Source organism: Hydractinia symbiolongicarpus, chromosome 14 (genome assembly GCF_029227915.1).
Source record: "Hydractinia symbiolongicarpus strain clone_291-10 chromosome 14, HSymV2.1, whole genome shotgun sequence".
NCBI lineage: Eukaryota > Metazoa > Cnidaria > Hydrozoa > Anthoathecata > Hydractiniidae > Hydractinia > Hydractinia symbiolongicarpus.
Window position 1 is genome coordinate 18,540,955 of NC_079888.1, and position 144,179 is coordinate 18,685,133.

General features: G+C 34.4%; 7 protein-coding genes, 1 long non-coding RNA gene and 1 pseudogene across 11 annotated transcripts; 6 read left to right on the plus strand and 3 right to left on the minus strand.

The window, feature by feature from the left end:
- Positions 1-10,472: 10,472 nt before the first annotated feature.
- Positions 10,473-36,771, minus strand: LOC130626130 (putative uncharacterized protein DDB_G0282133). 3 transcript variants are annotated; one of them, XM_057441234.1, is made up of 6 exons: positions 36,440-36,771; positions 18,544-18,853; positions 12,100-16,816; positions 11,747-11,786; positions 11,478-11,530; positions 10,473-10,641 (listed from the first exon to the last, which is right to left on the minus strand). In XM_057441234.1, exons 2-6 carry the CDS (start codon positions 18,836-18,838, stop codon positions 10,536-10,538), a joined length of 5,211 nt encoding a protein of 1,736 aa, XP_057297217.1. In that variant the 5' UTR covers positions 18,839-18,853; positions 36,440-36,771; the 3' UTR covers positions 10,473-10,535. The 3 variants fall into 3 exon arrangements, with proteins under 3 accessions (XP_057297217.1, XP_057297219.1, XP_057297218.1); XM_057441236.1 differs by lacking the exon at positions 36,440-36,771 and having other exon boundaries at positions 17,839-18,687; XM_057441235.1 differs by lacking the exon at positions 36,440-36,771 and having other exon boundaries at positions 17,815-18,687.
- A 3,901-nt stretch (positions 36,772-40,672) lies between these two features.
- Positions 40,673-50,903, plus strand: LOC130626132 (F-actin-capping protein subunit alpha-1-like). The gene is made up of 10 exons (XM_057441237.1): positions 40,673-40,868; positions 44,879-44,942; positions 45,252-45,303; positions 45,635-45,788; positions 46,222-46,338; positions 46,442-46,521; positions 47,432-47,513; positions 48,039-48,110; positions 49,133-49,195; positions 49,841-50,903. The coding sequence occupies exons 1-10, from the start codon at positions 40,830-40,832 to the stop codon at positions 49,979-49,981; spliced, it is 864 nt and encodes a 287-aa protein (XP_057297220.1). The 5' UTR covers positions 40,673-40,829; the 3' UTR covers positions 49,982-50,903.
- Positions 50,904-55,055: 4,152 nt separating this feature from the next.
- LOC130625595 (zinc-regulated GTPase metalloprotein activator 1B-like) lies at positions 55,056-62,171 on the plus strand. The gene is made up of 3 exons (XM_057440697.1): positions 55,056-55,280; positions 59,973-60,161; positions 60,435-62,171. The coding sequence occupies exons 1-3, from the start codon at positions 55,094-55,096 to the stop codon at positions 61,088-61,090; spliced, it is 1,032 nt and encodes a 343-aa protein (XP_057296680.1). The 5' UTR covers positions 55,056-55,093; the 3' UTR covers positions 61,091-62,171.
- On the minus strand, positions 56,421-57,652 carry LOC130625596 (uncharacterized). The gene is made up of 2 exons (XR_008981740.1): positions 56,822-57,652; positions 56,421-56,596 (listed from the first exon to the last, which is right to left on the minus strand). It is a non-coding gene; the product is annotated as an uncharacterized LOC130625596 (long non-coding RNA).
- A 1,572-nt stretch (positions 62,172-63,743) lies between the features above and the next one.
- LOC130625254 (uncharacterized) lies at positions 63,744-65,858 on the minus strand. The gene is made up of 3 exons (XM_057440308.1): positions 64,472-65,858; positions 64,106-64,146; positions 63,744-63,953 (listed from the first exon to the last, which is right to left on the minus strand). Exons 1-3 carry the CDS (start codon positions 65,856-65,858, stop codon positions 63,744-63,746), a joined length of 1,638 nt encoding a protein of 545 aa, XP_057296291.1.
- Positions 65,859-69,735: 3,877 nt separating this feature from the next.
- Positions 69,736-72,138, plus strand: LOC130624963 (uncharacterized). The gene is made up of 2 exons (XM_057440029.1): positions 69,736-69,814; positions 71,313-72,138. Exons 1-2 carry the CDS (start codon positions 69,754-69,756, stop codon positions 71,687-71,689), a joined length of 438 nt encoding a protein of 145 aa, XP_057296012.1. The 5' UTR covers positions 69,736-69,753; the 3' UTR covers positions 71,690-72,138.
- Positions 72,139-93,601: 21,463 nt separating this feature from the next.
- Positions 93,602-93,720, plus strand: LOC130626211 (small nucleolar RNA U3; annotated as a pseudogene).
- Positions 93,721-110,368: 16,648 nt separating this feature from the next.
- Positions 110,369-123,445, plus strand: LOC130625767 (zinc metalloproteinase nas-32-like). Its single transcript, XM_057440870.1, has 15 exons — positions 110,369-110,507; positions 113,778-113,849; positions 114,800-114,856; positions 115,152-115,307; positions 116,163-116,298; positions 116,651-116,733; positions 117,175-117,279; positions 118,759-118,805; positions 120,618-120,797; positions 120,930-121,167; positions 121,241-121,312; positions 121,629-122,017; positions 122,238-122,346; positions 122,554-122,679; positions 122,970-123,445. The coding sequence occupies exons 1-14, from the start codon at positions 110,411-110,413 to the stop codon at positions 122,640-122,642; spliced, it is 1,830 nt and encodes a 609-aa protein (XP_057296853.1). The 5' UTR covers positions 110,369-110,410; the 3' UTR covers positions 122,643-122,679; positions 122,970-123,445.
- A 3,328-nt stretch (positions 123,446-126,773) lies between these two features.
- Positions 126,774-131,107, plus strand: LOC130625470 (zinc metalloproteinase nas-14-like). 2 transcript variants are annotated; one of them, XM_057440573.1, is made up of 13 exons: positions 126,774-126,867; positions 126,956-127,041; positions 128,661-128,744; positions 128,885-128,929; positions 129,018-129,137; positions 129,216-129,345; positions 129,466-129,536; positions 129,634-129,738; positions 129,838-129,893; positions 129,999-130,373; positions 130,455-130,512; positions 130,715-130,846; positions 131,055-131,107. In XM_057440573.1, exons 2-13 carry the CDS (start codon positions 126,969-126,971, stop codon positions 131,066-131,068), a joined length of 1,263 nt encoding a protein of 420 aa, XP_057296556.1. In that variant the 5' UTR covers positions 126,774-126,867; positions 126,956-126,968; the 3' UTR covers positions 131,069-131,107. The 2 variants fall into 2 exon arrangements, with proteins under 2 accessions (XP_057296556.1, XP_057296555.1); XM_057440572.1 differs by having other exon boundaries at positions 129,999-130,512.
- The last annotated feature ends 13,072 nt before the right edge of the window (positions 131,108-144,179 follow it).

The window sequence follows — 144,179 nt, forward strand, 5'->3', positions numbered from 1 at the left end:
ATCTAATACATCGTTGGTTCTCGATGATCAAATACGTCGTTGGTTCTCGATGATCAAATACATCGTTGGTTCTCGATGATCAAATACGTCGTTGGTTCTCGAAAAACAAAGGCGTCGTTGGTTCTCGATGATCAAATACATCGTTGGTTCTCGATGATCAAATACGTCGTTGGTTCTCGATGATCTAATACATCGTTGGTTCTCGATGATCAAATACGTCGTTGGTTCTCGATGATCAAATACATCGTTGGTTCTCGAAAAACAAAGGCGTCGTTGGTTCTCGATGATCAAATACATCGTTGGTTCTCGATGATCAAATACATCGTTGGTTCTCGATGATCTAATCCATCGTTGGTTCTCGATGATCAAATACGTCGTTGGTTCTCGATGATCAAATACGTCGTTGGTTCTCGATGATCTAATACATCGTTGGTTCTCGATGATCAAATACATCGTTGGTTCTCGATGATCTAATCCATCGTTGGTTCTCGATGATCAAATACGTCGTTGGTTCTCGATGATCAAATACATCGTTGGTTCTCGATGATCAAATACGTCGTTGGTTCTCGATGATCTAATACATCGTTGGTTCTCGATGATCAAATACGTCGTTGGTTCTCGATGATCAAATACATCGTTGGTTCTCGATGATCAAATACGTCGTTGGTTCTCGAAAAACAAAGGCGTCGTTGGTTCTCGATGATCAAATACATCGTTGGTTCTCGATGATCAAATACGTCGTTGGTTCTCGATGATCTAATACATCGTTGGTTCTCGATGATCAAATACGTCGTTGGTTCTCGATGATCAAATACATCGTTGGTTCTCGATGATCAAATACGTCGTTGGTTCTCGATGCTCAAATACGTCGTTGGTTCTCGATGATCAAATACGTCGTTGGTTCTCGATGATCAAATACATCGTTGGTTCTCGATGATCAAGTACGTCGTTGGTTCTCGAAAAACAAAGGCGTCGTTGGTTTTCGATGATCAAATACATCGTTGGTTCTCGATGATCAAATACGTCGTTGGTTCTCGAAAAACAAAGGCGTCGTTGGTTCTCGATGATCAAATACATCGTTGGTTCTCGATGATCAAATACATCGTTGGTTCCCGAAAAACAAAGGCGTCGTTGGTTTTCGATGATCAAATACATCGTTGGTTCTCGATGATCAAATACGTCGTTGGTTCTCGATGATCAAATACATCGTTGGTACTCGATGATCAAATACGTCGTTGGTTCTCGAAAAACAAAGGCGTCGTTGGTTCTCGATGATCAAATACATCGTTGGTTCTCGATGATCAAATACATCGTTGGTTCGTGATGATCTACGTCGTTGGTTCTCGATGATCTAATAATACATCGTTGGTTCTCGATGATCAAATACGTCGTTGGTTCTCGATGATCAAATACGTCGTTGATACTCGTTTACTTGATAAGCAAATACGTCACTTCCTCTCGATAACTAATCGGAGAAAATTTAATTTCTGCATTAAAAAAACATAAAAAAGTCAGCACAAGATAGTTCAAGTATTGGCGCTATATGGTTACAAAAGTCATGCATCTAAAAGAAAACAAAATTTCTGTACACGAATATAAAACACACTTTCTTACACATGTTTTCCATGTTTTAACCTACATTTTTCCATGTTAGAAAAAAGATATGCAATTTTAGTCGTCCTTTTTAGACGGCTGTTATAAAATGAAAATTCCAGGCTATTTCAGGCTTTTTTTAAAAATTCAGGTTTTCAACAAAAAATAAATATCCTTTTCTAAAAGCCCTAAAATTCCAACGCCACACCTTTGCGCAGGTACTAGAGAAATTGTTTGAGCATTGTTTTCTGGAAGCTGGAAATTCGGTCGATACTGCATGTTTGCCTTTTTTAAAAACCGTTTCATGTCTAACTACACATTCTTGCTTTTTTAATTTCGAAAATTCAATAGTTATCGACGAATGATTTATCAAAAGAGGTCTATTCGTTGATTCATGTGGTACTACAAAATGCACCTTTACTTGTAAAGGAATATTTTTTTTTTTGAGAAATGTTGTACGAATTGTTGAAATGGAAAAGAGTAATGAAATGAGGTTTTTTTTATTAAAAACAAAAATGATGGAGTTCCAGTTTTTGGTCCAAGAATATCTCTTCTTTCTTACTCGTTGAAAATTTATCAATGCTTTATGTTTTAAAGGTTTCTTTAAAAAAGAAGCATATTAACGAAATATTTTGAATATACTGAACATGTGTCAAAAGAGTCTACCATCATTACATTTAACTAAATCTTTTTGTCGCTAGATTAGGAAAAATTCAATAATAAGATGGCTAGAAGTTTTAATCTTAAAAATGGGATAGGTAGATGTCTGTCACATGGGATACGGCACGAAATCCGCACAAACACAGAGACTCGTAACCACGTAAATCATAAATTTTGTTCTGTACAAGTTGCTTCTGTTAAAAGTAAGAAGGAAACCAAAAAAAAGTGATACAGACATTTTTGAACCCAATGAGACTGACAATAAATCTTCTGGACGAATTTAGCATTAACATTTTCTAATCCATACCAACATGTGGATGGATCCCTTATATATTATTTGGCAATATATCCTATTCAACGCGTTTCGGTTACTTCAACAATAAGGTTAATTTGAAAGGCTAAGGTATGCGACAAAAAAAGGATTTAAGCCCTAACATTTAGTATAATTTGAAAAACGTAAGATTTTTAGGTTCTTAGGAACGTATGAAGAGATAAGGGATAAGGGATAATTGATTGAATTGACAGAAATAGTAACATTTCCACTTTCTTACTGCAAAATGCGATAAATGACTTTTGTTTGATGGACAGGAAAATGTGAAAAAAGTTTGAATGTTAACAAAAATTAGCATGTGTATCGCAGCGCAAATATTTTGCAGCTAAAGAGAAGCACCGTAACTTATTCAACAAATTACACATTAATGTTATATAAATTACGATAATTTGTTATAAAGATGTCAAAGGAGAAAGTCAACGGTTCTTTTTTATACGTGCGTGTGTCTCGTTCCTTGCGGTACCAATATACGTGACAAACGTATACGGGTATTATAATATAGGCTAGGGCAACACCGTGGAAAAGTCCACAGGGTTGCCTTCCTTTATATATCGAAGTTCGTGTTCCCGTAACAGGACGCGTCTTTCGCAGACGGACAGACAGACGACGGCTATTATTAAAGAGACTAGTCGTTAGCCCGTCCATTAAATTTACCCATCGCAACAAATTGGATAAAAATATATCGCATTTGATATTCGTGTTTTTGTAGCACATCTTTCTAAATCAGCAGGGGGATGACGCTCAAGGACAGACAAAATACGGCTATTATTAAAGAGACCTTTCGTACCACCAATCACTTCGCTTCACTATTCAAGTAATTTACACAACAACGCGACAGTTCACCACCTGCATAAAGAATAAGAAATTTATCAATGTTGTTTCGCAAATCAACGCTAGCCAGAGGACCCGGTTGCACAAATACAAAAAAGGCGGAAAGTTTAAAGAAATTAAAAATTCAATAAACATAAACATAGGTAAACACACTCAAGATTTAAATAAAGGAAAAAAAACGTCCAACAAATATGTCAATGCAAATATAAATAAGATTTAACTGGAAGTTGAAAAAGTTACATCGTCATATTTGGGGAAGACTGGCCAGGGACTGTTACTGCAACCAACATGTGACTAAAACCGCGGTTTTCAAAGAAACTTGGGCTACTCGAATCGAATTCGGCTAAAACACAAGTAATCTGACAAGAGTTATACTAAGTCGATAAGTCGGTAAATTTGACAGGAATTTGACAGGAACTTGAATAAGGAACCAGCATAGTGAACGTCAATGGGGTTAAGAACCACATTACCTCAAAAACACTTCGAAAGGATGCTGAGTTTTATGATTTTCATTTTGCAATTATACACCGAACAATAAAAATTCTATTCATTTTTTATTAATTTCTTTGAAATAAAACAGAAAGTCAGCAAAAAGCGACAATTGTTATTAATATTCTTACACACTTGACTTGTTTTTGTTAGAAAAGAAAATGTTACGAAGAAATACATCGACAACATGTTTCTTCCTTTAACCAGCGTAAATTAAATCAACGTTACGAATTTTTTTTAACATAATATTTTTGAACCTATTCTGGTCACGTGTTTATAAATTTTGATTTTTTTTTTGCACAGATAGAGAAAGTGAAAAATTGGCAACATCGTCTCTAAGATTTCTTTAAGCTTAGTATTAGCGTTATTGTGAATAACTTACACGGAGCCTGGGGACAAATTTTAATTTGGTAATGATTTCAGTTAGTTCTTCATAGACATAGTTTCAGGAAGTCATAATTAATAATTTAAAATTTTAAAAGAAAACAATGAATTACAATTCAACATTCAAGTCATTCTATTTCTTTCCATTTATTATTATTTAATTTTCAAATTGAATTTCATGTTCCGTCGTTTGAATATTTTAAAATCTAGATCTTTGCAATTAAATTCTCGCAAATTAGCAGATTTTTGTCATTTTTGCCGAAATAAGAACCATGAAAAGTTTCGTCTTCTTCAAAATGAACTTCAACATACTTCTCTGGTTGACTCCTTTGCTTTCATTCTGATATTGGACAATCTTTTTATATTGTAACGCCAAGGATTTCTTATCTCAAGAGACATTTATACGCTTTACAACTCTTCTTTCTTTTCTTCGTTAGGCTCGCTAGCTTACAATTATTTCATACTATGCGAAAGAACAAAAGAGAAGCCGCATGATTTGGATTATCTCGGGTTATCAACTCAAAGCATCGGAAGTAGTAAACAAAATATTGGAACTTGGTAACAAATAATTAAAATATTAACTTACTATCCTTTTTGTTCATTTAGCAAAATGTTGTTGAAAACAGAGCAGTTACTTGGCTAATTTTGGCCTAAACTGATATATATAGGTTACAAAACCCAATGCAATATTCGCCATGTTCGTTTTGTTCTTTTAAACACTGCCAAATTTTGTTTACTACAAAGCAATCTTAACTCTTAGACCAAGTTTGGGGTAAAATAGCATTTACTCTGACCATGATACTTCTCATAGTCTTATCAATCAAATCAAAAATTTGCTACAGAATTTGCTGAAGTTTGAGATACCCTCATCAGCCAATTTCATCTGTTCTTCTGACCCTCATGTTTTTCTTATAGCATCAGGGGGCATAAAGCGCCCACGGCCTCTTTGACTGAGCATAACTTCGAAAATTTTGTGACTTTACTTAACTTTTATTAGGTTTTGTAATGAAAAAAACCTTCTTCTTTGAAAATTTTTATACTTTGCGGGGTAAGTATTCCATTTCTTGGCATAGGGGTCCCAGAAAAAATTACAGATCAGACTTGATATACAGGTATACCAATTTTTTTTTTTTTGGGGGGGGGGGCTTTGACGGGCCATTGCTGACGTCAGCTAAATTTCGAAGCCCTTATATCTCCTTAGGCGTTTGTCGAAAACGTATGTATGATCCTGTACATTACTTTGATCAGCTTTTCAACCTCCACACATTACAGGCAACAGATAAAATAAATTTCGCCTATGTCGTCAGCAAAACATCTAAAACAACCTATTTTACCATTGGTCTTTTGTCTAAGTGGATGTTTCCATGGGCCTTATCGATAGTGTGTAATAAACTTATACGTTGCTATGCAAAATTTCGAAGGATCTAGCTAGCTAGCTAGTTCAAAAGGTTTGAAGTTTATTTATTGGACAGTTCAAGTTAAAAGCGAGGTAAGTAAGTAAATAGAGGAAAGATGACCTTTCTCTTTCTATAACTATGTTAAATTACTGCTAGAGACACGTATACCATTGATTGCCTGCAACACAAGCAGGTTAGCGGTAAGTAGATGGCACCAAATGGACTACATGCGCGGAGTGGAAACTCGAACCTGAAACCGCATGGTTACAAGCCGAATGCGCTGCCACTGCACCATCTTCGCTGAGGAAGTACTTATATCGAATAAACATAGATATCCAATATATGGAGGAAGCTTTTCTGTTATTTTCAGTTATGCTAATATTTAGCATGATTTAAGTTGTTGTATTTTGTCCTCAGTGATCACACACTTTTCCGCCGCCATTAGATTGATTTTCGTATAAGTCACTAACGTTGAAGACTAACAGCCGTTTAGTAGCTCCTTTAAGGAGTAGTTGTGAATAATGCTCTAGTACCTGGCAGATGTTCTCTCTATAACTGACATTTTTATTGGCTTATAGCGATCACGTGTGCGGGCGTTATTTTTCCCTATCTACTAGCTAAATTGTACACACAAAAAGTAAACAAACTTTCGTGAAATTTGAAGGCTGTTAAACTTCCAAATAAGATCCAAGTTTCGAACTAACTAATTAATTTAAGCTTTTGGCAGTACGATCAATTTATACTGAACCAACAGTCGTCTCTGAAAACGAAGTATGCTACGAAGTATGGAAGCAATACCTTCAATAAGTTTGTACAAGCAACATTATGGCTCAATTTAGAAACTCAACGTTTCCAGATTTATCACATGTTGAGTTCTTTGAACATGGATAATCAAAGTTATATTCACTGTTCTGCTCGGATAATTAATGCGGATAATGTTTTCTATCATTTGTTATCACTCATGGCCATGCAAGTAGCCCTTGTGGCTAAGTTGTTATTGTTCTCAAATAAAAACGAAATTTCGTGGGATCTAAATTTTGGGATTCGCAAGGTTTATTTAATAACTTTTCACCAAATTTAATTCCCGCAAAACGAATAATTTTGGTCATCCTCAGAAATTAATTACCGCGAAAAAAAAAATGAGCCAACCACCCATCCGCAAAATCTACTTCCTTTAAATTTAGTTACTTCAAAGTATATTATGTTCAAATGTTCTCACAAGAGGAGTTTATATTACATCGAGATTGTTTTTCGCTAAGCCTAGTTTCCATTGTGTTTTATTCTACAGAGATAAAAAAAGCACGAAATCCATCATTCTGTAGCAATAGTCCGTAAATGTTTCATCCACAAAAGTTAAAAAAAATGCCAATCGCAGCCTGCCGCCATTATATCAGCGTTAATAATCTGGTCACCACGACATAAAGGCGATTTTCCACTAGGCAGTCTAAAACGCGCTGAGCGTAGGCGGCTTTTGTTTTAAAACAATAGCCGCTTATAAATCCGCTTCGAATGTTAATTTTTGATTTCCACTTGTTAAAAGCAACAAAAAGAGCGTGTAAACTTTTAAAGGACAAAAAATTGTAAACATGAAAGTTTCTACGTAGAGAATTATTGCTGTTTAAGAAAATAAATCTTCTCAAACTATTGTTGTTGCTGAATGCAAAAAAAAAAGAAAAAAAAAAAAAGAAGTATACAAAAAGGTTTTGGATAAGACGGCTGTATCAAGAAGGAAAACTAAAAGGAAAATTCAATCTTCTCGTTCAAGATATGAAATTGTATGACAGTCAACTTTTTTTTCACCCACCAAACTTGAAACTCTTTTATCTTGGGTTGCTCCCTTAATTACGAAACAAAGATGAGAGAGCCGATAAGTGCAAATGAAAGGCCTTGTGTCACCACAATGAGATATCTAGTCACAGGTGGTGTTTTTGATGGCTCTCGCAAAAAGTTGTTTATATCACGTGGCCTTGGAGCAGTTTAACTGGATAGCGCTTTGAAAACGCGCGTAAAAGTCGAAGTAGAGTCGACTTTTGAAACCGCGCTGAGAGGACCGCTTTTAACGGGTTTGGGACTGAAAAAACAATAGCCGCCACGCTCAGCGCGTTCTGGAACGCCTAGTGGAAATTCGGCTTTGAAAGTCGACTCTACTTCGACTTTCACGCGCGTTTTCAGAGCGCTATCCAATTAAAACGCTCCAAGGCCACGTGATATAAACAACTTTTTGCGAATGCCATCAAAACTATCATTTTCAATCCAAGATGGCTGGCGAACACACGAATATGACATGGAGCAACAATCGTAGCGAATTGGAAGCTGCTAGTGCCTTGGTAAGTTACAAAGCCAGTATACTCAAGACACAACAAACCATTTAGAAAGTGGAGGAGAATCACAAGATTTAGAGCCCTATAGGCAATATATTGTGGCATTGCAGACGACTCAAACGATGGAATGTGAAAAAGAGGTGTTACGTCACTTTCACAATCGGTATGGAGTGATAGCTATTGATAGCCAATATATGCCGAAACAACACATTTTAAATGGAAACTCCTATCCGATGTGCTTTTTATCACGCTGCGATAGTAAATCGCCTAATGGAAACTTAGTATTAGTGCAGTGCGTTTGTGAAATTATACAGAAAGAAATGACGTATTACTAAAGAGAAACGTTAATAACAACAACACCTCATGCCGAGAGCTTAACTCTTACAGCATTACTGTGTCTCTTTAAGTTTTACCACGACTTCTGTAAATCATGCCGCTTCAAAAAGGTGTGCGGAATTTTTTTGTTTTTAAATATTTTTCTTTATTGTGAGAAAAATATAAAAAAAAACAAAAGTTTTCGGCACACCCTTTTGATCAGAGCAACCCAAGGTTTGTTTTAAAACAGAAGTCGATGAAAAATCACGAGGTTGGAAAATGTTAGATCTCGTGAAAGCAACTTTTTTCTTCTTTATTGCATATTTATAAAATAGTATATCTGCTGACTCAGCAAATTTAACAATATAAAAAACCTGCCATTATGTGCCTGAAGACTAATATTTCCAGGAATTAACAATGAAAATTCGTACGGAAAACACACCGACTGAAAAATCCATATTTTGAACGACAAAAAAGGGTTACTGCCACTTTAAAGTATTTAAATTTAGCGTCGAATAAATTGTAGAAGCCTAACAAGCTTTGTTTGTGTTTTTATATCCTGTGTGCAGTCTTTTTCACTCCAAAACAGAAAAAATTAAATGAAAAATATTGATAAGTATGAAAAGTATTAGTAAGTAGTGAGTTCTTCTTTTGGTATCGCTTTCATTTAACAGAGAGAACGTTATTTTAAATGTGGGGAAATTTTTTGGCATTTTCCCTTCACGCCCAAATTCTTTTTACACGGCCGTAGCAAACAAATCGCGTAGTTTGAACAACAAAATGTGATGAGGAATTCTATAGGGAAAGTTCTTCCATTTTCTAATTGCAGACTTTTATGTAGATCGGTCCAACTGGTTGCAGAAAAAATAAGTAAAAAAGGATAGTAAGGTACTTTGTGAAATGTAGCAGGCACATGACAAATCTAAAAAGTGAAAGAAAACTTAGCTAAATCACGTGACTGGTAACTATTTTACAGACGAAACTATACATTCTATTCTCGTCTGTAAATCATGCATCAACTATCAGAACATTCTCTGGAAGTGAAAAGAAAAATACAAAAGCATCTCACTAGGTTAAATACAGGTTGCTTTCAATAAAATTTAGTAAAGCGTGGTAGAATACCGACGTGTCAACCTCGTTCCCAGGGCTTTTTATCTTTCATCGGAGCTGCAAGGGAAAACAGGTTCTAGGCTAGAAGTTGCCCACGTCTACGTTAGATGAGTTTTTTGACGCACTTAAAACGAATATTAGATTCGTTAATAAGTGTTAGTCGTGTTGGATTTATTGATGCTAATTTGACCCCGTTTTTTTTTTTTTTTATCAAACTCACGAAACAAGCCAAAGTCAATTCAGCATTATTTAATCCAGTAATAATCCAGTAGCAATAAATGAAAAGAAGTTCTCGAAGGCCCGATCAAAAATGTTGTAATATCATTTAGAATTTTTATGGAAAGATGGTTATGCTAGCTAACAGACCTTTTTTGCACCAATGGTGTTTGATACAGACAGCTTACACTGTACTTTGGAATTGCTTAACCAACTGAATGTAAACAGTTGATAATTTTTTTTGGGGGGGGGTGGAAAATTTCTATAACAATAAACGCAATGAATAAAAAACGTTTCCGTAATGCCCCCCTCTCACAAGCGTTTATATTTTCGATAAAAATTTACATCAATTTGTCAAGTGAAATAAATATAAAAATTTCTCTTCTATAGACTCTTATAAAGTGTCACGTTACAAAAAACCTAATAAATATCTCTGATCTTATAAATATATAACACAAAATGTACAATATCATATATTTTCAAATGTTTTCATATTATTTATATTCCATCAAATTAACACAAAGAAAAACAATAAACAAATTTCACTGCGTGCAACGCGTTTATCAAACGATGAGCAATCGATATACTTTGACTTGGACAGGAACTTTCGCGAACTGTAAAAATTCACGAGATTTTAGCATTTTGCGAACACGCACCTCAAAAAAAGGTTTTAATAAAACATTTTGAAAGCATTAGCTTTTACGAATTAAGGTAATTTTTGTTCGCGTTTATAAACTTTTGCGAATTGTTGCTCTTAAAAAATCTCGTTACTACACTTTCGCGAAAAATTTTGCCCGCGACTGCTTTAACACTTAAAGCAACTGGTTTCAATAAGAAAATAATAGTAACAAAAAATAAAAATCTAATACATTATAAGATTAGCCAAAGTCACGTGATATCGTATTTGGTCACTTTCTTTTTTACAGCCACGCCCAGTTCTGTGAGGATTTCTTTACAAGCTTCAGTTAGTTCTTCGTTTAATCGAGGTCTTTTTCTAAAAGTTGAAGTTATACACGTTAAGGCTGTGAACAGCAATCAAATGCAACATTTGGTGGAATGCCATTTAAGCAGTCTAATAGTCACGGCCAACAATTCAGATAGCCATTGTCCAATTCGCTTGCAGGACATTGTAGCATTGACCAAAATTGTCCAATTACCTTCAGGACATTATAGCATTAAACAAAATTGTCCAATTACCTTCAGGACATTATACCATTAGGAAAAATTGTCCAACTACCTTGCAGGACATTATAGTATCAAGCAAAATTGTCCAATTACCTTCAGGACATTATAGCATTGAGCAAAATTGTCCAATTACCTTCAGGACATTATAGCATCAAGCAAAATTGTTCAATTATCTTGCAGGACATTATAGCATTAAGCAAAACTGTCCAATTACCTTCAGGACATTATAGCATCAAGCAAAATTGTTCAATTATCTTGCAGGACATTATAGCATTAAGCAAAACTGTCCAATTACCTTCAGGACATTATAGCATCAAGCAAAATTGTCCAATTACCTTACAGGACATTATACCGTTAGGAAAAACTGTCAAACTACCTTGCAGGACATTATAGCATTGAGCAAAATTGTCCAATTACCTTCAGGACATTATAGCATTAAGCAAAATTGTCCAACTACCTTGCAGAACATTATAGAAAAATGTGGCATGAGAATGGGTTAACGAACACAACATTACCGCAACAAGTAAAATTGTATTATATATTGCTTTTATTTTTGGGTGATAAAATGGGAGACCTATGACAAAAAAACCCGGGGTCACAAACACTACACTTCAGTTGCCTGGCAACGGTGGCCACTTCACGTACCTTATTAATAATTTGACTGCAGTTGCGATGTTGGATACGTCATTTCGAAACATCTAAAAGAACAGTAATCAATAATGAATATAATAAATCGGTTTGCAAGCATCCTATAGTGACGCGCACAATGCATGCTGGAGTGGCAAGCGCATTACACCCTGTCATATTGAAAGGGTCAATAAAAAAGATGCAAACTTTTTCTAAGCGATACAGCATTTTGACTAAGGCTTAACAATGCAGTTGTTTTTTGATCTTAATGTACAAAAATAACTTACCTCGAGTATCAACGATTTATCTCCGCAACTATCTTCGTCACTAAAAAAAATGTACGCCTACTTAGATAAAGTTACTCTCTGATTATAACGTGCTGTAAAACACTAAGTGTATATATACATTTGTAATTTCACCGACTTTTGCCGGAAAATTCCAATTTTTCAAAGATTTCCCTGACGCGAATTTTTTTAAACTGATGTATACGAGACAAGTACCACTACTTTTTTCTCAAACTGCCCGAGAGACACACGTAAACAAAGATCAGTCAGGTCACCGTGCGAATTGTAATTTGTTTTGCTTGCCTCTTTGTTTGCGTCTGCATAAAACACGAATAGCAGGAACAAAAAAAGTATACCTTGATTTAACTTTATTTAACGAGACATTTTTTTCTGACGTTTCGTTCGTGGTCTGTGTCTGTTTATTCACATGATTCTCTTGAACACCCTCCGTTGTTTCGTTCGTGGTTTGTGTCTGTTTATTCACATGACTCTCGCCTGCGTAGCTCCAACCTTTAGTTTCCACCTCTATGGCGGCGTGATGAACTTTCTCATGAATCTCTTTCTCTGCAGTGGCTTTCGGTGCTTTGTGAGAATTTTTTGTTTTCTCGCTTAAATTACTTATCGGGATGTGAATATCTTTGTCCTTAATGTTTGTTGTCTTGCTGTCCCCTTTCGTTGTATCACTGGAACTCTCAGCAACACAAGCATAATCTACCTTTTCGTTTTCGTCTTTTTGTTTCTCATCAAAACTGGTCGTTGCATCGTTAAGCTTTTTCATTTTTTTACCAGAACCTTTCGGCTTTTTATTGAGATATTTCTGTTCCTCTTGGCGATCTTTTTTCTTCTTTTTCTTTTTGGTTTTTTTCGTTATATTATCAAGGTTGTCCACCTGATTAACTGTTTCACCAGAAAGATCTTTTGCCTTCTTCTGCAGCTTTTTTTGTTTTTTTATTTTAACTTTGGAAGATTTCGTTTTATCGCAAAGATAGTTCTTTGCAAGGCTAGAAGTTATATCATCGTGGAGACATTCAGTTTCATCTCGCAACCCTTGCTTCTTGTCAATGTTTTTTGTTTCATCATTAATTTTTTTTCTCTTATCACCGAGATCATTCGTTTCAACGTGAGCACGTTTTGTTTTTGTTTTAGGTTGGCGATTTTTTTTATTCTTCCAGATCCTTTTATCTCTACTTTTAATGATTTTCCGTTCATGATCGGAGAATCCAGTTTCATCACGAGCATTTTCTGTCCCATTTCGGAACGCTTCTTGGTACATACCGATATTTTTTGTTTCGTCAAAGTTTTCCTTTTTAATATCAGCATCTTTCGGCTGATCATAAAAATTGGTCCTCTCTTTGGTCTTACTACCCGAATTTTTCGTTTGATCTCTGAGATGTTTTCCTTTCTCTGCGTGGGCTTTCGTTCTATGATCAATATTTTTCGCCTCATCACGGATATCTTTTGTTGTTTTGTTAATCGTTTTCAATTTGCCGGAATCTTTTGTGTGAGCTTTGAGAGCTTCTGTTATATCTCGCAACTCTTCCAATTTATCACACACGCTATTCTTTTTATCGTTACTCTCAGCTGACTCGTTACCGGAACTTTTATCCATGCAGTTTAAAATGTTTGTGTCGTCCAAAAAATCTACCATTTCATCACCTATGCTTTTAGTTTCATCCGTGAGTTCTTCAGTCGTCTTCTCAAAACATTTCGACTTTCTTTGGAGTTGTTTCGTCTCGTTTCGAAACTCTTTCCATTTATCGAGTTGTTTCGTCTCGCTTCGAAACTCTTTCCATTTATCGAGTTGTTTTGTCTCGCTTCGAAACTCTTTCCATTTATCACGCAAACTATTCGCTTTAATACTTTTCGTTTTTTCAATCGCCTTTTGTGTTGTATAACTCTCGCTCGTGTTATTGGCGAAATTTTCTGCTTGTCTTAAATCTGTTTTATCAATGCTTTCGAAATTTTTCCTACTAGACCTCTCAGTTGTATTCGTCTGTGTTTTTGCGATACTTCTAACATTTTCTTTCTCTTGCACTGAACTGCGTTCTCGTTTCGGTTCAGAGCTGGAATTGTTCCTCGTAAAACTTCCCTGTTTACCGGTAATAGCGTCAATTTGAGTATTCTTGCAGCTTGGTTCAGTGTTTGAGGTGACACTTTTATCTTTATTTTGGCTGCTTGTACTTTGCACAGTACGAATTAGGTATTGTAAGTTTGACTTGATATTCTGTTGAAAGTTTGGCTCAATATTATGTTGTAAGTTTGGCTTGACATTCTGTTCTAAGCTCGGCTTGATATATTGGTCTAAGTTTGGCTTGATATTAGGTTCTATGTTTAGCTTGATATTTCGACCTAAGTTTGACTTGGTATTGTGTTGTAAGTTTGGCTTGACATTCTGTTGTGAGTTTGGCTTGGTATCTTGTTGTGAGTTTGGCTTGGTATCTTGTTGTGAGTTTGGCTTGGTATTAGGTTCTAAGTTTGGCATGATATTCTGTTCTAACTTTGGCTTGACATTCTGTTCCAAGTTTGGCTTGATATTATGTTGTAAGTTCAGATTGATATTTTGTTGTGAGTTTGGCTTGGTATTAGGTTCTAAGTTTGACTTGACATTCTCTTCTAAGTTTGGCTTGATATTTTGTCGTGAGTTTGGCTTCGTGTTAGGTTCTAAGTTTGGCTTGATATTTTGTTGTAAGTTCAGCTTGATATTTTGTGGTGAGTTTAACTTGGTATTTGGTTTGAAGTGGGGCTTGGTATTAGGTTCTATGTTTAGCTTGATATTTTGATCTAAGTTTAGTTTGGTGTTATGTTCTAAGTTTAACTTGATATTTCGTTGTAAATTTGCCTCGATATTAAGGTTTATGGAACCATTCGTACTGCAACTACTCGCATCAATCAGACGGTCATTATTTGAAAAATTGTTCTTATTATGGTAAATTTTATTCTGGCTACTATCGAATCCAATATTCTCCTGCCAACATGAACTGACTTCTCGTTGTCCATCGAGACCAATACGTTCGTCATCACAGCTGTCACTCTGCTCGTTACAAACATTTTTTTCGACACTCACACAGACAATTTTCTCACTTTTAGAGACGGTTATCCTCTCACAATTAGTGTTGACATTCTTATTACAAACTTCAGTTTTTTGCTTCTTTTTCTTACCTTCAACGACATTGACAAACTTTGTCTTCCTAAGATTGCTAGTGGCAGTTTCATTTAAGAGTTCATATAAAGACTCTTGGTTAGGTTTGATGTGCAAGTCAGGTTGGTTGGTTGTACATGTACTTGTGTTATGACATTTGCCTGTCTCCGTGCTTCTTTCATTAGTTCTCTTTATAAGAAAACCTGTTTCTGTTTCTAAGCTCTCAGCGCTACCATTCTTACTTCCCGGTTCGTTAACATGTGAGATGCTATTAAGTTCGCTCAACACAACAAAAGATTCCTCCTGCTCGTTTGAGCCATGTGAAGCTGATGTTACACTTCGAGGTGAATCCGCTGGAAATTCTCCAACACCGGGCACACTAAACGAATGCGAATATTTAGTATTGAAGTCGTACGATCGTTTTCGGTCACTTTCTGTAACCTTTCGCTGTGGCGTCCATCTTGCATAACTTTTATGCGATTTGTTATTCCTGGAGAGGTGCTGTGAATCCGAATGTTTTTTTCGTTTTTTCTCGAAAGAACGTTCGCGCGAACGTTCACGACTACGAGACCTTTTATGTTTCCGATGTTTTTTTCTTGGGTGACGAGAAGAAAATCTACCTGGCGCCCTTAGCTTCCATGCATTATCGTCTCCGTTCCTAGTTTCTTCAGCATGGTTAGAACATCCATCTGTACGAGGAGAAAGGGAAGATCTTTGCAAATTAATTATCTTACCACGAATTTTTGATTCTTGAAGCACATCCATCGTTGTCCTGTTGTGAGTGTACGTATATTTACTTAAATAAGTGACTGCGTTAGCAGTTTCATTTTCAACGTAATTTGACACGCACTCTCCGCCGTCGTCTACATGGCTACTGTCAGCTGTTTTATCTCTTACTTTCTGCTTTGCATTATTTACTGACTGACTGAGGTTGTCAGACATAATTTGAAGCTTAACTTGATTAGCAACAGCATCAACACTGTTATCTATGCTTAAATTCTTTCTGACTGTTTGCTTCCCATCGTTTTGCTTATTTTCTTGCTGAACTCCATTCTTTTGGTTATCCGGTATTTCGTTAGAAGTTTCCATGGATGTAAAATTAGGACAAAAAGATTGCTTGTGAGTGGAAGGGTTGTTCATCTTACGCCTACCTTGTTTAAAATGGCTTTGAGAAGTTATACTTATTTGAGAATTTTTTACTTCAGTGGAAGTAGAGCCAGTGTCAGTTGGGTCTTGGGCGTTCACCGTGTCACACGACCGGCTGTGCGATCGTTCGTTAGAAGGGCTGGCATCGGATACAGGACTGGTGGATTTCTTTGCATTTTTCGGCGACCGACCACGTTGTCTCTTGTTCAAATAACTCCAGGGATATTTATATACATTTTCTCCATGATAATCGGCGTACTTGCGAGATACTTTCTCGTGTTTTCGCAGATCATGTCTTTCGACGAAAGGTTTGTATTTCCGTCGGGAATAATACCTTTCTCTGTCGTGTTCGAAACCAAACCTTTTCACAAACTTGTTGTCCTGTACAGTTTCGCATCTTTTACTCAATCTGCCTCTGCCTTTTTCATGAAAGTCATACTGCACGTGGCGATGCACCGACGAATTCTCGGCGAAAAAACTCTCACGAGGCGACAAGTTTTCTTTCATGCGATTCTTATTAAGCTGCTCACGAAGATCGAAGCACGCGTCGCTGTCACGAAAGCAACTTTCCTGCTTTCCGGGTAGTTGTTGCTGCATTGCTGCGTTTGTGTTGCTATGAAATCGGTACGGATTCCATTTTTCGTACACATCATGAGAAGGCTGATCCATAATAGGCGGCGAGACAACATCAAATTCAAGACGTTGGCTTACAGTGCCGCGTTGCTGAAATCCGTGTTGGTTTGGTTCGAATTCGTGTCGACATCGGGGTTGGGGAATTGCAGCCATGTCTAAAGATAGAATAACAATTAAGTAGATAAACTGCAAGGAAAATGAAATCTCTTTTTTGGCCAAATGGTCCAACTGAAAATACCGTAACGCCCCAGGGACGTAGTAATTTATATTTAGAAGACTGTAAAAAATTTGAAATAGGCTAGCATGCTAAATTTTTACCGTTTCGTCAGGGAGCCAGAAATGGGGGGGGGGGGGGCAAAATTGGGCAATCTAGGTAGCAAATTTATTCAGTGGCAAATTTATTTGTTGTTTTACTGAGTTATCACTTCTGAATTAATTGCAAGAAAGAAAATATCATCATTCAAAAGAGGATAAAAAGTTGCTTTGAATAATAGTTGGTTTTCTATTTTGCGAATTGCAGTGGAAGAGATAATTTGTTGTTATTTAAATTTTGCACCTAAGCTTAACTAAAGCCGACTAACGGTAAAATGATGACAACGTATTCCCAAATAAGCGGTTTTTATATATAGCTTATATGTATATATAATATGAAACACGCATGCCATAGTATATAGAATCAGGCTGGTAGGGACCGGGTGAGGCAGATGGGGATAACTGCCCGTACCCCTAATAATCTTACCACTTGTTCTTATTCACATGAACGTACACAACTAACAATAAGATTTTATAATACATAATTTGCACTGTTTTTAAATCATTTTAAAATTTAAAATTTTCAAAAAATTTTAACCCTGGGAGACTCAAAGATTTTAAGACAAAAAAACACGATTTTGCTTTCTACAGGGCTAAGAACACAACTAAAAAGTAAATACGAATTCATTAAATAATTGAACCAGATTTAATGTGTCCTCTACTGTCGTCTGATCAACTTGTGCAATTAGTGAAACAGACACTAAAACGATCATTCAGTATCAGATTTAATATGAGCTCTGCTGTCGTTTCATAACTAAAACAATTAGTTCAAACGAAGTGCTACAAACATTTCATCTCAATTAAAATCAAATCACGATAAAACTTAAAGCAATAAACATACACTGACTTTAGAGATGAATGATACCTCATAGGAGTCGATGTCCACCAGCTTCTTGGAGTATAGCTCGCCCTCTAATTGGTAAATTTTGTTTTAAAATAAGTAGAAAACATGTATTCCTTCCTTCTCAATTACTTTTTATTTTATTTTTATTTTGGCAACTTCAGTACACATATTCCACTACTAACACGTTTAAGAGATTTTCGTTATTGTTAACTTCACTACTTCATTTACGTGTCTGTTTTTACGTCAAAGATAATCAATCATTCACTCATTTTCTCGAGTGATCCATTATTCATGTGTTTGTAATAGTTCAGAAATTGTATACAATATTTTAGCTAGCATATGCAGCTACGTAAGGCAACTTCTTTGTTCAATGCAATTCTTCTAATTGTACATATTTTATCAGTTTGCTCGATAACTACAATTCACTACTTATGCAAATATTTAATCGACTCGATTATTTTGTTGTACTTGCTTGTTACCTTATTTGAGCGCATGTGGGTGTTTCCTTCGTGGTATTAAATATTTATCAACTTTCGTCGTACAAAAGAAGCCAACGTCATACTGAATGGAGTTCGGCAATTTTCAGTCGGCTCCAAATGACACAAGTTTATATTAAGATACGAAAAAAGACATTGTCAATATAGAATAAATAAGAACGTTATATTTCATATGAACGATTTTCAAAATGATACTAAGATTTTATAGCGGACAAAGCTATCTACTTACTTCTGTTTTTTAAAAAGTGTGAGTGGTCCAAAGGTCCAGCCGGCGGTTCACTGGAGTGTGACGCATGCAAATGAGAAAATTCGTCGCGTCGCAAAGAATCGCAGAACGTTGGCGGTGTTATCGATGGAATGTTTTGTGGCTGACTTTGTGCTGTGGTAAACAAGTGAGGAAATAGATTGTGCGCCTGTCGCAACTGGTAGTGATGTATTGATGAAAACTGTGTTTGCGGAGTTGGATGCATAAACATCTGCGCCGGTTGCGGCGTTATTTGAGGATAGTTCTGCCATGGAAGCATCCTTTCTTACCATTTCTATAAATAAAAAAAGTCGAGTAATTGTCATCAGTAGAAAAACATAGAGTAAACTAGTCGTGTTACCCCGTGGAAAAATCCACGGGGTCGTCCGTCCTTTCAATTTACCCGTCGCAACAAAGTGGATACAAATATATTGGACATATATAAGAAATATATAAAGGACGGACGACCACGTGGATTTTTCCACGGGGTCGTCCGTCCTTTATATATCGCACTTCTTGTTTCCGTAACAGCGCACGCCTTTCACAGACACACAGACAGACGACGGCTATTATTAAAGAGAAAAATTGATTAAAACCCTATCACTTTTATTGTACTTCTGTTAAACGACTGGAGTCGCATTATTAAACACAGTTGTATGAAATAAAGAAACATAAATAAAGAAATAAAAAAATATATAAAAAATAAAGAAATGAAGGATAAAAAAAACACATTCCACATCACCTTTCGTGAAAATCAATACACACGCGTCTGTAAATTCTTCTTTAGCTAATCCCAAATACAAATCGATGTTAAAACCAGGCACATAAAAATGTTTCACACACTTTGACATATAAGCCCGCAAGTAGATGTGAAACGCAAGCGAACACGAACGACACTTAAACTACCGACAAAAGTTAAATGCATGTGATGTTAATAATAACCACATTTTAATGACTGTAGTCAATAACCATGATAATATCCTGCTGCTGTTAAAATTAATTAGTATGGTAGAAAAAAATGAAGAAACGTTTTTTTGAATTTTGGGACGTGGAATAGTGCATATTATGAATTTTGTTTTCACATTAATAAAAATGTGAGAATATCAATTATATTGATAATAAAATATTTATTTCTCCTTAAAATATTCATTTCAAACTGAGACGGCTTCTTAATCCTTTTAGACAGTTTATAAACAAATGATTGTTGGCAAATAAAACTAAAAATTAATTGCATCTTAAAGAGAGCACTCCTGTTCCAAAAACTTAAAAACATCTTGAGAGAATTCTCATCCTCGAGAAAGAAAATATTTAAACCACAAACGTCACCAATTTTACAATCACAAAGTTTTCTCAAGGAGAATTAGACTAGTCGTTAGCCCGTGGAAAAATCCACGGGTTCGCCCGTCCTTTTTATACCGCATTGCATGCGTCTCGCTACTTGCGCAGTTAAGCTACCATTTTGCGTGACAAACAGAATTAATTATAGATAATAAAAACTTCTTAGATATGCCTTTGGTAACCAAGTTTTCTGTCTTTAATAATTCTCCTGGTCGACAAATGTCACTTTTAAAACAAATACAGGTCCGTATTTTTTCAGGGCCATTAACATTTGAGGAAAAACACGATAAATACGAAGTCAAGTCTTCATAAATAGGGGGTGAATTTTTCGTAGATTTGTTGCTTACTAACTCTAAACCTGTCATATTGTGTTTTTGCTAGTTTAGCTTTACTTTAATTCATATACTTGTACTTCTTGTTTAATCACAGCTTCCTCTGTGAAAGTTTGACTGTGAAACGTCCGTGTTCTCCCTCAACCAAAAGCTATACCATGTGACATTCCATCCGGGAGAGTCAGGAGTCTTTAAGAGTTAGAAGCAGAAGAAGTATTTATATATTCTAAACAATCTAGCTTGGTTGCCTACGCAATCATGACAAAAATCCGCCATGTTTCGAGAACTTCATAAACATTGGCTAGTTATATGGCTTTAATGCAAAGAGAAAAATTTTTAATTAAACACCTTGTCAAATATTTACACAATCAAAATGCTCGCCGTCAATCTATGAGTCAAAATGGTAACTGTAAGTAGCGGTAGGCGTGGACTTTTCCGCGAGCTGACAACTAGTCTAACGATGATCAGAAATATCTTTTTTTAGATTACTTGAGATCTCCATGATGCCTGCACTGACTACTACACTGGTTACACAATATATAATCAGAAAATGATAATCCTACAAATACTAGTGGTTAGCCCGTAGAAAAGCCACGAAGTTTGTTGGTCACAGCAAAGTGGATAAAACAATATCGTCTTTGTTATTTTGTAGTTTCAAGATTCCGTGCGTGGTTAACCCCGTTATTAACAGACAGACGGACAACAGCTATTGTTACTATAGAGATACAAAATTTACCTTTAGCTGTACAATTTTCATTTCTTTTAAAAACAAATCGTAAATATCATGCGAAAGTGAATTAATTATGCATCTCACGGCTTAAATACATGTACTCCATTGGAGATGTTTTAGCTTCTCACAAGCACACAAAGGTATATTTTATACAAAATTTCTAAATTCCAGAGGAGATAGCTTTTGTCAATGAAGGTTAGCCTTTTTTCTTCTCCAGGTGTTCTAGTTAAAATACGTGATATATATACGTGGAAATATTTTTTTTTAAGGTGACGGTATACCTTTATTGTATCAAAAATTGATTTTTTTTATTAGCCATTTATACTAAAGAAGCGACGATCTTTCCAATGGTGAAACTATTAATTTATTTTTCGAAAGGGAATATTGACTTTATCCAAGTAACTAACTTTTTTTTCTGATCGGTCTTTCACACCTTAAATTGAATAAGAGTTAAGAGTGAATGTTTTTTTCATCCTCTTGGTATAACTTTTACAAATATTTTATATTTCCTTTCCGAAAAGAAATGACCATTACATCTGAAAAAAAAACTTTCATTTCTAAAAATGCATGCCATCCTGTTCTGTTTCTGCGAGTCACGTCAGTCAAGTCAAATGTTAAACGACTTAGAAAGTTCTATGTCTGTGGTATTCTCAGTCACGTCTTCGCGAATAATAAAATTTAAAAGGACAACCTTCTGAATATTCATCGCCTGGAAGTGTGAAAGTATCACCATCATTATGAGTATGCTTGAACGGTGTGATATTTTAAAAAATCTTTAAAACACTTTTTCGTAGTGTTTTTTTTTTTCGTATACCATCTATTACATATCAAATCTCTTTTACAAAACTACAGAAGATCTACAAGGGAGAGCGCTACTGTGCTGTAGCCAACCTGTTTATCTAAAAGCGATTTTTTTTATTTTTAAAAAATCAATGATTCTCTAGATATTACATCTTAAAGACGAAAGTTTAAGTTAAAAAATGTCTTTTTTATAAAAAGTAAAATAAATCAAAAACGGGACTTTGTGGAAAAAAATTAAAAAATCGTCGAATGAGATTTGGAAACGAAGTAGTTTTGTAAATGAAGTCACTTTTTTGAAGACAGGGTGTGTTTCAAATTATTTTTATATTATTTGATAGGTGGTTGAAAATGCTTTTTGGTGATGCATGAATGAATAAACTTTGATTAACTATCGCTGAAAAAATCATGCTCAAAAGGTATACCGTCACCTTAAACAATTCTAACACTGATGTTACATGCTTCTATTTGATAAAAATCACATTTCCTTAAAGAATTTTAGTTTATCGCGAAAACGTAAACAAACCCTGAGAACATGCCTGAAATTACCTGACTAAAATTAAAATTACCTAACTAAGAATTAAGAATCTGCGGGTCATGTCTAATAATTAAGAAGAATTAAGAATCTGCGGGTCATGTCTAATAACTAATGCGCAATATGATTAAGAGTGCAGTTTAGAGCAAAAAAATATAAATTTAATATGTGACGTACGGAGTGTGGTTTCTATACGGAGTAATACTCCGTATAGCTGCTATACGGAGTTTGGTTTAGCTATACGAAGTCTGCCAACGAATGTTCTTAAAGTGGAAATATTGCAATATATGACTATTTAAAACTATTTCCGTAAAAAAAGGATTATGGCATACAGATTGTGAGATACCGAGAGTATGTTATACAGAATTTGCTATGGGGATAATGCAGAATTTGCTATAAGGAATATGCCATACGGAGTATGCTATACGGACTATGCCATACGGAGTGGAGTATGTCATACGGAGCATTCTATACGGAGTATGCCATACGGACTGTGACATGCTTTATATACGAAGTATGCTATACGGAGTGTGACATGCTTACTATACTGAGTGTGACAGGCTTAGTATATGGAATGTGAGATGCTTAATATACGGAGTGTGACATGCTTAGTATACGGAGTATGACATGCTTATATACGAAGTATGCTATACGGAGTGTGACATGCTTACTATACTGAGTGTGACAGGCTTAGTATATGGAATGTGAGATGCTTAGTATACGGAGTGTGCTTAGTATACGTCGTATGACATGCCTAATATACGAAGTATGCTATACAGAGTGTGACATGTTTGGTACGAACAGAATTCGATGTATTGTTAATGAGTTAAGGTTTACAATGGCTGGTATAAAAGTACACAATTTTAAAGTTACATAAAGTCATTGTATGGTTAGTTTTATTGCATATAGAAACATACAAAACAAAGTTATAAAGCTTTGAATGAATATAATGGAAGCCATAAAAATGAACTTCATACAAAACGCGAATAGTAAACTACATCATACAGTTGGACTGTCGGTAACTCGATCACCGGTTAACTCGAACTTTTATTAGCTGGAACTGTTATCTACGGTAATTGGTACTCTGCATGCTTGTCTCATAATTTAGACGTTTTTCTTCTTACACAAATTATTTGCTTGTTTTAGGCTCAATTTTCTAAACTGGAATAGCTCAGAGTAAATTATTAATAAGAATGCTTAGTTTAGACTTCGACGCTCATGCTGCATTCGCTAATGTCTATCCAAACCAGTCTCAGCATTATACTCTCAAAGCTGTCTGCGCCACTCGCGGCTTTGAGATATTTAAATATTTCCGTCTATACGGATTAAACATGTCGCTATACGAAGTTATACTCCGTATACGCATGCCTATACGGAGCCGTACTTCGTATAGCTGCACACTCCGAATGGAACAAACATACCATTTTAGTGTGCAATACTATTTTACTGGTGTTGAACATTAGGCCTGTGTCACACCTATGACGCAGATGCAGAAGCTAATGCAGAAGCGTTTTCAAGCTAACATGAGCATGACTGAAAGTGAAGCAACCATGAAGCAAATAGTAAAAAACAAAAAAAACACGAACATCATAACAACAAATATGGCAGATGAAAAAACTCGCTGAAGTAGTTAGAAAATATACAATTTTGTATGACAAAGCTAAGATAAAATAAAAGATTCCGAGCTTGGAATGATGTTGCAAACAACCATATAACTTGGGAAACCCTATTTTCTAGCTAAGGGGTCGTCTACAAATTTCGTATGATATTTTATACGAATATATACGAATTTAATTGCTTTTAATTCGTATAAAAATCGTATACAATTCGTATAGTGTTAAATAGTTATACGATTTTTAAAAAATCTAATACGAATTTTATACGATTTTCATACGAATTGTCATACGAATTATATTCTCTTTTATACGATTTTCATACGAATTGTCATACGAATTATATTCTCTTTTATACGAATTTTCATACGAATTATATTTCGTTTTTACACTTTTAAAATGCGATCTAACAAAAACACTTCTATCGCCATTTTTCGTTTTTAAACTTTTAAAATGCGATCTAAAAAAACATTTCTATCGCCGTTTTTCGTTTTTAAACTTTTAAAATGCGATCTAAAAAAACATTTCTATCGCCGTGTTTCGTTTTTAAACTTTTTAAAATGCGATCTAAAAAAACATTTCTATCGCCGTTTTTCGTTTTTCAACTTTTAACATGCGATCTAAAAAAACATTTCTATCGCCGTTTTTCGTTTTAAAACTTTTGAAAATGCGATCTAAAAAACACTTCTATCGCCATTTTTCGTTTTTAAACTTTTAAAATGCGATCTAAAAAAACATTTCTATCGCCGTTTTTCGTTTTTAAACTTTTAAAATGCGATCTAAAAAAACATTTCTATCGCCGAGTTTCGTTTTTAAACTTTTTAAAATGCGATCTAAAAAAACATTTCTATCGCCGTTTTTCGTTTTTCAACTTTTAACATGCGATCTAAAAAAACATTTCTATCGCCGTGTTTCGTTTTTAAACTTTTTAAAATGCGATCTAAAAAAACATTTCTATCGCCGTTTTTCGTTTTTCAACTTTTAACATGCGATCTAAAAAAACATTTCTATCGCCGTTTTTCGTTTTAAAACTTTTGAAAATGCGATCTAAAAAACACTTCTATCGCCGTGTTTCGTTTTTAAACTTTTTAAAATGCGATCTAAAAAAACATTTCTATCGCCGTTTTTCGTTTTTCAACTTTTAACATGCGATCTAAAAAAACATTTCTATCGCTGTTTTTCGTTTTTAAACTTTTGAAAATGCGATCTAAAAAAAACATTTCTATCGCCGTTTTTCGTTTTTCAACTTTTAACATGCGATCTAAAAAAACATTTCTATCGCCGTTTTTCGTTTTTAAACTTTTGAAAATGCGATCTAAAAAAAACATTTCTATCGCCGTTTTTCGTTTTTCAACTTTTAACATGCGATCTAAAAAAAACATTTCTATCGCCGTTTTTCGTTTTAAAACTTTTAAAATGCGATCTAAAAAAACATTTCTATCGCCGTTTTTCGTTTTTAAACTTTTAAAATGCGATCTAAAAAAACATTTCTATCGCCGTGTTTCGTTTTTAAACTTTTTAAAATGCGATCTAAAAAAACATTTCTATCGCCGTTTTTCGTTTTAAAACTTTTAAAATGCGATCTAAAAAAACATTTCTATCGCCGTTTTTCGTTTTTAAACTTTTAAAATGCGATCTAAAAAATATTTTATTTTGAAACTCATATACGAATTTAATACAATGTCAAACGATTTTCTTTTTTTTAAAACCATACGCATCTAACTAAAATCTCATACGAATTTTTTGTTAAACTCGTACGAATTTAACTCATACGAATTTAATTTAAAACTCATACGAATTTAATTTAAAACTCATACGAATTTAATTTAAAACTCATACGAATTTAATTTAAAACTCATACGAATTTTATACGAATTTAGAAAAATTTCATACGAATTTAATTACTGTATGGCAAAAGAAAATTCGTATAGCATATACGAATTTTTTTTATACGAATTGCTACGAGTTTTGTAGATGACCCCTAACGTACTTGAAATATTTTTGTGGCAGCCACAAAATAGATTTTGGGTGAAGTAGCAAACGTCTAAATCCCAAAATCTAATAAAATAACAGCTATAACGACACACAAATAACTATATTTCATAAATAAATATCCATATTCTTTCCTACCAACATTTTTACAAGTTTTGGAAAGAAAAAAAGAAGCAAGTTTGAGATGTACTTACTAATAAACATTAAAAAAAGAAATTTTACACATGATAACCAAGAATATTTTACATACAACCCTAGCTCCAGCATTTTATAACTTCGTTAATATTTCTTAGAACTTTATAAACATCTGTCATGGGCAATGATAATATTTTTTTCGTAACTTGGTTCGCTTTTTCACAACATACATCCAACTTCGAACGATGAAGTTTGTTGTGATGAGATGGCGCCAAATTTGATCAAATCTTTATTTTTTTTATCTTTACTCATAAATTAGTTAAATAATTTCAGTAATAAAAATAAAAATATTTTCGTCGTGTTTTATTCAACTAATAGCATTTCTGCTATTTTTTGATTGTTAACTTGTGTATTATTTTTAATAAAACAGTATAATCATCAAAGCGTAGCCATTGTCAAATGTGTAAAAATACATATAAAATGATTCAGCATTCAAGGGTAAAAGTAGAAACTTATACTTTGTAACAAACTTATATGAACTGGGTATAATGTATGAGTATAGTAGAAAGGCAAATTTAGCTATGGAGTACTTGTTTAAATACACCAGCCAAAATTCTGCTAAAAAAATTATGGTGTATCTCTGTGAGCCTTTTTCTCTCTGATTTTTACGCCCATTATTAAACTGAACTAGGATAACAGCGCCCAGCGTCCGTCGCGTATAAGACTGACTTTCAGGGGTCCCGCCCCCGCTGTTTGGGTTTGGTGGTCCTGTTTTTGTGTTAATTTAGCCGAACACGGCTGTTTCATCCTGCGAAACTTTTGATATCCTAATCGGTACCGGCTTCACTATTTACAGCAGTTCAACTGGCGTAAACTGCGCATTCTTCTGGGCAAAAAATATCCTGGTGTATTTCTCTGGTGTAACCAACAGGTGTAAAATGAAAATTATACGGCATGACGATCCAGGACTTATATTCAGGTAAGTGATCTGCAAACTTTGGCATTTATTATCGCTGTGAAATAGGCCGGTGCAAAGAGTTCATAAAACAGTTTTTTAATATCTGTTATCTGCTTCGAACTTTGCAAACAGTGCAATTATATTTGGTAGTATTAATATTAAGTGGTATTAATTACTTTCATTTTCATTATTATAAAATACTTTTATACGACATTTTGGTGGTTTTAAAGTTTGTAGGCGGATACTGACATGTATTGGAAAAGTATCAGATTTGGATGCAAGAGTTGGGAAGAAAGTGTTGGACTGAATCTCACAAAGACTACTGCATGCTTACTTAACAAAATTTTCTACAGAGTCTATTTGTAGATGTTTAAGGTAAGAAATTTTATTTGTTATAAATTTAAATACAGAAATAGTTACTCACTTCTGTAATGAGAAGATCAAATACCAGCAGGTAAAATTTTCAGCATAATTTTTATAAACAGTTTGTTTTGTTTATATTTGAACTTTTATCTTCTATCTTCAATAGATATTTTTATTTAGATCTACTGGAAACGGGAATTGTTTATACAATTCTGTTTCCATATTTGTTGGAAATGAGATCATTTGCTATCCACTTCGTTTCGATTGAGCTGCGTTAACATTCCAACTTCTATGCTTCACATATCTATATTGACAAAAAGATTGTGGAGAACTTTCCTGGCAACGAAAGAGAACTTTTTGCATCAATATTTCCTCATGATGTTGCTGATGAATTTACAGGAAATAAAAACTTAGATAGGAAGTCATGTGTCGGCAGGGAAGCCATTCATAATCTTAAAAACAAAAGATTCTGCTCTTTAATGGATATGCTTGCTCTTGCAACAGTTATTGGAAAGAATGTTAAAACATTATACTTTATTCGGAGAAACTTTCGCGAGAGAAACTTTCGCAAATTTCGCGTTTTTTGGTCTTTCCGCAAAACTTTGTCTCGCGAAACTTTCAAAATTGGTCATTCGCGAAAGCTTATGCAGTAGAAACTTTCTAAATTGTCAATTCGCAAAAGTTTATCCACTAAAATTTTAAAAAAATTTGTTGGATTTAAAAGTTATTTCTTGACTCGCCTTTACTTAGCTCGCCCTCTCAATATAAAAAACAACTGGCGCTGGGAACGAGGTTGGAATAAACTTAGAAATAAACAAAAGCTATAATGTTTCAAACGTATGTATTTAAAAAAATAAATGAATCAAGGATCTGGACGCCGTTTGCAGAATTGATGAAGAGGAGCGGAATGCTTATAACCAAGTTAGTGGCGAAGAAGACGATGACGACGATGCGTGAGAGTCGGAAGAAGACGAGCCTAATAATGTGTTTGATATGTTTTGTGATTTTGACGATGAACCTAATTTGTAAATATACCATAAGAAAGGAATCTAATTTGTAAACATACCATAAGAAAGAAAATAACATAGTTAAAAAAAACACTTCTTTTCTTTTTCTATCATAAGAATTATAGGCCACTTTTTTATGTGAACATAAAAATAAGGTTAAAATCACGAATCGCGAAAGTTTATGTCGCCAAAATTTTCCAATTTAAAGATTTCGCGAAAATTTCTCCAAAAAATTTCAAGAGTTTTTGGACTCGCTAAAGTTTCTCTCGCGAAAGTTTGACCGAATAAAGTACCCTCTTGATATGATATCCATGGAAGTTTTAATAATGGATTAAATACCCCAAGAAAAAAAATTTTACATATTCTTGATGTGGTGCCAGTAACGACATGTTCCTGTGAGAAATCTATATCAATGCTACGACGAGGAAAAAGGTGCAATTTTTCCGATGAAAAAACCAAGTCTCCTATAAATTGAATTTTCTTGACAGACAACAGTATTTATCTATATTACATTAAAAGTTAAAAAAAATAAAAAATTCCAGTCTTTGATTTCCTTTTCTCGAGTAAAAATTCGAGATATCTGTAGAAATTAACTTCAGGGGGAAGAAAAATAAGTGAAGTTAACGAATGTTTGAGTTATCCCAGGTTCCAGTTAACCGAAGTTTTTTATGAGAAAGTATTAACGAAAGTCCAAGGGACCCAGGAAAATGTTTCGAGATAGCGGGTGCTAACTGTATTAATAAATAGGAAAGACGTTACCCGAACGTCATACACATTTTATTTGGACTTTATTTGACTCATTTCAGCCATAAGAATAGCTTTGATAATATCTACACACGTATTTTTTGTGAAAATTTATATGCTAGCAAAAATCATTTAGTAGGGTCTCTGAATGCGGCTAAATTCAGGAACTGAGAAACTATGATAACAGTGGGAAATGTTTTTGGCTCCATTATATCAAACCGGCCTTAAAACAATCATACGAAGAGTCAAGTCATATACAGAAGTTGTATTTTATGCGAAAAGTACAGATTTAGCCAGAAACCCAGCTGGCACACTCCATCCAAAGGACGTCCTTTACTTCGTCCTAATTTGGTCTGGAAGTCCAAGACCAAAATCGAACATCCTAAGGTTATTTTTCTTTGGCGATAATGGGATGAACGATGAAAAGACGTGCAGAGGTAGTTCTCAGGTCCCGGCCTCCCTTAATGTATGCCCATAGGACATATAATGAGAGGATATCCTTTGGACGTTTTTTCGCATTCGTCCACGGGATAACATTTTTGTGACGACCGTTAAACGTCCGTTGTAGGACGTCTTTTTTAAGTCATAGTTCGTCGTCGTAAGGACGTCGTTTACCGAATGTCGAACGGCAAATTGGTTTTGTACGTCCTTAAAACGTCGTTTTCAAGACACCCTCCCGACATCGTTTTTTTACGCTATGTCGCCTACAAGTGAGTCGGTAGTAGTCGTCGCAGATAATTCTTTTTTTATATATACAAAATAAGACAAAGAAGTCACATCATTGCTTAGTCTGTTTCGAGTGAGCTGATTACGAACACTTATCAAATCTAAAGATAACTTTGCCCTATCTGTCGGACTTTGGAATTGTTTAAAAACTCTTCTTTATATGGTTGTTAGGGCTGGTGCTAATGGAAACCAAATTTAAGACTTAGGATTTATCCGAAGTAAATGCTATAGGGTTACCAAATATGGTTTGAGTTTAAAAAAAATGTTCGAATTAAGGAAAGTTCGAGTTATCCCACGAATTATGAGGAGTTTGTTAAACTTTAAACAAAAACGACAAGGTGCAACAATGTTCTTTGTTATTGTTAGAAAACGAAAACATAGCTGCACGAAATGGTGACTAAGCTAAAAAAGACTGCCCACAAAAGTTTAAAAAAATGTTCGATTTACGGAGTGTTCGAGTTATCTGACGTAATTACAAGGAGTTTTTATAAACTTCTAGGACAGAGAAACAAATTTCGTCCGATTGCAAGAAAGAAGAGGATTTGTTGCAATCACATGAAATTTCTTTTTTTGTGTTTTCAAAGCCTTAAGCAAAAACAGTCTCTTGGTGGAGTTGAAAGAAGTTGGGGGTAAAAGACGTGTTATCCTGCATTCCCGCAACATCGTTGTTCACGTCGTTAAAGAGAACAATCTTACTAACAAAAAAAACCTCTAATATATCAAACGTTTGAAGCCATTACTCAATAATAGTCTCAAAACCTCAAGAGAGCTTCGATTATTTTAGACTTTTAGATTTTTATTAAGGTTTTTCAATTCAATTACGTAATTTGACCTTTGTAGCAATTTTAATTATTTAATGTTTTTAACTGCAAAAAATTTTTTGTATATTTTATTTCTGAATAATGTGTTAGTTTATACACGAAATATAGATTTTGATATATTAATTTCGCTATTTTATTTAAGTAATTCGTCCTAGTAAAACGGCTACTTTATTCGGCTTATCCTTTTTACTTTACATTCTTAACGTAACAACTGGTAATGGTTTCTACCAAATATTATCGGTAGGCAACATTACCGCAGCATTAAAAAATGCCAGGCCTAAATAAAAACATGAAGCCGTAGCTAGCTAATTAATGCAAGATCGTTAGTATGGGCTGTGGTAGGTAGGTAGCTAGTAAAAACTTATCAATTAAGAAAAACTTTTATAAGTTGATACCAAAAACATCCATACCATACACATACACGGTTAGTTCAGAATAACTTGAAGACAAAAATTTTTCTTGATTAATAAATAAGGAATAAGAAAGGGTGGAAATCAAAATTAAATTGAAATTATACAAAAACGCTTGTTTGATACTTTTCCCTTTAGACAAGATATTAACTAATTAAAGTAATAACAAATCATAGCTGTGGAGGAGCTTGAGTTATACCAGTGATATTGTTTAATGGTTACATTGGAGAACATTGTTAATTGCTAATCGTCGGGTTAATGATATTAATAGTGGTGTTATTGAGAGTTAATTAATTGTTTGTTTTCACTTGGATTATTTGACTGGAGAAATTGTTTTCTGTTCAAGGTAACTAACATTTAATACTAATTTTCATGGTAGCAGAGAAAAATGGCAACGTCGGTGTCATACAATAAAGCTCCTCCTCTGCTATCCCAAAGTAAGAACTATGAGGATTGGAAGAAATTAATTGGAATTTGGACGGAGCTTACAACACTAGATAAAAAGAAACAAGGACCGTCCCTTGTACTTACTCTTGATGGGAAATCACAGGAAGCTGCATTGGAACTTCCATCTGAACAAATATCATCTGAAGACGGAGTTAAGAATATCTTAAAGAGGCTCGATAAGATATATGCAAAGGATAAACTGACAGAAAAATTTGATGCAATTGAAAAATTTGAGACTTATAAACGAACAAAAGAGAAGAAGATTCGAGATTTCTTAACAGAGTTTGAAAAGAGGTACTATAAGATAAAGGCTTACATCAATTACCCAGATGACCTGCTAGCCTATAGATTATTAAAGGCTGCTAATCTTGACAGTTCTCATGAAAGACTCATAAAAGCAACAATAACAAACTTAGTTTATGATGATGTGAGACAGAAATTGATAAAAGTATTTGCCGAAGAATCAATTGATGGTGACTTAGACAGTAGTATGTCCTCCATCAAAATCAAAGCAGAACCATCGTTTTATGCTAATGAAGCATACCCAGACGAGTGTCAACAATCATCATCAGATGAAGAAGGGATATATTACACCAAACGTAATCTAAATCAAAGATTTGCATCATCATCAAGATACAACAAAAAAGGGAATACATGGCGCCAAGATAAACATGCTTCTCGACCCAAAGCAGATGGCACAAGAAAACCTACTAAAAACCCACTTGACAGGAATGGTCGTGTATCTCAATGTGCGATATGCGAAAGTGTTTTTCATTGGCAACAAGACTGTCCGAAAGAGCAAAATGATACATACATGGTTCATGAAATCGTCCTTCTCAACGAAAGCGATAAACCAGGTCAACTCAAACATCTAGTATCAGAAACATGGAATTGTGGCCTACTCGATTGCGGTGCCAGTAAAACCGTTTGTGGGGATGTTTGGTTAGATCAATACATAAGCTCTCTATCTGATGAAGAAAAGAGGGAAGTAAAACATCACCATAGCAAAAGTTTATATCGCTTCGGAGACGGTGAACAAGTCCAAGCTTGTGGAAGAGCATCTATTCCTGCTATCATTGGCAACACAAAGGTAAAAATAAATACAGATGTGATACCAAAAGTCCTACCCCTGTTACTATCAAAATCATTTATGAAAAGGGCCGATATGATTCTTGACTTCCAGAGTGACACTGCAAAAGCATTGGGAGAAACTGTTCACTTGGCCACAACCTCAAGTGGACATTATACCATTCCTTTGACTCGACCGCGTCAAGTAATTGCATCAATCGACAAACCTTATGAATGCAATTTTGTTTTTATCTCAAGGGAAGACAACAACATGACTGTAATCGCTGAAAAACTTCACCGACAGTTTGCTCACCCATCTCTCAATCAACTCATGTCATTGATCAATAAGGCAGGACCACCATGGAACAACAATAAAGAATTGATATCAGAAGTAAAAAGAATTGATAAAGAATGTACAACATGCCAAATCTACCGACGATCACCACCTCGCCCTGTAGTAGGATTACCCATGGGATCTAAGTTCCTTGAAACCGTTGCGATGGATCTAAAATTCTACGACAAGAAAATCATCCTTCACCTAATCGATCTCTGTACTCGCCTATCTGCTGCAACAATAATAAAGGACAAAAACCCGACAACTGTTATTGAAGCAATACTAAAGACATGGATATCTGTTTATGGCTCGTGTGATAAATTTTTAGTCGACAATGGCGGTGAATTTGCTAACGAAGAGCTCATCAATCTAGCAGAACAATTTGGCATCACAATTAAGACAACTGCCGCGGAATCCCCTTGGTCAAATGGTATTGTTGAGAGACACAACCAAACACTATCCAACATGCTAGACAAGGTGCTCAATGATACAAGTTGCAGCTTGAATATTGCTCTTTATTGGTGTGTAAATGCAAAGAATTCACTACATAATGCACACGGTTTTACACCATATCAATTAGCAATTGGAACGAATCCACGTGTACCATCACTAATGGATGACAAGCCACCAGCCTTGTCAGGAAAACCAGCAACGCAGTTAATGAGACAGAATCTGAAAGCCCTTCACAAGGCTCGAGAAGCATTTATTGCAAGTGAGCACTCAGAAAGAATCAGAAGGGCATTATCTCACAACATTAGATCTTCAGGAGAAACCAAATATCTTACAGGTGATAATGTTTACTATAAACGGAACGATAGCAACGAATGGAAAGGTCCTGGTACTGTGCTTGGTCAGGACGGCCAACAAATTTTGATCAAACATGGAAGCTATTACGTTCGGGTCCATCCTTGTCGTGTAAAATTGGTACATGACGGCGGCTGTGGTTCATCAGAAAAAACGACAGAGGCAGGGGACAACACCTTTACTGAGGAACAACCACCTAGATTTCAAGAATCAGAATCAGAATCAGGATCTGGTAATGAAAATGAAGATCATTCGTCTGAAAAATCAGAAAATGAAGATCAATCGTCTGAAAAATCAGAGCCTTTAAACAATGATGCACCAGCTCATCAGACACAGCCAATTTCTGCTGAAGCACATAGCATGCTGCCGAGGGAGAAGCCGAAATTAAGACCGAATCTTTGTCTAAAGTATAAGGACAAAGGTGGGGAATGGAAAAAGGCTAAAATCATATCAAGAGCAGGGAAAGTTGGAGGCAAGCATGATGGCTGGTTTAATGTAGAAACAGAAACTGGTATGAAGAGAGCGGTAAACTTTGCAAACATCAAGGATATTGAAATCAATGATGACCCTTCAGAAGTCACTCTGATCACCAACAGCAGTGAAGTACTGTCACCAAAGTCAAAAGAACTACAGTCATGGATTAACAATTCAGTCTACATCGAGATACCTAATGAAGGACAAGAAACTATGAGTCTACGATGGGTTGTAACACCAAAGATTATTGATGGCCAACCTTCAGTTAAAGCACGACTTGTGGCACGTGGTTTTGAAGAAGTCCAAAATTTTAAAACAGACAGTCCAACGTGCTCTAAGGAAGGATTGAGATTAGCATTGACGATAATTTCATCCAAAAATTGGATGTTGAATTCTCTGGACATCAAAACAGCATTCCTTCAAGGAAAGAAGATTGACAGAGAAGTCATTGTTCTGCCGCCGAAGGAGGCTAATACCAAAAACCTTTGGAAGTTGTCAAAAACGGTGTATGGTCTTGCTGACGCAAGTCGTAGCTGGTACCTAAAACTGCGAAGTGAATTAATTCAACTCGGTGGAAAGCCTATTGAACTAGATCAAGGAATATTCATCTGGTCTTTCTTTACATTGATTTTCGGAATATTGGTATGTTTCGTTGATGACGTGATTTGGGCAGGAAGTTCTACCTTCGTTAATGTGGTATCAAAGTTGAAGAGTATCTTCAAGACCAGTAGTGAACATATACGACACTTCAAATATATTGGTATTGACCTCGATCAAAATGAAGATGGAACAATCACCATCAAACAAGCCGATTATATCAATGAGCTAGAGCCAATCACTCTCAGTATGGAGAGAATAAAATGCTCTAAGGATGAACCAATCAATGAAGTTGAAAGATCTAAAATGAGACAATCAATTGGGAAGCTCAATTGGTTGGCATGTATGTCAAGACCAGAAATTAGCTTCACCGTAAACGATGTGTCATCAAGAGTAACAACAGCTACTCTAGCTGATATTAAACTCATCAATAAGACGATAAAGTTCTTGAAATCTCAAGATTGCCACATTACTGTGCCAAAACTTACCTTGAATAACCTAAGCATCAAGGTTTTCACTGATGCCAGCTTCAACAATCTCGAAGGAGGTCAAAGTCAAGGTGGTCATATCGCCTTCTTAACTGATGGTTCAGGAAAATCATCACCAATTTCCTGGAGCTCAAATAAAGTTCGTCGTGTAGTACGTTCAACTCTTTCAGCGGAGTCACTAGCTTCTGTAGATGGAGCTGACACAGCATTCTTCTTGGCTAAAATGATTGAAGAGTCTTTAGCCGAAAAACCTGAAGTTGCATGTTTAACTGATAGTAGATCACTCTTCGAATGTGCTGGTTCAACCAAGACAGTATCAGACAAACGACTCCGAGTGGAAATAAATGCCTTAAGGCAGATGATCAACAACGATGAAGTCACCCTACGATGGATCGATGGAAAACATCAAATGGCCGATGTGCTGACAAAGAAAGGGGCATCTCCTTTTTCCCTGATGGAAGTTCTCAAGTCAGGGGATTTAACATCGGTCATTGATGGTGAAAAATAGACATTTCACCATTGTTTGTGTTAAAAAAAAAAAAAAAAAAAAAAAAAAAAGGGCAAATTGCAAATTTATGTTATAATTGTTCTATAGAAATTTGTTATTGAAAAGACGTTGATTTTCGTTGATAGACATCTCGTTGATAGATTGTTGTAAAAGGGACATTGAGATTGACATTCATTTTCGGGAGATAGCTAACCATGAGACTATGGCCTGATACTGTGAATGCAATTGATACGAATTTACAATCAACGAAAAGAAGAAAAGAAGGGAGATTGATACTTTTCCCTTTAGACAAGATATTAACTAATTAAAGTAATAACAAATCATAGCTGTGGAGGAGCTTGAGTTATACCAGTGATATTGTTTAATGGTTACATTGGAGAACATTGTTAATTGCTAATCGTCGTGTTAATGATATTAATAGTGGTGTTATTGAGAGTTAATTAATTGTTTGTTTTCACTTGGATTATTTGACTGGAGAAATTGTTTTCTGTTCAAGGTAACTAACATTTAATACTAATTTTCATTGTTAATATGATATGGAATGTTAGCTTATCATTATATATGACAATTAAAAAAATTCACGAAGATGTTAATTAACAAATTCTTATACCAATCAAAAAAGCCAGTTGTGCAATAAAATGAAAAAAAAAACACCTTACCTTTTCATGGTAAACTCTCCATATAGGTAAAAAAGCAGTTTAAACCTAAGATTGTCTTTAGAGTCAACTGCAGAGCTTTTGTATTATAAAATTAGAGTGCGTGTTGATCTTTGTTTTGGGTTGAAAACAAAAACAAAAAATAGTTGCGTTGAATGATTTAGTATGAGTCAAACCATTTTGAAGTTCTCTTCATTTTAGCAATAATTATCAACTAGAAGTCAACAATCTGCAAAGTCGACAAAACCGTTGCTGTACACAAGAACAACACAGCAACAATAACAACCACAGATAGTATAACAATCTAAATAATAATATGGAGAAAATATAATTTAGCAGGTTACACAACATTACAACTGGAGAAAATATAATTTAGCAGGTTACACACCATTACAACTGGTGAAAATATAATTTAGCAGGTTACACATCATTACAACTGGAGAAAAAATAATTAGCAGGTTACACATCATTACAACTAGAGAAAATATAATTAAGCAGGTTACACATCATTATAACTGGAGGAAATATAATTAAGCAGGTTACACATCATTACAACCTGAGAAAATATAATAAGGAGGTTACAAATCATTAAAACTGGAGAAAATATAATAAGGAGGTTACACATCATTACAACTGGTGAAAAATTTAGCAGGTTACACATCATTACAACTGGTGAAAATATAATTAAGCAGGTTACACATCATTACAACTGGAGAAAATATAATCATTACAACTGGAGAAAATATAATTTAGCAGGGTACACTTGACCATGGAATTAGACTTTATAAAACACAAACCCTGTTTCTAGGTATTGATAGGGATTATAGGCGTTTGGTATAAATATTGGTCACACATGTCCCGAAGGATCTTTCCGTTCTCAACATGGCTTTCAACATGGCTTGCAACAGTTTGCAAAAGCATTTTAGGTTGGGTTTTTTCGAATGAGATAATCCTGATGGAATACATAAAATACATCTATTCTACTTTACAAAAAATTTATCACATTTAGTTAGCTAAAAGTTTTAAATGTTGACATTCTAAGTACATAGGCATTAAGCTAAGTAGTAAATCATTTGTTTTGTTATAGCTTTATAAGTTTGTTAGTGATTTTATTTTTCAAATAAAAAATTAACTTCAGTTAAGAAAAAAGTTTATGATTTTAAAATATCTTGATTACGTCAAATTCTTGCAAAATCAAACAGATGGTTTAAAAAACAATGCCATAGTGGATCAACCGTGACTAATGTAATAAACAATGTGTCTGTTTTTTAATCACTGATTTCGCATTTCTGTCCAGACAGGAATTATAAAACATTTGCAACATTCAATAAATGTGTTTTATATTTTTTAGGTAATACAGCAACGAGAAAAATGCTGAAGAAACTCAACTCTGCAGATCAAAATGCTCAAGAATATTTTTTAGGAGAAAGATGATTATTAAGACGTAAATAAAAATTAACCACAATATTTTCCCTTGTGTCACGACCTTGTTGAGGAAAACAACTTAGTGGATCTATAGTTATCCCAGCCAGATTTAAGCCACAGGGGCATGAGGCAATTTTTTTAGGCGACAGTAACAAATTTATATAATTTTGTTACTACCGCCCAAGAATTTTATTTGGTTCCCCCATCTGTGCAACACTGATCATTCAGAAAAAAATTCAGCAAAATTACAGTACTGCATTGTGATTGGTCACACGTAAAAGTGTTGCATCAGAATTGCTGCAGAAAGTGGTAAGAGACGGAGAATATTCATACACGTAACCTTTTTGGTTGCTGGTAACGTTTTTTTGTTACCACAACTTTTTATTTGCTGGTAACAAGACACAAAGTCAAATCAAATCGATTTGACTTTATATCTTGTTGCTGGCAACAAGAATGTAGCGAGTAACAAAAAAATGCTGTAAGCAACAGAAAGCTTCTCTGGCGACACAAATTAACAATTTTAGGTAATAGTAATACATGAAATCACAGTCCCGATATTTACTTGTGCACGCATCTAAGTGATTACGTAATGCCCGATGCGTGCGCAGAAATGGAGGTAAAAATGTAAACAAACTAAGCGGAAAAGTTACCTCCATTTCACATAAATTTGTTACTATTGGCTAAAAATATTGTCTTGTGTCCCCATTACTTTAGTGCATCTAAAATTTGTGTAGTAACAAAAGCTTCAAGGCCATGGCAGCCTGGGAACACGTCAAGACCCCCAACTTTGTTTTTTATATTTAACGCTCTGACATAGTACAAAAATGGCTAGATCCGCCCTAGTGTTTGGTGGAGGTGAATGAATACTGATAGCTAGCTAGCTAGCTAAAACTTACAAAAAAAATAAACTAGCTAGCTAGTAGTGAGGAAAGAGACAGTCAAATGAAGAACACAAGAAACCGAGCTGTAATTTCAACTTTTCTATGGCAAATGAATGAATTGAATTGAATTGAAGCTAGCAAACGAAACAGAACACAATAATGGCTTTAGTTTCCTGAAGTATTCAGGGGCTATTTCTTTAGCGGAATTTTTTAAAAACGAGTGGCAAAATAACAAGACAACGCAAGTATATTCCTAGTCTCGACTACTGAAACGTTAGCACAACTCTGCTTCCATATTTATTTATTTTTTTGAGTAAGTTTTCCTTGTTCCTTGGTATCTCCCGCTGTAACAATGATGGAGAGCTTGTGCGTGCGTGATCCGCGCGCGGCAGCGAGTGTCTACCCTCTTTTTCGATGATACAATGATTGTCGATTTTCTACACATCTCTCAAACGAATGTGGTCAAATCGGTCGTGGGCGTTTTCATCAAAATTGGTTTCCATTTAAATTCGAACATGCCCCTTGATCGATGTGGAAGTATTCAAATTTATTTTAAAACACAAACTTAATATTAAATCATGATATTGATTGAGCTTGTATACTTAAAATTTCATGACATATAAACATAGATATAAATAAGATAAACAAAAATATTTTCAAATATTCATCCAAAATTTTTTCAGCCATTTGACTACAAACTTTTTGCTTAGTGAAACTGTCTTTAAAACTTCCTCGCGGCAGCCGAACCATTACTAGAAATTAATCCAGCCCACTCGAATCCCGCTCACTGCTTGGCAGTATGTTAGTGATGAACAAAGTAGTTCTTCTTCAATACAGAAATAAGGGCTTTGAGTATGGACAAGGCTTATGTTTATGTATAAAATCAGGAGGTCTGGCATGGCAGCCAAGGCGTTCAAAAACAGTTTCTAGAAATATAACACAGGTATCACACACACGATATTCAATAAACAATTTTAACACTCCAAAGACCTTACTAGTGACCAGTAGATACTCAGTATCTTGTCGTGGGCCATTGTTATGGTACCTTGTTGACGCAGTTTAAGAAAACCACAAAACATTTTTTTTGTTAATTAGTGATCAAATTATTCGCGATATTGTTTGTATCACATTCTTGTAATTTTTACAAATGTAAAGGATTTGTAAAAATTCACGTTATTGTAACCTGCTCTCTTTAATCTATCTCAACTATATGGAACTTGATGATCAGAAAGAATATGTCTTCTACTTGCTCCAGTCATTATTTGAGTGTAAAAACGAAAACTTATGTATAAGTTTTTATTTTAACGAAATAGATACATACACCACTACTTGTGGTGGCTATCTCTGAAATTGACACCAGTCTTTCAATATATTTTGAGAGGATTGCTACTTTTGAAACTAAAGGCGGTTTAAGGGTGCGATAATATGTTTTCCAGAGGGATTTAACTAAAAATTTACACTGAAAATGCACTTCGCGCGGCACGTCGCTGAATTTCTTTTGTTCCACCTTGAACTTTAAAATACTCCATTTATTTTTGTACACAATAGAAAAAAAAATGAAATTCCAGAACAACAATAAAAAATTATCATTTTGACATGGGGTAATGCCAAAGATCATGCAACAAACCAAAATTTAGCGGCTATTACATGATGTTAACGCACCGCCGACGCAGAACTTAGTGCTTTTAGAAAGTTAGCATCTCAAAGTCATTGCCAGCGCCTGTTTTCTTTGTTTTATATCAGGACGACCCATTCAGACATAAAAAAGAGACAGCAGGCGCTGGAATCGAGAGGTTGTGTCACTAACTGAATAAATAGTGTGAATTTGTTGAAAATGATCCGCGCGCGCGCCGCGTGTCTTTTCCTACTTTGGCCTTGCCTCACTATATGTGCTGGACGAGCCAGCAATGTTTTGAAATTTATTGATTTGTTTTGATATGTCTCCGATCGCACTCAAGACGAACACTGGGCGGCCATTTTTATAGAGGAGAAGAGCACAGTTTTCTCTTTTCTTTGATAGCTAAGCAGTTTCCGTTAATATTTGGCTAACGTTTAATTTCTGGTAAGGTATTATCAGGTCAGAAGAAATGGCTAACTATGATGAGCCCATCTCTGACGCAGAAAAGGTAAAACATTCTCATAATTGACGCATATTTTATAAGAGGGTGGTGTGACGTGAGATGCTAATATTAAGAAATATACCCGGCAAATTGTTTCCGGGACAGATCACAAAGCACATGATCTTTTCCAACCACATGATCTTTTCCAACCACAATTAGGTAAATGTGTTGATGACTTGCCAATGTGTACAAAAGTTAAAAAGTTTGCAGTTTTTACGCAAAAGTGCATGCATGCCCATTGTTCTACGAGGGTGCCGATAAGCCGCATACGCCGTAAAAAGTGCGGGCGTTTATGGGCAAATTCGGCGTTTTAAAAAAAATTCAGGCATTTGCCCGAAAAAAACCCCATAGTCCCGAACAATGCCCGAAAAAAAAAAGATTCACCATAAAAAACTCTCGTTAATTATTTAAAAAAGTATAAAAATTAAAATGAACTAACTATATGGTAGCTAAGTTCTTAAAAGGACTGTTTTTTATAGTTTTTGATAAGATTTACTTGTTAAATAACTTATATATAAACTTTATTACCTTCTTTCTCTTCAAGCGCGTTCTTTCAACTGTCGTCCGCCATGTTTATGTTACAAGGTGTTGCATTTCGGGAATGTTCCAGGCGTGTTCGGGAAAGTGCAGGCGGTTTCGGCGGACAACCTTCAATTTAAGTCGAAAAGTCGCCCAATCTCGCTCTTATATATGCTGGCGTTTGCGGCTTATCGGCACCCTCTTATTGTTCTCAAAATAAAATAAAATCATAACAACTACATCACAAGGAAAGTAGTCTATAAATTCCTGCATATTGTTGTAGTAATACACAGCATCTGGTTGTGCATGTGAAAAAAATCTAAGTCACAGAAACTTCATCATTTTTTATCAGGAAATTATTACACTATAGCTAGCTACCAGGAAACTATTTTTTCTGATGCAGAAATTATGAGATTTCCCAATCAGGAAATTTTACTTAATTCTAAAAGTTGTTTTAATTATTAATACAGAATATAAATGCTATATATTTAGCGTATGATCGGCCAACTCTGTGAATCCGATAACTCCGTGAAACTGCTTTGGAAGCCTACAACAACTTACCACAGCTCTGTCTACCATTTTTAATGAATGAATTCGATTCAGGGGGTTGATACTACCACTTAATCATTTTAGGGGCGTCGGAACTTGCGCATAACAAAAGTTTGGCGGTAAGTTCAGCCGGCTACACCTTTTTGTGATTTTCAAGTCAAGTGCGACGGTGGTCATTTTTGATATATATTGTTATCTCACTTAATTGATTATAATTATGGTCATGTTATATATACCTTTTCTGAGGATCCAAAGTTCGGAGAATGTTTTCTAAGGAATATTTTAATTTTAAAATATTTTTGCTAGTCATCAGAAAGCAAACATGTTTTTCAAATTTCACGGAGTTGAAGGATCCATCACGGCATTATCGGATGATAGTACATGTCGGATCTGGCTTATTTCTCCACAAATAAATGTATTTTTTTTCTTATCATACCCCCTGAACGGTCCACGACAGAGAGTTCTACGATAGTAAAAGTTTGAAATAACCGATATGTTGACGATATGGATATAGGGACGTTAAATGTGCTTTTTTCACAGAGTTGGCGGATTATACGCTACAGATTTTATATAATATTTTTTGATTGCTATATTTTATAACAAATTACAGCAATTTTTAAGCTTCTAGGAGGTGTTTTCTCACCATTTTAGAACCAATACGGCGATCTTTAAGCCTTTAGGGGTCGGTTCTTCTTCATGTAACAACGTAATATATACAGTGATTTTTAAGCCTTGAAGGGTTGTTTTCTCATCATTCTCAACATTTTAAAAAGTAATACAGCGAATTTAAACTCGTAGGGGACATCTTTACTTTTTGTAGAGTCAATTTCTCATCATTTAAGAACTAAATATATACAGTGATTTGTAAGCTTCAGAGAGGTTTCTTCTTATCATTCCAGAAAGAAATACAGCTATTTTTAGGTTTCTACAGGATTGTTGGTAGAGCAGTTTTATCATATATTTAAAAAAGAAAAAAACCACAAAATCTAAGACATCCAAAATATATTTTTTTCTCAGTATGCTTTTGCCAACACCCAGGTCGGCATGTTCACACTAATTCTATTTTAAACTAATTCTAAAGGCATAAACTTTACCCTCTTAATCAAAATAGGACGGTAACAATCAATTAATAAACTCTCCGGCAGAGTAAGTTTGAAATCAATTAGACTCTTTCGTAGGAAAAGAGGAAACCTTACAAAGAGTGGAAGTCAGATGTCTGCACTTACAAGCAGAACAGGCAATATATCATTGGCAATTTATTTTTTAATTTCCAAATGAAAAAATGAATTATTATAAAAAAAATTCAGAACCTTTTGGTGATAGATAGATAGATAGATGTGCATATTTTACACGCCTAGCCTCACTAATATTGAGGGATTACCCTGTCTATTATTTCCAGGAGGGGCCATGGCTTAGATGGAGATACCTATAGAATATTTAATGCACATTTTGAGCTATGCAGACCCAATTATGGCCCACACTCTACTAGAAAACTCCTGGCCATATCCAATGGCCCACACATGGACCCATCTCCCCAATTTCCCTCACATGTCTTGGTTTAACCCAGGATTATGGTAACATTCACTTGTCCATGTTGAATCACTGCCAAGAGAAATCGAACCCTGGTCTCCCGCACAGAGTGTGAGAGCTATAACCACTAATCTATGGCACCACAAGTCCAATAATGTCTCAGTACATATGGGCCTAAGTCCATCTGGATGAAATGTTTTAGTTTTGAAGTCCATGGGAAGGGGCCTAAGTCCATATTAAATTCAATTTAAATAAAAACAAAAGGACCTAAGTCCATTTATTCTTAGAACAGCCCAGCATTATGTTTGGTTGTAAGTAGATGAAAAAATTGAATATAGTATATTAATGATCCAATGGTGATAAAGAAAAGCAACAAAACCCTGCATAGTGTGTTTTCATATGTGGTTAAGTCCTTATAAGTTAAATTAGTGAGCATCAAAGAGGCCTATAAGTCATTTTTGTTGTTTTTACTAGGTAGCATTTATTTACTTTGCCAATAACAGCTTTTGATCCAAGAAACAAAATCATAAGTTTTACGTATTTCTTGTATGCGAGATGGCATGTAAGTTCAGGCTTTGATCGTCAAAGTTAATTTTGACATGTTTTCATGTGACAATTGAGAATTTTATTAATCTTTTTTTGGGTTAGTTAGAATTTTTTTTTTGTTTTATTCATCAATACAAAGTGTCTGTCAGTCACAGGCAAAGTGGAGGTGTTTCTGTTCACTTCATGTCGCAGAAAGTATTGTCGTTAATCGACAAACCAAGCGTCACAACATCAACAACATGAATTTAAATGTCAAAGCTTAAATTTATTAAATTAACAAAACAATTATACAATGCATCTATAACTTTGAGGCCAAATATTTTGGAAATGGGGTGGCGATGTCAGTCATTTTTCACTGTGTGGGTAACTAGGGATAATTGGAACCAAATTGAATAATTTTACCAATCATGGGTTTCCAAATCCATTTTAGATTGAACTTAGTTGACATCGTCAAAAACCTTTAAATATTTCTGTAACCGTTTGGTAAAAGTATACATGATCCTATACGTTTTCTTCTTCAGGCTTTCAAGGTCTATACGATAAATGCACTGGAATACAAAAAATGTATTTTGGCAGGTCTTTGCTGACCTCAACAATATTTTTAAACCCTTATCTTCATAAGCATTTATCAAAAGCACACGTCATCAAAATTCAAGTGATGATTCTTTTCCATGTTATCCTGCCTTTGTGGATTTTCCCATAGGCCTTATCAGCTAGTGTATAAATATTGGATTATGTATGCCATCACCTTAGTTGATATATATTGTCTGTACACTAAATTACAATCACCCCAGTTTTTTCCCTGAGGTAGAATTATTATAAGAAATCAAATTGCTTCTTAATAAAAACAAAACTGGTTTGTTTCCTTTCAGGTCAAAATAGCCTCAAATTTCATAAACCATGCACCGCCTGGTGAATTCAATGAAGTTTTTAATGGTGAGTTTTTTGTTCAATTTTGGTCACATCTAAATTCACATCCAAGTTAGGGAGATATTTTAAAATGACAAGCCTTCAATTATATGCAGTGCAGAAGGATAAAATAATGCTTATTTTAATCCAAGTACTTTTGTAAACAACTTTTTGCAGACATATCAACAATAAAATAACTAAAGTTAAAGTCCAAAATAGTTTTTTTGGATCAGCTCTTGACATAAGTCTTAAGTATTTGAACTGGTATTTAAACACACACTGACTTTACACCTTAAGTATCCCCTAAAGTTTACCATTTATCTTTTTTTTTTTTAGATGTACGTGTTTTGCTGGCAAATGATCACTTATTAAAAGAAGGAGCTTCAGCGTAAGGCATTTTTAAAATTTTTTAAAATTTTGGCTTTAGTTTCTTCTTAAATAAATCTTTTTTTTTTTACAGACTCAATTCTGTTGCTTACTTTGTTGCTAGGTTGCTAGAACCAACCAAAATTAAAAATATAATTGTATATGTCATAATGTTGGTATATCACTTTTTGGGCAAAAATCTGTTTTTTTTTTACCCCTGCTTCACCTTTTTTCCCTTTTTTCACTACAGGGTGGCTGTTGTGGCATACCAGTTGCTTTTTTCATGTAGAATTTCAACCCAAGTTTGTATAAAATAAACATCAGGATCTATATTTCACTCTGTTCTTTTTCAGCGCCTTTGCACAATACAATACTGAGCAATTTACTCCATGCAAAGTTGACGGTTCAGACGAGCCTGTTTTAATCACAAAACATGGTTTGGTGGAAAGCACAACCTTCTTCGACCCTCGTAGTAAACAACAGTTTAGTTATGACCATCTTCGAAAGGTTAGCATCCGTAACACTATATTCTAAAATGTTTAAGAGCTTTTTTTGTTGGTGTTTTTAACAATGTTTGTGTAAAATCAATGAAACATGTTAGTGTGTCCAGATTCAGTTATGTTGTCAATAACGTATTTCATAATTGTTCTCCTTGTTTGATTGAAACACACAAAAATAGTATTGTCCTGATCTGGTTCTTTTACCAAATGTCATCAAGGTGGGGCAGCTGTAATTGAAGAAATCAAGAGAAACTGTTTGTCAATGAATTCATTCTCAAAATACAGTTAACCAAATTTCCTGTTTCGCGTTTTTGTAAAGTCCCATAAATAGATTTATTAAATTCTTTTTTATAAGTTATGTTAGGCATTCGCATTAATTTTCTCAGATAAAGTAATAATGACTCTTTCCATTTTAAGTTTTAAAGTTTTTTATTACATAGGAAGCAAGTAATGTGGAACCACGTGACGCAGACGAAACTGCGGAGTCATGGCGCTCTGCAGTCGATGATGCCCTTCGGAAATATGTTAAGGCTCATTATGCTGATGGAGCTTTGACCGTAAGTGCATTGTTAATGCTGTTAGACATGTGTTTGTATAAGATTCAGATATACAAGAAATTTAAAGAAACATTAATCTGCATGTTGTTGTTGTTATTGTTAGGTGTATGGCAAATCATCAGGAAACGATATCACAATCACAGCCTGTATAGAAGATCACAAATTTCAACCTCAAAATTTCTGGTATGGTGTTATATTTTTCTATTTCCTATTTCCAAGCCAACACTATAGGTTATAGTCTTTTAGTTTTTAATTGTTTTTATTTCTCTTGTGTAGTAAGAGGGTTTTGGCCCCACCTCTCAAATGTGTTGTTGTCATCTATTTCTGGAAATTTGCTATATCCTCCTTGGTTGTAATTAAATTACGAAAGGGATTTGCAAAAACCACCAATTTTATTTCAACTCTGCCGGAAAGTCAATCCTCTCGTTTATTCTGTTCTGACTATTTATAATCAGTGCAACTGACTAAATGTGTAAGAGAAACTATCCAAATTAACCTTCACTTCTCTGTGACTGTGATTGACTGGTAAATTAGAATTCCTCACTTTGTGTAAAACCAGTTTGCTTGTTTAGATCGAATCCATTTTCAAGGTTACTGGGAAATTTTAAGGTCTGCCAAACACTAATAAAAACCTTTAGAGCCTGGAAATCAAAGTAGTGTACCTTAAAAAGTATCCATCATTATTGGGAAAAAATCTTGAAAACCTTATAATACAAACATTTGGGCCTAGTTATAACATGTATTATCTAGTAGTATAAATCTTGTTTTTAGCTATTTAAATACGGGAAGTATTTCCATAATTTTCTATGTTTCACAATTCTTTTTAACATTCATCTTCATTGTGCTTACGTGCTTTCCTGTTTGTGCACTTAAAAGAATCTTGATTGATGAAAAACATTAGAGAAAACGCGTAACAAATAGAATCTTGAAAGTGATTAGAAAAAGTTTAAAAACACCCTAGCATATGAATAATTTCCTATCTGTTTTTGTTGTCATTGTTATTTATTTAAATGTTAGAAAAGTAAGTGGAATGTAACGGGTTTGAAGAGCAAAGATGAGAGTGGAGTTTTTATAATGTGATTGTTCGTAATAGGAATGGGCGTTGGCGTTCAGAGTGGTCTGTAACATTCACGCCCGGAGGATCAGCAGAATTAAAAGGTGTTTTCAAGCTACAAGTAAGTATACGTTTAAAATACATTGTAGAGTCTATGCGAGCCAAGATATCGTCTTTTTGAAGGTATCCAATACTATTAAAGTTGATCAATAACAATAGCGACCTTACGAAACAAGGACGAGGCCATCTCCGCCGAAGAAAAACCATTATTTTTTCAATGCGCTTGTGCAGATCAGGGTAATACCCTAAAAACAAAGTAGTCATGCTCCGTGCTCGAAAAGATCCATCTGGATGTTGTGGATAAAACGTGCAATATTTTATCCAAGTAAAAATGTGGTAATAAAATATTAGTGATCAAAGCAATAAGAAAAAGCAAATATACATATGTTTGTTTTCTTAATTTGTGTTTTTAACGACTTGTAAGTCAGTTTCGAATTGTTTTGCATTTTTTGACAGTAGCCATATTTGTTTTGACTTTATTTCACGTTCTCGTGTTTAAGTTTTCCCAATCAATTTTTTCCCCTAATAATTAGTCTCGCGTTCTTCTAGCAATATATAGTTGTACATACCTCCATACGGAATTTAGGTTCACTATTACGAAGACGGCAATGTGCAGTTAGTGTCTAATAAAGAACACACTAAAAGCATCACCATTTCGGTAAGTTATTTACGTATTGTTTCATGCAACGTTAGCAAGCATGTCTCAACCTAAAACGGGCTTTTCGATGGGACAAATTTTTTTAGTGAAAATTTATTTGGTCATCAGCTTTGCCATCTCCCACCCACATCCTCGCCCCTTTAATCCTAAGCACTTCAAATAATATTAAAGTATATGAGGGCAAAGCAAAAATTGACCCAGCTGTTTTTGCCGAGGAATGTCCATAGTTTTTTTGATTGAACAATGCATGTTGACAACAACAATTTCACTAAAATGGAAAGCAAAATGGCAGACAGGCGAGCGAGCCACTGGGAATGCTAGCTCGATTTCTAAGGAAAATGGAAACCCTGTCCATAAAAACATCCTTTTATTCACTCGAAAATAAATTTAAATTTATATACAGCACAACCCTCTGTATCACAAAATATTTCTCCTCCTCACCTCACAAAATATTTCGAAACTTTGAGTTGTAAATTTACTCCTTAAACTTCGTTAATCAAAAATATGTTCCATATACAAAGTTATATCACATTGTTAATGTCATTCATTCTTTTTTACGTGTGACTGCTGAATAAATAAAGCTCCGTAATTGACTTTATTCCCGATGTTCTGTCTTGTGTTTGTTTACAGCGTCATTTTGAAAATTCTAACGCTTACCTTAGCTCACGTGTCATGCTTCTTGTTTTATTGAAGTTTTTCAGCTGCTGACATCAGCATGCTAAGACTTTCATCGCTATATATCATTGCATATTATCTTTTAGTGTTTGTTTGACCTCGTGTTCATGTTATTAACCTCGGTTCCGTTGTCATCTAAACACTTCATTTTTCACATAGAGAATTTTTGTCGTAACGATTGTGCAAAGGCTTAAGAAATTAAACAATGCGATATCAGATCTTATGAACTTAGTTTTAATTATGTACTTAATTGAAGCCAGTTTTGTGCAATTTCGCTACTGTTAAAAGAAACTGCTCAGTTTGTATCTCTTCGAATTTTGTGTTAAAGATGTTATTTTATTTTCCAGGACGCGTCTAGCTTAGGTAAAGATTTTGCAAAGACTGCAGAAGACGCGGAATCAGCTTACCAGGTTTTCACTATTTTTTTTATCTGTTAGAGGAGTGCGAAAGCGCTATTTGATGTGATATTGTGTGGAACGAATTATTGACATGTTTTTTTTGCTCATCTTACTAAAGGTTATACGGTAAGATCTCATTAAAAAAGCACACAGAACAGACAATTTAACGAGTTCTCACATAGTCGAAATATTATGTCAGATTTTTAATACAGCAATACCTATATGGACAGTGATTGTTGATTTTTGTCATTCTGCTTTAGTTTAACTTCATGCGCCGTAGGTTTTATATCTCTTTCTAACTATAAGTTCTGTCCACGGTGCATTTCATAGAGGATTGTTTATAGGAATCTTCATTACTTCGGGCGAAATAAATCTTACTTTTAGTGGTGGCATTACACTTTGGTCAATTTCGCGGAAGTTATAAATTTGAATCGTGCGAAATTAAATGTAAACACTACACGCCGTGTCATGCGGTTTTCGATCAGTGGGCATACTTGAATGCCATGAAGATTCAACCTTCGAGTCACCCCTAAAATTTAATTTAACCCGAAATCAATCTTGTAACCAGTCGCACTTTTTACTGCGGTGTTAAAAGTCAATTCGCCTAAATTTTTTACTTTCCAAAACTGGGATTGTTAATTATTTATTTACTTTTAGCGTGGCATCGGAGACAACTATCACACGATGTCGGAGACGACGTTCAAAGCTCTTCGACGGATGTTGCCGATCACTCGCACGAAAATCGACTGGAACAAAATTGTGTCGTATAGTATTGGAAAGGAACTCACAAAAAGTTAAATTATTTTACTTACGCTTCATTTATACACGATTTTTGTAGAATCAACTCGAACGAGTATGTTTCTGTTAACATTCTAAACACAAGTTATAAATAATAATGTATTCTGATTTGATAAGTTCTCTTCACTTTCTGTACTTTTTTTATGACTAAAACATTTGTCTACGTATGAGGTTATTTTTGGGAAAAATCATTTCGCTTGGTAAAGTCAAAAATCTCTCGGCTCTTTGAAGCATTTTGTTACTTTTACTGTAAAAATATATTCTGCTGATATAAATTGTTTTGTGTTAGGTCTTTGTGTTTTGTGTTTAATGTTTCATGTGTGCAAATTTGAAAAACCTTCCTACTTTTTTCTACTGATAATCTTGTCGGTAAAATGGAGAAACTTTGCAAACAAAATGGAAGTAATTTTGTAAAACAGTAGACGCATTAAGAAGTTTTTCTTCTTTTCTCTGGTAATGATTAGTTTACTATGCATTAATATTTAAATAATTTTCTTGGTGCAGAAAAGGAAGTAAAAAAATGGTCAATTTTATAATAAAAATATTGCGAGCTTTTATTTACGAGAAGAAACGATGAGAGTTGGAACGATTTATTAAAGTTTTTTGCCCTGTCTTATCATTTTGTCATCAAATGAAGCGGTCGTTTCTTTTGTCAGCTAGAACATATTTTTTTCTTTTCGAATATAAATGTATGAATTTAAAGCACTGTTGTCTCGGTAATTCAAACCTTTTTTTCTTGACCTTAAAAAGTGACTCGGTTAATTCTTAAGACTTATGTTGATATGATGATTCAAAATAAAAACTTATTTAAATTTCGTGCAAATGAGGCTAAGCGAGGTCATACCTGGTTAGCCTCGTTCGCATAAAAAACCTTACTTGCCTTTTTTCTTGTTTACATAGAAATATATAGATTTTCTAGAAATGCAATTTTTTTTTATTCTCGAGTTGCTTTGTAGCTTTATGGTCATTATTGTCTCCAGAACTCTTTGAGATAAACACCGAAAGTAGTTTTGGGGACAAGGGTGTGTTATGGTGTGACGTATCGTCGAGATCAGAAACCATGTACAGGCAAAAGTTTATGAGCACTAATCTCGGACACATAAAAAAACGATTAAAAATCGATGCAAAAAAAATCAATGTAAAAGAGGTAATGTTAAAACATGCTTAAAAAGAAAAAAATTTAGTTGAGTAAAAATAGTTCCAATTCGGATGTTCTCTAAATTTAATTTTGATTTTCTGTGTTAGTTATTCAGCTACCACAAGTAGTAGTTCTTCTTACTGTCAGCCATGATTGGGACTTGCCAGCCACATGTTTCGTCATGTTTTAATTTTCCTAAAAATGTCGAATTTTGTTGGAAAATTGTTCAGGCTGGGCTCGGAAACATCGGCGCAAACTTACGGGGAAAATATGCAGCCTGTACGCCTTTTTCTGGAAAGCACCGCGGCACAAATTTAAGGGACAATTAGGCGGGCTGGATGTCTTTGAATGAATCGGCGCAACTTTCTTAATTTTCTCCAACCTATCTTGCCTTTTTCGCAGAAACAGGAAGTGTCGCTGTAATTCTTTTAATGATTCTTAGACAAACGCACCTTTCTAAAGTCGGTTCAACTTCCTTGATTTTATCCGATTTCCTAATTCGGTTTAAAAGTTACTTGTGTAATCGACAACAATATGTGAGTTTTGACAATAAAATAAAAACAAGCAAACTAGCAATAAAATGCGGAGTTCCTCAGGGCTCCATACTTGGTCCACTTTTGTTTTTAATATACGTAAGCGACCTAATAAATTGCTCTAATATACTCCAGCCGATTATGTTCGCGGGCGTGTTTAGTCACAAATTCAACAACCTTTGCGGCCACTCTGAAAAAGAAGGAAACTATCGTTCCTATGATGTCAGGTAATGCTGCATTTCCAAGTCTCTCCAGTTGTTTTTGTACACTACCGCCAGCTCCTGCTGTAGCACCAGCTGCCGATCCACCTCCTATTAATGCTAGAACAATGGTGGATATCAGCAAGCCAATAGCTGAAACGATGCTTGCGATGGTTTTGCCCTGCTCCTTGAATATAATCTTGAGTTTTTTTTGCCAGAGATGTATCATCTTCCGCGATTTTCATCAACGTGTCTTTAATTGCACTGAGTTGGCTGTGAATTTTGGATGATAAGTCGGCGTACGCCGTTTCTGTTGCTTCCTTTTGATCCTGTAGCTTTTCAAGCTCTTTTTCAGCCTCTGTAATACATTATCCGAAATCCTTATCTGCTCCTCATCTCCTTCAGGAAATTTCTCCTCCTCCTTCCTCCTTCTCCTTCTTACCCGCAAGGCTGTTTCTGTTTGTTTTCAATATCTCTATTTATAAGAACAAATTTACAAGTTCGAGGCCTCCCGGCCGAGTTAAGGACTGAAACTACGCAGTTGAATTCCGTCGGATTTTTGTCGCACACTATGAGGGCAATCAATCGTGTTTAACGAACGGCTGAATTCAATTGTCCATGGTTAAATTAGTGGAGAAAAAGTTATAAAAAATTTTAATGCGACATTGACGGCAAATAATGGCGTGTTTGCCGCTTTTCAAGATTTCGTTTCATAGAATTTTTGCCGGCGTCGAGACATTTCCCAATTTATTATAACTTTTCCTACACCATGTGGGGTATTTCTCGTCCGAATCAAGTTTTTCCCCGTCGTTAGCAATAGTCGTCATAGTGAGGACAAGCTTTTCCGACATTTTCCCAAAATAACCGACATTTCAAAAAAATATCGGCGATAGTTAGCGTTTCCGCGGGACGAGTTCGTAGAAAATCATCGGTGCCGGTAAACTTCCCGTAATATCATAATGGCGCAGTAAATCGGGAAAGTACTAATATACTTTACTCGCATAATAACATAGAAACACTTTTTGCCACGATGAACACAGAACTAGCGAATTTAAAGGACTGGTTCGATTTAAACAAACTTTCGCTAAATATAAAAAAGACTAAATACATCCTTTTTCATCAAAAACACAAAAACAAAAATATAATTTAAACACTTCCAGAACTGGTAGTAGGAATTGATAAGTTCACCGCGTGACAGATATCAAATTTCTAGGTGTTATACTTGATGAGAATGTAAACTGGGATAAACATATCATTATCATTAATTCAAAAACTTCTAAATCTAATGGAATTCTCTATAACGCTAGTCATGCATTGAACAAACAATGTCTCATACAATTATATTACTCTTTTAATCACAGCTACTTGAACTATGGAAACATAGTTTGGAGTAGTACTCGCAAAACTAAATTGGAGTCTCTCTATCGGCAACAAAAACATGTCACAAAAATGATTAACTTTCAGAACAAGTTGACACATTTAAAGCTTCTGTTTCAACGTATGAACATTATAAACATATTTCGAATAAATATCTTTCAGACACTTTGTTTTATGTACAGGTTAAGAAAAAAAGAAGCCCTGTGGTGTTCTCAAACAAGTTTCATGTGGTGAAAAACAATTATCTAAGTAGGTCTACTGGGTTGTATTACACGCCATTTAGGAAAACAAAGTTCATTCAATTTTCCATTTCGTATCGCGGCCTATATATCTGGAACAAGACCTCCAAAATAAAACCATCAATCTTACAGGACAAATGCTGTTTTAAAACTTTTCAATCAAAAGTGAAAAAAATTATCTTGTGCTGTCTACAAGAAGAAACATCCTTCTTTTAATAACAATATTCATCATCCTTTTTCGAATTCAAACTAATGTTTGCACTTACACTTTATCGTTTATCTTTTTACTAATATTTTAAACAAGTTGTAAATATTACATATACGTCAGCTGTTATGAATGGAGCCAAAAGTTAACATTTCTCTTTCGACAAGCTCGTGAATAGCGTGCATAGCGTAGATCTCGAAGGTTCTCAATAATTTTTGTTCGAATGTTGGATGATGTTGACTAAAAATTTGTTCAAATTTCGAAAGTTATAAAATTCGAAATTTGCGTTTGAGTTGCTTCACCCAATACGTTTCGTCCAACATGATGTTTTCATTCATTTGACTTTTCACCATGACGGACCTTGAAGTTATCATAAGGAAAGAGTTAGTGGGACTTTACTGATTAAAGCAGAGGAACGACTGGTCTTAACCCTCGTTTGGCTCGTTTCTGATAATCAGGGTGTTGTAGCTCCCATGAAAATGGACGTCCTGCTAACATATCAATCAGTACGGTTATATCAGCATCAATCTAATCTTTTGACACCTTTGTTTTGGGGCCTTTTTCTTTGTTTTCGCTTGATTTACTCCTTTCGGCATCCTCTTCCTTTCTTTGTTTTTTAAATGTTTCACTTGGTTGGTAGATATCGTCTTCAGAATCACTGGCCATAGCTGCTAACCTGATTTTTCTGCTTCTTCTCGTTATTCACAAATGATTTTTTTACATTTATTTACAAGCATTCTGTTAAAAAAAACGTTCACAAATGTGTTTGAAAATTCGAAAGTTATCGTAAAATGTTAGATTAAATTTAACTCAAATGTATCCAACATGAAAATTCATGAAAATTGTGTTGGATAAAGCTAAAAATGTTGGATGAAAATTTTGACCGAGATCAAACTTTATCCAACATCATCCAACATGATTTTTTTTCTTCTTTTTTTATTTTTGAGAAAATTATTTGAAATTTATGAGACTCGTCCTCTTTAAAGTCGGCACAACATTGCTGATTTTCTCTAGACGCATATGGTAGAAAAGTTCAGAAGCAACATTACCATCTCTGATTTAAGAAACAAATATCATTTGTAAGCACTGGCGCATTATAGGACGCCTCAATGGAAAATATTTCTACCGAGGTGCTGTCTAACTCATAGCGCTGGGTTTCTAAAACGCAGTAATATTTGGACGAGTAAGTCCAAGTATGAAGTTTTTGAAATTTTTCTCTAGTAAGCATCGTTGCGTAAGTTCTGGACGGCTACTTCCAGAAATAAATTAAAATGCAATTGGACTACGCATTATTATTATTAAATCCCCGCCTCCTTCCCCGTTTTATATGTACTTTTCAGGCGGTTTCCACCCGGCTGAAAAATCAAGGAACTGAATTTACTCCATGTTTTTTCCGCCTTAACTCAGCGTTATTATAATAATGGCGGATGAAAGCAGCGACGAGGAGATCCCAGAACTTGTACAAACGTCGAGTATTGCTCATTCCAAGATACCTGTTACGATTATTACCGGTTATTTAGGTGCTGGAAAGACAACTTTGTTGAATTATATCCTTACAGAGCAGCATCACAAAAAGATTGCAGTTATCTTAAATGAATTTGGCGAAGGTTAGCTAAAACTTTTTTTGTACCAGCTTGTGTTTTGTGTTTAGCTAGCTCTTCTAGTACATAGATACATAGATGAATGGATATAGCTAGCTACCCTGTATATTTTTTTAAGGGGAGCCATGGTTTATATTATATTTCCTTCACATGCCTGGGGCTAACCCAGGGATATGGTAACGTTCATTCCCCCATATTGCGCCATGGAGAATCAGACCCTTGCTGGCTTCTGCACAAAAAGTGCTAGAGTTATATTCTCGCAGACGCATTTTCTTGTGATACTGTCTAAGCCACTCACAAGCCATCATATACAGATTATTTCTTGTACAGCTGGCCATTGCACAGCTGTTTCGAAGCGGACAAAAATGTTACGAAAAAATAATTCGAATTACCCTCTCAGTTAAAACAGGATATCTCAAGAACGAAATAAAATTTTTATATTCTGTAAAAAGAATAATAATCTTGGATAAATTGTCCATATTATTAAAAGAAAAAAATTTTTGGACACCTGTCCGAAATTGGTATATTTAGGCCAAAATGTCTAAAAATGGCTTAAAAATTATCATTTAGATGAATGTCTTCCACAATATCTCTAGAATAAAGTTAAGGAAACATGTTTTTTATGGTCCAAAGGTTAGGTTAAATATCTGGAATAAAAATTAATTTATTTTATTACTGTCCGAAATTGTCCAAAGGGTTATTTTTGGGCCAAATGTGAGACCTATGTGAAAAACGGCCTTTAGAGCCTCAATGTGTGCTTAAAGTTTGTTTATTAACTGGATAAAAAACATTACTTTGGATTCTAAGGCCATTAAAGATGATGTAGATGACAGATTAGTCTGTCCGAAATTGTCCAAAGGGTTATTTTTGGGCCAAATGTGAAAAATTATTTGAAAAACGACCTTTAGAGCCTGAATGTATGCTTAAAATTCGTTTATTAACTGAATAAAAAACATTACTTTGGATTCTGAGGCCATTAAAGATGATGTAGATGTAATATTTATCTGTCCGAAATTGTCCAAAGGGTCACTTTTGGTCCTAAGGGTTTTCGGGCCAAATATGTGACATCATACATTAAATAAAACGTCATTCAGAGTCGACAGTTTCAACATTCTAGTTTATCATGCTAGTAGAAAATAACTCAAGTTGTGCATAAATAGTTTATTATATACATTAAATATATACAAAGCAATCATGTTGTGTTTCTTTATAAATTGTATAAAATAGCACCCAATCTTGTGATAAAGCCAAGATTAGCTAGCTAGCCATAAACATCTTTGATTTCAACAATTTTATCTTGAAAAAGCCCACCAAAGTCTTAACTAAATATAAAAAAGAAGTATTAAGTGACTTAGCTACAAAACACGATGCAAAATGCAAAACTGTAGGACCAAAAAATAGCTACTCTTTACAGAAAAATACAAAACAGAAGAAAAAAGAAGTTTTACAAGCTATAAAACAATTTCTTAAAACCAAGGGTGATCTTATAGCAAAAAAATAATATTAAAATCCCTGCAAAATAAAGTAGTTTACTGTTTTTCCCTTACCTCGTGCTCTGCCAAACTTTAGCTAGCTTCAAAATTGCTAAGACACCGTTGTCTCGCTTATTCCAACATTTTCAAAAAATCCCGGTTTCGGATTAGGATTCCCGGGTCGAGCAATCAAGTCAAAAGTAAACACCGGGTTGCCGTAATTTTGCTGGGAAAAACCATACCTACCAAAACATTAAACGCCATCACTGTGACTTGCTTAGAAGTTTAGATAATTATTTAATTAGACAGAAAAGGGATCACACTACATCAAATCGCCGTGCACCACTTTGGCAACTTTTTCTCCTCTTTTTTAGCGCCTAAAGAAGACTTTAACTTAAAATTTAAGTAGTTTATAGTTTGCGAGACGAACGGTGCACGGTACCGGCCAATAGAACCATGTTTCCAGGCCCCCCATACCAATTTTCAAGTCCATAGCTAGTAGCGCGACGTTGGCACAAGGTTGGAAAGATGGTATACTTTCGCCAAAAATAATGTTTTTTTTTAGTTTTGTGTGTTTTGTTTGACGAAATAACTCGAAATTTATAACACACATGTATAACATATTTATATATTTAAAAAGGGGAAAAGTAGATCGTTTTAATACTTTTTAATTCAGTAAAATTAAAACAACACAAAAAAAGTTTCAATAATTTAAAAAATGATAAAAATACAAAATTTCCAAAAAAATTGTGGAAGCCATCTTAATTTTGTCCGCGGTTTGACCGTAGCGAAACAGCCGTGATTGGGCCACCCTTTAAAAATATATATATATAATTTGTTAGCGTCACCGGACCAACTCACTTTAAAAGGCGAAAATCGCGTTGGGGAGTTGGTAAATTTGTAAATAATAAACCAAACAATCCACAAACAATTTTCAACACACAACAAAATCCACCATTTACCTTTTCAGTGGTCCTCCGAATTACAGTTGTTACGTCCGAATGTTATTTCGATAGGGGACTGCGCTGCGCTACTCAGTGCTATATTTTCCTGCTAGCATTTATACAGCAATACAACCGAAAACCATGGGAAAAACATTGACTGTCAAAAATCGAGCTTGAAATGGATGCTAAAAACACAGCTGGCGTACATTTAAAACAAATAACAAAATATGGCTGCGAAATATAGTATTTTTGTAGTTTTTGGGAAATATTTTTATCCACCCGACCGACTGACCGACCAACTCACTTTTGTAATTAGAAATGACGCTAACCAAACATATTTTCGACAGTGGCCTTGTCAACAGTTGTAAAACCTTCATTAATTCAAGACTGGATCCTTTAAGAATATCTTTCTTTTCTGGCTTTAAATCTTTGTTATGTTTTAAATTCTGGTTAATTTTTGCCAATGCTCACAAAAAAATTTGCCTTAAAATATAGCTTTCACCCAATTATGGCCAGAGATCTAAATTATGCATATATAACATTCATTTATTTATTACAATGTTATGTTAATTCCTTAAGTGTGAACCTTTTAGCTTTAAAAAAAACCAAAGTTCATCAATTTGATCACTTAATTTGTCAAGAAATGTTGGTTCGAAGCCTGTCACTGACTGGGCACATTAAATTTGGCTGACAAAATATTTTTTCAAGAATTCTTGGAACTCTCATTAAAACGTTGTGAATAGGTAAAATTCAATCAACTCTGTGTAAATTACATACTTGGTGCTGTCCTTTAACCACCTCTTTAACAGTTCCTTATCTAGACTAGAGGGTTGGAAATAATATATGACCCAGGAAATTTCCACGTTAAAAAAATATGGCACCCTAATACGGCCGCGTACATTTTAATGCTTTCAACAATGTAAAGTTTCAGTTTAAAAATAAATATTGTAATAAACAACCTGTTGTTATGGTTCACTTTGACATTGTTCCTTTTCCTATTTTTAATTGTGACAAATGAACCACATGGTTGTTCTCGCAATAAAAATGGGCCCTGGGTGTGTCACAAACTGAGGTAGCATAGTTTAGGGGACTGGAAATGAATGTGAACCATTCTGGGAGTGTTCAGTTGGCATATAAGAATGTTTAACTCCCTCTATTGCAGATTATACTATAATGACCAGATTTGATTGCCTATTAAGAGAATTAATAGGTGGCTGGTTTAGGGCGAAGTGGCCGTACACGTGACAAATGACCATAATGGTGCACAAACATACCTGTACTAATTGGGACCAGACAATAGTTGTTTAACATAGCTGTTAACAAGTTGCAAAGGTAGATGTAAGCACTGACCGTATAGGGCGAAACCACTCTAGCCACATTTTAAAGAAACTTTTTTTGTAGGTTTCTTTTTAATTAAGGCTGCAACTTAAGGTTTGACTAAGAAAAATGCATGCTTTACCCTATGGCCGTCATTAAAAATATGCTGTGTTCGCGTGCTCCGACCGACTCACACTTTGTAATAAAAACCAGAGTCGGTAGGTCAGAAAAAAACGAGGAAAAATTTTACGAGATATTTCCTTGAAAATTAATTCATTTAGAAGCTCTGTATGTAAAGTTGAGTGTATGTATTCCTGTACTTGATTACACGAGGTTAACCTTGTGTGTTGACAGACAATAATACACATGTATATTTACTTGACCACTTCCCCAACTTCAACTCATAAATTTTTGATGGCAATAAAGAGAAATGAAGAGCTGACTGCAAAAACAGCGTGTTTTTATTTTAAATCATATAGCTTTACAATTATCACAATATACAAACCGAAGAGAATACTGTCAGAGGCCTCTAACCAATTCTTTTTGCTCTTTTAACACAGTGAACAGTCTTTACAGCTTTTTTTTAATAAAAAACGAGATATATAACTATTACATGTCTATTGCATTTTTCTGATGCTCCTAACTATGAAATTAGTTGTTTCTTATATTAGCTAATTGATTTTTTTTACTCACTGGTTGTAAACACTAGTGGAATGTTGAAATTTTGCTTGTACTCCTATATAGCTATTATATACTTATCTATTATATATATCATACAAATAGGAAGAAAAAAGCAAACTTATTACATGTTTTTTACTATTTTATTCCTTTGTAATATTCTTTGCAGATAACAGGGGTCATTAAAAAAAGAGAAAAATATAATAATTAATATGATACATAATCAATTTCTTTGAATTACGGACTTTCCTTCCTTCAAAGTAAGTTTCAATTCCTACTTTTTTTAGGCTCAGCTGTGGAAAAGTCACTCTCCATCGGTGAAAATGGTGGAATTTACGAAGAGTGGTTGGAGCTTCGCAACGGTTGTTTGTGTTGTTCGGTGAAAGACAATGGCGTTAAAGCTATCGAGAATCTGATGACGAAACGTGGAAAGTTTGACTACATTTTACTCGAGACTACTGGCCTGGCTGACCCAGGTATATGAACTTTTCGGGTGTCCTGTTTAGTTTGGGATTTTTTTAAATATTGTCATGTCAAGATTATCAACAATTCCGTTGATGCGTCTGGATGTTAGGAATTGTAATGTTCAATATTGACATCATGAATTTAAGATCTGTTCTTAAGAATTAGCGAAGAAAAATTAGAGTATTAGTGTGGGGCGAAACAGCTTAATCATTAGGGAAAATTAGAGTTAATTTTAAGTAGACAGCGTAGGAAAATTAAACGCAAAATATCTTTCTTATGTACAGGTCCAATCGCATCCATGTTTTGGTTAGACGATGAACTTGGTAGCGATGTGTATTTAGACGGAGTAATAACAGTGGTTGATTGCAAATACAGTGAACTGAAGCTCTTGCAGAAGGAAGTTGATTACGTTAAACAAGTTGCTCTTGGTGACGTAATTGTATGTAACAAAGTGGACCTAGTCAACTCAGAGGGCGTGAACCGTTGTGTAAATAACATTAAAGCTATAAATGGAAGTGCGCAAATCTTACAGACGAGCCATGGTAAAGTCGAGCTGGAGAAACTCTTAGATTTGCACGCATATGATACGGGAAAAATAGTCAATTCAATTAGTAATGCAGGGTCACACATAGACAGCGAAACTAAAACATATACCTTCGAGTTTGACGGAAGTGTGTGTGAACAGCGTTTGGACGAATGCTTGCAGGATATGTTGTGGTGTGACCAGTTGGCAAGCAAACAAAAAATCTTTCGTTTGAAAGGTGTTGTGAATATACACGGATGTCCGGACGTTTCTTTTCAAATACAAGCCGTTTATGATACGTATGATAAATATAAATTACAGACAAAAGAACCAACGAATAGAATTATAATAATAGGGCAATGTTTAGTTAAAGACAGCATTTATAAAAAATTTTTGAAAACTGTTGAAACCAGCTGACATCAAGTTTTAACTGGTTAGCTCTTTTCGCAAGATTGCATCTGATTTTGTTGATGAAAAAAGTCTCGTTTTATTATTAAGATCATCAGAAGCAAAATCCAACTCGAAGTACAGGCCTCCGAAGGTTGTATTATGACCTCTTAAAATCTTATGAGGGCACCACACACAACCACGTGTTTCCACGCACCCAGGCTAACTAACCCGACTATAACTCTTCTGAGGACCTCAGCACCAGTCTGTACTGAAATTCTCTATTTTTTTGTACTTTGGTCGAAGAAGATCATTAGTCGGCGATTAACCCTGTTGCTTCTAGACGTCATGGTCTTTTGAAAAGCTGTATTTCCGGAGCTTTAATAATAAATAGCGTTAAGGTCTAAAAATAGATGTTTAGGCAGTAAGTTCTTGGGTCTAATCGTGCATATTGTGCGAGGAATTGAAGACGAAAAGTTTGCATGACAAGCAAAACCTACGCCCAGGTAAAATGACTTCCAAACCTTAACGCACAATTATATGGTAATACATTTTATATGAACTTTAACACCAAAACTGAAAATAACTCTTCCCTTTTATGTTTGCACAATATCCCTTACCTTTGGTTGCCTTAAAGTTGGAAAGTAAGTATAGAAAGATTTGGAAAGTCATTCGTTTTATAATAAATAAATACCTAGTCCAACCTAAATAGATAGCTAAAGAATTAACGGACTAAATTATCAACATCTCTTTTTTCGGTTCAATTTTGAGGAATAACTCATAAAATACATTTTAAGACATGGGCTTTATAGGTTACTAGTCGTTAGCCCGAGGAAAAATCCACGGGTTCGCCCGTCCTTTTTATACCGCATTGCGTGCGTCTCGCTACCTGCGCAGCTAAGCTACCATTTTGCGTGACAGACAGACGGACGGACAGACGTATACGGGCATTATAATATAGATATACATATTCAAGGTGACAATTTTTACATAATTTCTAACATTTTAACTGAAAATTTCCAAACTTTGTATCCTTTTCTTGTTTCGGTCCCCATTTTTTTCTTGCAGTATAAAAAGAATAAGAAAACTCGGCAAAAAAAATGGTTGACAAAATGCTTTAAAATGCTTGATCAGTTAAAAGTGTCGGTGAAAAATTTTAGCCTGTACTAAATATTATTCACGACGCCAAATATTTACTCACTTTTTAATCGTTAAGTTACATTTTTGTATTTTCTTATATATTATATACATTATATATATATAAATTATATACTTTTTCGGTTATTCTGTAACTAACAGTGTACAAATAGTTCAAATAATTACCTAAAATAACGCCTCTTGACGCCCTACCAGTTTCTTGAACTTTTATTAAAATTAGCGTAAAATTGTTTCTGTAATCAAGAAATGCATCAAAAAAAGATATATTGGATTCAAAATATGTATTCTTCTGATTTTCCCTTTCTTATCTAATTTGATGTGTTTGTTATGTTACAGTATCATTCAAAATTAACAGAATTATCAAGTTCAAATATTCTCAAGTAATCTCATCAAAAATGCATGTAGAATAATAGGTCTCTTATAATCTCAATTTTAAAAAGTTACGTTTGCGAAAAATGGTATTCAGGACTTTTGATTAGCATGGAGTTATCTTATTCTCGTCCCCAGAGCTTTTTAGGTAAGACCTCGGGGTTTATCTCAAAGAGCTCTGGGGCGTCAAGAAAAAAGATTTTAGGGGTAATGCATTTCCATCTTAAACCCTGGATTGCGCTCGCCCTTGTACCCCATCCTGGATAGGATTAAAACACTAGCAAATTAGTCAATTCCAGTTCTATAAAATTAGTGACCCACCTCCTTTTTATTACAAAAATTAATATCAAAATTTTATATGCAATCATGTTAGTCTAGTTCTATGTCCATTTTTGCCTCGTTATGTTTTTTTTTCGCTTGTTTTTTTTTTTACTGTACCAAATTTTAGTAGAAAACTTAAAGTAGTTTTTGAGCCAATTTATTAAAGCTTTCAGGACCACAATGTTTGCTGTGTTCTTTTGTTTTTTGTGCCCATTTGTAGTTAAAACAAATCCCTCATATCAATGACTTGCACAATCCTTAACAAAATTATAAAGATAAACTTTCTGATGTACATGAATTTTTGCATTATTTTTTTAAAAAAAGAACAAAAAGCTATTCGTGTTAGACTTCTAAAACCTAAAAAACCGCGTTTTTTTTTCCTTTTTGTCATCGAGGCAGGCGGCGAAATTTTTTAGTATTGTTTAGTGAGCGCTAGCGGCATTGACATAGGCTACAAACCCTGGGAAAAAGGATTACATCTGAAATCTATACAAAAAATACAAACAGCCCTTCTCTGCAGAAAAACTTATTTTCGATGTTTTTTACCCTTAATACACTTAAACCACTGATTACCCTTTCCAAAACAATATCCGTGCAATATCGTCCCCAGGGCTTCTTTCTCGCTGTCTGATATATGCCTTTCAAGAGCCCCGTGGACTAGGTAAAAGACGTTGCCGTATCAGCGCGATATTTAAAGAAAATTATCTTGAATGGGACGACGCAACAGAAAACGTTTTCATTAATTAATTATTCAACTATACCTCAATTAAATGATAAAAACATATTAGCATGTATTATTCAGTTGTGCATATGCGCGGACTGTGTGGTGTCTATCTCAACCTCGATCCCCGGGCTCTTTGTCTCTTTCGTAACGAGGATAGAATAAAAAAAGGCCTGGAATACAGGTTGGTGTTCGTGTTTCACTGTCCCCGTAACAAGAGTTTGGATAGCGCCAACTTGCCCACTTTAAGACATTCTTTTTTATAATTTTTGGTATTTTTGGCGGCAGTACTCTGTCAAACACGATTGTCCCTTTCGAAGTTTTCTGTGTAATAAAACCCGTAATATAATACTAGTATTTTGTCCAAAATGGTAGTCAAATTGCTAATTTCATATCAAAGAGCTTGGAAAGTTGTCTAGGAATACATTACATTTTTTAAAAAAGCTTAATACACCTATTTAACATTATGCGATTACGTAATCCCGGCCGGGAGTCTCGGTACAATTTGGGGGTGCCGCTAAGATTCAGTACACTTGAGAAAACGAGGTATAAACATCGCGCTATAGCTATCAAATTATTTACCAACTTTTTAAAACATTTAAAACAAACATGGATTACGATTTAATATCAAAAATGTCTGTCGAAGAGTTGAAGAACTACTTGAGAGTTAGAAATTTAAGGATAAGTGGAAGAAAGGAAGAACTAATTGCTTGAGTGTTTTCAGCAGCTGAGAACTTCGTCCAGCCTGTGAAAACTGCTCAAGAAGTAGAGAGTAATTTAAAAGAGGAGTATCAGAAGAAGCTGAAAATAAACGATAGAACACTTCCAGATTAGTTTTTTACATTCAGCACTTGTCATCTGACTTTTTACACGTGCACCTGGTGGAACAACTAATTTGCAAAAACGTAACATTAATTCTTCTCTGATTTGAAATCCACGATCTGCCATAACTTCATCATCCCTTTCTAACAAATCGTAAAATCCAGAGTCATTTGTAATAAATTTATCAGACGCGCGCCCACCATAACAATCAGATAAAAAAGTTATATATCCAGAAGGGCTTATACCAACAAGAAATTTTAAAGTATTGTGATGTTTATAGTCTGACCAAGTAGATGCTTGATTTGTTAAGGATTTTGGTCTGTCAATGAACACCTCAGCACAATCAATTATAACCCGACATTTGGAATAACCTGCTTTGGCAAATGTTTTAGGCAAGTTATCACGAATGGCTTCTCTTGGCAGCCAGACAACAAGTGCATCACCCAAAACTCTACTTATAATTCTAATCCAAGTTACAAATACTGTGGAACATGTTGATGGTGATATTCCAAAACGATCTGCAAGGTCCTCTGTCAGTAAGCCCAAACGAAGTTTCATCAAAACTAACAAAAACTCATCACGCTGTGTTAACTTTTTCACATGTTTAGTTTGACGCTTTATTTTAGTACTTAAACATGCTCGTTTTGACCCCCTCCAATAATTCACTTGCTGTAAGTAAGGCTTTAATAACAATAACAGAGTGTTAAATAACATGATAGAAGATAGACCAGTGTAATAATTCATTTTGGAATCACTTTTAATGATTCTCCAAGTCATTGTTGTATTTTTAACAATTTCAAAGGCTTTGCCTCTATACTTCTTTACTTGTACAGTTAAGGAGTTCACTTTACTGACCAAAGATTTGATCATTTCGCTCTTGTCTTTGCATGATTCACATGTAGGCGGTGAAGAAATAGTGTAAGAGTGGTCTGGTATTGTCGGTGAAAAAAATCCTGATGCGTCAGAAATATTTGAGCAACAAGGTTCCTCTTCTTGGGCTTCATTGCTGGGAACATCTTCTGAATCAAGAGATGACTTTTCCAGAGAATGTCGAAATAGTTCCCTCCTAGGTTTTTTAGTAACAGGAGTGTCGTACCCCAATTCTAGTGTTGGGTCTGGATACTTTTGGGAAGGTGTTCCATCAACAAAATGAACAGAGCATACCCTGTCACTTTGTTTTGGTACCCAATCACTTTTATCTGGGTTAATTCTTCTCATAGCTTTTATCCAACGCTGTCTCTGTTCGTTATTTCTAAGGACGCTTGGAAAGCAATACAAACTAAACGGTCGCTGACATGAACATTCTTCATGGTTAACTTCGTGAATTTCACATCGTTCCTTCTTCCATTTTCGCAGCTTCTTAGTGCTATTAAAACAGCCAATAACAGCACAGTTTACACTTGGCATGATAAATAATTCCAATAACAGCACAGTTTACACTTGGCATGATAAATAATTCTTGAAATAAAAGATTTTGTGCAGATAGATAAATGTAAGCGTGTTGTTTATACTTCGTTTTCATCAAGTTTAACTAAGAAGAACACAAGGAAGATTTTATCAGGCACCCCTTCTTAGAACCCAGTTCCCTTCCCTAGCGCGGAATAATAATGGCGCGCGTAATGTTAAATAGGTGTATTGATTTTTAATTTTTTTGATTTAAAAGATGATGTATATATGTTTTCAGCCATTTAGGTTAATATTTGGAGCATATTGAAATGAATGTTAATATTTAATCATAGTGATAATATCATAATTTCGCAATCTTAAAAAACAATAAAGGATTTTCAAAAAAATTAAAGTTTTTAAACAACTTTCAAAGCTCTTTCATATGAAAAAAAAGATTTTTAAGTGGGAGGTAAGTTTTTAAGTGACAACCCTTTGTACGTCGTAATTTCACTTGTATAATATCGCGGACACTTAATTGTGTGGAATATTTAGGCTTTGCGTCCAGCTCGCAAAAATCAGATCCCTGATTCAAATATAGTGAATTTCACAATGTGTTTAAAGAGTTTGTTATAGCCTGCACGCAAAACTTCTGTTAAAAAAGTGTTTTTTTAAAAAAAAACTAAATTTTTTCTTCTTTATTGAATTACGCTACAATCTACAATTGAAGTATACTTTTTGGCTTTAAATAACTGCAGGTTCAAGTAACTATGGTTTTAAACACCCAAAAGTGTCCCAAAAATAGAAAAAAAAAGGATCGAAAAGAAGTGCCGCTTTAATAGAAATTCAGGGGTTCGGTAGTGTGATTTTAAAGGCCGGCTCAAATGCATCCAACATTTCATTCAACATTTTAGTTCGAATGTTGGATGATGTTGGATGAAAATTTGTTCGAATTTCGGAAGTTGAAAAGTTCGAAGTTTGCATTTGAGTTGCTTCACCCAACACGTGTCATAACATGATGCGTTCATTCATTTGACTTTTCACCATGGAGGACCTTGCAGCTATCATGATTTTAAACGAGATACCGAATCCGATGATGAAAAACAGACCAGGCAAAAAAAACGAAACCGGCTGAAAAGAAGAAAGGAAAGAAGATATTATTTTACAAATATTATCCAAGAACTGATTATAGAAGACAGACAAGGATTTCGGAATATGTTCCGGATAAATGTGAATGATTTTGAATCAAATAAATGTGCAAAATTTTTGACCCTATCTCGCCAAAGGAAAGAGTTGGTGGGACTAGACTGAAATCATTCGATTGTCAAAAAACGTTCGAAAATGTGTTTGAAAATTCAAAAATTATTATACTTAGAAAATCGTAAAATGTTGGATGAAATTTGACTCAAATGTATCCAACATAAAAATTCATGAAAATTGTGTTGGATGAATCTAAAAATGTTGGATGAAAAGTTTGACCGAGATCAAACTTCATCCAACATCATCCAACATGATTTTCTTCTTGATTTTTTATTGATTTTATTTTCGAGAAACTTCGGTTCAACTCAAATGCATCCAACATTTTATCCAACATCAAAAATTTACGATGTTGGAAGAAATGTTGGATGCATTTGAGCCAGCCTTAAGCTAACTGTGGTTTTTTGCTAAATATTTATAATCTTACTCCTTTGATATTTATACTTTAATGCTGTTTTAGTTTTTGACAGGCCTTAGCAACCATTTGTGTTGGATATATTTCGATAAAAATTAAAACTTAATCAAATTAATTTAAAACAACAAGAATAAAATTAATAACAAGAAAAATTTAGACAGACAGAAATGTTGGCTAGGTGAGTAAACCGAAAAGTAGTTTTCTTTTTCCAAATCATTCGGAATTCCCTTTTTTGTAAAATTTTAAGAGGTTAGCTACTGATTTCCTGAAAACTTTTAGTATTTTTGATTTTTCATTAAAGAAGGGGCGAACAGCACGGGTACGGCTGCTGATTGAAAATTCATGATGCCTGGTTTAATTTCAAAGACCAGATACGCTGGTCTGGAATGTTCCGCAACAACATCGGTTTATAGGAGTTTGTTACAAAATACCATTTTTTTCATACATGAATGTGAGTTAGTATTTTACACATTTGCCAAATTGGTGGTTATTTTCAGAAACAATATTAGATCTTTCTCCATAATGTAATGGCAACGAATCGCTGTTTTATTAAAAATAATAAACAAGACAAACATTGAAGATCAAAATAGCAAAAATGCTATTAGTTGAATAACACGAACAAAATATTTTTATTTTTATTACTGAACTAATTCATAAGTAAATATAAAGAAAATAAAGATTTGTAAACAAAGCTGAAACCGTTGGACGTTCCATTTGTTGTTGAAAGTTTCCGGTCTGTGTATTTATCGAATCGACGCCATCTCATCACAACAAACTTCATCGTTCTAATGTTGTGAAAAAGCAAACCAAACGAAAAAGATATTATCATTGCCCATGACAGATGTTTATAAAGTTCCAAGAAGTATTAACGAAGTTATAAAATGCTGGAACTACGACTTTATGTAAAACATTTTGGGCTATTTTCAGTTAAAGTTCTTATTTGTTATGTTTACTGGAAAGTATATTTGAAAATTGCTTCTTCTTGCCCACTTGCAGCCATGAAAAGTTTGTAAAAATGTTGCTTGTAAAATACATAAATATTCAGGTATGAAGCATAGTTATCTCTGTGTGCTGGTTACTAGCTATTTTAGACTTTAGAATTTAGAAGTTTCTTAATTTTTGCTTCCTCGCTTAAAATTTATTTTGTGGCTGCCACAAAAGAGTTTTTTGTTCGCCTCTCCTTTAAAAGCGTTATTTTCAAGCCGTCAATGCGAGTTATCGAAACTTTAGTTCAAGTAAGAGTAATTAAAAAAAAATCGGACAACGCATAAGATCAAAATTTTCATTTTCTATTTTTTGTATACATCACTTATTTCAAAATGGTACCGTGTTGCACATCCGTACATGTGTAATACTTTTTTCAAAGAAATTTAAAATAAAAACATATGGAACAACATAGGACTATTTATTAGCCTGGTATGGAGGCTTATTTGAGTAAACACAACATCGCGAGATGACATTTTAAGAGTATACTTTGCCAACTCACGTTAAGTATTATTCCTGCACAATCAAAAAGGGTTAATACTACGCCCATATTAGTTTCATAAATACGATGTTTTTTATAAATTATTTGAAGCATACTTTGACAACGTCAATCATATTATAGAACTACAATTTCGATTTTGTTTATTTTGATTTGGTGTTACTTTTCACTTGGGTACATCACACGCTTGCATTGTCGTCGCCATGGAAATTTCTCCATCATTAAGTCAGATACAAGGTTTAGTGGTACAGTGGAAAAATCTTTGGAAGGTGTGACAAGATCTGAATGTGTTTTATCGTGTTTAACATGCGATAGTTGCTCGTTTGTGAATTACCATCCAACGAATCTTGCGTGCGAGTTAATGAATGCTAAAGGAACTGAAACATCTGAAGTTGGATGGCAATTTTTGTCAACAAATTATGGAACTAGAAATGTAAGCGTACCCTATTGATATTTAAGCAACAATCAAAAAAATTATTTTCCTAAAATTAAACTTCAATCTCTCAAAATGAAATAATAATCCATTTTCTTAAAATATTAATTCATTGTCTTTAAATATTAGGTTATTGTTTTAAAAATAACGATTTATTTTCTCAAATAATAATTTATCGTCTTGATTAAAAAAAGTGATTCACTAATAATTACTATTTCAAGGAAATAATATATTGTCTACAAAAAAAGTTTATAACAGCCATTTATCGTTTTCTTCTAAACCATTATTTTGTATTATCTTAGAGAGGGCCAATCTGCCGATCATTAAGTCCATGTGCTCTTACAGAAGCTTGTGTTGCTTTGAAGACGATCAAGTAGGATACAAGTGCATACGTAAGTAACATTTATTTTAATTTTACATCCTTACAAGTTGTAAACATATTTTTAAATGATAATAAAAGTGGAAAAGCTTTATTAAGATAATTTTCCACTTCTGAATAATACCTTACCATTAACATATTTTTAGGATATTCTATTTCTAATCATATAACTATATTTTTTGTCTATTTTATCTTGAATATTCTTATACAGTAGACTCTCGGTATAATAAACCGCTAAAAATGATGAGGAAAAGTTCGATACATCGAGCGTTTGTTGTACCGAAAAATATAAAAAAATAATTGAATTCTGCCTCAATTAATTGAAATCCTGTATTTTTCTTCTTCTTAATTAATAAATAAAATAATGGAATACCAAAATATGACAAAATAAAATAAATCAAACCCCCGCTTTTTAATAATTTCGCAACAAGATCAAAGAAACTGCTGCTGCGCCGTGGGCCATCTTGCACACACACAGACAAAATGCGGTTATTGATATAGAGATGCGAAAGTAGGTAGCTAAAATTGAAAAAAAAACTTTAAAACTTATCTTGTTTTTGTTTAGCTTGCACAAAATCATTCCTAGTACTCGTCTAAAACTATATTTTTTACTCGGTGGAGGATATTTATTTTAAAACAAGATGAACAAAATTAATTTCAGACTACCACAGGAGACGCAGTTTATCCGTTTTATCCATTACCTAGCTTTGTATACAGTAGACGTCCGTTAATTCGAACACGCTAGGGACTAAATTATTTGTTCGAATTAACGAATATTCGGATTATCAGAAGTTCAGAAAAAACAAGAACTTTAATAAACGTTTAAAGGTTTTATGCTAATATAACTTTTTTACAACTTTACTACAACTTTTTATAAAAATCTTTTAACGTTGTTTGCTTGGCGATGGGAAAGGCCTCCAAATTCTATATAAACTTCATTTTATTGGAAATGCCAATTTAATTGATAAATTGAAAGACATTTTTCCACCATTGATGCCATAAAAATAAAAACGTTTTTTTTTTTATTTTCCCATAAGATTTTATTTATCGATACACAAAATTTCGAATTAACGAGCATAGTAGAGCCTTGGGACTAAAAATTGTTCGAATTAGCGAAATGTTAGAATTAGCGGAGTCCGAATTAAGCAGCTCAAAATATAAGAATTTAATAAGCCAAACTCAAGGGACTTGGCAATTTGTTTGAAATAACAGAAAGTTCAAATTAAGCGGTATTCGAATTAACGGACGTCTACTGTATTTAAAATTTGTTAATTTACATCCCGGCAAAACCTACGTCACACAAGTTAGTATTTTACAAAGCAGAAAGTCCTCATTGACACTGTTATGACGGCGAATATAGCACAACTTTGACTCATTATCGAGAACCACAAATTTAAAAAAAAATACAGCTCATACTAACACTATAATGAACATTTTAAGCGCAACTTCTTTTCATTTCTTAGCTCTTCTTTAATTAAAGTGTTTCGTAGTTTTTTTATTATTATTTTTAGCCAATCAGTTCAAAAAAATATCTCCCTGGTCTCTGGGAGCATATCCCGCTTATTCTTCGTACCCAGCAAGCAGGTTACAAGATGGAATTAGTTCTAGCTTCGCTGGAACGCACGGTGCTGTGGATAGCCATTTTAGCATAGATTTGGGTATGGAAAAACCCGTGAGATTTGTAACAATTAATTTGCAATCGACTGTTTCGAAGGCTGCCATTAGAATTGATACTAATTTGTGTTCAGACGTACCGGAAGTAGCTAACGTAGAGTTTGTTGTGGAATGCAATTCCTACTTATCAGGACGACATGTTATTTTCTTCCACCAATTGGATTCTCCACAGAGCTTGTATGCATATGAGATGCACGTTTACGGCGATGCGTAAGTAAATCACGGAGAACACATAGTAATGCATATTGGCTTCAAGTCTTGTGCGAAGACATACTCAATGCCAAGGTATTTGTATAACTAACCAAAAAAAGACATCTTTGTTATGTATTCAGTACTAAAGTAAGTGGTTTTAGAAACACGGCACATACACATTTTTGTAAACATTTTGGTAAAGCTGCTTTAATTTTTTTTTAAAACGAAAATTTTATTCCGAAAATGTAGTTTATGCATATTTTAAATTGGGTAGCCTTTTTCAGTTTAACTAACAGTGTACTGACAACGAAGATATCAAGGTAATGGTACACTGTATTGTATATATGTTCAGATTTTATGCTACTGTACTATTTAATAATAAGCGGTAGTGGATGCCTTTTTTGACGATGACTTATCTTGACATTTTTTGTTTAAGTCCAATTCACGTTTCACGAAAAGAACTTAATCTCAAGTATGTCAAATATTCTGATAATGAAATATAAAGAACTGCACAGCTATATGTTATTTCTTCACGTTTCATGAAAGCATTATAGCTTTGCAAACCGGTCACGGCTGATTAAAAAGCTGTAAACCAATCAAATCACTGGATGTATTCCTACTAACTATTTTTTTGTCAGGTCATGATTATTTATATGAAACAAGTCATTAGCCCGTGGGAAAATTCACTGACTTCCTGGTCCTTAAATTTCCGTCCGTTGTACATATTTCCTGAAATAAAGTTGCAAGGACGACATTTTGACGCACGAACAGGTGGATAAATGTACATGTTTCCCATCTTTTATGCACTGTATTTTGTGTATTTCGCTACAACAGTACCATTTGGTACGATGAAATATCTTCTGGTTTGCACATAAGTATCAGTCAAGTTTTTACTCGTCCTCATTTTCACACGATTTTAAGCCCACCAAGTGTCTCCTTGAGTGACTATACGAACAACTTACTCAAGCATAGTTATTAGTAAGGGGATAGAAGAAGAGAAGGAAACAAAATTCAAGTGTGACCCGAATCTATTTTCTGGATTATTATTATGTAACAAATAAAAGAAGAGGCTCGTGATTAGAGTAACCTGTTATATTAGAGGTTTCTGTCGCAGGTCTTTTGACTTTTCTGATTATATCGTTGCCATTTTGACTTTCACATACCAATAACGTAATGAAAGGTCAGATAATATCGTGATTTTGTAAAAAAAGGAAGATTTAAATACGTAATTACAACAATTTCAGATAGCTTTTATATTTATCTATCTAATCCTCGAACAGAAAAAGATGGCTGCGTATAGATATGTGGTGAATAAGATTTGAAAATGAATTCTTTTATTTCATCTTATTTGCTTTGATTCACCACCTTTTTTAGTGTTACTTAAAAGCCAGAACCTTTCGCGAACGCAGAATTTAGGCCAAAAATTTGTGTTTTTTTTAAAAGGTTTTTTTAGAAAAATTTTATGTATGACTTCTCGCGGAGAATTATTGAAAGTGATTTGTGACAACTTATTGATTCCACGTTGTTCGGGTTTTGCAATGCTGGAAAAAGGGCTCCCACTTGAGCGGTTTCGAGTTCTGGCCCATAGATAGCATGTCACTATTTTGGCCTTGCTCTGACGCATACGTACGTTGGTCGGCGTCTAGAAGTTAAAGTAGCTATTAACGGAGATGTTGTGAATAGTTTTCACGAACGTTTATTTGAAAAAACTTAGTTTAATCCATAACAAAAAGCCAAGGGGGGTTAACAGTAATCAACAACGAACGCAATAATGCAGAAAGATTTCACTAAATGATTTACCAAGGTATTTGTGCTTGAATCATTATGCGATTTTTTCAGAGAAAAATTATAAAGGCGTTGCAGACGTTGATGTAAAATTACAGTTGCCTCGCTTCAATACAAATTAAAAAAGATAAACAGATAAAAACCTACGATACCATAGGAATTGCTTTTGTTTAACAATATCCAAGCTTGTCTCCAGGTCTTCTTACCTCTTTTACATCCAGGCCGGGGGCGAAGAAACCCCTGGTACATGCAAGTGAGTTCTGTAATGCGATTGGTTTATATCCAACATAGATAAATATATTCATGTGTCATAATATATGCAACGATTTGCTATAAATATGGTGGATTTTGTTCAAAAAACATGAAGGCATGATAGGATTCCTGACTATGAGAAATATTCAAAAAGATTCACCAAAAAAAAGGGGATCCAAACAGTAAATATTTTTATGAAAGATGTTACTTTGGCAGATTTTTATTGTTGACATCAAAATTAATTGTCTGTCTGTCTGTCTGTCTGTCTGTCTGTCTGTCTGTCTGTCTGTCTGTCTGTCTGTCTGTCTGTCTGTCTGTCTGTCTGTCTGTCTGTCTGTCTGTCAGTCTGTCTGTCTGTCTGTCTGTCTGTCTGTCTGTCTGTCTGTCTGTCTGTCTGTCTGTCTGTCTGTCTGTCTGTCTGTCTGTCTGTCTGTCTGTCTGTCTGTCTGTCTGTCTGTCTGTCTGTCTGTCTGTCTGTCTGTCTGTCTGTCTGTCTGTCTGTCTGTCTGTCTGTCTGTCTGTCTGTCTGTCTGTCTGTCTGTCTGTCTGTCTGTCTGTCTGTCTGTCTGTCTGTCTGTCTGTCTGTCTGTCTGTCTGTCTGTCTGTCTGTCTGTCTGTCTGTCTGTCTGTCTGTCTGTCTGTCTGTCTGTCTGTCTGTCTGTCTGTCTGTCTGTCTGTCTGTCTGTCTGTCTGTCTGTCTGTCTGTCTGTCTGTCTGTCTGTCTGTCTGTCTGTCTGTCTGTCTGTCTGTCTGTCTGTCTGTCTGTCTGTCTGTCTGTCTGTCTGTCTGTCTGTCTGTCTGTCTGTCTGTCTGTCTGTCTGTCTGTCTGTCTGTCTGTCTGTCTGTCTGTCTGTCTGTCTGTCTGTCTGTCTGTCTGTCTGTCTGTCTGTCTGTCTGTCTGTCTGTCTGTCTGTCTGTCTGTCTGTCTGTCTGTCTGTCTGTCTGTCTGTCTGTCTGTCTGTCTGTCTGTCTGTCTGTCTGTCTGTCTGTCTGTCTGTCTGTCTGTCTGTCTGTCTGTCTGTCTGTCTGTCTGTCTGTCTGTCTGTCTGTCTGTCTGTCTGTCTGTCTGTCTGTCTGTCTGTCATTCAAAAATATAGTTCATGCATATTTTATTCGCGGCGGTAGCCTTCTCTTTTTACTAACAGCGAGGGTGCTAAGGTACTATTAGATGTTAGTGCATATAAGTTAAGATTTTATGCTATTTTTTGTTGTATTTATTAATCAGTGCCGCACTTATTTAAATGAAGCAGCATCTGAGAATTATTTTTTTGTTTACTCTACAACTTTGTATTTTAAAGTTAACGCACAATCTTAATTTTTCTTTTTTACACCATAATTTTTAAGGTCTTATAATGTAAATGTAGTTTTTGTTGTTATAGAAAGCAACAATTTACTTCGTTTATCATGGTTTTCCTTTATTGCCATACTATCTCAAGTGAATTGAGATAAAGAGAAGATGAGCTGCAATCAAAGTCATCTGTCATATTACAAAACTCCTTTTGTCTTTCACTTTGCACTTTCAATGATTCTGATAACATCTGAGCAAAAACGTCCTGTATGGCAAGCATTAAACATGATATTTTTCTTAAAAAATCTAGAGACTATGACAGATGACTTTGATCAAGATTTAGAAACTTTCTTCAGACTGGTGTAGTAAAATTGATCGCAAAATATGCTCCATTATTGTCATACGCTCTTAGTTCCAGAATTTTGCATTTTCCAAAGACACTGACAGACTGATTTCGACAGCATATGAATTTTTTACTTAGTTACAGGTTCAGAAAACACTACAGAAACCCTCACATTGCATTGTGTGTGTGCAAAATGCTTTAACCAAAACACAGAAATTGGGAGTGCATAAAAAAACGGTGCTGGAATGTTCAACCGAATGTGTCGGTAAACCGGATTCCATGAAAAAAGATAAAAAGTGCATCAAGTTATACACACGAAAGATATGTGTACTTTTATTTTTATGATAGGACGTTCCCATGATGTTGAATTTGTAACATCATTTAAAGATTTCAATTTTTTTTATGATTTGTGATTTTCTTGTGATATTTGAGAAAACAACAACAAAATTTGGAGCCTATAAATCAATTTGGTCCACTTTTGCAGAATTTATTTTTGTGATAAGCTCAAATTTTGTGGAACCTAATTTGGTCCCAAATCTCAAAAGTTATTCTCTTTGAAGGAATTCTTTAGTAAAATTGTTAACAAATTATTTTTAACTCTTTAGGCGGTGCTACGGTTAACTGAATTACATTCTTCAAAAGTCAAAATGTTCAACTATTTTCATTTAATTTTCGGTGTAATCTCTATAAGGCGGGCATCTCTATAGGGAGGACAAATGTTTTTGCAACGATGGTTTGGAGGGATTCCACGGTATTTTGTATTTACAAAGCTTTAAAAAGAACCCTTCTTTTCATTTGAAATGTCAACTATAAAAATCTGCCAAAGTAACATCTTTCATAAAAATATTTACTGTTTGGATCCCCATTTTTTTGGTAAATCTTTTTGAATAATTCTCATAATCAGGAATCCTCTCATGTTTTCATGTTTTTGGAACAAAATCCACCATCTTTATAACAAATCGTTGCATATATTATGACACATGAATAAATTTATCTATGTCGGATGTAAACCAATCGCATTACAGCACTAACTATCATGTGCCAGGGGTTTCTTCGCCCCCGGCCTCGGTGTAAAAGAGGTAAGAAGACCTGGAGACAAGCTTGGATATTGTGAAACAAAAGCAATTTCTCTGGTATCGTAGGTTTTTATCTGCTTATCTTTTTTAATTTGTATTGAAGCAAAGCAACTGTAATTTTACATCAACGCCTGAAACTCTGAAAAAATCGCATAATGATTCAAGCACAAATACCTTGGTGAATCATTTAGTGAAATGTTTCTGCATTATTGCCATCGTTGTTGATTACTGTTAACGCCCCTTGGCTTTTTGTTATGGATTAAACTAAATTAAAAACGTTCGAGAAAACTAATCACAATATCTCCGTTAATAGCTACTTTATCTTCTTGACGCCGAACGACGTACATGTGCGTCAGAGCAAGGCCGAAATAGTAAAATGCTATCTGTGGGCCAGAACTTGAAACCACAGAAGTGAGAGCCCTTTTTTCCAGCATTGCGAAACCCGAACAACGTGGAATCAATAAGTTGCCAAAAATCACATTCAATAGTTCTCTGCAAGAAGTCATACATAAAATTTTTTCTAAAAACCTTCTAAAAAACATGATCCCTCGCGAATTTTTGGTCTAAATTCCGCGTTCCCGAAAGCTTGGTTTCCAACTGTTAATTGACTAAATAACTAACCGTGTCCCAAATAGTCAATTGCAACGCACAGATTGAAACTTCGTACCCAAACTTCCTAAGTACTGGGTAGTCATCTCAAGACGTTTCAGGCCAAAAATGGTATTTATTTTCGACAAAATTTGGTATAGTTAACAAAAAAGTATGCTGAACATATGGTGACATTATAATTTTGATTTTTATCACCTAAATGTCATTTTAGGCTAAAATTGGTCCAAAAATTAAAACTATACTTTATTTTTGATTTTTTGTCAACTAAATGCCGTTTAAGACCATAAACATTTCAATCGCAAAACTTTCAACCATGAATGATAGGCTGTATTTTTTGTTTTAAAATGTGAGTTCATTATGACACGTTTCGTTTTGTTTGCGTTTGTTGTAAGATATGTCACTTGTGTGCTTTATCTTCAAAGCTTCATGCACCAAACCTCTTCGAATGTTTGGACGAGTAAGAACTTGACTGATTTTTATGTGCAAAGCAGAAGATATTTCGTCGTATAAAATGGTACTGTTGTAGCGAGACACACAAAATGCAGTGCATAAAGGACGGCGAACCTGTATATTTATCCCCCTGTTGGTGCGTCAAAATATCGTCCCCGCAACTTTATTTCGGGAAAAATGTACAACGAGCGGAAATCTGAGGACCAGGGAACCAGGAATTTTTCCACGGGCTAACGACTTGTTTTATATATATAATCATGACCTGACAAAAAAATAGTTAGTAGGAAAACATCCAGTGATTTGATTGGTTTACTTATTTTTAATCAGCCGTGACCGGTTTGCGAAGCTATAATGGTACCATAAAATGTAAACAAATGACATGTAGATGTGCAGTTTTTTATATTTCATTATCACAATATTTTCCACCAAAAACTAGGGATTAAGTTCTTTTCGTGAAACGTAAATTGGACTTAAACAGAATATGTCAAAATAAGTTATCGTCAAAAAGACATCGACTACCACTTATTATTAAATAGTACAGTAGCATAAAATCTGAACATATATACAATACAGTGTACCAGTACCTTGATATCTTCGTTGTCAGTACACTGTTAGTTAAACTGAAAAGGCTACCCAATTTAAAATATGCATAAACTACATTTTCGGAATAAAATTTTCGTTTTAAAAAAAAATTAAAGCAGCTTTACCAAAATGTTTACAAAAATGTTTAGGTGCCTAGATTCTAAAATCACTTACTGAATACATAACAAAGATGTCTTTTTTTGGTTAGTTATACAAATACCTTGGCATTGAGTATGTCTTCGCACAAGACTAGAAAGCCAATATACATTACATTAAATGCCAAATGAAATCAGATGTGTTCTCCGTGATTTGCTTACGCATCGCCGTAAATGTGCAACTCGTATACATACAAGTTCTGTGGAGAAGGCAACTTGTGGGAGAAAACAACGCTTTGCCCTGATGAGTATGAATTGCATTCCACAACAAACTCTACGTTAGCTACTTCCGGTACGACTTCCGGTACGTCTGAACAAAAATTACCATCAATTCTAATGAAAGCCTTTGAAACAGTCGATTGCAATTTAATTGTGACAAATCGGACGAATTTTACCGTACCCATGTGCATGTTGAAGTGACTACCCACAGCACTGTATGTTCCAGCGTAGGTAGAACTCCTTCCATCTTGTATGTAGTCCACTGGGTATGAAGGATAAGCCGGAGATGCTCCCAGATACGTGGGATATATTCTTTTGAACTGGTTGGCTAAAAACAATAAAAAATTACACTTGAAGAACACTTTAATTAAAGAAGAACTAACGATTGAGAAGAAGTTGTGCTTAAAATGTTCCTTATAGTGTGAATATTTTAAATAGGTGGTTCTCGATAGAAGGTCAAGGAAGGTCGGCGAGGATCTTTCTGTTCTGTATGTGTGTCGTGTAAGTTTCGCCGGGATTTAAACTAACGAAGTTTGAATGAACGAAGCGAGGAAATGCTAAACGGATAAATTGAGTCTCCTGTGGTTGTTTGAAATTAATTTTATTAATCATGTTTTGAAATAAATATCTTACACGGAACAAAATAATGTTTCACTGTTATAAATGTAGTTTTAGACATGAGTTTTTACTTAAAAAAAACATTTTGCGCGTATTCAGATTTGAATTCTTGTATTTTTTTGTATCAAATCTTTTTTGAAAACAGCTGCTTCATTTAATTTGCTGGTTTTAAAATGAAAACTTTTAATGAGTTTTCAAATTTTTTAATGCACCAATTTACCAATTATTTGCAAAATTAAGTGCTAAAAAAAGGACAATGAAAGTCAATTTGACATCCAATTAGTAGTTTTTTCCCGCGCTCTATTTGTTAGGAGAAAGTGGTTTTGATCATGTTTTCAGTTAAAAAGGTTCGGAAGAGCAAGGCGAGCATATGATTCCATTGTTATCAAAAACAATACAGAATTTGAATAGATCTTACTAGAAACTAAACGTTTTGCATGTTAAAAATAAAAATATTATCACTTTTTTTAGCCATGTATAAATCTTACCAAACCATGTACAAAAGGTCCAGCTCAAGCTAGCCTACTTTATTGCAATTATTAAGAAGTTCTTTTTATTCAGTTTAGTAGAAGAGCATTTTATTTTGAACTTTAACCGGGAACATTCTCCGAAAAATTAAAAAAGGGGTCGCTCTTAACAGGTTGGGAACTGTGTTTTTATTTCAGCTAAAGTTGTGGGAAAGTTATTTTTGGAAAAATTTATTACACTGGATTCAACCTAATACCGTGTGTGCTTCACTCAATTTACGACATTGCATAATATATATCTGTACTAAAGCACTTCACCTGAAGTGCATCAAAATTCACGGTTCTTATTAATCGCTTACCGGGCATTCAACACTTGGTAAAACTGTCACTTGTGGATTAACCCGGCGTTCCAACACCGGGTACTCCTGCTAGTCTATATTATAACTCCCGTATACGACCTGTCTGTCACGTAAACGGTAACCACAGTAGCGAGGCACACGAAATGTGTTAAAAGAGTCAATTCAAAACCAACACCGACTTGTGTTGGTTTTGAATATTATTTTTTCTACAAGGATGTTGTTCTACTGGAATGTAGCTTGTCTTCACTCAAACCTCGCGATAAATTTATATCACTCTGAGAAGACGAAGAAGTGAGTGATTCTCTTCATCCATCGTCTTACAAACATTTCGAGCAATCCACACCGTGTGACGTAACAAATCCAAAAAGTACGTACGAAACAAGTTGGCTTTTGTTCGATTATTGTGGGGAAAAAAGAATAAAATATTTAAAAAAAAATATGCCATATTTTTTTGTGATATGGAAAGAATGTTTTTGCATGATGAAGAACGTACAAACACAATATGAGTAGTTCTAGGGAGGGTTTATAACCACACTTTTTCAAAAATCACGCTTAAACTGTCATAAAAAATATCATACGCCCTATTACACAAAATGCTGCTGATCATCAGCAAAAATCTATTGATCATCAACGCAGGCGCAGTAGCATCAGTGCTTAGTTATGCATAACAAGGTTCCCTAACAAATGAGCCCTCAACGCATGCGCTAGTTGAGTAGAGGGGAATTCCAAACATGCTCTGTAATCTTCGGACTTTGTTGAAATGTGTATATAATAAAGATGAGTTGGTTTAAGAATGCCATCAACAAACTATATAGCACCGTGTCGGCAACAGTGGCAGCAACTCGCGACGCTCTTGCCGATCGACTTCAGAGTGTGCGGGATACCGTTGCATTCTGTTACAATAGAGCAAAGGAACAAATTTTGGGAGGGACGACGTTTCACGATGAAGTCGAACAGGAAGCACGGGAAGACTACCACGACACGGAGGATATTGAATATCAAAGTTCTGAGGACGATATCCAGATGTTGGAAGATGGAAATAGGATCAAAGCGGTTCAATAACGACTTGAACCAACCTGTGAGGGAGGCGATAATGCGAAAAATTACCCCACACAGAGACATGCGCGTTAAGGTTGTGTACAGCTTTAGCTGTGATATTTACAAGGGTGGAGGTGGTGTATCTGATTACCACAAAACTAAGAGCTCCATGTCGCTATCAAGTATCGCCGAATTTGAAGCGTTCATTGAAGAATGCAAAATGAAGCCTCTCGATTTGGAGGATGATGAATTTTGGAGTAAGGCTTATTTACCACCCACTAGAACCATTGAGACCCCGGGAGCCTATGAAGGAAAAATTGTTTTTGATCACGTACAGATCAAGGTGATAAGTACGCGTGAACGCCTCTTCGGATGCGGCCCTCTCCCAGATTGGTTGCAAAACAAGAGGTGCATTTACGCCATGGACGGTGGAGATGCCAGAACGGACAACCTATGCTTTTGGAGATGCTTAGCTGTAAGAGAGAGGGCCGACGTAGAACGGGGAACGGAACACTTAACAAAAACAGCTCTCACCTTAGCTCGAGAGTACTACGGAGACCCTAAGCCTAAGCGTAAGGACGTCAGGCCAACGAGACTGGTGGATTTGGAGGGGGTTGCTAAGCAATTTAAGGTCAACATTACAGTCTTTGAACCCAAGACAAACTCCGAGAAGGCACCATGGCGACTCATCTATGGTGAAAAACAATACACAAAAGGTTTAGATGGCATCAATCTTGGTATGCTAAACGGGCACTGTTTTTGCATAAATATAATGGATGCTTTAACCCAGCCCTGGCAATGAAAGGCATGCCCCTAAGTTTTTAACGAGGTTTGAAATCTCATGCGGCATAAGAGCGAATGCGAGGGTGTCAAGACGACAATCATTTGGAAAGAGGGGAAGGTCAAACGTATACCGAGCAGGGCGGAGAAGGTCTTTTACGATAAGGGGTATAGCTATGATGCATCAAAATGGGTGGAATACATGTCAAAACAAACCGGAAGATATATTCATCATGCCCTATTTGGTAATGATGGTGAACGTGTTATCTGTGATGGCAAAAAGGAGTGGAAAGAACTGTTTATGAGTACAATGGTTGTAAGTGGCACGGATGTCCCTGTCTGTCCGAGAGAACCAAAGCGGAAAAGACTCGTTACACTGCAAGCCAGTCTAAGGAAAGGATGATACGGGAACAAGGGTACAACCTTGTCACAGCTTGGGAATGTGAGAAACCACCCAAAATCAAGAGGTAGTTTCAGAAGGAATTTAAACCCTACCCCCACTATATTGCATTTGACTTTAAAGCCCTCCTATCACCCTTAAATTACCGGCAAACCTCTGCTCTAACATACCTTTCGAGACATGTTCGGATAAGTGTTTGTATTACCGATAGTTTGAATGGGAACCCGACGTTCATCGAACACGAGGATCCCAAGGTCTTGGTTAAACAGTTTGTGGAGGAGCTGGAAAAGAGGCATACCCTGATTGCGAAGGAGGTCGAAAGGATGTACCCGAAGCCTGACGACTTTGACATGCTCTCCCAAAAGAACCAGGAGTTGTGGAACGAGTGGGTAAGCCAAGTACCTGTAATAGGGTTTAATTCTGGCAAGTACGAGATCAACCTGATCAAGCGGTAATTTGTGGAAGAACTTGCACAAGGGGGTAGTAAGATCAAGGTGGCAAAAAAAGATAACGACTACATGTTCCTCACCACCTCGAGGTTTAAATTTCTCGATATCAAAAATGTCCTAATCTAAGCTATGACGGTTGGTGCAAGTTGTTGGAATGTAAGCTTCAAAAGCTTGTGTTTCCGTACGAATGGCTGACGAGCCTCGACAAATTGAACCTTGTTAGTCCTGTGGCTCACGAGGACTTTTTTTAGCCCTCTAAGAATTAAAAACATGCTATCTGGCGAAGTGTACGAGACATTCCGCGCTTAGTTTTACAGGCGAGCCTATCTTGAGAGGACCTCGCTCTGGAAGGACGACTACGTGTTCCTAATAGACCCTAAGGACCAGCTGTTTGAATGGATCCAAAAATTGTCCTCGTTACTAGCAGCTGAGAAGAGTTTGTTTGTCGTGGACGACTGTATAGCCGACGAGAGCCTTGACAAACAGCGATAATTCCTACTTGAATTAGCTATTTCTAGTAGACATAGAAAGCACAACCTGTGGCTACTCACGCAGTCTTACACTGCTTTACCAAAAAACCTTCGAAGGCAGAAGAAACAGCTCTTCCTCTGGTATCCTCACGAACGGTCAGATATGAGGATGATAAACGAGGAAACCAACCTTTTTTCCGATTGGGGAGAGATCAGGGCTGGGTTGAAAAAATCCAAGCACGCAAGCCTGTACGCGAGGTTGGAACATCCTAGAGGATACAAGATTCTCCAGAGAAATCTTCGGGCTTACGTTTTTATATTAGAAAAGTCTTTGCAGCTTTCGCTATTCAACACCATACCTGCAGGAGCCATAGACACTCTCTTCGATGAACAAAAAAGCCTCTATTCAAAAGAGCTGATCTTGGAAGGTTTTTGGGTATTGCTAATATCAAGTTTAATTTTCATTATTTGACCGAATAAAACCACAACAAGGCAAGAAATTGTGGGGTGGAAGGGGGCGGTGCCACTGTCCCCCTTGGAAGAGGGAAAACTCACACGATGTCTTTATTACATTGAATGGGGCCCTACAGATTGCTGCCAAATGAAGAAAACCCAGGGCCGTAGCTTTGACAAAATGTTTCGCCGGGAAGGGGTGGAAAAATTACAAGAGACCATCGAGGACAGAGATATTGCAGTCGCTATCCTCGAGGACGATCTAGATGACAGGGATAACCACCTCATGGTACTGGGAGATGAGCTCGAGGCATAGACCCAGGAAAATGCAAGGCTTCCAGAAAGACATGTACCACATGCCCAAGACCTAGGTAAAAACAACGTCATCATAATCCATCGCAAGCACAGCGCACAGGATGACGATGAGTACCTTCCCTATTACTGCACGCGTGTTCAGAGGCGCAATAATAGCAAGAAAAGATTGTTGTTCAAGGACAACTATCTAAATGCGGTGGACATTGTTGTCATCGACAACCCCAACGGTATACACGTCTTTAATCGGTTGTTACAGAAACTATTTCGGGCTTATCGACCTTACTCGAGACGACTTGTACGACCTGGGTGTTCGGCACTGGAGGACTAGGGCAGACGCTATTTTTACTATTCTTGCAGGTAGTAAAACTAGCACTTTAAAAAATATACATATTGACCCTTTCCCGCTGTATGTTAAAAGCCCGTGAAATATCAAAAGATGGGAGAATATGTACAAAAAAATCAATTTACAAGGGATTATAATATCCATGTACCCGTACTACGCTGTTGTATCAGGGGATTTGAATACCCTACTGACGAATATCTTTTAAACAGGGTAGCGTCAGGGAAACAAGAATGGGGAACATTTGCGATCGACGAGGATCTAGAGGATGATATTGAACGTCTAGGGCTGCATATTGTTGATATTAAAGAGAACAAGTATGGCGCAATCTGTTATCAGGTCATCAAGGATAAGGAATTGAAGCTGTCGGATTTGGCTGATATATCAACAATAGGCGATATACTCAACTTTCCGATACCAGATAGACGCTTAGTCGATATTGAACTGGAAAATGAACCCAATGTTATCAAAGGTATCGTCTATGGATACCTGTTCTATACCCTACATGCTTTGGAAAATCAGCAAGATCCGAATGAAGATGACGAGGATGAAATAGATCTGGGATGCCATAGAGGAACGAATGAAGAACTATTACCACTCCTTGATATGCTCCGGCGGTACCTGAACGTCTTCTGAGTTTTTCTGACACGAATCTTCTTTCAGAGCCGTCCTTCAAATAGTATAAAATACGACTACCTACCACGATCCTATCCAACCTGTAAGCATGTTTGCTGTAAAAGGCGTCAGTTGTGCGTCTTTTAGAGTCACCGTGCTCCTCTCGTGGTTGTAGCAGATAAAAGTACAAACCATCCTCAGGTAAGGGCTTTTCCTCCGGATATTGCTCACTTTTCGCGAGCGGGACATCCTCAAGTTTAATTGCCCTGGTAGGTTTCATCTCAACCATGACAGTCTTGGTATTGTTGAGATTTTTTACAATGGCGTACAGGTGCCTGACCCAAATGGTACTAGGCTCCCCAGAAACCAGCTCCTGTGCATCTTGAGGTTTAAAGAGTCTCTCAGCAAGTACCTTATTATAAGACTCCACAAAGGCGGTAAACATATGGTGGTACTTAGTGGTAGCCCTCTTAATTTCCACGCCCTTGTCTTCTAGCAATTTTGTTACATTTGGCTTGAATTCAGAACCATTATCACATTGAAAAATCTTGGGGTATCGTAAAGTTCCCGCTTTATAAATGTCCTTGATCATATCTGCAACCTCACTGGACTTTTTTCGTCCGTAGAGGCCTCGCGACCTTATATCTCGAGGCTACATCAATGCCTATACAGAGTATACATATATAATAGATCAAAATGATGCATCTGGTTGGGCTTTGTAATGGTAAAATGAGGATAATCGATACGTTTCGGACCCTTGATGTAAGTGACCTTCTTTTTGGATAGACCGCTCTGCTTCGCGAGTAATTTGATGTCTTTACGTCTAGCCCAGAGATGTTCTGGCGCATAGTAAATTTTACTTAATATTTCCGCCTCTTCCTTGGTAACGATATGTGATGCTTTTAACATGTTTATTATACATGTTAAAAACGATCCTATAAATACTTGTAGGCTACAAACCCTAGCAGAGATAAAGAGCCAACGATAAGGGTGAGTTCGCCATCTTATTGTTGCTTAGCAGGTGTATAGTAATTCAACAATTTTGCGACCTTATCATTCAAAGCGATGTAGTACTTGTACATGTCGTCCTCCAGCTCTCTCAGGCTCTTTCCAGCCTGTAGTTGTAATTGCCGTTGCTTGTTGAACCAGTCGATTTTTGCTTGTCTGTCTTGTACCCACTGTGCTTGGGCTGATTGCAATTTTTCCATAGCTTGGTCGTGCCTTTTGCGTTCAGCTTCGCCGTGTCCTGCAAGTTTACTGAATAGGAAGTTCGTGCCACTGAAGACCAATGCGTTAATCGCGGCACCTGCAACAAGAACACCGATAGTTGCCATTTTATTCTGAGACAAAAAGATTGCCTTTTGATATGTTTTGCTTGCCCACATGGTCTACGTATGGAAATAGTGAAGTCTTTTCGCTACCTCATCAAGCGATGGAGCATCCCCATTTTCTCGATACTTCAGTGGTATTTTATCATCGATATGCCACCCCTTAACATCATTGTCCCAGGTCATACCCTCAACAAACTGGGCCTCAATATAGACCCGCAGCTTAGCTACATCGCACCCAAGGTACTCCTGAGAACTGAGCTCCTTATTTTCCTTCAGGGCTTTGTGGGTTCTTATGCGTACAACGGAAGCGAGATGTCCAGGAGGATCGCAAATGCGTCAGCGAAGCTTTTCTTTTTGATGGTCGCAGAAGATTCCACCTCCATATAATTTACACTGTGATCTCACCTTTTCATGCTTGCAAATCTGACTGCCCTTACAGTCTTTACAATAGGCCCTCACCTTTTCATGGTGACAAATCTGACTGACAAATTCGCCGCTGTTTCTTTTTATCCAAGCAAACTAGACAATTTGTTGTCGTTTTTCCAATTTTCAACACCCTAAATTCATCTAGGGCCAAAACCTTTTTGCAATTCGGGCAGCTCTTAGTTCCTTCAATCCCGCTTGGTAGTACGCTAAGTCCCTCGTTAGTTCGAACATTTTACTGAGGGGGACGGAAAAGGTGTTCCCATAGGCTGCAGCAATGGTTTTCTCCTCGTTGGTACCTACATGGTCAGTGGACTTTACCTGCAGGGCCCTGATGGTACCGTTATTAGGGTTTGTACCCTGTAGAATTAGGTTGCTTTCCCGATCGAATTTGGGCAGCCACGAAAAGCTCTGTAGACCCCGAGGGCTCTATAGTCGCTTATATTTTGAATTTCATTGTCGTTTAGGGTGATACGTAGATTTCGCACTATACTCTTCCCTATGTTGCTGACTAGGGTACGCTTCGTGTTGGTACCCGTCAGCACCAGGTCAAACAGTAACCTGACTGGTTAATTGTACAGGGTATAAAAATACCTTACAAAAACTATTGCGTTATGGTCCAATATCATGCCACAGGAATTTTGTATTTATATATTTTACTCTTGGAAGATGTTTTAAGTAGATATCATCACATCTTCACGCGTATCGTTACTAGTGCTTGCCATTTTAAATAATAAAAGATATGAAAGAGCGCTCTAAGTGACCAACTTTCGAATGGGGTCATTCGGATTTTCAGTGACAGTTCATCAATTCAGCATTTCTTCGTTTATTATCATTACATTTACAACTTGTAGGGATGTGAAAATAAAAAAAATATATACTTACGTATGCACTTGTAACCTACTTGATCGTCTTCAAAAATCAACACAAGCTTCTGTAAGAGCACATGGACTTAATGATCGACAGATTGGCCCTCTCTAAAGTGACGAAAATAAAACATTGCTGTAATATATTGCTGTTTGAAATACTCTTTTTTCTGAAATGTGGCAAAAATTGGTAAGTCATGTTTTTTTAAACGTCTGTTCAAAAAGGAATAGTTCTTTTATATTTTTTTTCAGCTAAAATTTATTTATGAAAAATGTCAATTGATTCGCCGTCGGCGTAAGGTACATTTTAAAACAAAAGAACAAAATTTTATGATTTAAAAGGCATGCTTTAAAAATTTTAAAACAGTGTAAATAAATCCTTAACTTTGAATTCATGGTATTGTGTTAATAATTACAAAAATTGCGGTTTCACAATCTCGAGTTAACGGTTCCAATTATTATTCATTCGTGAACAAACTGCTCTGTTGAATAGTACCGATATTCGATATGGAATATCAGAATTATTTTGACACTCCTTCGCTTTTTTATTATGAGATAGCATTCTATAGTTTTAAATAAACTCGAAGGAGGAAAATGGCGGCAAAATATAAAACTATAAAATATTTTAAATTAAAACTGTTAAATTATGAAACTTTTGTTATGAAACTTAGTCGTCGAAGTATTCTATATTGAAGTGAATCATAAAGCAGATATTCTATTCAGTAAAATCAGATATCGAAATTATTCAGTCTCCCTTTCATGGAATACAACTCGGCCAAGATTTTGTCGAATCACAAGCGCGACTGAATAAATTTCGATATTAGATTCAACCTTATCCACGTTGTTTTTATAAGAACCTTGTTTACGAAAACGTTAAGGGTGACAAATTTGTCAAAACTAAGAACATATTGAACTAGCTGTTCCTGAATTTTTTTCATAGATTAGCAGAATAAGTTGAGGATAGAATTGCAAGAAAGAAATTTTTTTGAAAAGTTTTTTTTTCCAGCTTGCAATAACTTAACCAACATCTATGTTATTGGTAATGTTTGTTACAATTGATCTATAGGATGGTACTGCAAAAAGTGCACCTGATCAATTAATTTGCGTAATAATGACTATTAATTCAATCAACATAAAGAATTGATATTTGAATTTTTTCTATGTCACCACGTGTTTCATGAAAAAATTGGGTTCAATATAAAAAAAATAATTTAATCATGTTGTCGTTGACATCAATCAATAATTTTAATATTAGTCTACCCATATTTGCAGAACACGAATAATAACGAAAAAACAAAACAAAAAACAGTTTTAACAAAAAAAAACATATCCAGCTTTGATTGACTTTGAAGGTTCTCGTGGTGTAAAAAAACGTGTCTCAAAATATTTCTAAAAATATCACACATTATCAGTTTGACGTAATTTAGAATATTAACGAAAAAAGAGTCACTTACATTTCTGGTTCCATAATTTGTTGACAAAAACTGCCATTCAACTTCAGATGTTTCAGTTCCTTCAGCATTCATTAACTCGCACGCAAGATTCGTTGGATGGTAATTCACAAACGAGCAACTATCGCATGTTAAACACGATAAAACACATTCAGATCTTGTCAGACCTTCCAGAGATCTTTCCAAACTAGCACTAAACCTTGTATTTGACTTAATGATGAAAAAATTTCCATGGCGACGACAATGCAGGCGTGTGATGTATCCAAGTGAGAAGTAACACCAAACCAAGAGAAACAAAAGTAAAAATGTAGCTCTAAAAAAAGAATGTTGTTTTCATGCATTTGGCTAAAATTAATATTATTTCAGTTTAAAATCTCACTTTGATGACATTAAAAGAGTTATTATCAGTAATTCTTCGTCACAAATTTACCATGTCCCAACTTCTAATCAGGTTAGCAAGTCAGTACCTGCACTGTACCTCTTTATGGTGGGTAGCGTAAGAAAATTATGATCAGAAAGGTTTAAAAGAATGCTAGAGGATATACAATCCTCTAGCATGTTATAGTTGTCTTTATAACATAATAAGAGTTTTGAACGCAAACGATTTCTATATCTTAAGTGAATTTTTTTCCATTTTTTTATTAGTAAAGCAGAGAATCAAATTGACGTGTAAAATTAATTGCTGAAAATAGTTATCCACAAAAAGCTTAGCTATTTCTAAGACAGAAAAACAATATATACCTATGATTTCAATTCATTTTGTTGTGCAATTTTGTTCCCTACAACTTTCAAATGTTCAAGTTTACAAAGGAAGGAAATTTTGGTTTCTAAGATGCGAAAACAAATTACAAAATAAATCTTGGAAGTTTTTAGGATTAAAAATCTTGTACAATTAGGGAGTTAGAACTTCTCTTATTGCAATACTCTAAGGTCCCGAATAATCATAAAGGTAATGGAAAGTATAGGAAAATTTGCTTTTGTTTTTTAAAAAACAAAATAGAGTTTACTATGATTTGCTCACCTCTGCAACATTCCAACTTTCATGATTGATGTCTTTATCTTCTTTCGAATTAATACTTTTAAATTTGTTTTGTTAGAAATAAGCGGTATTTAATTTTTTCAGACATATAAAAAATCCAATATTTTAACGTACCAATGATTTGATGATAATATTTTATCAGTTCCCAGGACAATAGGTCCTAGGAACGGGGTTATGCGTTGGAGCTATTCATACTGCATGAACCTTATTGACACCAGGATTGTTTTATGAATCCTGATTAGGACACCTGTAAATAAATCTAATATAAGAATACGAAGTGTATGTGACGGTCATAGTGAATATCGTCATTTTCCTTTGAAGTTGACGAAAAAAGTATTTCTCAAATGTTAAATATTATAAAGTTATTATAAAGTTAAGGTTTTGACGGGTCTTTGCTGACGTCGGCAAAAGTTCTAATGCCTGATATCTCCTTAGGCGTTCGTCGAGAACATATGATCCTGTAAATTATTTTGACCAGCGTTTCAACCTCTACACATTACAGACAAAAAATAAACAAATTTCGCGAATTTTTCATCTGCACTGCTGAAATCAGCAATACATCATTTTTTTATTGACCTTTTGCTTAAGTGGATTATTCGACGGCTTTATCGACTAGCATGAATAATAATAATTAATGCGGATTCATGCAAAAAACAGAACGCAATAGAACGGAAATGATCAATCCGTTTTCGTCTGTTCATACTCGGTTAAAAAAACGTTCAATTTTTACATTATCATCTTTGTATTATCCCGATGTTTTATGTGTCATTGTCAGATTACATTAACAAATTTACACGGCTTCAACAGTCACAAAATTTAAGTGATAAATTACACGTCGAACAAAAGTTGTGCCCAGTCAAAAACACTGCAGGCACCTTACGACCCCCCCCCCCCCCCCTCCTTCGCTTTTGGTAGGAAATCGTCGTTTGGTAAATGTTTTTTTGTCAAAAAGCAAAAATAAATTAAAGGTGGCAGTAATACTTTAAATAACGCAATTATTTACTCAGTGTTTTATTTATACCATTTCTTTTACTATTTCCTAAAAATATAGACCTTAATACATAATAAAATAATTTTAACACCAAAATTGTTGAGTCAGCAGAAATTTCTATTTAAAAAATGTATCATAACCAAAAAAAATCGGATTCTACGAGCTCCAACTTTTTACAATCTCGTTAATTTTCATCAGTTTCTGATTATAAATGAACCTTGGGTTAACCCTGTTAAAACGGTATGCGAATTTTTTTTGTTCATTCCTATTTTTATAACAATAGCCTTTTGTTTTTCAAAAGATTTTTTGTTAGCATCCCATTTGCATCGAACGCTGTTAAAAGAAAAATTTTCCGAAAAAAAGGATTTTCACACACCATATCATGGCTGCATGGTTCACCAAACATGTCTGAAAATTTTAAAGTAAAACGAAAATGCTATCGAAAGTTAAAGCTCGTGCAGTGTAGCATAATGAAGATCGTCTTAAATTTCTACATAATGGGCCATCTTTGTTGTTATTAACGTTTCTCTTTAAGAATTACGTCATTCATATCTGCAATTTCGCAAGCGCACAGATTAAAGCTATATTCAGCAGAATAAATTAATTATTTATAAGTTTCAATTTTAAATAGGAATTGTTGAAGCTGAATATTTTTGGTGAAAGATAATAGTAATATAGCTATAAAATGGTGACAAGTGTGTTATAACAGAAAAAAATATGAATATGTAGTCTGAAAATGACCTTTCTTAACTAATTATGTAAAAAATAAAATCCGATTTTTAAAAGGGTTACTGCCACCTCAATTTGAACGAGGAACAAAGTTTGCCACAACGTTAATTAGATTTTCTGTTTTTTTTATTAAAAACAATCACAAAAGAATGTTGATTGAGTTTATTCATATCTATCAATTTTGTTAATCAGATTCTTAACCACAATGCTATCCTCTTTTAGAATGATTGGAATGTTATCTTCTCATTAAATAAATTTTTAATAACATATTGACAAATAAAAATTTCTAAATACGACATTATGGAACAATCCACTTTACATATAACATATTGACAAGCAAAAATTTCTAAATACAGCATTATGGAACAATCATTATGAAAATATTCATTTTTGGAATGTTATCTTCACATTGAATAAATTTTGATTAGGTTTTGATGAACAACAATTTCTAAATAGGCCATCTTTCTGCGCTTTAGCAAACTTGTAGGCTAATTCACCGACGTCAAAATAACCTAGATACACCTTCCAGACATCATTATGGAACAATCCACTTCACTACCCAGAACTTTTGACAAACAACAATTTCAGTGCTTTTGTAAGCTTGTGGGCTAAAGCTGCTAAGACACGAGACAATTTTTAAGGCGATGGTAACAAATTCAATCTTGTTAATGTCGCCTAAAATTTTTAACCGGTCGCCACATCTGTGCAAATGCAACATTATTCAACAAAAGACATTCAGCAAAATTGCTGCATTGTGATTGGTCGCGCGCAAAAGTGTTGCATCAGAATTGTCAGAGAATATTCATACGCGTGACCTTTTTTTTGTTGCTGGTAATGTTTTTTGTTGAATATAACATTTTTTGTTGTTGCCGGTAGCAAGATACAACATCAAATCGATTTGATGTTGTATCTTGTTACCGGCAACAAAATTAATGTTACAAGTAACAAAAAAATGTTGTGAGCAACGAAAAGCATATCAGGCGACACAAGTTAACATTTTTAGGCGATGGTAATTAACATAATTTGTTACTGTCGCCTGATAATATTGTTTCGTGTCCACGTGGCTTAAGTTACAACTTCAAAATATCCTACATAAACTTTCCCCCAAAGTAGTATTACAAAACAATCCACATTATTATATAAAAATTCCCGAAAAATCGTTAAATTTGGGCGTGCTGTAGTCAGCAAGAACTAGCACACTTTAAGATTTTGATTCTAACAAATACACTCAGATTCGAAGTACTAGTTCCATAGAAACAGCTTTTTTGATTGCTTGTAGTATGAGCTTTAGAAATTTGCTCTCCGTTACTGTAATCTACGTCCTTGACTGTAATAAGCGTTTTTAACGACTTGGTTTTCGCTTCCGAAATATAACATTAACACCTAAATTGTAAAATTTGACTAAAAGTTACTAAATCGCCTTCTAGCTCGCTAGCGACCAGGATCATTAGTTGTTACATCTGGGTAACTTTACTTGAAGCTTCCATACCATTTACAAATTATATTCAATTCTCAATAGAGTAGAACTCAGGGACAATTAAAGGCCTTCGATAACCAATTTTCAAGTCTAAATGCGAAACACTAAACATAACACAAAAACACTAAAAGAGAAATTAGTGTAAAATTTGCTGCTTCACAATTTTAAAATCGTTTTTATTCGAGGTTCTTTTTAAAAAAATTATTTTAAAAGGATATTTACATCTATTTTTAACTAACAACCATAAATTTGAACGAAATTATTTTCAATTTAAAAACTACAACATATTTTTCGTTTCAATCATTTTCTTTCCTGTTATCTAGACCGGAAAGAATATATAAGATATCTAATAAATAATTTAAAATCAATGTCGCCAATGTTAGCAGCCTGAGCGATTTTTAAGTCGCCAACTAATTAATTAAAAATGTGAATTTTAATTTTGGCTATTAAATATTAAATATCGATATTAAAACTATAAAGCTATTTTAAAACCGATATGAGATGTATGCCAATTTGGAATAATTTAGATCTATATATATTCCGCTTGATAACATGTTTGATAACAAGACCGTACTTACTAGGATCATTTCTATAGTACGCGTCTCGTCTTTGTTCCTCAACAAAAGGCACTCACTAAAACTGCGATGATGCTGGCTCCTTCAGATACTAGCTAAAGGAGCAGGCATCTTAAACTCCGGGTTAAGCAACAAGACTTTGTTAGCCGGCTTTGAGCGCTTGGTTGGGTGCTTAATAGAACCGCTTAAGTACAGGCATACAGTATGTTTTTTAAGAAACTAGTTTTGGCCCATGGAGAAATACATGGTTTTGCCCGTCCTTTATTAACCGCATTTTATGTGTCTCGCTACTGCGGTTACCATTTTTCGTAACAGATACGGTTGTTTGAATGCAGATTGTGTACAACTACTCTTGATTAGAGTTTGGTACTTAAATTTAAAGTCAATATATATCGCGCCTGTTTATATTGCTACACATTTCAATAACCGTTTCAAATCAATTTTTTGCGTTTTGAATCTATGCCTAAAATGTTAAAGAATTCGTTCGCGATGATGAATTAGAATATTTGTCAGCCATCACAGCCTTGTGTGTTAAGGGTCATTTTCCATTCCATGCATCAAAAAACCTTATAAAACTTTTTGCGCTAAAGGAGGGAAATGCAGTCAAAAGAAAACATGCATTTAGACTTAATTAGCCGTTTGGCTATAAAATATGATGGAACAAAATTTCGCTTTCCGACGAAATTTTAGGTGCCCACCTAGATATTCTTAAACATTCCTTCTGTGGTAGTGTAGAAGTGATAGACGTTGGTTGTGACATATCAGACAGCTTGCGAATTCATATGTTAAACTCTCTGGATAGTTTGTGTACGGTTTCTATATCACAACTTAACTGATAAAAGCATTGAATCCGATAATTTTTAGGAAAATGCTAGGAACGTATTTAGGTTAAAGACCCTCACATATCAGGAAAAAGGAATTTAAGTGAGAGTTTAAAAGAAACAATAACACAGTAAAAATAATTCCCTGTTTTAGGAAGAACACAATTAAAGCATTCCAGGCAATTTTTTTGAAAAAAAATAAACACACCTCCTTACCTGAAATTTAAACGTTTTCATAAAAAAATGGTCAATTTGCACATGTGTGTAATCATAGCAATGCAAGTTAAAAAAATCCTGGGGATTAATAAACCGGTATTCCAGAGAAATCTCGAAATAAAGAGTCCTGAACGTGAGATTATGGTCACTTGAAATGTAAGTAGTTAAATTGCTTTAGCTTAAACGCTGGTTTCCCTGCGGCAGCATTTGGCGACCAATCGTAAGAAGAGTCGCGCTACTCATATGAACAACGCAAAAACGTTTTCGATTTGTTTTGTTTTTCAGTTTGATTCGAATGATATTTTCGAATGGGACAATGTTCTTAAAAATAGCCACCTCGTTCCCAGAGCGTAGAGTAAGCAGGCAACAAATGGAATAACAGAGACTGAGAAAATTTGACTTATTGGTTCAAAAAAATGACACTTTCGTCAAAAAAATTCTTAATATTTGATCTTTTCCCGCTGTATGCTAGAAAATATAAAAAAGCAATACGTGCATAAATGCTAAATGGGCTCCGCTCCGCTGCGCTCAGCTCGCTATGCTTGCTTTGCTTAGTTCCGCAATAATACGCGCTTAAATGACAAATGGGCTGCGCTACGCGCGCTTCGTTTAGCTATACAACAAGGGAAAGATCCTTTTCTATGTCAAAGTTTTGGCGCGAGGGATATAAAATACATTTACTTGCACAGCTGTTTCTGCTGAAATAGTATAAGTATATGATTTAAGAAAAAAATTAAGATTCTGTTAGCTTCCTAATAATTAGGACATATAAAGCTGGACGGTTTTTGTGCCAACTAGGTGAAAAATGTGGTATTTTACAAACTGGAATGTATGAAAATCAACTTCATTCACTCCCGTTGCACAAATTAAATTCCAAATTCTCCAACAAAAAGACTTGTACCGCTAAATAGATCTAAAAAAAGGATAAAAAAAGGTATTACATTTTAATGTCATTTATTGCAATACAGTATTATAATCCCAAAAATGCAGAGACCAGTTGGCTACGAGATTTTTCATGACATAAGGAAGTTCACTATCAGTACTACTAATTATGCTGTACAAAGTTATAATTATATTAACGATGTTGTATTTTGTGGACATTCTAGATATGCCACCCTCTATCTTTGAGATAAAGCAATCTAGTGCAATTTAGCAGTCGGTGTATTGTTTGTTAGTTGCATGGTTAACAACGTGACCTTTATCTTTTGCAATTTTTTGCAATTCTAGGGTAAAAAATAAAAATGCATTATGTGATTAAGATGCACAGAAGTTAGGGAAAATTGATTCTTTTGTTACAATGTCACTTGATTAGAACACCCCATCATGGCGTACTTTGTAAAAACCATAGCAACAGGGCGAGTAGCAAGACCCCCGTCGCAGGACCCTTGCTTATAGCAGTACCAATAGTAATTAAAGAGGTTAATTTTGCAAATAGAATTTAAAAGCGGGTTTAACGTAACTTGACTAATTGTCTTTAATTATCATTATTCAATCCAATTTCTTCCGACGTCGCCATCTTTATTACTTTAATATCTCAATCTAACGCCAACAGGGAAAGTGCCCATTTATAAACAATGGCGATTCACAGTTTCGTGATGCATGTAGGATGTTATCTTTTTTTTTAGGCGCCTTTGATAACATTTAAGTAGCTTACATCCGTCAAAAACAAGATTAAAGAAATTATGTGCATTATTGTGGAAAGTTTATCATTTCTTGAACATGATAGTTTAGTAAGCGACGTTTCGGGAGATCCTTCTCCCATCATCTCATTGAAAACAGTGAAAAAAAATTATATAAAAGAATAAACTGATCGATACGTTGTATTTGTGTGCCATTTCTATTTTAGTTATCAGCATTAAAAAATGCTTCATGTGCAAAACAACCTGTTTTGTTAGTTGTTAATCTATACATTTTGGACTGTGGCAACTCGCCTACTTTAATTCAAATTACACAATACCAATAGTGGCCAATGTAAATACAGTTGAAAAGCTTACTTCAATTTTCTGGGTGCCTAGTTTCGATATTCTACCGTTGTTCCTTGTCGTTGTGTCCTGTTACACTCCATTTATGTCAATCTTATTCACGTTGAGAGAGAAAAAGGAGGCCCAAAATTTTGCAGTGTTTATTTCCGTTAATAATTTTAAACAGTTAGTTAAAAGGCTTCCAAATTATTTAACAGCTGATTTTCGACAATATTAGAATAGAATTGTTGAACAATTAGGCAGGTTTTATTCGACGCCTGCTTTTTTAAGGCTTTAATCTCTTTATATATTGCTATTTATTTTCTTAAGTATCTTATTTGCTTATGTTTTGCATTGCTCATTCGATGTCGAAATATGGAGGGAGCTCAGAAACGTGGCAAAACGTCCATGCTACTAAAAGCTCCCCTGTCAATAAAAATCATAGGTAAAATAACAGTGCCGTAACAACAATTTCTACATTGGGGGGAAATGCCCGTCTCTCTGTAACCAAGATTGTTATGACATTTTGCGACTTTCAATATTTTCCGAAAATTTTGACGCCTCTTGTTGTTGACGTCACAAGTTATAGGACATAAACAACCAGAGTTAGCTGGATGAAAAATGCTACAAATTTCAATATAATGAACATACGACCCTGAAATATTCACAAAGTGTAAGCATTTTGACTAATAGGTAAGAAACCTGCCGAATTTGTCTTTTAGCAAAAACCGTAAGATGCGTCTTAAACCATTGAAACCACTGGCTAATCAAAATAAAATATTGCCCAGTGATTTAAACAGATAAGGTTTTATCCTGATATCAAAATTGTTCATGGTTTAGCGCTAAAAATACTGCATTTAATACACTGGAATCCTCTCCTATTTAATTGCTACTGCTCTTCTTACAATATTATTTTAAAGCTCACTGCGTGGTAATACTATTTTGGCATCCTTGTGTACCCAAGGTTCCTTTTGGACCCTAAAAAAGCCAAATACCCTGGGAACGGGGTACTTTGGAGTACTTTATCTTTTAATTTTGTTTTAATCTTCTAAATTATTTAAATTCTGGGCGTACATTTTCTTAAAGCAATATTCATTTGTTGTTTTTCATGCTAGCTCTTTCCGCCGCCTGACTTTTTTTACTTTCTGTTTTGCTATCTACACTTTCTATTTTTCAAGTGAATTTGGATGTTCGAGATAGCGCAAGATGTGACCGTATGATTAAACATTTTACACTAAGGGGCGGTCGTTCAAGAGTACTTTAGCCCTACTTAGCAGTAGAGTCAGCTAGATACACCCATAAAAAGACTAAGACACGTGATAAAGGCGCGCCAAAAAAACAAAAATAAATTCATTGATTTAAATGATTGGCTATGCTAATTCATTATACCATTTTCTAAAAAAAACCATGGATTAATCATTATTGACTTATTTTATTTTGGTATCCAGATAGTTAGTGACATATTTTATTTGTTTTCTACAGGACCTAAGCAGTTTGTTGCACAGTATTCAAGATGAAGTGAAAGAGATAAAGTATGATATAACACCGAAAGGTAAGTTGAAGTTTGGTATTTAACCCTCTTTAGGGTAAGGTCGGAGTGTATCAACCCAGGTTGCGGTTTGAGTAAGCTGCTCAAAGATGTGGGGGGATGAGGACATAAATGTCCAACCACTTCTAAACTACTGCCCTATATTTAACGTTACTAAGCAGATATAACGCCCATCGCTAACTAACACAGGTGGCAGCCTCATTTTCATGTTTCTTAACGTGTTTAAATGATAACGTCAGGAAAAATTCTATTAATTGAGGTTACTAATTGCAAAGCGCACTGTTAAAGAAGTGTTTTAGTCGACACAATATTTGGAAAATTCCTTCAATAGACAAAAATAGTCAAATTTTTAGGCTTTTAACTTGTTGTCAAAACTCTTGTAACTTTAATAGGGCGCCAAAATGAACATAGTCCCATCTATCTTTGTTGCAGTTGTTTTATAGCCTATAACATTAAAAATGCATGCATTGGAGCTTTAATAACATGGCGAAACGCAAAAATAAGGCAAAAATTTAAAAAACAGTATGGGTGTATTTCACACTCCACAGGCGTTTAATGGGGCGTAAAAGAACATAAAAATGGCGCAAGAATTAAAGTAATTATTTAATTGTGAATTATTCAGTATTGTGTCAATTGTAATTAATAAAACAAAAATATAGGTTTTTAAATTTTTCACAATCACCTAGCAAGCGTACCGTTGTCTGTCTGTCAAGTAACAAATGGAATCTAGTTTCATTGATCTTGCTGTGACAGACGACTTTCGGGGAGTTTCCCACGGGCTAATAACTAGTCTTATAATGTTGCCATTGGCCAACGCAATATTGATTTAAACCTAGCTACTGCTGCTATGTTGAATGCTGTTTCTGTGTGTGTATCTGTTTTATTCGTGGTTTTCATCTGTGCTTAGATTCTAAGAATGTTCCTGACCACATGAAAACTGAATACTGGGCTAACACGCACAATGGTAAGTATCAAAGAAATCTATAAAAATAAAATTTAATGATTATCATATTTCCTTGTTAGTGATACATTGGCTGGATTGCTTTGGATGGCCTAAATAAAATGATGGCTAAAAAGAGCGGAAAAACGTGATGCAAATCATGTTGCGTTATGTTTTTTTATCGTAATGCGATGTTATTCTTTAGTCAAACTTTTCAAACTGAGCCTGCAAAATGTCTACAAATATAGAAAATGTGTTATATATTGCACATGCCAAAAAACACGAGTTTCATGGAAGGTAGTAGCAGGGGTTTGTATTTCTCTGGGGTATTATGAATTTATCATTTCACCTTTTAAGGTTATCACCACAAAGAACAAAAATTTAATGGAGACAATGGTGACTATGATGAAACAAGTGATTACACCATGGCCAAAAAACGGTATTGGTGAATTAATCATACCTTACACGATTGACGCTTCAAGTAACACAAGTTTTGTTACAACCCAGACTTTCAACAATTATGATTCTACCTCAATTATATTTAAAATAAAGATTGACAAGGTCGTCAGAGAACAATTTTTTGAACAAGAAAACAATGGCTGAAATCGCTTTTCACAAAAGAGTTCTATACGAAAGAAAAGAAACGGATAATCTACCGTCTAAAAGCAATAAAGTCCTCTTTGTATACATCCAATTTCCTTTTAAAAAGTCATTCTCATCATTAATCTCATTCGCTTAAGAAACTTTTCCATAGGAACGCCCTATAAAGAAACATAAGGATTTCTTTTATGTTCGTTAGGGTTAGAGACAATATGTTATAAATGCTTTGCATATAAGAGCATTGATTAGATACTCTAAAATTTGTTTACTTTAAAGGTAGTGATTTTCGCAGATTTTTTTTGAGTTTATCGCAAATTGTGGTAAAATCCGCGAAATTGGGTACTTGAGAAAAACATCCAAAGGAAAACCATTTTTTAGAGTGGACAAAAAACCTATTTGGTTTGCATAAAAAAGAAATTAGAGCTCTAATGGCAAAGTAATAACAAAGGTGTATTGAAAGTGTACTTGTGTGAATAATTCATTGAGAAAATGCTGTTCTTCTTGAAGTACGTCACAACATTTCCAAATACCTAAGAAAATCCAATTTTATTGAACCAGCGGAAACATCTACTGGGGAAATTAGTACCATTCAGATATAGGATTGTTCATTTTATTGTCTCCCAAGAACGTTTTTAGTTTTCAATTTCAATCAATTGTTTTAGTTTTTGACATTCTCAACAAGCTTAAGTTTTTACATTCCCAGCCTTTGATGAATGCAGTAAATTAGAAGCTGTGGTCAATGCTGTATCATTTTTTGCTAATTCTAAGATTCTATTTTGCAATTTCGCCTTTTATTTTACCAAAGTAGTGAATATGATGTTATAAGATTAATTTGTTTTTTCAGATGTTCAAGTTTTGTTGGTAAAATAGCTAGTCCACAAGTTTCCAAGGTTTAAAATCTAGTAAATTGTGGCCAAACCAATTTATTATGGAACTGTAAAACTGACGATGTCTACTGGAATGTGTAGACGAATATATAGTTTTTAAAGAAAATCGTACATCCCTCTGATTTTCATAATAATTAAGCTTCTAGTTATTTTATTTATAATCAAGTTGTATGCCCGAAATGATATTTTCCATATTGTGTTCATATTTTTAAAATTTTTATTCTGATGCCATCGTTTTTTTAATTTCCCAAGTGTTGAACTTTTATCTAGCTTTATCTACCATTTGAATAACTACTTGTAGCTTTTAGTGTCAATCGTCAATGCATTAATCGAAATAAAAGTCTATGATCTGTCAATGGATTAAATTTACTAACAACCCTAGTGCGGACGAAGCTTAAGCAGCATTGTGGCCTTTACAAATGAGGAGACAAGCTTTCTACATCTATATTTCTTATTTGTATTTTAATTGTATGTAAACGGCTGTTTATTGTTTTGTTAAAAATCAAAAAATAACTATATTATTATTGTTATTAAAAATGTGTACTCAGGATAGCCTCGCCAGTTTCTATTGGTAGTGCTATCCACGAGGGATAGCACTACCAATTTTGATATCTGCGAAGTTGATTTAAGTGCATTTAAAGCTCCCATTTTAGTTAAGAAAGTCACATCAGTTCGTTAACTAAACAACCGATTAAGACATCAATCCCATTCTCATGCTGACCCCTAAGGAGAAAGGCTAGATTCACACTTGTATAGTATCTAGCATGACTCGGCCGGGGTTTGAACCCGAGACCCGTCGGACTTGAAGCAAACGCTCTACCACCTGACTACCAGTCGATGGTATCGCACTTTTAAGAATTTCTTCTTTGGTTTTTATGTGTGTAATTTCTCGCTTAGCTAAAATGCTTAATTAAATGTTTGGAGCTTTTAAATCTCTCCTTAGAGGAAGAAAAGGGGTATTCGAAAACATGCTGAAGCAGACGCGTAATTAAAAATATTGATTTTGCCACCCTTTTTCATCCTATTCTCCTGAAAAAGAGCAAAATTAAAATGGACATGTGTAACACGCACAATAGGACGGCATATTCATTAGTCACGCTATGCATTTACAATAGTTTCAAATAATCATCCACAATTCAAATCACCACTGTCTTTCAAAAAAAAATAAACTCAAGTAAACACCAGTTAAAAGAACTAGAAATTTAAGAAAGCTGGCAAAAATGAAAATGTATGATAATGCAACAGCGATTTTAGCTAATTTCGCTTTGCTAGCAGAGCAATATTCCACGTACAGTTGCCGCTTGAAAAGAGAAACACCTGAAAATGGAACTTTCGCTTGAGTAGTCGAATCTTTTCTTAATTCTTCAAGAACTTCTTAGTCGGATTCTCTACGCGTCTTTATGAATTCAACCATTGAATGCTGGAATACTTGCTAAGAGAAAAGGGATTATTTTGTCTCATGCCTACATGGTTGCCTGGGTGTTGATATTTCTTTTCGCAGCGTAGTGTCAAACTGTGAACCAACAAAACGCATTTGAGATAGTGATTACATTACGCAGAAGCAGATCTAGCGCTGGTGCCATGGTGCCATGGCACCACTTAAAATTTACAAAGTGACCTCCTTATGGACAAAGAGACCAAATATCATTCATTAATTTATATGTTTACAGGAGCGGTATACACATTACTCAGTGCGTTTTTATATACTTTTTCTCTAGAACACATATTCCACGTTATTCTTTGTTTCGTGTTTAAAACTCGCGTTTTGTGTATGGCAAAGCAGCATTCAAGCTATGCACAACGCCGTAACGCTTCGCATTCGTCACGTTTCTTCTATACAATTCCTGTACTTGCGGAACGTTTCTTTTATTTTTACCTTAACGTTTCTTTTGCGTTGGTCATAAATCATAAGCCAATGAAACTTAAGAACGTTGTAAACACCTCGCTGGCTTGCCAGCAACATGTAATTTGGAACCAGCCGGCTCTCGGTTGTGTCGCTGGCTGGCACTGGTCGTCTGGTGCCAAATTTTGGATTTAAGTGCTAAGGTATGGCTAAAGAAATTTTCGTCTGGTGCCAAAATCTCAAATGTAAGGTTGACGATGTTGCGGATGAAACAACCGAGATAAAATGTAAATATTTAGCTTTGTTTGTGCTCTCTTTCCTACTTAAGTTTGACAAGTGAAGTGTTGCGGATTTTGACTAATTACATTTTAAGAATCCTAATTAAATTTTTTAATTGTTTTCGGTTGTAATGCTATATTTGACTTTCGTTTTCCCAATATCTCTGCAACCGTTTGTCAAAGATACATGATCCTATACATTTTCTTGATCCGCTTTTTAAGGTCTACACGATAAAGGCAACAGGTATATAAATTTTTGAAAAAAAATTTGCGTTTCGACGGGCCAATGTTGACGTCAGCAAAATTTTGAAACCTTATATCTCCTTTGGCGTTTGTTGAAAACATATGATCCTATATTTACATTATATGCATTACACATTATATACATACAGAATATACATTACTTTGATCAGCGTTTTCGTCTCTACACATTACAGGCAACGAATAAACTAAACTTAGCCAAATTTTTATTGTATCTGCACTGCTGACGTCAGCAAAAATCTAAATCACCTTTTTTTAATTACCCTTATGCTTAAGTGGTTTTCATCACGGGCCTTATCGACTATTATAGTTATATATAAATAGCTGGAGACCAACGCCATAGCGAGGCTAATAATAACGTGAAGGCCACCAAATGGCCAAGTGTTTATGAGAAAGTGGTCAAGCATTCTAGCTGTTTTATTCCTGGTATTGTAGTGGTGGTAATAAATCTTAGTATCATAGGTTTCTGTTAGAGATGTTTGGGTGGAGTCAGTGATAACACTTTTAATGAAGACAATATCCGGAAATTTTAGAAGACCAATTTCAAAACAGTTTCTATATACTACTTAGCACATTTGTGTTTCAATGTTATTTAGGCTAACTTTAAATATAGGTTTTGATAGGAGGAGAAGTAACTTTGTGACCAGGCTTTGAGTGGTTGGTTGAGTGCTTAATAAAAGCGCTTTAATACAGGTATACAGTGTGTCGTAAATCGAGAGAATAGCTGAAATAAATACACAGCTTTAACTCTTTTGTTAGTCCGCTATAGCAAAGATAATTAGTCAACAATCTTTTAAAAAAACTTTATAGCAACTTCCGTTTAACTAAAAACACAGGAAATAACCCCATCCAGCTAAAACAATCACTCAGCAATTTTATTTTGCCGAATAAGTTTTTGAGAAATTTGCAAAATTATAATTCTTAATTAGTTTTTTTAACAGTAATTATAGATTTAACTACCTAACTCAATTTAGAATAAGTATAATTGATTAAACTGTAGCCAAACTGCATTTTTCTAACTTTTTTAGTCAGAGGTAGCTAAAGAGCTAGGTAGATGACCCAACTCAATAAAAATAAATAATAATATATCAAGCTGAATAAGAGCGAATGGGAATAAATAAGGCTAGCTACAACTGGCTTCAGCAGAATGATGCCTCCAAAATCTACGTTTGTAGCCGAAATCTTGAGATTATTCTGTTTAAGATTTATACATGATTAGAAAACGTGATGTGATCTTAACCCTACTCGGTCGGGGCTCCGCCCCCACCCCCTCAATAACTGCTTATAGGCTTATTCAAATTGAATCAAACGTGGCACACTTATAGTACATCACAAAAGGAACAAAATGGGCGCAATAAATTTTGCTTGCGTCAGCACATTTTCTGTGACGTCATCAAAAGCTTGAAATCTGTTCAAAATGCCACCATCTGCTTAAAATGCAATTACTTTAATTCTAGACCGAACTTTTACATTCTGCTTGAATACATAAAAGACATTTAAAATAACTTCCAGGTTGTACATAGATCGCATAAAACGTTGCCAAAAAATGTCCGAAAATCCGGTTTTTCCAATTTTTGGATAAATCTTAAAGAATCGGGAAATCGGATTAATCACGTCCGTAAAACATGGAAAATAATTCTTCTTGATAAAACAATGAGGTGTTGCATGTTTCAAGTTCTAAGGATAGTCCTAGAAAGAGTTATTATATTTTCCCCATTGTAAGGGTTTCATTGAGATTTTGGCAGTTTTGAATAATAGCCAATATCAAAGTCTCCGGAAAGCATGGGACCTAAACATACAGGTGTCTATTGGTGAAATATTGAAACTCTGTGCATTAGTTTTTAAAAAAAGACCGTCAGGGGGGGGGGGAGGTCCGAATAAGGGTTAACATGTGAAAACATACGGAAAATAATATTCTTAACGATACAGAGTATATAGAACAAAAAAAGGTTCACAGATGACCCATTTAATCAGAATAATAGCCAGGAGACCCAGCACTAAATTTTTTACCACCAGGAAGTCGAAATAGTTAAGATGGGGAAAGTTACGTAAGTAAGGATTTTTCTGTGTTTAGAATACAGAGTACTCTGACTGCGCTTTTTGATTTTTTAATTCTATTGTTCTTTGTTTACGTCGTAAATATCAAGAAATCCTTTTTTTTTTAGCGCAAATGGCCTCACTCAAACAAACAAATAGAAATAATTCTTGTATTATTTAAGAGGGTAAGATGTTCCACGCCGACTTTGTACCCATTAGTTAAATGCAATTTGGGGTTTGCTATGAGGTGGATTTGAATTTTAGAGATTTGCTGTGACATTGTTTGCGTTTAAGCGTAAGTTTGTGTGAGCCTGATTTTGATATCTTCGAAAAAATGTTTAAAAACGTCTAGGCTAACAATACGGATTTTATTATATAAATGAGTTCTTGAACGCTATCTAGATTATCAGATATAGGTAAAGACCCTCACATATGGTAGATATAACGTCGTTTTAAGTAGTGGGAAATGTAAATACGAAAATTGTCAACTCCAAATTGGCCAGGTTTTGCTTTTATAAGAATGGCTGTAATTTTGTGGAAAATCATTAATTTAATGACTTATTTGCAATAACTACGTTCTATATTCTTTGAAATTATATGTTTTTGTTGTGAATTTTCATAGGCGCGAAAGAAGTTACTAGAACGTGCAAAGCATGCAATTAATTTCGTATCATCGATAGCATCACTAGATAAAATCAAAAGTCAAATTGTTTGATTTGGTATGTCATGCATTTGACATAAACAATAACAAATTCTTAGTTTTCTATCAAGATAACGTAAAAAAAATTCTCGGTTAACAGAGTTCGAGCAAAGCAAAAAGCGTACGTATTTAAGTACAGATAAATTTATACGTCGTGAAAGGAAAAATCTGTGAGAAATAGAAAATAAAATATGTCTTATAAGACTACAAAATTATATTGGCTATACATTTTATACACGCCCTCTATACAAATATCAAATGAATTTGTTTAAAGGAGTTAGTCCAATTCTGCATTTGCATCAGAGTTGCGTAGAAATTAGAAAAAAATGAATTTTTCAAAGTGAGAAACAATAAGTATCGTAAATGATCAACAGGTAAATGACTAACATCATTCAGACCCCAATAATGCTCAAAACTATATTTGTATATAAAAGAAGATAATACATTTTTGAAAACCTTTTCAGGTCAGGCTTTTAGAAAGTTCTGAAAAATAACAGGAAGTTTAAAAGACACAAAAAACACTTCTAAGCAATTCACATAAAACATTTCCGTCTCATTTTAGACGAAAAAACTCACTTTTTGGCATTCCAGAAGGTCGCTATAATAATGCATTTTTACTTTGGGAGAACAATATCAGCTACATTAGATTTGCAATAACTTTGTACAATTGTGAATAGATTTTACTGGCTACACAATGTCCATTCTTTTATCACCATACTAACCATTTGGATTGACGTAAATTAATCTTATGCCTTCTAAATACTAACTGAATTTTTGATAAGTCTCAAAAAGTAACATTAATTAAACTTTTCATATCTTGATGAATTCATTACCTTTCGTCTATTTTAATAAAAAGCTATTTCCTGAACATTTCTTTATATCAATAAAACACTTGAGGTTAAACTTGTTAACCTTCTTTTTGTTATTTCGTCACATTTTCATGCCTTACTCCAGACATGCCATGGAGATGTTTATTTCATTAAACTTCAACCTTCCCCTTCACCTACGCCCGCCTAAATTAGGTTATAAAAAATAGTGATTAAATGAATAATGGCGTTTGTTTTGACACAAATAATACTAATAAAAAAAATCGTAGGTATATACGTAAGTGTAGGCATAACAATCATAACTCAATTTGTATTCTAACATTTGAATACACAACAAGCGAAAGAAATTGAATGTTAATAACCAGCTTTTCTTAAGCAATATAGCCCAAGACGAAGCTTTAACACTCTAGAGACAAAGTAATCACGAATATAATCTGGACGAAATGGCGCTTGCTATGCATTGTTTTAGATCTTTAGCTTTTATAGCAAACTAGCCTTGGCAATGGATTACGGTTTTGCCCATCCTTTATATACTGCATTTTGTGTGTCTCGTTACTGCGGTTACCATTTTGCGTAACAGACAGACGTATTCGGGTGATATAATATAGATTGTGTATACCTACTTTAATTGGAAACACATGAAATGTCGTTTGGTACTTAAAATTATGGTTAATATATATTGTGCATGCTTGCTACACATTTCAAAAGCATCATTTCCAATCAATTTTTGTGTTTTGAATCTATGTCTAAAATATTAAGAAATTCCCGACGATGAATTAATATATTTATCACCCATCACGGCCTTGCCTCTTAAGGGTCATTTCTATTCCATTGCATTTTTTAGATTTTTAGATTTTCTCAAATCGCGCACGTGCGATCAAAAAATCTTATAAAATTTGCGCGCTAAAGAAGAGAATGCAATCAAATGTTTTCTTGCTTTTAGACTTAATTAATAGCAACCAGTTTAGCTATAAAATATTATAGAACAAAATTTATTTTTTTTGAGAAAATTTCATGTGTCCAACGAGATATTTTTATTGTGACATATCAGACAGCTTGTCTATTCATGAATTAAGCTTGCTGGATTTTATGTACGGTTTTTATATTACAACTTAATTGATAAAAACTTTGAATCTGATAATTTTTAAGAACAAGCTAAGAACGTACTTAGGTTAAAGACCCTCGCAGATTAGGAAAAAAGGAATTTAAGTGAAAGTTTCAAAAAAACAAGGCGACATTAAAATTAATTCCTGTTTCATGAGAACACAATTAAAAACACCCTAGGCATTATTTTTTGTTTTTGTTTCGAAGCAAATAAGTACACCTAGTTTTATCTGAACATTAGCCGTCTTTATAATAAAAAATTGTCAATTTGCACATGAAAAGGCGTGTTGATATCATGGCAATGCAAGTTGAAAAAAGTCTAGGGGGATTAATAAACCGCTACTTTAGAAGAACCTCGAAATAAAGAGTCCTGAACGTGACAATATAGTCACAATGTAAGTTGATTTTTCTTTTTTCAGAAAATACAATGGTTAAATTGCTTTAGCTTAAGCGCTAGCTTCCAAACGGCAGCATTTTGCGAACAGTCGTAAAAAAGCTGCGATTTATATGACGCAGATGTAAACAATAATGCAAGATCGTAAAACATACGTAACAGCGTCGTCATTATACTTCGACCTAAATGCATGAAGATTTTTTTTCACTTTTATCCACTAATTCGTGTATTTTTTCCTTTACTAAAATCAGCTCAATGTTTTTTACTTAAGTCCAGAAGAAACAATGTATATGGTGGTTTATCAATGAGTTATTTAATCCTCGTAGCACGGTCCATTTGTCATAAAGCCCAATTTTGACATAACTTTTATTCATACTTTAATTGATTATAACTCAAGAGCAAAAAGGAACTAGATGCTCACTTCAGGCTTATTTGATAGAAAAAGACCTAAACTGCCCCCTAGGCCCCCCGGACATGTTGACTTTAGTTGAATTTAGTTTAACCTAAGAACGGATTGCGAGCATTAGATGTGTAGCAACTGCATTGGGAGTACGCTAAGTAGGTGTACCGTGACCGTGACCGTGTTTGGGTAAATTTGCGCTGCTTTGGTGGCCCGTAACATGAACAACAATCTTAGACTTGACAAAATTTGCGGAGAGATTTTTTGAATGAAGTATTGATATTGTAGGGCCGAAATTTCACAACAAAGCGCTTTTAGACTCCGACTTTCCTTTCAAAGGGCACTGTTTTGTCTTACTACCAGATCTGAGCAAACCAGTCTGTTGCAATTGCTTGTGACGCAGCTGTGCGGGCCTGTAAAACGCCCGTGGCTATACCGTCTAAATGCGGGATTCGCACCACAAGGGTTAATACGTATTCTTTTTTATTTAGCATTGCCTCCATTCGATTCTCGGCAGAATTTCAAAACAATTGAGCACGTCGTTGCAGAAAATCTAATAAAAATATACACATGATTTGAGTAGATATAGGCTTTGATTGGCTGTTAAGTTAAACTTCCAAATGTTGCTCGAGAGAAGTTAAGCCCATTCAACTTTTTTATAATTGCCCAAGCTCATACAAAAGCGTGAGGTCAGCGAATGTATTCTGATAATGCGCATGCGTAGAACAAAAGTCATGGTGTTTTTTTACAACAGGGCGCAAAATGCTGCTGTATAAAAACCGGCGTTTAGATTTTCAAAAAATCTGATTATACGCTTTTTTATAAGCATCACACAATTTTTACGTGATGTTTCTTAAGTTCCTGTATTTTTGTTCGTGACAAATTGTTCTGTTCTTTAAAACATTTAAACCTGCTGTGGCTGATAAGATGATGCTTTTAAAAAAATATGTAAGTGCGTCAAAAAAATATGGTTGCTCAATTTATAATTACTTAGAAAATAGAAAAAATTCATGACGATGAGTTAGCACGATTTAATCACAAACAATGTTTTATATGTCCCCCCACTCACTTTGTATTACATTTTACTATATCGCACAAGGGTATTGTATCAGATTAAATGCTGGTACAATGCTTTTTTGAAATGATCCAGTTGTTAACTAAATTGGTTGATGACGAACGTGTTTTTTAAAAGTAAATATGTTACTATCAACAAAATCTATTAAAATTACATCCCACTTTAAAGTCATATCTCACTGCCTTATTTGGCCATAGCTTATGCAACTCCCTCAAATCAGAATAAACACCTATGGCTCATTTTGCAATGACCAAATATATTCTTCGTGACCTAGAATTTTGTAACTTTCAATTTTATTTCAAAGAAGAAGAAAAAAAAAGAATAACTGACTTTTGAAAAAACTTCTGCGCAACAAACTACTGATAACCACTTCATTCTTAGTGATAAAAAAAATTAAAACACGTACGATGGAGTTTTCTGCAAATAAGTCTTATCTACTTTCCTAAATCTTTTGATAAGGACAAACAAAAGGTAGTGAAATCAATAGAAGAGTATAAAGGTGTGCTTCTGTATTCGCATAACACAGTCAATGATGCAGCAAAGGAAGTGAAGTCGAGTATTACGTTACATAGTTGACATCGCTAGTTTAACATCACCTTTGACATTTTACCATGTTTGGTGTACTTTGTGTATTCCACTCATTGCACGTAGCTAGAATTGGCCTGCCACACTATTTTGTGTGACCGTAGCATTTATCTCGTTAGAATGTAAATGCCAGGTATTTTTAGTTTGGAGAAAGATCAATGTATCGCATTGTATCACAATCTACTACCTGCATCTTAGGAAATAATGAATTGCCTAACAATAGTGAATGTTTTTTTAAGTCCAATATTACATGTTATTAATATTATTGTTATTATTATTATTAATTTTGTTCTAGAAAAATAAAAGAGAATAAAGCCAATATGAAAATAGCTGCAGTGTTTTTGGCAACGTGCCTCGTAGCTTGGCAAATCAAGGCTAAGACGATTTATGATGAACTGGAAAAAGACATGCAGCAAGGTAGGATATTATTGATCCAATTGCACCAACAGTCATGAAGTAAGAGACATTTTAAATCATTTTTTACGTTATATCATTTACAAGGGAAATTTGTTTGTCTATGTAAGAATGTGGCACGGTGAAATAAAATACCTTCATGTACAAAGCTGTTTTTGCTGAAATATTATAAGTATATAATTTTAAAAAGTTCAAGATTTTGTTAGCTCCCTAATAATTAAAAAATATAAAGCTGAATGGTTTTTGGGACAACTAGGTGAATAATATAGTATTTTGAAGACTAGAATATATGAAAATCAACTTCATGGACTCCCGTTGTACAAATTAAGTTTGAAATTTTCAAACAAAAGGATTTGTACTGCTAAACAGATCTAAAAAAAAAAGGATAAAAAATAGTATTACATTTCAATGTCTTTTCTTGCAACACAGGGTTATATACCCCAAAAATGCAGAGACCAAATAAAATTTGAAAATTCTAGTCTGGTCTAAATTTGAAATATTTATGCTGTTTCCAGCAGAAAAGTAAAGAACTTAAGCATGACACGTCTGTGAACAAATGGACGAATAAAAAAAAGTCTTAGTGCTTTTATCAGTTTTCGTATGTTTTTAGTAGACTACGGGACTTTCCATGACATAAGAAAGTGCACTATTAGTACTACTAATTATACTGTACAAAGTTATAATTATATTAACGATGTTGTTTTTGTGAGCATTCTAGATATGCCACCCCCTTTTTGAGATAAGGCAAGCCAGTGCAATTTTACAGCCAGTGCAATTTTACAGCCAGTGCAATTTTACAGCCAGTGTATTGTTTATCTTTTATAAGTTTGTTTCTAATTTTAATAAAAAGAAACGAAAATGCATTATATGTTATGAGATTCATAGAAAATTGATACTTTTGTTACAATCTAGTTCAGAAAAAAAACAATTCATTATCAGCGGATTAAAGCACCCATCATAGCCTGTCGTACATAAATGATAGTAGCAGACCGATTAGCAGTACTGTCGTCGCACCAATAGGAATTAAACAGGGTATGTCTGATAAATAATGACAAAAAAATAATGGCCATTTTGCAAAAAAAATCAAAGTGGCATAACTCAATATATAATTGACTAACGCCTTTAATTAATACTCCCAACGTCGCCTTCTTTAATACCTTAATATCTCGATTTAAGCGGGGGATATTCCCTTTTTTTAAACAATGACGATTTATAGTTTCGTGATACATGTAGGTTGGCATTTGTTGTTATGCGCCTTTAAATGGCTGTTAAGTTGTTTACATCCGGTAAAACTAGATTAAAAATTATGTGTAATGAGGAAAAAACAATTGGTAATCAAATCGTACAATCTAGCTAATTAAATTTTACCTTCGTTGAATTGGCAAAGGACATCCATTCATTCTAAGCAGAAAAATTACAGTAAGTGGTAAATAAGGCTTTTGTAGGCATCTTTCGTTCCAAGCTTTGATGTTTCATAAATATGGACAATAGGATTGTTAATGAAAGAGACAATGAATACTAGTGACGAAGACGATAAAGTTTTACATATTGAAAAGAAATTATATAAAAAGGAAACATTTACGTACTATCAGCATGAAAAAAGGCATCATGTGTAAAACACTAATCAATTGATAATTCAAATTTTGCACTATGGCAACTTGCCTACGTCAATTTAAATCACATAATATCAATAGTAGTCAATGTATATACAATTGATAAGCTCACCTTAAGTGGTTTCTAGTTACCAAGTTTCGAGATTCTACTGTTGTCCTTTGTCGCTGTGTCCTACAGCATGATTCCATCTATAGGTCGAGAAAGGCAAAAAAGTCCTAACGTTTGGCGGTTCACATTTTCGGTAATAGTTTTGAGCAGTTAGTTAAAGACCTGATTTTTGGCAATTCCAAAATAGAACTGTTAGATAATTGGTGTTAGGTGTTCAGTCATAAAACTTAGTGTTTATAAAAATTACATATAAATCGGCAAATCCAGTTTTTTAAATGCACCATTTTATATAGTTTTGATTAGATTTTAAAAATGTTATTCTATTTACATATTATTTCAAATTGATAAGACTCAAAATTGCAAAAAAAAAGAAATGGAAAAAACGTTCGACTTTTTTGTTTGTTGAGCTTGTTGTTTGTAGAACACTTCACCGATTGGGCTTTCAAATACTCCTAATTACTAAAACGAAAATTCTCCCTCCCTCTTCTCTATCTTGTGATTAAGAAACATGTTGACTCATAATTTCGTATGGAGTACTTCACGAATGAAATCTGATGAAAGAAGTTCAATTTTTAATTGATATCATCAATGTCCCTACAGTCGAACTTTAGATCTAGCTAATCAATTAACAAGTAAGGAGCTATCTGCGAGGCTCTAAGAAGTGCTATTTTTTATCAGGTTGCGACGGACGGACGGACGGACGGACGTATACGGGCATTATAATATAGATTGCGGGGGGGGATTGCACGTTAATTCTTTCAGAGGAAGAGTTAAAACTGCCAAATTGATTGATTTTCATGATATGATATTTTCATTTTGTTCTTATAGGAATAAATAAAAATAAAAACCAAAATTGACATATGTGTCATAGGATTTCCTTTTACAGTCTATCAAAATAAATTAGTATAACAATAATTGGAATTTACTAGGAATAAGAAGTTGTTAGTCATATAAATATAATATTTGCAAAGTAGAGATTATATAACAGTATAATAAATGACTTCAAGAAAACATTCTGTACCTGATGATGAATTCTTATGCGCGAAGAAATCAAAAAATAAAAAAAAGGTGGACTACTGTGATCATTCGTGGGATGTATATATACATATCCATTTATACCACAAGTCGATCAAAACAATAAGCAAATATTTCCCAGTACGTTTTTAAATATGATTTAGATAGATAATGCTTTTTTCCTGATTTTAAGACTTTATTCTTTGCCTAAATACCTATAAGGAAAAAAATACAATAACTTGTGTTAAAAAAAGAACAACTCCAGTAACTGGCAATGCCGTTTTTAGAGACTGTATCGCCAACAATTTGGTGAGAATATCATACTATAGGAAAAAGTGCCAGTTTTGTGTTTTACAAGTGACGACAAACCATCAAAAATGTCGCCTTGGCCTGTATGAAAAAAGCAATTCACTGTTCTCGTAATATATTTTCCGCAATGCATTGTAGTTAACGTAGTCAAAGACATAAACAAGCACGCTATATAGCTTTGTAGTTATCATACACGTATCTGAACGATATATTTTAATTGTTTTCTAGATGATCTTAGCAGTTTGTTGCACAGTATTCAGGATGAAGTGAAGGAGATAAATAATGATATTACATCGAAAGGTATGTTGAAGTTTGATAATTAACCCTCTTCAAGTTGTGAATATATTTGTATCAAATTTAACCTAAGTTGCGGTTTGAGTAAGCTGGTTAAGGTCGTGGGAGGAACGGGGGAATAAATGCCTTACCCCTGTAGCTTCTAAACTACGGCTTTATTTATAAATATATAAATATATATCAAATATATAAATAAATAACGCCCATTGCTAACTAACACAGGTAGCACCCTGTTTTTCATGTTTTGTTACCCGATTGATCACATCAGCAAAGCATTAAAACATTGGGAATGTTAATTGCAATGTGCACTTTTCAAGAAGGATTTAATTCGTCCACATTATTTACTTACTTACTCCTATAGACAATAATCCGATTTTAAGGCTTTTAAGTTGTTTTCAAAACTCTTGTAGCTATAATTGGACGGTAAAATGAATATAGTTCCATTTATGTTTATTGCTGTTGTTTTATACTAATAAGATTAAAATACAATCTCTTTCAAAATATGTATACCTACATTAAAATGCATTACTCATTGGAGCTGTAATAACATGGAAATTCGCAAAGATGAGGCAAATCTTGATGGGCGTATTTTATCGCACTGGTGCAAAAAGCGTGCAAATTGCGCAAGATTAAAAGCAATATTATGTAAAGATCATGTTGAATTTATCAATATTGTGTTAATTGTAATCAATAAAACAAAAAATATAAGATTTTAAATTTTCCGCATTACAACATTGACCATCAAGCGTAATAATAAAAACCGTTGTCTGTCTGTCGGCCAAAAACGGGTCATGCAAAACCATGCACGAAAATCATCAAGCTGCAGATAATAAACTAGCCTTGTAATATAATAACAACACCAAATAGATTAAAATTTAGCTACTGCTACTGTATTGATCAAATGCTGTTTCTGTGTTTCCATCTGTTCTATTTGTTGTTTTCATCTCTATGTTTAGATTCTGAAAATGCTCATGATAACATGAAAACTGAATACTGGATTAACATGCGAAATGGTAAGCATCGAAGAAATACTTAAATATAAAATTTTAATGTTTATTATATTTCCTTGTTTATGATTGGCTGGACTGCTTTGGATGGCTTAAATGAAAATAAACGTTGATGCGATGCAAATCACGCTCTGTTGTGTTTTTTAGCATTATGCGATTTTTTTGCTTAGTCAAACCTTCCAAAATGAGCGTGCAAAATGTCTGCAAGTATAGAAAGTATGTTATATATTGCATATGACAGGGGTTGGTAATTTTCTGTGTTACTATAACTTTATCATTTCAATTTGTACCTACATTTAAGGTTATCACCACAAGGAACAAAAGTTTAATGGTGACAACGATGACGATGATGAAACAAGTGACGATGAACGGAAGAGAGCTGTCGGCGTAAACATTACACCATGGCCAAAAAACGCTTTTGATGAATTAATCATACCTTACACGATTGACGCTTCAAGTAAGACAAGTTTTGTTACAACCCAGACTTTCAACAATTATAGTTCTACCTCAATTATATTTAAAATAAAGATTGACAAGGTCGTCAGAGAACAATTTTTTGAACAAGAAAACAATGAGCAAAATCTCTTTTAACAAGAGATATCTATACAAAAGAAAAGGAACGGATAATTTACCATCCAAAAGTCTGCTTGTATACTATAAAATTCTTTCTAAGAAATATCGCATTCGCCTAAAAAGCTTTTTCATAGAAACGCCCTATAAAGGAATGTAAGGATTACTTTTATGTTCGTTAGGGTTAGAGACAATATGACATAAAATGCTTTGCATATAAGAGCATTGATTAAAATTACTCTAGAAATTAAATTAAAGGTAGGTACTTTCGCAAAAATTTTTCGCCTTTATCGCAAATTTTGTTCAAATCCGCAAAATTATGTATTGGAGAAAAAAACCCAATAAAAAACCTTTTTCAGAGTGAAAAACAGCTTAGTTCGCTTGCATAAAAAAGAAATTTGAGCTCTAATGGCAAAGTAATAACAAAGGTGTATTGAAAGTGTACTTGTGTAAATAATTAATTGAGAAAATGCTGTTCTTCTTGAAGTACGTCACAACATTTCCAAATACCTAAAAAAATCCAATTTTTTAAAACCCGCAAAAACATCTACTGCGAAAATTAGTACCATTAAGATATAGGATTGCTGCTTTTATTTTCTCCCAAGAACGTTTTTAGTTTTCGAAGTACAAAGAATATAAAAAGTACGAAGGTTTTTCCGGCATTGTTAAACTCACGACGAAGATTGGTTTAGTAAGTTTGTTTCTTGCACAAACCCTTTTACATGTTCTAATTTTCATTAAGTTATTCCTGGATCATTAAAGCACACAAGACTTCTGAGTTTCATTGGTCAAATGAATAATCTAATTAGATGTAATGCGAACGCATGGAGACCACGAACAACTGAGGCAGAATACGTTGTGTTTCAGGACTCCACTGGGTAAGTTTTTTGCAACACTTTTTAAGAAAACAGTTCTTCGCTAAAACAAATGTAATCAATTCTTTTTTTTTTTTAAATTGAAGAATTTTTCTTTATTTCGTAATTTTGAAGGATCGTCTCCTTTTGCAATGTATATCTGTTAAGGGAATTTCAATCAATTGTTCATTCTTTGACATTCTCAACAAGCTCATGTTTCTACATTTCTTTTTTCACCTTGATTGCTGAAGTGAATTAGAAGCTGTTGTCAGTACTGCATTATTTTTTGCAAATTCTAAGATTTCATTTCGCAATTTCGCCTTTTGTTTTACCAAAGTAGTGGATATGACATTATAAGATTAATTTCTTTATCTAGATGCTCAAGTTTTGTTGGTAAAGTAACTAATCAACAACCGCAGCCGATCAATTTAGCAGATGGATGTGTGCTAAATAATGACGGTATTAACCATCTTTTACCTTGGCATTTTTCTAATGCTAAGAATCTAGTAAATTGTGGCCAAACCAATTTATTATGAAACATCAAAAATTATGACTGGTGGTACAACAAATAGAAAACGTCAATTCACAACCTTCAAGTTTTTTTACTCCTTGGTTCATAATACTCCTTTACCAAGTATTGTAACTTCGGAATATTTTGTTGCTACATTTTTAAATTCGCAAATCTTTATTGTATGAAAAAGTGCCAGTAAAATATTACTTAAGGCAAGATTATGCTGTAGGATTTTACTTAAGAGGCATTAAACAAGCAAACAAACAAACATGAAAAATTATTGGTTTCCTTAGACAGCTACTGTATTTGAATATAATTTCTACATCAAAATAAATTTATAATTCATAAAGTGTTTAAGATGTTTAGTGTACATAAAATATCTCTTTTAGGTACTGTGTTGCATGAAATGATGCATGCTATGGGTTTTTTTCATGAACATCAGAGAAGTGATAGAGATTCATTTGTTACAATAAACTCTGAAAATATAATGGCAGGTAAAGATATTGTTTATCTGCACATAATAAACCAAAAAAAATGCAACAGGCAGCTCCTTAATTTTAACAGAACATCACGATAATCATACTGCATAAAATTGTTTTAGAACGTATAAGGCAGTTTGTTCTCAATCAATAAAAGTAGCGAGAAGTCGGAAGTTATTATTTCTACGTGCTTTGCTTTGTTTATAATAGCTTCGCATTTTTTGAACTAAAAATCAGTTCTGCAAAATACATCACAAAAGTTTTGAGCAAAGAAATTTCCAGAAATCATGAAGTAGCTATTTGTAGTGGTTTAAAACGTCAAGAAATGGTAATCTACTTGAGCTTAGAATCAAATCTTTCTAATTACTTTACATCTATAGTAAAAACGCATACTTGGTTGCTAGAAATTAACAGATAAGCTGTTTATTTTAGACTTTGGTAGAGTAATGTGTAGCTTGCTATCGTGTTTTCTTTCTCACTGACCACATTAACCAGATCACCATCTTTCTAGGTCATGTATTAATTATGTCCCCCAGTACGTTTTAACAATCCATGGTTGAATATCTCAATATCCAGATGTCATTTCTTTTCAAGTTATAAAAGGTCCTGCAAATTTCTCAATACTAATAAACAAAAATCGTTACTAAGAAAAGACAGGCGATCAAACATCAAACAATGTCTTTCTAAAATACCTTGATTTGCAAAAAGCACAGGCAATGTAGCTGAAAGTATTTAACCATAATTCTTCTAGTCAAATTTTAAGTCTAACTATACCCATCACTGTACCCAGTCCATATTACTGGAAAAACACCATATCAATAAGTCATGAATCTGTTGGTAGAAATTTGGGTTGAAAAATGACAAGTCAAACCACATTAAGCAGTACCTTGTAAGGACAACAACTATTTTGGTTAGTCATATTCCTATGGCACAATAATGTTGACAACTGTACTCAAAAGGTACACATTCTCTTGCTCCATCTTGGACAAGCGATAAATGTGCAACAACCACACTTCATGATAAAAAGAGAATTAGACTTTGAAAATCACAAAAGCGTATTACAGTTTCAACCGTTACAGTAATATAAGTAATGGCAAGTTCCTGCAGTTGTTAATTGGCATACGTAGCAGTTATCATACATTGCAGAGAGAAATATCGGAAATATTTTTTTGGGCTTTTTATGTTTTCGTTTACATATTTCGCGAGCCTTTGGGCGAGTAAAATATCGAGAACTAAAAAACAAACCAATTCTTAACCAATCAAGAAAAAAATTTTCAGCTTTTTGCACGCTATTTCAACCAATCATAAAGAAAAATCAGAGCTTTGCACTGTAGAATTGAAAAATAAGTAAAAATCGCACTTATTTGTCAATAAAAAATAAAAATATGGACTATATTTCGTGCGAGAAAAACTCTAACCATTTGATAAGCTCCTAATGCAATTAATGACAGACGCACTTGTTTTATACATTAAATCTTTTTTCTTTTACTATAGGCAGAGAAAACAATTTTGTACAACTGAACACGCAATCCTTTAACACAGTAAGTAGCAGCGATCACTTTTATTTTTTCTGTGTTTTTTGCAGACTACCTATCCCATTAAACCAGGTCCAGTCGGTATGTTTGGAGCGTGGAAAGTCAGAGGAGGCAGAGAGAAAGGGGTGGAAGATAAAACAGCTTGAAGGTTATAAAGATGTTTTATTGGCACAATATTATACACAAACTTTAGTATGTCATTGGAAGACAGTGTTAAAAAAATTGCATGACATTAATTAGTTTAAGGGGATTCTCTCTTGTCTTTCGCTACATGAAAACGCTTAAAACGGGTGAAAGTAAAATGCTTGGATTGTTACAGTATCGGATGAAGAAATTTTCTCTGACCTCCTGTTCATTCATGGCTCAACAGCATGTGCGACGTCGATCTAAAACTATTTGATCATTTCAAATTTACCTATAAATATTGTCGGTCAATAATTCTTTCCCATAAACTACATATTTTAAAATGACTTGGCTTTTTATGATGGCTTTTTAGCACAATTAGCGCCTCTATTGTATCTTTGACTCAGCATGACCTGTCCAATTGTTATTCATACAGCGAATAATGAGCATGGAATGAGCACGTTTCTCAGTGTCTTTCAAAGCACTTAATTGTTGAAAAAATGCTGTAAGAAAATAGCAATATATTAACTGGACTTCGGCTTATCAATCCTACGAACACTCCAAAATATAAGGAAAACTAGCAAGAATATTTATAATTTTACAATCTAATTTAAAACCATATGCTCTCAACCTAAGATGTTAACCGCTACTTGTAATTCTGCGATGTTTTTTAAAATTTCTGGATTTCTCTTTTGTCTTAACTCTATTTAAAACAGAACGTTTAAGTGAAAATTAACATGAAGGTGCGTGGTGAATTGTTTACCGACTTAAAATAACTTTTGCATGACGTTAATGCAACTTAGAATATGGTATGAAATAAAAGAAAACAATTGGACGGATATAAATTTTCTGACATAAATAATTTTGTCATGGCGTCTTTTTTTTTGCAAACACGTGTTATTTTGCAGCTGTGCGTTAAGCTGCCCTTAATTTATCAGAATAATGCAGAATGCTAGTAAAAACAATACTAAAAAAGAACTTGTCAGGAACTACACTTAGCAACACCGTTGCTATAGGAACTCCCAAACTAAAACTTCAATAGAATATAAGGGAAAGTTACTAAATGGAACAATATTATAAGGTTTAACCCTATGATGCATCATTTTTAGAGTTGTGAAAAACAATGAGTTGGTGTTAGGTTTATACAGTAAAGTTAAATTATTTCCGACTACTTCAAAGCACTTTCTAAAATTTAACAATAAAAATACTTAAAGAAATTGCTCGTGTTGATGACATTTTACGTCTAAACTTAACAACTGGGTCACATAACAATTCGACATCTTATGTAGTCGGTGTTGCGAAACACACGCTATCGTTAAGTGATCTAGTTAGGTTATATTTAAATTTGCTTAAAGAAATGAAACTTACCACCAATATGAACAAAACTAAAATGAGAGATATTCTTATAACAATATATACGTTTGCTTGTTACACAAAATAGTAACCACAGTAGCGAGACACACGAAATACGATAATAATGAAAGGTCGTGGTTTTATCCAAGCTAGGAAACTAGGTTTTTAAGTAAGCTTGTTGGTTTCGAAGTGGAACACTCCAAAGACTTCTCTATTATGTTATAAGATAAAAAAAAACTAAATGAAATTTTTATAGATGTATATTCTTATTTCTAAAATAATAAATTGAAACGACTTAGCCGCGCTATTTTAAGTATTTACCTGTTTTATTTTCTACTTCAGCCATATGATTACGGTTCCGTCATGCACTATGGCCGCACATTTTTCTCAGCTAATGGACAAGATACCATAACACCATTGCAAAGTGGGGTTACCATTGGACAAAGAAATGGTCCATCACCAACCGACATACTTCAAATAAATAGACTTTATGGCTGTCCAGAAGAAACAACCACAACTACGACAACACCGACAACAACGACAACAGCGCCGACAACTACAACCACAACTACAACAACACCGACAACAACCACGACAACACCAACTACAACGACAACGTCAACACCGACAACGCCGACAACTACAACCACAACTACAACACCGACAACAACAACTACGACAACATCAACGACAACGACAACAACGCCGACAACTACAACCACAACCATAACAACGCCAACTACTACGACAACGACAACACCATCAACAACTACAACAACACCGACAACAACCACAACGACACCCACTACAACGACAACAACTACAACAACACCGACCACAACTTCCACCACGACGGGACCAACTGCCCCCTCAACTGGAATACTTTTAGGAAGTACACAAATTATTTATATAAATTGAAAGCTGTTTCTTAAAGCGAACAAATTTTAAAGTGTTATTGAATTTAGGTTGTGATTACGAAAGAAGAAAATATGGATGCAGATACAATCAGTTTAGGATAGTTAATGATCGAAATAACCGTAAGTGTGTCATTTTCTCGTACTAGGAAAAAAAATAATTAAAATTCACAATTTATTTAAGACATACGCTTTCTAGAACCAAGGTTATCAATGTAAACATGTAAAGTCAAATCACAAAATGCAAAGAGTTTGTGCAATTGTGCAAACACTTTCACAAGTTGCTGCAATTATAATTATGCTGATTTATGCAACGCATAAATCATCATAATTCTAATTTATTTAACGCATAGATATAACGATATAGTAGCTTTTAAATCTTTCTCAAATCGTTGAGGGGTCCTTAAAGGTTAGAGCCTAACAGGGATTTTTTCTTTAGGGTACCTAACTTACTCACCCTCCTCGAGATGTGTAGAGTATTCCAGATCTTCGCGTGGATGGTTGGGAAGAAGAAGAACTTGTGTCAGGAGAAGATCTAGAAATGGATTTGTCAGCTTAACTGCGTTTGTCATAAGATCAAATCTCCCAGCATTAAACTGTACATGCTCGCGGAGGGAATGCAGCGATAAGAAGTACTGCGTTTCTTTTTCGTATCGACGACGTGGGGTACAAACACCACCAATTACATCGGTGGAAGTTTCCTTGTACGCACGTTGTGTCAAAACGTCTGATTACCAATGCGTGAATGCTACTGTTGATTTGACACCGACTAACACCTTTAACACACACCATGTCGAGTTCCATTCCAAGTGTGCAACATCTTTTCAGGTAGTTAAATCGTTTATAATCTGTAGTCTGTCGTTTGCATTTTTTTTTACTTAATGAATGTGTGAGCATGTGCGTTGCCCGCAACGCAAAATCAAAACATTGCGACAAACGGAGAGTGCTCTATACACTAATTCCTTGGAGAAAATTAACTTTGATAATATCATCACGTCCTGTTGAAGAAATGTAGAAATATTATTGTTATTTGAAATACGGTATTTAGGCAAGAATCAAAACAATGAAGGGAGGTGACACAGTCGATATTGACAATTTCAAACTAACCACTGATGCCTGTCCTGTTCAAAGTAAAGATACAGAATCATATAATGCTGGTACGAAATTAATACGTTTACATCTCTCAATTAAATTATGCGACGGAGACACGAGATAACTTTTTTAGGCGACAGTAACAAATTTATGCTATGGTCTAAAATTGGAAATCTTTCAGCAGTGTAACTTTTTGTTTTTCAGAATATTTTTATTCGTAATAAAATTTTCAAACTTGTCATACATATTGCATTGATGGTACAATATTTTAGAACCAAAAAGAGAGGTGTTAAAAGAAAGATTGATGGATATTCAATCTAAACTCCAAACAGTACGCGACACTTTGGTAAAGCTTGGATAAACAAAGAAACAAAATGATTTCTACGAATTTGGCGGCGGTAATACAATTTTAACGATTTTGTTTACGCGGTTGGATTAGTGCAAATGCCTGTGGCTATTTTACCCATTGCAAATTAAATTTGAACTTCAAGAAAGTAGATTCCAATCCATATTTGGCTGTCAATTTTTTGCACTGCTTAATAAATAAATGAATCAAGAAAAATATCTTGTTTCGTTCAATACTTCACAAAAAATTCATTATATTGACATTCCTTTTTTCAATAGTATATGCTTGCCTACTACACAGAAACCTTTTAGCTATAATTGTATTTCATTTTTGTTTTTTTAGATAAATTCGTCAACAATGTTGCTGATTGATTTATTTTCAATAATATTATTATTAAAAGGAAATTGTGTTCATATTTTTGAATTTTTCCGATGCAATCATTTTTTGGAATTTTCCATAAACATTTATCTAGCTTATTGAATAACTACTTGCAACTTTAAGTGTCTATCGTCAATCTGTTAACTGAACTACAAATCTACGACGTGTCAATAAAATATTTTGATTTGGTTATCAAGAAACGTTTTCTTATTTGAGGTTAAATCGTTGAAGTCGTGTTTATCAAAAGTTTTTCGTTAAAAAGCAACTAGTTAAATTCACTAACAACCCTAGTGCGAACGACGCTTGAGCAGCCTTGTGGTCCTTACAAATAACAAGACACGCTTTCTACAATTATATTCTTTATTTGTGTTTTAGTTGTATGTAAACGGCTGTTTATTGTATTTGTTAAAAATGACAAAATGACTATACTATTATTGTTACTGAAATTGTTTACCCTTGATAACCTTTTCATTCCTATTGGTACTTCTATCAAAAAGAGTCCTCCAGAAGGGGTCTTAGTGCATTTAAAGCCCCCATTTAACCTCTTCTTAAAAAATAACATGATTGATAACTATTGACGTGATTTTTTGAACAATTTTGAACCATCCTTCAAAAGGACAAGGTCACATACATTACGTTGCAACACAACAGAGGTAACAGGTAAAAAAAGCAATAACAAAAACTTAGAACTAAGTAAAAAATAAACAAGCTGGGACGTTCTGTTTTCTAAAAGTTCGCTTTCTGTGACATTCCGTTTTCTAAAAGTGCGTTTTCTGTGGTGTTTTGTTTTCTAAAAGTTCGCTTTATTTTACGTTCCGTTTTCTAAAAGTGCGCTTTCTGTGACGTTACGTTTTCTAAAAGTGCGTTTTCTGTGGCGTTTCGTTTTCTAAAAGCTCGCTTTATGCTACGCTACGTTTTCTAAAAGTGCGATTTCTGTGACGTTACGTTTTCTAAAAGTGCGCTTTCTGGGACGTTCTGTTTTCTAAAAGTTCGCTTTCTGTGACATTCCGTTTTCTAAAAGTGCGTTTTCTGTGGCGTTTTGTTTTCTAAAAGTTCGCTTTATTTTACGTTCCGTTTTCTAAAAGTGCGCTTTCTGTGACGTTACGTTTTCTAAAAGTGCGTTTTCTGTGGCGTTTCGTTTTCTAAAAGCTCGCTTTATGCTACGCTACGTTTTCTAAAAGTGCGATTTCTGTGACGTTACGTTTTCTAAAAGTGCGCTTTATGTTACGTTACGTTTTCTAAAAGTTCGCTTTATGTTACGTTACGTTTTCTAAAAGTGCGTTTGTCTCGAACCTTTTAACGCTTTTTCTAAATATTCGTTTTCTGAAGTACGGGTAACCATGTTTCTGAAAGTTGACAAGAAGTACTCTTCACATAAGTATTTCTATATATACTATATACGGTTTCTTTTCACTTTTCTTGCTGTCCAACCGGACTCTCGGTCTACGAACGATCTTTTTTTATCCTAGTCATTAATATGATCATTCTTCTAGCTATGGTATGCAATCTCATTTTTGTCAGTTTCTGTGTTGCATAAGCTATTTTGTGCCTTTGTACACATTGTTTAAACATTCGTTTCGTTTCACCGACATAAACAGCATCAAAATCTTCACACAGGATTTTAAAGATAGTATTACATTGACTCTCTATTTTGTCTTTCGGTTGCGAAAGTATACTGCGTAACGTGTTTTTAGATTGAAATATTGTCTTTATTTTTTCATCTTAAAATATCCGACGAATTATGTTACTTATCTTTGATTAAGATGGTATACACACTGTAGCTACTGCTTTTTAATCTATCCTGCCTTATCAACCCAACGTTTCATATTTGCGTCAGCTGGTATAACCTTGCGTAACGTTAGTATGGTAATTCAGTCAGGCTTGCCGAATTGCCCCGCAACTGAGATTTTTGGCTAAAAACGTGTATTAAAAATATTAAAGAATCAACTGCAAGTTATGACTTTATATACACTTGCTCAGAAAATCTATCCGGTATAGTGTGAAAAGAATCGTTGCATGTCGACATGTGTCGTTCACGTGTGTTCACATTACAATTTTTTGACTGAATCATTCCTGGCATCACAATTTAAATTCAGAAAATCTATCCAAATAACATCAACGGGGAAGTGTATTTCCTGTATTTTTGTGGGCATATTTGGCTCAAAGTGACGGTAACTTGCTCTTCTACAAAGTGCTTTTTTATCATATGATGAATATCATATGAAGCATTGATTGTAAAGAGAAAACTGGTTATGTAAAGAAATAATACTAAGTAAGACGGGTTCATAATAAGACCCAAGAAAGAAGTTGACTTCTTCTTATGTTATTCAAAATACTGTTGATTAGTCTATGATGAATTACGATCAAGCAACTCCAGAGATTTTGCAATGCGTTGAAGATCTGTAGTAATTGATGTTTTGATAAAACAGCTATACCTTGTTTCCCACACATACGCGCGTTCAAAATGAAAAAGAAAGTATTTGAACATAGAAATCATACCGTATAGCTGTTCAAATTATAAAACGTTGCGTTATGAAAACCTATCCGATACATAACATATCACTCTTTGAATCGTTGCGTCGTGACATCTATCCGGTATAAAAATCATGCTGCAAAAAAGCCTCGATAGTGTGAACAGAAGGCCTATCCGATATGTTTTTTATAACGGCATGAAAGCTACTCAGTATAATGTGAACATGGTCTAAATGTGACATGTTGCATGTGAAAATCCCTCCGTGTTACTGTTTCTTTGTTTAAAAGTCTTTGTTGACGAAAAGGCAATAATTTTATCCGTCCTAACTACTGACAGAGAACAACATGTCTAATTTAAAACACTTTAACCCTTTACCCTGGGGTTTTTTTGATATCATATTAAGAATATACAAAATGTGAGTAAAAAAAATCTTTTTGAAATTAAGATTTTTTTTTGTTCTCACGTTTCGCAACACTTTTTCATAGCAACAGGATTTCGATTGCGTTTTTTTTTGAAATGTTGCCAAACAGAAGAATATTGAAAGTAACCAAGTTTTAGTCTTATATAAACATTGTTTTAGGAGTTATAGCAAGCATGTTAAAGAAGAGGTTTTTTGTTTGCATTTAATTTTGTTTTGAATTTTCTCTCCAATACATTAAACATTTGTGATATTAAAATTGTAAGTAAATAATTGTTTTACAAGTTGCCGAATTGTAAACCCCCTTCCGATAACCTCCATAAGGGTCTCGTCGATTTATTTCTCTTTGCTGCATGCTTTAACACACTTTAGTGAGAAAAGTCAGTATTTTCCTTCAGTTTTACAATCTATACTTTTCGATATCGTTATGTGAAAATGAATTACAACAAATAGGTCTCTAGTACAAGGAAAAAAGTTTATCGGGCACCCTTTCTTAGAATCCAGCCCTCCACTCTAGAGCGAAATAATAATGGCGCGCGTTATGTTAAATAGGTTTGTTAGTTGTTTTCTTACTTTAATAACAGCTAGGTCGGTAGTAAGGTTTTCAGAAGTCTGTTTAAAGTTGATCGAAGAAAACGTGTTAGCCAGGGAGTAGCTGGGGAAGAATTTACCCGGGGTAAACTTAAGTCACCAATATTTTTAGATAATTTATCGCAGTCATGTCACAGAAAACCGTGGTGTTTTAATTACAACGCGCATTCATTTGGGAATTTTAATTGCGGCAAGTCTTTTATATTTATAAATAATAAAAACCCTCATGTGTATTTTGGATAACATGATAAAAATGTAAAGAGACGTACAGCTTGCTAAACTTGAGAATAGTTTCAAAGTATTTGCGAATAAGAACGTTTGTTGACAGCTGTTTCGTTTCTCTTCCTTATTTTACCTTGCACTGTTTATACTCCAAATAGGTAAGAAGTTGTTCTGTTAGTAGATTTTTTTATAACTATGATTCAATCGCCTTCATCAACTGTATATTATTGCTTGTTCTTTTTTTAGAAAGACACGGAAGATGTGGTTTGGGCAACCCTGTTTGATATTTGCGGTTATTTTTGTTGAAGCGCGAGTGATTGACAGAAGGCAAGGTGACTGTCCTTCATTATTTTCTGATATATTGATATATGAAAGTTAACTTTTCCATGTTAAAAAGAAGAGAATGGCAAGACTTTAAATTAACGCTAAAAAAGCTATTAAATTTATAAAAGGAGGTAAGTCGGGAAATAAGAAACAGAAAGTTTTAACATCTTTTGGAATTCTACCCTAACAGCTGACTCTTTATCCCCTTAGACTGTAACTATCTCTTTAATGATAGCCGTATTTTGTCTGCGTGTCCGCGAAAACCGCATCCCGTAACGGAAACACGAAATTTTTAAAATGCGCACCAATACCAAATGTGATATATTTTTGTTTACTTTGTTGCGACGGGTTAATTTAAAGGACGGGCGACCCCGTGGATTTTTTGACGGGCTAACGACGTCTATATTATAATACCCATATGCGTCTTTCTGTCATGCAAAATGGTACTGCAAGTACCGACTATATACCGCTAGAGTTACGTATAGCACTGCCCTAACAAATGGGCTGATAACATGACACATTTAAAAAGAGCCTAAGTAGATCTTTAAAAGTCGAATGGGCTTCACTACGTTATGCCCACTAATTTCCGCATTTTTTAAATCAGGGCAGGAATTTGTAATGTTTTTATTCACTTTTTTAGGATTGCTCATTCATTCATTTTTAATAGAGTTACTAATGTCAAAACAAATGGAGTCAAAAAGAGAACGCGTGATTAGAAGAACAAAGCTGTAAATTAAAGTTAATCTTAATTTTTACAGCAAATCGGGACAAATAAATATGCTGCCACAATGACGCGAGAATCTTCCAAAACAGAATGTTTTGAAATTTTTGTTTTATATTTACCAGAAAAATAAATTCGCCTGCCGTGGTCAAGCCCGCGCAGCCTTTAAATATTGACTATTAAGTGTGAGTGGTAACAATTAAACTTGAAACCAGAACAGAAATAGCAAAAGTTCAAGTCTTGATTTTTCTAAAACTCGGTAAAATTTGAATGTATTTGTTTTGCAGCATGTTTGTTTATTTTTCGAAGTTTCCATATCTATTGTGCTTAATACTTATGTTCTTTTAAATCTTACAAAATAGAAACTGCTAGCCTTCAGATAACGTCCCAATGAATGAAAATAATTCCGTGATAAACCGAAAAACAGCTTCCAACTGTAATTTCTTAAAAACCGTTTCTCCTGCTCGCTACATATGAACAGCAATCGTATCGATTGAACGCTGTAAGGTTCATACAAACAACCAAGGTAGCTGTTTTCCAACGTAGCGACCGGATAAACGGTTTAGGAGCCATTTGGTACCTGGTAGCCTGATAAGTCACAAAGGACATTGGTAAGCATTTAGGATAAAAGGCGAAATCCTACATGCCAATGCAGAAAACATATTTTTAAGTAAAAAAATAAAAATCGAACGCCATCAAAATATACCAATAAAAAATGAAGTGAAATAGCTCATTCCTTTACTAGTTTAAAACTTGGATTTTCTATGTGCATTTCACAGCGCTCAAAAGTGTGTTTTAGTTTTTTTTCTTTCTTCTTACTAACTGGCTGGTGAAGACAATAAAATACGATGTGCTAAATATAAAAAAAATTACGCCACCAGGCACTAAAGTAATTGTTATGTCTAGACGATCTCCAATCTTTGATTAAGCAACTTGAAGATGATGTGGATGAACTTATCAGTCATCAGAAAGAAATTAAAAATTCAGAAGGTAATTTATTTCTAATATTCGCTTAACCTCCTCTTGCATTTTAAAAAAGTGCACATTAACTATAATTTAATGTTTTTATTTTTGTTATGTTTATAAATTTGACGCAATAGTAGGAATAACTTTAGGTTTAAATTTTTTAGACCAGTCAAATCCAGCAGGAGAAGTTGAAATTAATTTAGCACGGCGTAAGTGTGTGGATACATAACTCGAAAGACATTCTTGCTTGTTAAAAACTTCAATTTAACTTCCCCTTCACATCTTTCCTTCGGCTAGATATAAAAACTGACATTCTTGAACCAAATGGTCATAAAAGAGATGTTGGTAAAGGCAATGTCAAAAGATGGCCATCAGTAAATGGTGTTGCAAACATCCCGTACGTTTTCCATAGCACAAGTAAGAAATCAGAACCCTAGCAGATAAATTCCCTTCTGCCCATATTGCGTATTCTGACCTATTTTTGTAACATTTTAGTAACATCCACAAAGAGAACAAAAATTATTCAGGCTATCAACTACATGAATAGCTTAACACCAGTGATACAATGGATACAGCGTACGAACGAAGCCGATTTCATATCATTTCAGTCACCAGAAAATGCAGGGTTAGTCTTAACTACCTAGGTGAAAATCTAACGCCTTTTCGATTTCATTTCTCTATTTGGGAAAATTTGGAAAACTCAAGTCACTTGACAACACTTAATATTTTTGTACATGTGTTCCAGATGTGCAAGTTATCTTGGCAAAATTGGTGGGACTCAGGAAATATACATTGGTGACGAATGTGACAGTCAAGGTAACTTTATTTCCCAACTCGAACATTACATGTTCAGGAAGGAACGCTTTGTATTAGTAAAGAGTCATTGATACATTTGCATATTCCAAAACATTAGGTGTGACTGCTCACGAGATGATGCATGCTCTTGGATTTTATCACGAGCAATCACGACCTGACAGAGATGAATATGTGGAAATTCTCCAGGATAATATAGCACCTGGTTAGTCTATTTAAATGATATTTGGCTGCATGTACTCTAGTCAATTCCTAAACGTACTAAAGAATAGCTTGTGTTCTAGAATTATTTTGTTTTTTTTAGATTTTATAAGAAATTTTGATAAAATGACCTGGAACGACGTTGTGCAGATGAATTCTGTAAGTTTATATGCCAAAAAGAACGAACTTAAAAATAATAAAAATTATGAATAATATCAATTATTTAGTGTCCTGATCTAAATAAATCCATTTTTTACTTTTTAGCCTTACGACTATGGTTCTGTTATGCACTACAAGCTAAATGAATTCTCAAAGGACGGCAAGTTACCAACACTGAAATTGAAGAAGTTTTACAATGGAAATGTTGGTCAAAGGATAGGCCTGTCACTAGAAGATGTTTCTCAATTAAAGAAATACTACGGTCATCCAACAACAACCCTTCCAGAGACCGAACCGAACACGCCTTTTCCAGAGACAGAAGCAACAACACCTCTTCCAGAGACAGAAGCAACAACACCTCTTCCAGAGACAGAAGCGACCACGCCTTTTCCAGAGACAGAAGCGACCACGCCTTTTCCAGAGACAGAAGCAACAACACCTCTTCCAGAGACAGAAGCAACAACACCTCTTCCAGAGACAGAAGCAACAACACCTCTTCCAGAAACAGAAGCGACCACGCCTTTTCCAGAGACAGAAGCGACCACGCCTTTTCCAGAGACCGAACCGACCACAACTCTTTCAGTAACTTATCATCAAACAACAAGGAGCAGAAAAACGGGTAATGAGTACTTATAATATCTGAGTAAAATTTCAATTCCAGTTGTGGTGTTTGGAGCTTGCCACAGAAGTCTTTGTCAGGGCCACCCTACTAAGAATGGCAGAAAAACTATATTAATTAAGTTGTAATAAAAAAGCGAGAAAGTCGTATGCAGTAATAATATTATTTTATTGTTTTTCATTTATTTCTTTTACAAAAAAAGGCAAGAAAACTGGTAAGAATGGTTCAAAAAGTAAAAAGAAGTCACATGGTAAGAAAGACGACAAGCTTCAAAAATTGCTGAATGATGTTTTAACGAAATTTCAATCTCTTACCCGAAGTCTTGACACAACAGGTAACGATGCAGAAAAAGAATTTCCTTAATAATTTGTTGCACGTTTCCTCTCTCCTTAACAAAACACCATTCCTAACGCAAAGTGTGTATTATTCTATCGTGTTGGCATAGTCGTTTCTGGCTTAATTAATACACCCCCTTTCTACGTCATACAGAGAGCAGTCGCTGAAGATTTTTCACTCATACAATTGTTACCCATATTTTTTAGGATACTTGCTGTAACAAATGTAAGTTGTCGTACTTGAATATTAATGAAGTTAGCCTCGATATTATGACTTTTAGGCTGCTTTTTATAGTAATAGAAGTGTATATAAAATTTATATCAATAAACTGCTGTCGTTGACGTATCAGTTTCTCCCATTGCTTCCTGTCCTTCAGTTTTGTGGCTGCTATACGAGGTAATACAATTTCTTAGGCAGAGTAAATTACCAAAATTGCTAAAAGTAATTTCGAATCATTTAGCAACCATGATCGTTTCGAAGCCGCATGTTTTGTGTCAGACACCTGTTTGAGATAGGTTTTTATAGCAGTTTAAATAAATTTAATAGAAGAATCAGGGGGGCAGGTCTAGCAGTGGTGCCATGGTAGCATGGTACTGCTTCAATTTTTCAGAACTAGGTGCTATTGCAATTTGAGTGTTCTCTGAAAATCGTAACTTCAATCATTATTATGAATGCAAATATAATTTTCAACTTTAGTGTAAAACCAATCTCAAACATGAATGTGCCAAATCTTCGGGGAAAAAAGAAAGAGTAGGAAGAATTCCCCGGGAGTAAATAACAGAAAGGGGCAATTGAAGAGCTTGAAATAAGGTTGAATTTTTAGAGAAACAGGGTGTAGAATGTGGAGATAAAAGTTGATCAATGTTAATACACTTTTCAAGCACATTCTTCTTTTTTCGCACTTTCAAAGAATTGGACAGAGGCTATTGAAAGGCTATCAAGGGAGGCTATCAAAGTCTTTAAGTTGATTTGATACGCAGTGTATTGTGCGTTTACTTCTTTTTGCAAGTTAGTTGAGTCGAATCGGGTTTTTAGAAAGCTGTTATAGGCAGTCGTGTAAATTTTTGCGAAGCGAAATTGTGGAGCACGTTTGCTACACGCAAGGTATACCAACAGAGTTATTGAGATTCTCAAAATTTTGATAGCAAAAAAATCATTTAAAATCAGGGTAAAGAAATAGGACTGATATTTTTGCACATAAAGCTGGGGAATTTTTTTTTCTAATAAAATAAATAAGTTTCGACCGAGGGGTTAAAGTATAAGTCTAGTAAAGAATGCAATAAGTAAGTAAGTAAGTAAGTAAGTAAGTAAACATTTATTTACCTAAGAAATGACAATTTACATTACTAAAAGAGTAAATTAGCAATTAGGAAGGAGACTTTCCCGATAGCCAAGGCTAAACAAAGGAGAAAGCCACCAAGAAAAATGTGAAATATTTTCATATGTCAGTAAATACTTTAAGTTTACAAAGATTAAAATGAAAAAGCATTATTGATTACTAGCCAAATTCCCGTGGAAGAATCCACTGAATCTCTCATTAAACCGATGTAAGGGATACCAAACAAAAACATACAACGCAGTGATTTGAATTTTTAAAACTCAATTTCAACCTTTGTCTCTTTTATAACGGGATGGCAAAAAGAGAAAAAAGCCCTGGGATCGAGGTTGCTCACAATCTGTATTATTCTATGTTTATAACGCTGAAACAAAACGTCTAAAAATATAAGCATGTGCAACAACAAAAATAAAAAAAAAAATTATGAAATAAAAATGGAAAATGTCCATAAAAATCAAAGGCGTCTAACAACCGTTACATAAAAAGCGAAATACGCTAAAAGATATACTTGCTTTGCCATTCCAGAAGTAATGCAAGGAAAGAAAGGATACCAAACATTAAAAAAAATTCAAACATTTTTCCTTAAGTCATACAAAATCAGCTTATTCAGTCTATTGCATACAGCAAACCTTCCAAAGTTATACTCAAAATATAAGAAATTAATAGTTGAAAACACATAAAAGAGAAATGTAACAGCTTGAATCATTTGGTATATTGTATATCTACCGAAATATTTCAATCCAAAATATTAAAAGAACAGTTTGCCTTACAGACCCAAACTTATAATCAAGAAAATCACGCATAAAATCAAAGAAGATAACAATGCAGCGCTTTCGAATTTAAGAATCGAATATATTTCAAACGATCGTAACAGATGTAAACATTGATTTAAGGTTTTTTATAACGACAGCAACACTGAATCACAGTGTTAAAAACAGTAACAACGGAAAAAATTACTTTTTACAGTTTATGTAAATTCTTCTCTAGGCTATGCACGCTGTTTTTATAAGATTAGTGTAGCTAGCTAATGGCAATTTTACTATATCTAACGGCCCATTGCTTTGACACAAAAAAGTTCAGTTCGTTTGATATCCTAATCAATTTTATGCGTCATACAAATGTTCATACTTAAAACAAACTATCAAGCTTAGACATATTCTTAGGATATTCTAAATTTCTGACCCATTGTTCAGAGTATATTCTTACAAAATAAGTGCTTAGAGAAAATATTTTCCGGCTCAAGACACAACAACAAACTTAATATTTAAGGAAAAATTTAGCTCAAAGAAACGGCTAAAAATCGTTGTACACCTAAATTCATTTCTCTATCAAATAATTTAGAGAACACACCTTTTCTTTCGCTTTTTCAGTAGGTTGCAAGCTAGCTAGCTAGGCTGAGTAAAAGTCCAATCAGTTTTTTTCTTCGATTACTAAATTCGCTTCATCCCAAAGAGAGCGAATTTAAAATTTATAGCTACAATTGTCTGATGCATTTCCAATCAATTCTTTTTGTGATCGTTTTAAAAAATATTTCTAACAACAACATTTTTAACTTCGTTCGACAACAACAGTTTGTTTTTTACATATTAGATCCGAATTACATTCATATTCGAATGCGATACAACCTCGGTCCCAGAACACAAAAATGGAGAATATATAAAAACATATAAGCTATAAGCTAACCTCATATACATAAACATTGGCATGCTTTGTTTGAACTAACTTTTTCAGGCTTAATTTGAAAAACAGACAACCTTTTTCGCTTCGGTTTTCTTTTTTCAGTTGATAAACAACTTGTTTCCGTGAGATACAGCGCGCACATGGTAAACCGGGGGTAAAATTAAATTATTTTAACCATAACGACCGAGAACCGCCCTGTAGCATAAATGACAAATGGACCCCCTATTTTCTGATTTGGCGGCTTACTTTTTTTTAGTTAAATTTTAGCGTACAGCCACGTCATAAGAAAGTGACCCGTGATTTCCGTGTCGTGGACTCACACTTTTACTCACGCAGGGGAATTAATATATAAGACTAGCTGTTTCCCGTGGAAGAATCCACTGTATTCCATTTAATTTATGTAGCAGATATATGTCCATCAAAAAACAAACAATACAGCAGTGCGCATCTTCCATCTGCATTATTATATAAATGACCAAAAAAATTAAAGGTTTTCAACAACTGCAGTATGTATGTGACGTTTAAAATCTAAATCTACTAAAATTACTTGCTCTGACCATCTGACAAATGCGAAAATTATTCGGAAAAAAGTTTTTAAAAGCATTTCAACATACATCTCAGCCATAAAATTTAAATCACTGAAAACGCCACATATATACAAAAAAGCTGATCAATGTCAAAGACAAATCTCTCTCATTGTATATGTTAAAATCAGTTAGTTTATTGCAAACCCTGCCAAAGGTTGACACAAAATGTGAAAAATAAACAATAAATTTTGCCTAAGTAGAAATTTTTATCTAAGGTGTTAAAAAGGGATTGCAAGGATAAATTATAATGCAATAAAACATTATTTGATATATTGCATACGGTCCTTCCTCACCAAACTTTAGACAGAATGCCAACAAAATAACGGTGTTTAAATCTAAAATTAATAAAGTCCTTTTAGCAATTTGCATGCTGTTTTACCATCAATAAAATAAACAAAATTTCAAATCTCACATAGTATTTTGTCACAAATTTTCATAAAATATATATATAAGTCATAATGAGTCATGTTAAACAACAGCAATCAATCTTTATATAAGTTCATTTTATGTCAATTTTTGCACCAATTTTGCAACACAAAATACAAATTCTAAATAATACTAAAATCTCTTATTTTGGTCCTTCGCATACCGGCGGTCTCCCACAAAAGTTTAATCAAAATGTAAAAAATGAGAGGTAACGACAAAATCAAAGTTTGCAAAATTTAATTATTTCGGTACATATATGTACTGCATATGCCCTCTAAAACAATATTTTAATCCAAAATGCCAATGAAAAACAGTTTGCAACAAAAATCAGTTATTTCGATAATATTGCATACACTCTTTCCTCACAAAAGCTTCACAAACTGTAAAAAAAAGAATGGTTGTAGGGAGTGCTTCTGATTCAACAACAAAAAGTTTTTTTGACATATTGCATCTAGCCCTTACCCGTTAAATCTTACACAAAATTTCCAAAACTATATACGATTTAGAACACATCAAATTTAAATCGAGAAGGATAAGTCATTTCGATATATTGCACGGAGTCCTCCCCAGTAAGAATTTATACAAAACATAGAAAAACAAAGCTTGCAAGGTGTAAAATTGAATTCTTCTTCTGTGTATATGTATATGGTCCTTCCTCGCAAAATTAACATAAAATGTCAAAAAGGTTCAGATATAACATCTAACACAACAAAAATCAGTTCTATCAGTTTATGTCATGCCATTGTCTTCCACCAAATGTTCCCCTTAAAGTTACACAGACACAGCCTGCAAATTAAAAACAACTAAGATCAGGTATTTCGGTCTATTTCATACCATTCTGTTCCAAGTAACTTATAAAATGTAAAAATTGAGTGGTAAAACAGAAATTTGCAAAATTCCATTTTTTTATATGCATGTATATTATATGCCTTCTACAACAATAAGTTAATTCAAAATGTCAAAAAGAAGAAAAAAATAGCTTACAAAGAGTATAAAATTGAAATCAACAAAGTAGCTCTTTTGGTGTATTAAATATAAGCCATACGCACAAAAGTTTACACTAAATGTAAGAAAATGGTTGTGTTTAGTAATTCTAAATTAAGAAAAGTCAGTTCTTTTAGCATGCTGATTAAGGTTTTTGCCCACAAATTCTTACATGAAAATGTCAAAACCACAATTCGAAGCAAATTAAATTTACATTTTAAAAATAAGTAATTTCTGAACTTTATTTTCAGAATATTTGGAGGAAAAGAACTTCGCAAACCAAAAAAAACCAGGAAAATGTTTAAAATTTTCAGGGTTAATAACGTTTGATGGGTTTTGTGGGAATATATATACTGGGAATCTTTGGTTTAAAGCTAGCATTAGCTAGCTACAGCAGCTAATAGCTAGTCACTTAAATATATAAACTGGAGACTTAGCTAGGTATAAAGAACATGGCTACATATATATATATATTCCTAGCTAGCTAGCTAGTTGTTGGTGGTGGTTGGCTTTTTATGATGCTAGCTATAAAACATGTCTGGCAACAATAATATAATCAAAACTGAAAATAAAACATGAAAAAACCTTACAGAACCTTGCTATGATTAATTTATAAAACCATGCTCTTCTTCAAATGTTTTTTAAAGATTTATTTTGAATGAAAGAGTAGAGAATACTCAAAAAGAACAGCCATCTTTTTCGTAAACACAATTTCCGTTTTATGCCAGGAACTTCATTTAACAGTCCGTATGCTTTGTGAATATCTAATACCGTTTCATATGTAGCGATACCTATATATATATGCTAACATAGAGTTTTTTGGCATAAGGGTATATATATTTATATCGTTATTAGCAGCGGGTTATATATTTACACCTTATGTGCGATTTCTATGAAGTACATCCCTAATCTTTTTAGTTAAATTTAAGCGTACAGCCACGTCATAAGAAAGTGACCCGTGATTTCCGTGTCGTGGACTCACAGTTTTACTCACGCAAGGGAATTAATATATAAGATAACAAGAAGCCCTGGGGGCTCTAAGAATTTCCGCGCGCTACCAAAATATTTGATGAAAACCTGCTAATTCGTTGTGTTATTGTGTCAAACATTCGAAGGGGTTTGGTGCATGAACCTCTGAAGATAAAGCACACCAGTGACATTATATCTTACAACAAACGCAAACAAAACGAAACGTGTCATAATAAACTCACATTTTAAAAGAAATTGCTAACAAAAAATACAGCCTATCATTCATGGTTGAAAGTCTTGCGATTGAAACCTTTATGGTCTTAAACGGCATTAGTTGACAAAAAATCAAAATTTTGATGTGACCATTTTCAGCATACTTTTTTAATTAACTGTGTCAATTTTTGTCGAAAATAAAGCAGTTTTAATTTTTGGATAAATTTTGACCTGAAATGACATTTAGGTGACAAAAAATCAAACTTTTGTACCATCATCATTTTCAGCATACTTTATTTGTTAACTGTGCCAGACTTAGCCGAAAATAAAGTGGTTTTAATTTTTGGACCAATTTTGGCCTAAAATGGCATTTAGGTGACAAAATCAAAATTTTGATGTCACCATCATGTTTAGCATACTTTATTTGTTAACTGTGCCAAATTTTGTTAAAAATAAAGTAGTTCTAATTTTTGGACCAATTTTGGCCTAAAATGACATTTAGGTGACAAAAATCAAAATTATTATGTCACCATTATGTTCAGCATACTTTTTTTTGTTAACTGTGCCAAATTTTGTCGAAAACAAATACCAATTTTGGCCTGAAGCGTCAATACTAAACTTCCCAGTAGTTAAGGAGCTTGGGTACGAAGTTTACATCTGTGACGGACCAACGTGAAATCCCAGGGTCGATTTTTTCTCAAAAAATGCTCCGAAAGAAAAAAACGACGGTTTTAAAGAATTTCCTACGCCTTCGGGCGCGGAAATTCAATTAGTATAAATGAAAATTCAGTACCATATAGTCAAATAGAAAAAAGTAATGAGACAAAATAATGAAGAGGAAAGCTAGTTGATGTTTTGACTCATGTAGAAACTTGTAGCTAGGGATTTGATTGTGCTTAATTTACAGTTTGTGAGGTTAGTATCAGGATAATTTCTTTGCAGATTGTTCCACTGTAATGTGGAGATTCTAGAGAATGAAAAAGATCCAAACGTCGATGTGTTAACTGTTGGTTCAATAAGCAAACCAATTGTGTTACATCTAGTTTCATGAGAGTGTGAGATTCGATCAAATTTGAGTGAGGTAAGTGTGTCAGATGAAAGGTTAGAGTTTAGGAATTTGTGGGTAAATTGAATGTTAAGGACTTTAACTAGGTCAAAGAATTTAAGAATTCCAAGTTCTGCAAATATAGGCAAAGATGGGGATCTTGGTTTACTGAAGGTGATCAGCCTAAGGGCAGCCTTTTGGAGGGTAAGTATTCTGTGGGCTACTGTGGTGTCTCGAGTGCCCCATACTTGGCAAGCATAGCTTAAGTGAGAACTAAAGATAGCATGGTAAATGTTTAGCAGGGATTTTAGGGGAACATAGTGACGAATTTTAGATAACATCCCATTGGCTCTTTGAAGTTTAGTAGCCACAGATGAGACATGATACTTCCAGGAAAGATGTTCATCAACATGAACACCCAGGTATTTCACACTTTTGCTAGGATAAATGCGCTTACCGCATAGAATCAAAAAAGGTAAAAATTCAAGCCTACGAGATTGGGATCTAAATACAAGAAACTCTGTTTTGCTGGAGTTCAGTGATATTTTGTTGGCGTTAAGCCAACACACAAGGCGTTTAAGATCAGCATTCATCCCTCTACAAAGGGATTCTAGTGATTTTGAGAATTTCAGCAGATGAGTGTCGTCAGCAAAATGATAGGTCTCTGACGATTTGATACAATTATGCAGATCATTAATATACAACAAGAACAGCAGCGGACGAAAAACAGAGCCTTGAGGCACACCATGTAGAATGGCTTTAAGTTGAGATTTGAATTCACCGATTGAGACATACTGGGGACGACCAGATAAATAAGACCTGAACCAATCATTTGCTTTTCCCCGAATACCATAGTGATTTAGCTTGGATAGAAGGATTTTGTGATCAACAGTATCAAAAGCTTTTTGTAAGTCGACAAACTCTCCACAGGCAAGCTCACCTTTGTCAAGGCAATGTCTAATGCGTTCAACTATAGTAAGCACAGCCTGTGATGTTGAAGGCTGTTTTCTGAATCCAAACTGTTTGGGATATAGGATATCATGGTTGTTGAGAAAGTCTATGATTCTGTTGTACATAACCTTTTCATAGATTTTCTCAATGTTTGACAATAATGAGATTGGTCTGTAATTTGACACATCTATTGAAGAACCTTTGTTTTTGTAAACAGGCACCACTCTGGATGTTTTTAAAGATCTAGGAAAGATACCAGATTCAAACGAAAGATTGATCAAAATTGATATAGGTTTGGTAATATCTTTTCCAACAATCTTAGAATTTTGATTGGAATACTGTTTGGTCCAGAAGATTTTCCTGGAGAGATGTTGCCAATAATCCCGATGACTTCTTCTTGGGTAACAGGTGATAAGAAAATTAAGTCTGGGTTTGGGTTTTTGAGGTAGTCAGAGTACCTCTTGGATGTAGGTGGAATTTTGTTCCTAATAGAATTTGCTATGAATGTAAAAAAGTCATTAAAACTATTGGCAATATCAATCTGGTTTGTCTCAAGTTTACCGTCAACCTGAATGGAGGTAGGAATATTAGATTTCGACGGTTTCGTAGAAATAATGCTACGAACACCCTCCTAAATTTTGTGCATGTTATTTGAAAAAAGGTTAAAGTAATTGGTATAATGGTTTGTTTTACTTTGTCTGCATAAGCTGACAATCATGTTTCGGTAGCGTTTGAAAAGTTGTCGGAACTCTGATTTAGAATCTGGATCTTTGGCTTTAGTGAATTTCCGAAAATAAAAATCACGTTTACACATGGATTTTATGATGGCAGAAGTAATCCATGGTTTTTGTTGGGTTTTGATTTGCCTTTTGGTGAGCCTGCCTGTGGGAACGTGTCTGTCAACAAGCTTTTGAATTTTAGAATTTAAAATGTCAAAACAGCTGTTTGGGTCAATTGGTCCAGGACTATTAAACTCAACACCCCAGTCAATATCCAGGTAATCTAAAATGAAATTATGTTCGTCAAATTTGGACCAGTTTTGGTATTGAATATTTTTTTCTGAGTTGTTAGTCATTTGGTCAGGTAATATAAAGAATTGAGGCAGGTGATCAGAGATCATGTGAATAAGGTTACCAGAGATTGATGGTTGACCAGTGACAGAGAAAAAAATATTATCAATTAATGTCTTGGAAGTCGCTGCTATTCTTGTTGGTAATAAGATCTGGGGAAGTATAAGGTGGGAGCCGAGTATATCAATGAAGGCAGAGAGTTCTGCATCTTCATTGAGTTTTAACAAATTTTTATTGAAATCCCCCAGTAGAAGGATTTGTTTCTTTTCAATGCTGACTTTATTGAGCAAGGGTTTTAAGAAATCACGATTAAAAGAATTTGTTGACATGCAAGGATGTCGATAAATGCTACCGACAATTAAGTTGGTTGTGTTAGGCAAGATCATCTCTGCAAAACTTGATTCCAAGTATTTAGATTGGTACATAATGTCATCCAAGTCTGTACGAGGAATAAAATTATACTGGTCAGAAATATACAACAAGCTCCCTCCTGCTAAGGATTCAGTGGGGGTGGACTGGTAACCTTCTATATGGTAATTGAAAGTTGGTGGTGAGCCTTTGATAAAGCGGGTTTCAGTAATACCAATAAAAGAGAACTCGTGTCTCAAAAGGGCCAAAAGGGTGTTAAATTCGTCAAAGTGTTTAGCCATTGAGGCAATGTTAAGATGAAAAGCTGAGAGCGACCTTGGATTTAGATTAAGATTGTTAAAGTCCTCACATTCATAGTATTTACAACTAGTTGTATGAAAATTGATACTGTCAGCATCGTTGTCCATGCTATGAACAATACTATTAAGATCAGAAAGAAGGGATCTCACATTTTCATTAATACGGGATGTAGAATTTGGGGTTGGTTTTGGTTTACAATTTGACAGATGTTCTGAATCAAAAAATGGTAATGTCCTGTCCAAACTTTTTGGACAAGCCCAGTTACTAGAATTGTGAGATAAGGCATCAAATTCTGATACTGAAAGTCTAGAGCAGTTTTGAAAATGTATCCAGGAATTACAGATATCACAAAAAATTGATTTTTTACATGATTCATCAACTAGCTTTTTGCAGACATTACAACTAAGCATAAAAATTATATATAGGGGGGAAAAAAACTGGCAGCTTTAAAGGGACAACAGGGTCTAAAAGTACAAAAAAGAAAGAGAAAGTGAAAACTTACCAGTTAGAACAGGTTTTGGGCTTCAAACGATTTCACAAATAAAACAAACGCTATATACTGACTGCACAGCAAGCTTGCGCCATATTGAAGTTAAAATTACCTGGGCGTATATCACCGATAAGATTAAACAAACAAAGAACTTTAGGCGGGAAAATCGTGTGTAGAAGAAAGAAGAGAAAAGTGAAATAAAGACAGATAGATTTTGCTGTTTGGTGGCAGCTTAATTTCCTCGAAATTTATATTTTCAGTTTTTTTTTTGTTTTCTAAGAGTTTTGACAATTTTTGCGATTGACGAAGCGTACAATGGTTTTTTTTGTTTGATTTTTCTTCGCAGGAAGCCTATGACAAGACTCGATATCGGATTTCGTAACGTTGACCTCCATTTTGTTGAAAATCTCTATCATTTTATCTTCCAGTTGATCATCATCTATATCATTTGTTACACCTGAAATCTCAATATTGCTACGTCTGCCGTATTGGTTTGTTGCCTCTGTAGTCAGTTGGAGATCTCTTAACTCTTTGTTTTGTTCATCTTATATATTAATTCCCTTGCGTGAGTAAAACTGTGAGTCCACGACACGGAAATCACGGGTCACTTTCTTATGACGTGGCTGTACGCTAAAATTTAACTAAAAAGATTAGGGATGTACTTCATAGAAATCGCACATAAGGTGTAAATATATAACCCGCTGCTAATAACGATATAAATATATATACCCTTAAGCCAAAAAACTCTATGTTAGCATATATATATAGGTATCGCTACATATGAAAAGGTATTAGATATTCACAAAGCATACGGACTGTTAAATGAAGTTCCTAGCATAAAACGGAAATTGTGTTTACGAAAAAGATGGCTGTTCTTTTTGAGTATTCTCTACTCTTTCATTCAAAATAAATCTTTAAAAAAACATTTGAAGAAGAGCATGGTTTTATAAATTAATCATAGCAAGGTTCTGTAAGGTTTTTTCATGTTTTATTTTCAGTTTTGATTATATTATTGTTGCCAGACATGTTTTATAGCTAGCATCATAAAGCGCCAACCACCAACAACAACTAGCTAGCCAGCTAGGAATTTATATATATGTAGCCATGTTCTTTATACCTAGCTAAGTCTCCAGTTTAAGTAACCAGCTATCAGCTGCTGTAGCTAGCTAATGTTAGCTTTAAATTAAATATTCCCAGTAGACTTAGCTAACCTGTGAATTTTATGTTGCTTTTACATGTAGCTATTAGTTTATCTTAGTGGTCTTTGCTAAGAATATGGCTGTAACTTATTTGACTTGACCTTTTAAGCCTAAATAAGAAGAGATAAGAAGCTACAACACCTTTTGAGAAAGTATTTATAATATTTAAGGATAGTTTAAGGACTCTTTTTTATTCAAATATATATATAATGTATTTTTCACATTTTGTGTAACTAAACTTACATCGGTTGCATGCAATATGACAAAAGGATTTTTATTTAACATGTAGTAATTCTGATGTTCTAGATGTTCTTACTCAAATGTTTTTGTTTACGACATTTTGTGTTTTTTTAAGAAAACTTTAAACCTTTTCGTGAGAGTTACTACATGCTAACACGAAAAAAACCTGTTTTTTTTAATTCTTAATTGATAGAGGTTTTTGACATTATGGGGGGAATTTACGTAGCTTTTTCACATATTTTGATTTTGTTGCAGTATATATTTACATGGGTTTTTGATTACTTATTTATTTATCTTTTAGCGGGAGGCGGGGGAAGGATTTACATGTTTTTTTACATTTATGGTAAAAAATGTACAGGGAAGGCTGGGGTGACTTTTTATTTATATACATGGTATATATAATATATACAAACTGTTTTGCTTTTCTTTTGAAATTTTGTGTTAACTTTTGTGGCACAAGGATCATGCAATATACCGAAAGATCTAATTTTTGTAGAATTTGACTTTATACCTTGCAAGGGGAACATTTTGTGGAAGACAATGGCATGACATATACTGATAGAACTGATTTTTGTTGTGTTAGATATTATATCTGAATCTTTTTGACATTTTATGTTAATTTTGCGAGGAAGGACCATATATACACAGAAGAAGAATTCGATTTTACACCTTGCAAGCTTTGTTTTTCTATATTTTGTATAAATTCTTATCGGGGAGGACTCCGTGCAATATACCGAAATGACTGATCCTTCTCTATTTAAATGTGAAATCGTAGTTTTTTGAAATTTTGTGTAAGATTTAACAACATCCAAAATGTCAAAAAAACTGATTTTTGTTGAATCAGAGGCACTCCCTACTACCATTCTTTTTTTTTACAGTTTGTGAAGCTTTTGTGGGGAAAGAGTGTGTGCAGTATCATCGAAATAACTGACTTTTGTTGCAAACTGTTTTTCATTGGCATTTTGGATTAAAATATTGTTTTAGAGGGCATATGCAGTAGATATATGTACCGAAATAATTGAATTTTGCAAACTTTGATTTTGTCGTTACCTCTCATTTTTTACATTTTGATTAAACTTTTGTGGGAGACCGTCGGTATGCGAAGGACCAAAATAAGAGATTTTAGTATTATTTAGAATTTGTATTTTGTGTTGCAAAATTGGTGAAAAAATTGACATAAAATGAACTTATATACAGATTGATTGCTGTTGTTTAACATGACTCATTATGACTTATATATATATTTTATGAAAATTTGTGACAGAATACTATGTGAGATTTGAAATTTTGTTTGCTTTATTGATGGTAAAACAGCATGCAAATTGCTAAAAGGACTTTATTAATTTTAGATTAAACACCGTTTTTTGTTGGCATTTTGTCTAAAGTTTGGTGAGGAAGGACCATATGCATTATATCAAAAAACGTTTTATTGCAATATAATTTAACCTTGCAATCCCTTTGTAACACCTTAG

What these genes read in the sequence shown, in the direction of transcription:
- LOC130625767 (XM_057440870.1), top strand. Translation starts at nt 110,411, where the DNA reads ATGAAAATAGCTGCAGTGTTTTTGGCAACGTGCCTCGTAGCTTGGCAA. An exon ending in AGTGTGCAACATCTTTTCAG is followed by an intron (nt 122,018 to 122,237) that starts GTAGTTAAATCG and finishes TACGGTATTTAG; the next exon opens with GCAAGAATCAAAACAATGAA. An exon ending in TACAGAATCATATAATGCTG is followed by an intron (nt 122,347 to 122,553) that starts GTACGAAATTAA and finishes ACAATATTTTAG; the next exon opens with AACCAAAAAGAGAGGTGTTA.
- LOC130625595 (XM_057440697.1), top strand. Translation starts at nt 55,094, where the DNA reads ATGGCGGATGAAAGCAGCGACGAGGAGATCCCAGAACTTGTACAAACG. An exon ending in CTTAAATGAATTTGGCGAAG is followed by an intron (nt 55,281 to 59,972) that starts GTTAGCTAAAAC and finishes TACTTTTTTTAG; the next exon opens with GCTCAGCTGTGGAAAAGTCA. An exon ending in TACTGGCCTGGCTGACCCAG is followed by an intron (nt 60,162 to 60,434) that starts GTATATGAACTT and finishes TCTTATGTACAG; the next exon opens with GTCCAATCGCATCCATGTTT.
- LOC130626132 (XM_057441237.1), top strand. Translation starts at nt 40,830, where the DNA reads ATGGCTAACTATGATGAGCCCATCTCTGACGCAGAAAAG. An exon ending in TTAAAAGAAGGAGCTTCAGC is followed by an intron (nt 45,304 to 45,634) that starts GTAAGGCATTTT and finishes GTTCTTTTTCAG; the next exon opens with CGCCTTTGCACAATACAATA. An exon ending in AAGGTGTTTTCAAGCTACAA is followed by an intron (nt 47,514 to 48,038) that starts GTAAGTATACGT and finishes TACGGAATTTAG; the next exon opens with GTTCACTATTACGAAGACGG.
- LOC130626130 (XM_057441234.1), bottom strand. Translation starts at nt 18,838, where the DNA reads ATGCTTCCATGGCAGAACTATCCTCAAATAACGCCGCAACCGGCGCAG. An exon ending in ACACTTTTTAAAAAACAGAA is followed by an intron (nt 16,817 to 18,543) that starts GTAAGTAGATAG and finishes TTCTATCTTTAG; the next exon opens with ACATGGCTGCAATTCCCCAA. An exon ending in ATAAATCGTTGATACTCGAG is followed by an intron (nt 11,531 to 11,746) that starts GTAAGTTATTTT and finishes CTGTTCTTTTAG; the next exon opens with ATGTTTCGAAATGACGTATC.
- LOC130625254 (XM_057440308.1), bottom strand. Translation starts at nt 65,858, where the DNA reads ATGCCAAGTGTAAACTGTGCTGTTATTGGCTGTTTTAATAGCACTAAG. An exon ending in TCAGATGACAAGTGCTGAAT is followed by an intron (nt 64,147 to 64,471) that starts GTAAAAAACTAA and finishes ACTGAATCTTAG; the next exon opens with CGGCACCCCCAAATTGTACC. An exon ending in AGACTCCCGGCCGGGATTAC is followed by an intron (nt 63,954 to 64,105) that starts GTAATCGCATAA and finishes TTTATTACACAG; the next exon opens with AAAACTTCGAAAGGGACAAT.
- LOC130624963 (XM_057440029.1), top strand. Translation starts at nt 69,754, where the DNA reads ATGTGCTCTTACAGAAGCTTGTGTTGCTTTGAAGACGATCAAGTAGGA. An exon ending in AGTAGGATACAAGTGCATAC is followed by an intron (nt 69,815 to 71,312) that starts GTAAGTAACATT and finishes TATTATTTTTAG; the next exon opens with CCAATCAGTTCAAAAAAATA.
- LOC130625470 (XM_057440572.1), top strand. Translation starts at nt 126,969, where the DNA reads ATGTGGTTTGGGCAACCCTGTTTGATATTTGCGGTTATTTTTGTTGAA. An exon ending in AGTGATTGACAGAAGGCAAG is followed by an intron (nt 127,042 to 128,660) that starts GTGACTGTCCTT and finishes TGTTATGTCTAG; the next exon opens with ACGATCTCCAATCTTTGATT. An exon ending in CAGTCACCAGAAAATGCAGG is followed by an intron (nt 129,346 to 129,465) that starts GTTAGTCTTAAC and finishes CATGTGTTCCAG; the next exon opens with ATGTGCAAGTTATCTTGGCA.